The 120,475-nt window shown below is 40.9% G+C and overlaps 9 protein-coding genes across 13 annotated transcripts; 3 read left to right on the forward strand and 6 right to left on the reverse strand.

Moving 5' to 3' along the window:
• Positions 1-2,745: 2,745 nt before the first annotated feature.
• On the reverse strand, positions 2,746-6,980 carry LOC121604237 (perforin-1-like). Its single transcript, XM_041933698.1, has 9 exons — positions 6,711-6,980; positions 6,537-6,616; positions 6,213-6,258; positions 5,731-5,870; positions 5,491-5,629; positions 5,324-5,404; positions 4,337-4,827; positions 4,136-4,229; positions 2,746-2,973 (listed from the first exon to the last, which is right to left on the reverse strand). Exons 1-9 carry the CDS (start codon positions 6,978-6,980, stop codon positions 2,746-2,748), a joined length of 1,569 nt encoding a protein of 522 aa, XP_041789632.1.
• A 6,609-nt stretch (positions 6,981-13,589) lies between these two features.
• LOC121604244 (perforin-1-like) lies at positions 13,590-18,538 on the reverse strand. Its single transcript, XM_041933707.1, has 9 exons — positions 18,269-18,538; positions 18,095-18,174; positions 17,771-17,816; positions 17,209-17,348; positions 16,969-17,107; positions 16,802-16,882; positions 15,815-16,305; positions 15,613-15,706; positions 13,590-14,838 (listed from the first exon to the last, which is right to left on the reverse strand). The coding sequence occupies exons 1-9, from the start codon at positions 18,536-18,538 to the stop codon at positions 14,629-14,631; spliced, it is 1,551 nt and encodes a 516-aa protein (XP_041789641.1). The 3' UTR covers positions 13,590-14,628.
• A 1,460-nt stretch (positions 18,539-19,998) lies between these two features.
• pin1 (peptidylprolyl cis/trans isomerase, NIMA-interacting 1) lies at positions 19,999-28,283 on the reverse strand. The gene is made up of 5 exons (XM_041934380.1): positions 28,158-28,283; positions 26,927-27,018; positions 23,804-23,912; positions 23,602-23,712; positions 19,999-20,932 (listed from the first exon to the last, which is right to left on the reverse strand). Exons 1-5 carry the CDS (start codon positions 28,213-28,215, stop codon positions 20,823-20,825), a joined length of 480 nt encoding a protein of 159 aa, XP_041790314.1. The 5' UTR covers positions 28,216-28,283; the 3' UTR covers positions 19,999-20,822.
• Positions 28,284-28,406: 123 nt separating this feature from the next.
• Positions 28,407-30,872, forward strand: ubl5 (ubiquitin like 5). The gene is made up of 5 exons (XM_041934383.1): positions 28,407-28,527; positions 28,876-28,940; positions 29,440-29,523; positions 29,624-29,661; positions 30,533-30,872. Exons 2-5 carry the CDS (start codon positions 28,885-28,887, stop codon positions 30,574-30,576), a joined length of 222 nt encoding a protein of 73 aa, XP_041790317.1. The 5' UTR covers positions 28,407-28,527; positions 28,876-28,884; the 3' UTR covers positions 30,577-30,872.
• Positions 30,873-31,431: 559 nt separating this feature from the next.
• On the reverse strand, positions 31,432-51,972 carry LOC121604721 (proto-oncogene vav-like). Of its 3 annotated transcripts, none has more exons than XM_041934300.1 (29): positions 51,835-51,972; positions 51,194-51,289; positions 50,976-51,092; positions 48,108-48,224; positions 45,689-45,747; positions 43,174-43,239; positions 42,673-42,781; positions 41,319-41,411; positions 41,143-41,211; positions 40,950-41,053; positions 40,721-40,820; positions 39,758-39,853; positions 39,577-39,645; positions 39,408-39,494; positions 39,234-39,319; positions 39,004-39,139; positions 38,801-38,910; positions 37,686-37,787; positions 37,489-37,583; positions 36,411-36,433; positions 36,226-36,262; positions 35,872-36,008; positions 34,687-34,752; positions 34,425-34,456; positions 33,213-33,323; positions 32,480-32,567; positions 32,199-32,328; positions 31,795-31,946; positions 31,432-31,692 (listed from the first exon to the last, which is right to left on the reverse strand). In XM_041934300.1, exons 2-29 carry the CDS (start codon positions 51,278-51,280, stop codon positions 31,639-31,641), a joined length of 2,532 nt encoding a protein of 843 aa, XP_041790234.1. In that variant the 5' UTR covers positions 51,281-51,289; positions 51,835-51,972; the 3' UTR covers positions 31,432-31,638. The 3 variants fall into 3 exon arrangements, with proteins under 3 accessions (XP_041790234.1, XP_041790233.1, XP_041790235.1); XM_041934299.1 differs by having other exon boundaries at positions 41,319-41,414; XM_041934301.1 differs by lacking the exons at positions 31,432-31,692; positions 31,795-31,946; positions 32,199-32,328; positions 32,480-32,567 and having other exon boundaries at positions 33,310-34,335; positions 41,319-41,414.
• Positions 51,973-53,797: 1,825 nt separating this feature from the next.
• sh2d3a (SH2 domain containing 3A) lies at positions 53,798-72,988 on the forward strand. 2 transcript variants are annotated; one of them, XM_041934302.1, is made up of 19 exons: positions 53,798-53,964; positions 54,214-54,305; positions 54,442-54,559; positions 56,183-56,241; positions 56,375-56,532; positions 61,172-61,211; positions 61,379-61,495; positions 62,878-63,021; positions 63,462-63,745; positions 63,846-63,931; positions 64,685-64,804; positions 67,763-67,920; positions 68,069-68,254; positions 69,056-69,217; positions 69,979-70,094; positions 70,432-70,603; positions 70,683-70,794; positions 71,208-71,393; positions 72,239-72,988. In XM_041934302.1, the coding sequence occupies exons 2-19, from the start codon at positions 54,216-54,218 to the stop codon at positions 72,430-72,432; spliced, it is 2,502 nt and encodes an 833-aa protein (XP_041790236.1). In that variant the 5' UTR covers positions 53,798-53,964; positions 54,214-54,215; the 3' UTR covers positions 72,433-72,988. The 2 variants fall into 2 exon arrangements, with proteins under 2 accessions (XP_041790236.1, XP_041790237.1); XM_041934303.1 differs by lacking the exons at positions 53,798-53,964; positions 54,214-54,305; positions 54,442-54,559; positions 56,183-56,241; positions 56,375-56,532 and adding an exon at positions 58,818-58,938.
• Positions 72,908-94,314, reverse strand: trip10b (thyroid hormone receptor interactor 10b). Of its 2 annotated transcripts, XM_041934337.1 has the most exons (15): positions 93,972-94,314; positions 87,602-87,717; positions 87,420-87,473; positions 86,437-86,584; positions 86,281-86,343; positions 84,567-84,671; positions 84,147-84,275; positions 83,794-83,940; positions 82,506-82,667; positions 80,382-80,405; positions 77,660-77,769; positions 76,119-76,251; positions 75,960-76,027; positions 75,553-75,659; positions 72,908-75,390 (listed from the first exon to the last, which is right to left on the reverse strand). In XM_041934337.1, exons 1-15 carry the CDS (start codon positions 93,993-93,995, stop codon positions 75,245-75,247), a joined length of 1,536 nt encoding a protein of 511 aa, XP_041790271.1. In that variant the 5' UTR covers positions 93,996-94,314; the 3' UTR covers positions 72,908-75,244. The 2 variants fall into 2 exon arrangements, with proteins under 2 accessions (XP_041790271.1, XP_041790272.1); XM_041934338.1 differs by lacking the exon at positions 80,382-80,405 and having other exon boundaries at positions 72,909-75,390; positions 93,972-94,309.
• A 2,518-nt stretch (positions 94,315-96,832) lies between these two features.
• Positions 96,833-108,917, reverse strand: LOC121604774 (microfibril-associated glycoprotein 4-like). Its single transcript, XM_041934377.1, has 6 exons — positions 108,836-108,917; positions 100,411-100,457; positions 99,475-99,672; positions 98,542-98,638; positions 98,204-98,371; positions 96,833-97,206 (listed from the first exon to the last, which is right to left on the reverse strand). The coding sequence occupies exons 2-6, from the start codon at positions 100,420-100,422 to the stop codon at positions 96,935-96,937; spliced, it is 747 nt and encodes a 248-aa protein (XP_041790311.1). The 5' UTR covers positions 100,423-100,457; positions 108,836-108,917; the 3' UTR covers positions 96,833-96,934.
• On the forward strand, positions 102,904-105,368 carry LOC121604767 (P2Y purinoceptor 14-like). Its single transcript, XM_041934370.1, has 3 exons — positions 102,904-103,053; positions 103,261-103,517; positions 104,635-105,368. The coding sequence occupies exons 1-3, from the start codon at positions 102,904-102,906 to the stop codon at positions 105,221-105,223; spliced, it is 996 nt and encodes a 331-aa protein (XP_041790304.1). The 3' UTR covers positions 105,224-105,368.
• Positions 108,918-120,475: the final 11,558 nt, after the last annotated feature.

A 120,475-nucleotide genomic window follows, 5' to 3' on the forward strand; every position in this document is an offset into this window, starting at 1 on the left:
GCGTTTACTCGTTGAATTCTTAATGATCTAAATCACTGCACATACTGACATGAACACTGTGCGGACTGTTCATGCTCACACGTACATGCACACACGCTAATACACTTTCGTTTCAGCTGGTCAGGGCTATTTTAGGTGTCAATCAACGTGTCATATGACTTACAAGAAATCATATCATGGAAGAACAATAAGTGATTCAGTTGGGGTGATTGTGGATGTATGCCTTGGCAGGGACTTTGAAGAAAACAAAACAAAGGAAGCACTGCTGCGATACTGGGGATCATGACACACTTTCTTTTCACTTTCTCTTTCACAACTGATCAGGTTTGACAGTGAGACAAAAGAAATGTCTTCTTGTCAAATAGAATATTTGCAACTCTGCTTTGCTGTCTTATAATTTGAATATCTTCAACTTGTGAGCTATATCAGGTGTAGCACACCTGACATATGTGTATTTAACCAGAAACAACAACAACAACAACATAATGGACAAGAAAAAAAAAGGGAAAGGGAGTTTGCACCACTTTGACTTCTCAAGACAATGACTGTGTTTACATGCATACTAATTTTCCACAATTAACTCCAACGACAATATGACAATGTTTCGTCCAAATGTAGCATTTTTTGATTAAGCCATGTGGGAATATGCTGATATTATTCAGCTTTTAGGAGCATTTTTTGGACATGTATACAGCACATTCAGAATATGTGTCTCACACATGGTCTCTAGCCTGTTTGCATTCAGCTCTGTGTGTTGCCTAGCCAACAGGTAAAACTGGGGTACAGATGTATGCACAACAGAAAAGCCCACATTTTGGGTTTCAAGGAGAAACACACATACTTTTAAATATGAAAACCATGGATATCAACAGGCTTATGGATATACACAAAGCCCACCTTCAAGTACGTCATTATGATAATTAGAGTATGCACGGCTGCACGGAAACAGAAATATTTGTGTAATATTCAAACCCGTGACTGACTACATAAACAGCTATTGGATGGATTGCTTGTGAAGTTCTGTGCAGCAATTCACATTGCTATGATATTGCCATTATTGTTGTTGTGTTTGATGAGATCTGTGTGTTATCAACATCAGTTGTCTATTTATTCAAGCATTGTCCAAACGTGTGTCCATGCTTTGGTAATGCTATAATAGTAGTTGTTCAATAGCTCACTAGTAGGCGAGCTAATGTTACTTCCAAACCATTTAGACAATGTTTTTTGCATTTGGGTACAAGTAAATCCTGTGGATTCAGTCTTTCGCAGCTGCAAATGAATAGTCAGTAATGGGGCTAGCTAGAAATCACAGTGTCATTATCAACATGTGGTGTGTTGTAAAAAGTCCTTTGAAATGTGGGTATGTGAATCACCAAGTTGCTTTAATGATAAATGCTGAAAATTTCCATCTATAAGGTGTCATGACAATGTGTTTTCTGTCCCACAGCTGTTCATGCATCGACTGTAAATGATGGCCTGTCAGAATGAATTTGTAAGACAAGATTCAGCACAGGATGTGATCAATATTCCAATATTGGAATATAATATTCACCACTCACAAATTGCTGGGAGTACACGGCATCTGATTATTAATTATTATTAATGTTTAAATCAAAATGTTTGTGCTCACAGGTGTATATCTAACTGTAATCAGCTGAAAACCAAACAGAAAGATCATTTCTCATTTTATATAGACTGAATACTGAATTTTACATGGTTTTCCCGGGAGATTTTATCCAGCGGCAGACAAAACTGCATAGTGAAAGCAAGGCTGATAGGGAACCGATCTAAATCATTCTATAACCGTCACATTGTGCAATCAACATTTACTTCATAACACGTTAAGGCAGAAAACTTGTCTATTGCCAGTTGTTTAATAGTAGGAAAATGAATGTATGAGCTCCTCAGTCACTTGACTTATTACAGTGCCTGTGTATCGTTGTGACTGACGGGTTCATGACACTTAAAGCAACAAATCAACAAGCCTGAAATCACAATTAAAATCCAACTGAAATTAAACCGTTCCAGTGTCCATGCATGTAAATGGAGACCCTATTTTGATACAGCCAATTCAATCTTGCATAAAGCAGTAACGTCAGCGGTCTATCATCTGCAGGGATGGAATCCGATCTGGACATTGTCCAGTATTGCCCTTTTGCATTGAGCAGGAGATTGTTCTTATCAGACGTGTTCTCACTGACTGGAAATGTTCTGTTTTGATTGGGCCAGCGGTGGTATCCGGGTAGAGCGAGCAGGAGGAGGAGGAAGACTCATAAAAAGGAGATGGCAGGCTAAAGTCCACATCCTGGCAGCATCCCAGCGGCTGCTTATCATGCTGCCTTCAAATAAAACTCTTGAGGTTGCGGGACAACATTTGAAGTCGTTTACACAATATGCTTGTCATTCAAGTGATTATGACTTGAGAATAACGCTGCTAGGCAACGCCAACACGGACGTTACTGTCGGCATCTAGAAGCCATCGAAGTTAACAATTTAGAAAGCGAGGAGGTGGCTTGGAGCTTTCAAAAAAATTCCCACAGATGGATGCGCCCCTCCAGCCAACTGAGACGAAAAGCTGCATTGCTGATACTTCGCCAACAACCCTTTTTCTTCCTTTAAAGAATAAAAACTACAATCAATTTAAAACACATGTTGTCCTTAATGTGGACTACAAAAATGGATGACTAGATGTGATTTCAGTTGGATTTTAAAGAAAAGCGAGCAGCTTTTGTGAATGGTCTTGTCTCAAAATGCATTTCCCCCCAATGGAGTTGGCAGGTAACTGCTGCAGCCCTGCCCAGTCAAATAAGGGTCGCAGGTCAGAGTATACTGAAACTCAAAACCACCATTCTTGGCTGGACAGGAGTGTTTGTGTGTCCCCGGGGTCAGGAACAACGAACATGATCCCAGTCTGTCATCCCTTCCCATGTCCCTGTCCCAGACTTCGACTTTCAAATCCAAGTGTGTGCCCACCTGCATAAAAAATATTTAAAATAATAATTGAAATATAACAATAAAAACACTATTATCCTTCAAATGCTGACTTAATAAGAACAATTGGCCTAATCCATGAAATGTTTGTACGCAGAGATGTGATCTTTCCATTGGAACCACTGGGATGAATGGGATTGAATAATCAGTATTTCTAGACCTTCGGAGTAGGATTGGATGAATGGATCAAGTTCTGATGATCACCCTTGGGGTGATGCTCCAAAATATTGATTCACACTTTTATAGTTGCTCCTTTTCCAGTGATTGTGTATGGGGAAAATGCTTTGGGGGCTTTTTGTTCATCACAAAATGACCCTGGAAATTGTAGCCTAGCGCTCTTCCTGGGGTCAAGACGGTTTACAGCCTTTAAATTCTGATAAACTAGCACCTTGGCTTCTATGCAGTGGATGTTTCTGTACTTACAGGGTGTGTTTCCAATAAAACCTGTATCCCTACATATTAATATACAGGTCTCAGAAAGCCTTAGTGGTTATTGTTAGCTGGGCATGCTAATGATTGCAGCTTACATTAGAGCAGATACTCACAGTTGAAACAATTTTTCATGATTTAGCTTGAGTGTTTGAAGTTCTGGATATTTGCTATGCTTTTCCCTGTCACATACTGCCTCTCCTGTCATTTCAGATGCAGCCATTCCCTCCTGCCCTGCAGAAACCACTTCCCCACCAGTCCCATCACCTGTTCATCCCGCTCACCTGTTATCCATTTCCCTCATCAGCATTGCAGTTCAATGCATAAACAGGCCCATCTTTCCACTCATTCTCCCAAGTTGTCTCGTTTGCTTTTGTGCTAGCTTTCCACTCCTTTTTTCTGCCTGCCTGATGATCCCTTGCCTGTTGCTTGACCTCAGTGATCTTAAAATCTTTTCAGTTTTAACCTGCCTGTCTTTGAGTTATGCTTCTGGGTTCTAGCTTTTCCATTCCTGAGCCATTAGATTAATGTAATTTCCTTTATGCTAATGACAGACTACGTGCCACACACATCCAAGCACATTTTTTGGAATTTTACTTAACTGGCCTTTAAGTATGACCAGTTGTTTTTACTTTTTGACTTCACTAGGTACACACAGATGGTAAACACAGCAACTCTAGTCTAGGATTAAAGTTGTTTTGATCAATTTACTGACCTTGCCCAGATTAAAACTTTTGTTCCACTTGGGGTTGTTTGACTTAATCACACGAGTCTCACGATAGATGCTGCCGTACCACATCATAGCAAAGCTGTGAATAGGAGAAAACAGGAAAACAAGGAAAAAGCAACTGGTAAATGAATGTTGTTGTTTGATATACCACCTTCAGATTGCAATCCCTGGCCTCTCTCAGCTCACCTTTCAGTCTTGCCGAGGAAATCTCCTTTGAGATCCCAGGCTCTGATGATGGTCACAGACAGGTTTCCGATCTTAGTCTTTTTAGGACAGCAGTTGGAAGCCAGGTTGGGATTTTGGCTCCCACAGTCTGGTTCTTTGTTTAAGATCGTCACAGCATTTTCTTTTAAGTACTCCTCTATGGCAGTTTTCATCTCTGCCTTCTGCGTATCATTCTGGATCAGATCATACATTGGTCTAAGGGAGTATGAGACAACATCTGGATTGTCCTTAAGGGTGTTCAGCCAATTCACATAACCCAGTGAGTCATTGTGAGTGAGTGAAAACTGCCCCGACCAACCAGTGCCTCCTGCCAACACTGTGTTGTGTTGGTATAGATCTGAGTTGTATGCGGTGGAGATGCCCTGGTTCTGTAGGACTTTACTGCAAGACTGTTCGTTATTAGATATCATTCCCAGGCCTACGGAGACACCCAGTGATAAGCAGGAATAGACCTAGAGGACAGGAGGGGGAATAAGATGTTATGATGGTGGATTTCATTTAAACAGTGCCTTTATGCTGAAAGCAGTAAATGGTGTATTACAATGCCTCACACTCACACACATTCATGCTCTGAAGGTGACGAAGACCTGCTCATAAAAGATGTTGGCTCAGTGTCTTACTCAGTGACAATTAAACATGCTGTTAGGAGGAGTCTGGATTGGGACTACCAACCCTGCAATCACTGGATGACCTGCTCTACATTATGCATCCACAGACAGATGAGAAATTAAAAAAGAAACCTGAATAAATGAGTGGAGAGCCATAACAAATGCAAATACATCCATAAAGAGCATCTGGGGCCACTGAATGGTTTGATGGGTAATGAAATGATGTTGATGATTTAATTCCAAAGCAGTGCTACAGCTTCTATGTTTGTGTATGTGTGAAGTGTACAGATCTGTGTTTTGATCACTGTGTACACTGTGCAGACACGTGTGCTACATGTACCTCATTTGGGGAAAGCTCATTCAGTGTGGACAAACAGGTACGTATAGCTGTGATTCGCCTGAGTCGCCCCCCAAGGTAACCCTGAAATGAAGAACAATGTTGCTGAGAGAGAAAATACATGTTTTTTAGATATGTTAAATAAGGAAATTCCAAGAGTGTGTTTGAACCTGGCGGATGTAGTGTGTGCCATAGGTATTTATGAGCTCCCTGTACTGAGGCCTGGTGATGGAGTTGTAGCGAAGTGGCAGTCTGGACAAATCCTGCCTGAACTCTGGGCTGAGGTGTGTAATGCCTGCCACACGGTGACTAGACAGAAAGAGACAAAACAGTGAGTTTTTGACTGAAATGTCCTCAACAAACTTGACTGACAGATCATCTGCTGTACTGCACAGATCTTCACAACCTACCGATAATGGCTGCAGCTGACCCTGTGAGTGCTGAAGAAGTAGCGGTCCTCTCTGGTCCTTTCTTGTGTAAAGTTAAACACACGGGAGCGCGTTCCTCCCACCAGGTTGTCGGTGACAAACTCATCTATATCCAAACCAACCTGAGAAAAAAAAGACCCCCAAAGAACCTTAGGACCTTCTTGATGTTCACCAAATTTCTATTATATAGTGTTTTAAGTAATGATGAAACTATTCATTTGCAAATACTTTTAATTGAATATACTGGGTCTTGTTCTGTTGTCTGTAAGGCCAATAGATTCAAAAGAACATTAATGAACCATAAAACTTGTGTTGGTTCCTTTAAAACGAATTCTGGAAAAAGGTTGCTTTCCATGTCATGTCTATCAGTTACAATTAAAAAAAAAATAAAATAAAATAAATAATAATAATAATATTCTAAATTGTTAATTTCATGTCAGCTGTAGCTGTGAGGTGTTTCCTACCTGCCAGTCACTACTGACCAGGGCGGTGTAAGTGTCCATCAATGAGCTGTGGACACAATTTACAGGAAATAAATCACCATTAAAGCTCTTTCATTTCAAAGCTCATTTTGCAGCAATAGTGAGATTTTCATCTATAATTAACATGCTAACAATAATATAGAAATAGAAATCACAGAGGCTGAGTTCTCTTGCTTTCAGCTTTAGTGAAGACTGGTGCATATATTCACAAGGAAGTACTGGCCTTTATCGAGGAACTGGAATGACAGAAAAATATGGAAATGACTCATAAACCCTTTAGTGATGTAATACTGTGACATACAATACCTAACAGAGGTGTGTGCACTGCTTAAGATTTCAGTATTGCACTGGCTGAACACACGCCAGCTCGAGGTAGAGAGTGGCACCTGAAAATGAAAGTGGCAACACGGTGGTTAACACACAAAGAGTAAGAATGTGCAACCGTTAAAGTCACTGCAAAGCGATTCATTTATTCATTACTTTCTGCAGCTTGCCGCCCTGAAGAGGGTTAGGGCAGAGTTTGCAGGTGCCATCTGGGTTGAGGTAGGTGTTCATGTCAAACACGTAGGCTCCTTTACGCTGCAGGGTGACCACATCAAAGCCCTCCCCCACCAAGTTGTGGCCCGGTACAAAGGGGGTGGACTCACATTCGCTGCGGCTCCCCGTCTGACAGGAGAGAACAGGGTGGTGGTGTGACAGGAAGAGGAGAAGGCTCAGGTAGAGGAAGGGTGGGGCTGAAGAGGAGGGCATGGCTGGATGTCAAAGAGACACTGAAATATTTCAGAGAGAGACAAAGAGAACAGAAAAGGAAATAAGTGAGCATCATTTCAGCTGTATGTGAATACCTGTGAAGGTAGCAAGTCATGCTTGGGTTTCCTGCCATGTGTTATTCTGTCACCAGGTCATGGGATAAAATTATCATTTTCCTGTTGCCTCTGTGTCTATTATACAGTACATCAAGTGTAGGCTAGTGGATCATTTTATGAGACTTTACCTTTGAATCCTCTAAATTATACCAAGATAAAGACTTTGATTTGTGAGCAAGTGATAGATATCTACTAACATACAATGCTCTCCTCTGTTATGCAACAGTTTTATTGTGATCAGAGTATAATTATGATCTCTTCAATATCACTGAACACATATCACAATGAAATTCTCCTACCTTCAGAGGCACAGAGTGCAAGATTATTGGGGATTTGTGTCATTCTGTTAATATCCTCAATCACTGCTCTGCATCACTGACTTCCCATCTCTGAACAGACACTTCTGATTTGGTTGGTTTGAACCGGGCAGCCTCAGAATAATTTACTTCTTGCTTCATATATGAGTTTGAGGTTAGTCAATTCAACTGAATACAAAGTCACACTCTATAAACATGTACACCTGCTATCTGCATTATCACTCCTCAAAAGAGAGATGCAACTTTAAAAATTCACACAAATGACCTGCAAGCTGCGATTCCTCCTACGTCATGTGCTTCAATGTGTCATTCTACACCTGCAGACTGTCCTCAAAGCCTTAGAGAAGAAAACCCCACCCACTGATGTATAAGTATATGTTACAACTCTAAAAAGTGTGTTTTTAGCTCAACATTTACAACTTGACAGTTTCAAAAAGGCTGAACTGCATCTGCTGCTGTTTGATGCAGATTCAGGTCAGACTGAAGAGTTCATGAAAGGGTTCAACAACCATCTTAGCAAATCTACACAATCTCATCATACAACATTGAACTATAAACTAAAGAGAATCAAAAGTCTAAAAACATAAAAAAAGACTTTTCTACCTGTTCCAAATGTCCAAAAAGCTGATGTTGTGGTCCAGTCTTCAAAATCAGAACCAGCAAGACAAAGCGACTTTGTTCGTTGATCAGAAATCGGCAGAGGGCTCGGCTTTTTATCCCACAAAAGGGATCCTAATCTCTGATTTACTACTCCCTTTACAGGAGCCTCCGCCCTTTACGGGAGTAGTAAATCAGAGATTAGGATTGTAAAAACTGGAGAGGACATGGTCCTCCCCCAAGTTCTTGTTTGAGGAAATGGCCTTTGAGCTTGAACCTAGGGCTGAAACGAACAATTGTTCTTATTATTAATTTACCTATCTCTCTAATTCTACTTGGGCCATAAAATGTGAGAACACAGTGAAACATGTTGATCAGTGTTTCCCACAACCCAAAGATATTCAGTTTACTGTTATACAGGACTAAAGGGACCAGAAAATATTCACCTTTCAGAAGCTATAATCAGATAATATGGACACTTTTCCTTAAAAATGACCTGAAATGATTAATGATCAAAATAGTTGGCAATTCAGTCATCCTTTAAATAACAAATCATTGCAGGTCTGGAAGAACCCATTAAATTTTGGAGCAGATATGAATCACAGGCGGACACACCAATTATTTTTCACTTTCTTCTTCACACCATGGAGTTCCTCCACATGTCCTCCTGCATCAAGAACATAGTTGCATTCTACTTCAATGACCTGCAGATGTGCTTTTCCATCCAAGATTTCACCACCGGGTGGCAACGGCTAGAAGTAGGAATCGCAATGGGTTGCGCCATCTCTCCCATCCTGTTTGTGGCAGCTTTTGAGGTAATCCTTGTTGGAGTCAGACAAATGGTTGGAGGGATCAAGCTACCATTTGGGCAGAGATTACCCGCTTTGAGGACGTACATGGATGACGTCACCAGCCTCCTTCAGACAGCAGCATGCACATCAAGACCCCTGAAAAGGATGGACGAGCTGATGTTGTGGGCTCGAATGAAGATGAGCCGAATCTCCTCCTCTTCTGCCTCCCAAATCTGTGTACAAGTTATGCTGCCCAAGTCACAACAGTTACTCCCGGTTCAGGTGCTCATAGACTCAGGGGCGGATGACAATATCATAGATGCTGCGTTTGTTCAAGCGAACAACCTTTCTCTGACCCTGTTAGCCTCCCCTAAGGAGGTACTTGCCATCGATGGCAGACTTTTGGACACTGTCACAGAACCACACCACTGAAGCTAACACTCTCCAGTCATCACCACTCACCCCAGTCATCTTAGGCATTTCTTGGTTAAAAGTACATAATCCTCACATAGATTGGTCTGCAGCCACCATTCAGAGTTGGATTAAGGAATGCCACTGTCTTCGCTCTTCAGTATCCACTAGGACCCCCAACCCTGCTCACGTCCCTGAGGTAATTGATTTAAGCCGAATTGCCAGCGGTTATCATGACTTAAAAGAAGCATTCAGCAAAGACATGCTCACTCCCCCCACACAGACCTTATTACTATGGGACAGACCTACTTCCTGGTGCACCTTGCCCAACTAGGAGATTATATAATTTGACCAAGCCAGAAAGGGACAATGGAAACTTACATCAATGACTCTTTGGCCGTGGGTCTAATTAGACCCTCTTCCTCTCCTGTGGGCGTGGGGTTCTTCTTTGTGGAAAAGAAAGACGGGATCCTGCGCACATGTATTGACTATACAGGGTAGAATGAAATCACGGTAAAAAATAAGTACCGCTGCCATTAATTGACTGATTAATTGCCTTTAGCCCCCTCAACAAAGTGACAGTGTTCTCCAAGCTCGACCTACGCAATGCCTACCACCTGGTCAGGATACGGGAGGGTGATGAGTGGAAAACAGCCTTCAATACCGACCTCGGCCACTTGGCTTGACCAATGCCCCTGCCGTTTTTCAGAATCTAGTAAATGATGTATTACAGGGTTTATTAAACAAGAATGTTTTTTGTGTATCTGCATAAAATTCTCATTTTTTCTCACTCACACGAAGAGCACATGGACCACGTGAGGGAGCTATTAAGAAGGTTGCTGGAAAACAGATTATTTGTTAAGGCTGAAAAATGTGAATTTCATGTTAACACTGTCAATTTCCTAGGGTTTGTAGTTGAAAAGGGGCAGCTCAGGGCCGACCCCTCCAAATTCAAGGGGTGGCTGCTAACCGCAAACAGCTGCAGCGCTTCCTGGGTTTCATTCAACTGTAGTCACACGGCAACCCCCCTCATGAGACTAACCTCAAACAAGCTCCCCTTTTCGTGGTCTCATGATGCATTTAACCAATTAAAAAATCTGTTCACTAATGCCCCTGTCCTCACCCATCCGGATCCTGAGCAGCAGTTTGTGGTAGAGGTGGACACGTCCGATTCAGGAGTTGGGGCTGTTGCCTCCCAGCGCCTCCCTGTGGACCGGAAGCTGCATCCCTGTGCCTTCTTCTTCTGTTGCCTCTCACCAGTGGAACAGAACTATGATGTGGGGAACTGAGAACTGCTGCCGATGGTCCTGGCCTTACAGGAGTGGCGGCACTGGGTGGAGGGAGCGACTCAGCCCTTCATCATCTGGACAGACCACAAAAACTTATCCTATACCTCTGCTCCGCAAAGAGGTTAAACTCCCGGGAGGCTCGCTGGGCTTTCTTCCCGGGGGGATTCAATTCACCCTCACCTACTGCCCTGGTTCTCTCATCAGTTCGCCCCTGAGGAGAGGGAAACAACCCAGCGACGATCCTCCCCCTGTGTGCATGGTAGGGGCGGTCTGGTGGCAGGTGGAGCAGGAAGTCCTCGACACACTCAGGAACAACCCGGTGCCGGACGGAGGTCCTCCTGGGCGGCTGTTCGTCCCACCCACTGTCTGATCGTCAGTATTTCTCTGGGGACATGCCTCCCGAATCGCCTGCCACTCAGGAGTCCAATGGACACTCTAGCTGGTCCAGCAGCGTTTCTGGTGGCCGTCCATGGCCATGGCCGTCCGAACCTTCGTGGCATCCTGCTCATTCTGCACCTGCAGTAAACCCCTCCACCAGGCCCCTGTGGACCTCTTGCACCCCTTTCCTGTGCTTAAACGCCCCTGGTCCCACATAGCAGTTGATTTCGTCACAGGCCTCCTGCCCCTGGAGGGTAATGACACAATCTTCACTATTGTTGACCCGCTCTCCAAGGTGGGTCATTTTGTTCCCCTCCCTAAACTCCCCACTGCCTTGGAAACTGCTACCACAGCCAGCCCCTCCTCAGGCTATCATCCCCAATCTAACGGCCAGACTGAGTGAGCAAACCAGGATCTAGAGACCTCCTTGCAATGCGTCGCCTCTCGCCTCCCCGCCCCCTGGTCCACCCATCTTCCTTGGGTGGAATACACCCACGGTATGTCTCCATTTAGATTACTTCAGGCTTCCAATCCCTTCTGTTCGAAAAACAGGAGTCTGATGCAGCGGTACCCTCGGTCCAGGCCCAGTTCCGCAGAAGTTTGGCGGGAGGCGCGGGCAGCATTAGGCAGGGCGGCAGAGCGTAACCGATGACTGGGGGACTGGCGGCACACCCCTGCTCCAGATTACCAAGTGGGCCAGCAAGTCTGGCTCTCCTCATGAGACCTCCCTCTCCAAACTGACTCCCGTAAAATGGCCCCCCGCTTCACTGGCCCCTACCCAATCGAAAAGATCATCAACCCCAGCACAATCCGGCTCCAGCTCCCCACCTCTCAAGATTTACCCTGTGTTTCATGTTTCCCTCCTTAAAGCGGTCACCCACAGCCCTCTCCAGCCACCAATGCCACCGCAAGGTGTTTTTTTGTTGTTGTGTGTAGTTGTGTTTGATGAGATCTGCGTGTCATCAACTTCAGTTGTCCATTTCTTCAAGCATTGTCCAAACGTGTGTCCATGCTTTGACTTTGGCTAAAGAGTCACACCCCAACAGGAAAGAGATCTGGTAATGCAGTAATTGGTAGTTGTTCAATTGCTCACTTGCAGGCCAGCTGGTGTTACTTCCTAACCATTTAGACAATGCTTTTTGCATTTGGGTACAACTCCAAACCTGATTAATGGTAAATTGTAACTAGGATTTAATTAGAAATTGTTGCTGTGATTTTCAAGTAAATCCTGTGGATTTAGTCTTTTGCAGCTGCAAATGAATAGTCAGTAATGGGGCTAGCTAGAAATCACAGTGTCATTATCAACATGTGACATGTTGTAAAAAGCCTTTAGAAATGTGGGTATGCGGATCACCAAGTTGCTTTAATGACAAATGCTGAAAATTTCCATCTATAAGCTGTCATAACAATGTGTTTTTTATCCCACAGCTGTTCATGCATTGACTGTAAATGATGGCCTGTCAGAATGAATTTGTAAGACAAGATTCAGCACAGGATGTGATGTGGTGTTCCGAATCGGGTGAGTTTTACCAAATTCATTTTGAATTGACAGCAATATAATGTTGCTGTACATATTTTCATGTCAAAGCTTTAGCTTTGGAGGTCGTATGTCACATACCTTGTTGTCGAATTTGATGCTTCATGTGGGCTTCGCCCTCTCTTTGCTTTAGACTCACACACAAACACACACAGGGTGAAATCTTTATCTGGATTATATTTATTGCTTTATTTGTGTTCAGTCAAGTCAATCCATGCAGTAGAGTGCACAGCTGGTTTTCAGGTGTATTGATGCCCTTTGAGTGTTGAGCAGAAACAGGCTGTATTTGGCTGCATGTTGGGTTGAACATGGTTCATGTTGCATGTACTGCCATAACAACCTAACCCATCCATTTGTTGTTGTGTGGGACATTGAGGTTGTCTGCAGTGTTTACATGGTCATTTTAAGGACATGAAGCAAATGTTTTGACAGCCTATTTGCATAAGAAGGTCACACAAAAATTGACACAAGTCTTCGACAGCTTTGACACACGTGCAATGTGAAAATCACAAGCTAAAAAATCTGCAGTCCAAGCGTAAACCGCCGCACCACCAATATTCACCACTCACAAATTGTCATTTTTCATTTTATATAGACTGAATACTGAGTTTTATATGGAGTAGGATTAACATGGTGAGCAATGGTTTGCGCAAACAAGCAGGCTTAACTACAGCAGGGGTGGAGGTGGGAGTAGAAGAAAACAGGGAAAAAAGCGTTCATTTAGTGTATAACAGAGAGATGAAAGCAGATAGAAATTCTGAAATATGTGTTGAGTGATAACTGGATTTGAATGTTTTTGCAAAATGAAAGAAGTGCACAACAGAGACAATGATAACATTTTTTCTGTCTGTTGAATCCATTCAGGCTGACCGGGTTGATCTTTTAACTATGATTGGTGCACTTTGTGCCATAAACTGCATAGTGAAAGCAAGGCTGATAGGGAACCGATCTAAATCATTCTATAACCATCACATTGTACAATCAACATTTACCTTATAACAAGTTAAGGCAGAAAACTTGTCTTTAATAATAGTTTAATAGTAGGAAAATATTATAGTAGGAAAATGAACATATGCGCTCCTCAGTCACTTGACTTATTACAGTGCCTGTGTATCCTTGTGACTGATGGGTTCATTGCACTTAAAGCAACGAATCAACAAGCCTGAAATCGCAATTAAAATCCAACTGAAATTAAATCACTGGTTTTTGCTACAACATACATCTGCTCTGCAAATCGCTTGTCCTGTCATGAACAAAATCCAAAAACAAAAGAGATAAATTCATATTCTGTGTTGGTTTCATGATGGTGCCCCCTGACTCTGCATTAGTTCTACTGACGACCGTTCCAGTGTCCATGCATGTAAATGGAGACCTTATTTTGATACAGCCAATTCAATCTAGCATAAAGCAGTTACGTCAGTGGTCTATCATCTGCTAGGATGGAATCCAGTGTTGTCCTTTTGCATTTAGCAGGAGGTTGTCCTTGTCAGACGTGTTCTCGCTTTCTGGAAATGTTCCGTTTGGGTTAGGCGAGCGGTGCTGCCAGGAGGAGGAGGAAGACTCATCCGTAACCATGACTGGTTTTGCATAGACATCAATACTACATGTAGCATTGATGTCTATTGATGCGTCCCGCAGCTGCCGCTTATCATGCTGCCTTCAAATAAAACTTTTGAGGTTGCGGGACAACATTTGAAGTCGTTTACACAATATGCTTGTTATTCAAGTGATTAAGTCTCGAGACCACCGCTGTTAGGCAACGCCAACATGGACGTTGCTGTCGGCATCTAGAAGCCATCAAGGTTAACAAATTAGACAGCATGGTGATGGCTTATAAAATGCAGGAAATACAAATGCATGAAAGATGAGGCCATGGGAAGTATTTTCCTCAGACATAAATAAATAAATATCCGTGGCTTCTGCCATTTCTGAAACTGTATGCAAATGTCACAATTTGTGAACTCTGAGCTTTCAAAAAATTCCCACACATGGATGCGCTCCTCCAGCCAACTGAGACGAAAAGCTGCATTGCTGATACTTCGCCAACAACCCTTTTTCTTCCTTTAAATAATAAAAACTACAATCAATTTTAAAACACATGTTGACATTAATGTGGACTACAAAAATGGATGACTAGATGTGATTTTAGTTGGATTTTAAAGAAAAGCGAGCAGCTTTTGTGAATGGTCTTGTACCAAAATGCATTTCCTCCCTATGGAGTTGGCAGGTAATTTCTGCAGCCCTGCCCAGTCAAATAAGGGTCGCAGGTCAGAGTATACTGAAACTCAAAACCACCATTCTTGGCTGGACAGGAGGGTTTGTGTGTCCCCGGGTTCAGGGACAACGAACATGATCCCAGTCTGTCATCTTTTCCAATGTCCCTGTCCCAGACCTCGACTTTCAAATCCAAGTGTGTGCCCACCTGCATAAAAAATATTAAGAATAATCATTGAAATACAACAATAAAAACACTATTACCCTTCATATGTTGACTTATAAGAACAATTGGCCTAATCCATGAAATGTTTGGACGCAGAGATGTGATCTTTCCATTGGGACCACTGGGATTGAATAATCAGTATTTCTAGACCTTCGGAGTAGGAATGGATGAATGGATCAAGTTCTGATGATATGAAGAGTAATTTTGGGGTGATGCTCCAAAATATTTATTCACCCTTTTATAGTTGCTCCTTTTCCAGTGATTGTGTATGGGGAAAATGCTTTGGGGGCTTTTTGTTCATCACAAGCTAACCCTGGAAATTGTAGCCCAGCACTCTTCCTGGGGTCAAGATGGTTTGCCTTTAAATTCTAAATTACTAGCACCTTGGCTTCCATGCAGTGGATGTTTCTGTGACCGGGTGACCGGGTGTGTTTCTAATAAAACCTGTACCGAGCTTTCCACGCCTTTTTTCTGCCTGCCTGAAGAACCCTTGCCTGTTGCTTGACCTCAGTGACCTTAAAATCTTATTTTAACCTGCCTATCTTGAGTTATGCTTCTGCAATAGGATTCAGGCTTTCCTTTATGCTAATGACAGACTACGTGCCACACACATCCAAGCACATTTTATGTAATTTTACTTAACTGGCCTTTAAGTATGACCAGTTGTTTTTACTTTTTGACTTCACTAGGTACACACAGATGGTAAACACAGCAACTCTAGTCTACAATTAAAGTTCTTTTGATCAATTTACTGACCGTGCCCAGATCAAAACTTTCGTTCCACTCAGGGTTGTTTGATTTAATCACACGAGTCTTGTGCTTTGTGCTGCCGTACCACATCGTAGCAAAGCTGTGAATAGGAGAAAACAAGGAAAACAAGGAAAAAGCGACTGGTAAATGAATGTTGTTGTTTGATATACCACCTTCAGATTGCAATCCCTGGCCTCTCTCAGCTCACCTGTCAGTCTTGCCGAGGAAATCTCCTTTGAGATCCCAGGCTCTGATGATAGTCACAGTCAGGTTTCCGATCTCAGCCTTTTTTGGACAGCAGTTGGAAGCCAGGTTGGGATTTTGGCTCCCACAGTCTGGTTCTTTGTTTAAGATCGTCACAGCATTTTCTTTTAAGTACTCCTCTATGGCAGTTTTCATCTCTGCCTTCTGCGTATCATTCTGGATCAGATCATACATTGGTCTAAGGGAGTATGAGACAATATCTGGATGGTCCTTAAGGGTGTTCAGCCAATTCACATAACCCAGTGAGTCATTGTGAGTGAGTGAAAACTGCCCCGACCAACCAGTGCCTCCTGCCAACACTGTGTTGTGTTGGTATAGATCTGAGTTGTTTGCGGTGGAGATGCCCTGGTTCTGTAGGACTTTACTGCAAGACTGTTCGTTATCAGATGTCATTCCCAGGCCTACAGAGACACCCAGTGATAAGCAGGAATAGACCTAGAGGACAGGAGGGGGAATAAGATGTTATGATGGTGAATTTCATTTAAACAGTGCCTTTATGCTGAAAGCAGTAAATGGTGTATTACAATGCCTCACACTCACACACATTCATGCTCTGAAGGTGACGAAGACCTGCTCATAAAAGATGTTGGCTCAGTGTCTTACTCAGTGACAATTAAACATGCTGTTAGGAGGAGTCTGGATTGGGACTACCAACCCTGCAATCACTGGATGACCTGCTCTACATTATGCATCCACAGACAGATGAGAAATTAAAAAAGAAACCTGAATAAATGAGTGGAGAGCCATAACAAATGCAAATACATCCATAAAGAGCATCTGGGGCCACTGAATGGTTTGATGGGTAATGAAATGATGTTGATGATTTAATTCCAAAGCAGTGCTACAGCTTCTATGTTTGTGTATGTGTGAAGTGTACAGATCTGTGTTTTGATCACTGTGTACACTGTGCAGACACGTGTGCTACATGTACCTCATTTGGGGAAAGCTCATTCAGTGTGGACAAACAGGTACGTATAGCTGTGATTCGCCTGAGTCGCCCCCCAAGGTAACCCTGAAATGAAGAACAATGTTGCTGAGAGAGAAAATACATGTTTTTTAGATATGTTAAATAAGGAAATTCCAAGAGTGTGTTTGAACCTGGCGGATGTAGTGTGTGCCATAGGTATTTATGAGCTCCCTGTACTGAGGCCTGGTGATGGAGTTGTAGCGAAGTGGCAGTCTGGACAAATCCTGCCTGAACTCTGGGCTGAGGTGTGTAATGCCTGCCACACGGTGACTAGACAGAAAGAGACAAAACAGTGAGTTTTTGACTGAAATGTCCTCAACAAACTTGACTGACAGATCATCTGCTGTACTGCACAGATCTTCACAACCTACCGATAATGGCTGCAGCTGACCCTGTGAGTGCTGAAGAAGTAGCGGTCCTCTCTGGTCCTTTCTTGTGTAAAGTTAAACACACGGGAGCGCGTTCCTCCCACCAGGTTGTCGGTGACAAACTCATCTATATCCAAACCAACCTGAGAAAAAAAAGACCCCCAAAAAACCTTAGGACCTTCTTGATGTTCACCAAATTTCTATTATATAGTGTTTTAAGTAATGATGAAACTATTCATTTGCAAATACTTTTAATTGAATATACTGGGTCTTGTTCTGTTGTCTGTAAGGCCAATAGATTCAAAAGAACATTAATGAACCATAAAACTTGTGTTGGTTCCTTTAAAACAAATTCTGGAAAAAGGTTGCTTTCCAGTGGTGAAATAAGTGAAAGAATCATGTCTATCAGTTACAATAAAAAAATAAAATAAAATAAAAATAATAATCATCACCATAATACTAATAATAATAATAATAATAATAGTAATAATATTAATAATAATAATAATAATAATATTCTAAATTGTTAATTTCATGTCAGCTGTAGCTGTGAGGTGTTTCCTACCTGCCAGTCACTACTGACCAGGGCGGTGTAAGTGTCCATCAATGAGCTGTGGACACAATTCACAGGAAATAAATCACCATTAAAGCTCTTTCATTTCAAAGCTCATTTTGCAGCAATAGTGAGATTTTCATCTATAATTAACATGCTAATAATAATATAGAAATAGAAATCACAGAAGCTGAGTTCTCTTGCTTTCAGCTTTAGTGAAGACTGGTGCATATATTCACAAGGAAGTACTGGCCTTTATCGAGGAACTGGAATGACAGTGAAATATGGAAATGGATCATAAACCCTTAAGTGATGTAATACTGTAACATACAATACCTAACAGAGGTGTGTGCACTGCTTAAGATTTCAGTATTGCACTGGTTGAACACACTCCAGCTCGAGGCAGAGAGTGGCACCTGAAAATGAAAGTGGCAACACGGTGGTTAACACACAAAGAGTAAGAATGTGCAACCGTTAAAGTCACTGCAAAGCGATTCATTTATTCATTACTTTCTGCAGCTTGCCGCCCTGAAGAGGGTTAGGGCAGAGTTTGCAGGTGCCATCTGGGTTGAGGTAGGTGTTCATGTCAAACACGTAGGCTCCTTTACGCTGCAGGGTGACCACATCAAAGCCCTCCCCCACCAAGTTGTGGCCCGGTACAAAGGGGGCGGACTCACATTCGCTGCGGCTCCCCGTCTGACAGGAGAGAACAGGGTGGTGGTGTGACAGGAAGAGGAGGAGGCTCAGGTAGAGGAAGGGTGGGGCTGAAGAGGAGGGCATGGCTGGATGTCAAAGAGACACTGAAATATTTCAGAGAGAGACAAAGAGAACAGAAAAGGAAATAAGTGAGCATCATTTCAGCTGTATGTGATTACCTGTGAAGGTAGCAAGTCATGCTTGGGTTTCCTGCCATGTGTTATTCTGTCACCAGGTCATGGGATAAAATTATCATTTTCCTGTTGCCTCTGTGTCTATTATACAGTACATCAAGTGTAGGCTAGTGGATCATTTTATGAGACTTTACCTTTGAATCCTCTAAATTATACCAAGATAAAGACTTTGATTTGTGAGCAAGTGATAGATATCTACTACCTGCAAGGCTCTCCTCTGTTATGCAACAGTTTTATTGCTATCAGAGTATAATTATGATCTCTTCAATATCACTGAACACATATCACAATGAAATTCTCCTACCTTCAGAGGCACAGAGTGCAAGATTATTGGGGATTTGTGTCATTCTGTTAATATCCTTAATCACTGCTCTGCATCACTGACTTCCCATCTCTGAACAGACACTTCTGATTTGGTTGGTTTGAACCGGGCAGCCTCAGAATAATTTACTTCTTGCTTCATATATGAGTTTGAGGTTAGTCAATTCAACTGAATACAAAGTCACACTCTATAAACATGTACACCTGCTATCTGCATTATCACTCCTCAAAAGAGAGATGCAACTTTAAAAATTCACACAAATGACCTGCAAGCTGCGATTCCTCCTACGTCATGTGCTTCAATGTGTCATTCTACACCTGCAGACTGTCCTCAAAGCCTTAGAGAAGAAAACCCCACCCACTGATCATTTAATCGCTAACACATGTGTAAGTATATGTTACAACTCTAAAAAGTGTGTTTTTAGCTCAACATTTACAACTTGACAGTTTCAAAAAGGCTGAACTGCATCTGCTGCTGTTTGATGCAGATTCAGGTCAGACTGAAGAGTTCATGAAAGGGTTCAACAACACCATCTTCGCAAATCTACACAATCTCATCATACAACATTGAACTATAAACTAAAGAGAATCAAAAGTCTAAAAACATAAAAAAAAGACTTTTCTACCTGTTCCAAATGTCCAAAAAGCTGATGTTGTGGTCCAGTCTTCAAAATCTGAACCAGCAAGACAAAGCGACTCGTTGACCAGAAATCAGCAGAGGGCTCGGCTTTTTATCCTCTTTCTTAATGAAGCATATGATTCGGTTACGTAAAGGGAGTAGTAAATCGGAGATTAGGATTGTAAAAACTGGAGAGGACATGGTCCTCCCTCAAGTTCTTGTTTGAGGAAATGACCTTTGAGCTTCATTTGTTTAAACGTGTATCAGCAATATGTTGTTGAGACAAAAATATGGTGGTTTATACTGGTCAAAGAGATTAAAATTGTTTTTCCTGGTGATGCAAGGATGCAAAAAATAATCAAAATTCAACTTCATAAACCTCAAAAAATAGGAACTAACCAACACAAGGACACTTACAAAAAAACAGATTTTATTTAATGATGAAAGAAAAACTCCAATGACACAACAGTGTGACAATTCATCTGATCTTTGATGCTTTTAAAAGCTGCAGAGCTGATTGTTAAAACCTGGAAGTTTTCAGCTGTGCCATCTTTGCATATCCTAAAGGGGGTAACATGCACTTTTCAAAGTGAATCATGATAACAAATTACTCTGTTACTTTAAATCAATGCTTAAAGAAGAGAGCTAACTGTGCTTTCTCCGACTGCGGGGGTCTGTAATGCCTAGAAGCGTTTCAAACATCTTATGATGTTATTTTCCAAAACAATAATGCAGATAGAGGAACCGCTTTGGCACACACACTGTAGAAATGGAAAAGGTTACAGCAAAACATACAGTAAATGGTCCTTCTGAAGACATGCACGTACAAAAACACGAGATTTTCCAGACGCAATTTCAAACTTTGCGCATCGTGTGAAACTGTTTCCACGGGGAACTCACTGCAACAGAGTCACAGGCACTCATGTTTATATATAATGGCATTGCCATGGTTAATAAAAGCTTGACGTCTCACAGGAATAATCTGCAATACTCCTTGATGTTCAGTGTGATTAAATTATTCATACATTGTCAACAGTGCTCGGAACAAAATGATCCCACTTAAACTAATGCGATTCAGCCCATAAGCTTTGTTTATTGGGTGGTGTGTGTCATTAAAATAAATCACAGGTCTGATTGGGTTGAGCAGTGTGCGTGCGTGTGTGTGTGTGTGTGTGTGTGTCTGAAGATGCAAGAGGAAAGTTAAGAGGAAAGCACAGTGTGTGTCTTCTTCCTTTCAGCCAGTGCGTAGGATGATGTGGACTCCAGAGTCAGTAAAAACAGGACCGCTCATGTCTCCCACTTTGAGAGCAAAGGATGCATCTTCAAAAGGCTTCTGCATCTGACCTAAGACAAAAACACAGATACTGTATATTAAAGTGCTGAGATGATTATACACATTCAAATAATATATTCACACACACAATACGCTGCACATTATCATCTGTAATCTACTTTAATTTTTGCATTTGCTTGAAATAATCTTTTCAGTCATGTTTGTTTTTTTTTATTACCACCTGTTTGTTTGTTTGTCAGCAGAATTACAGAAAAACTACAGGCCTGATTTCCAAGGAAGAACCTAGGGCTGCAACGAACAGTTCTTCTTGTTATTGATTCATCTGTCTCTCCAATTCTATGTGGTGTATAAAATGTGAGAACATGGTGAAACATGTTGATCGGTGTTTCCCACAACTCAAAGATGTTCATTTTACTGTCATACAGGACTAAAGGGACCAGAAAATATTTAACAGTGGTTTCATGGGACAACTGTCAACAACTGTAACATCTTAGCAATGCTTTCTTCTTTAACTAAGGTGTGGCTATGGAAACGTAATTACACAAATGGCATGCACTTTGCTCATATCCAAATGTGAAATGTCTGCCATAAACTCCACCGGTGATGATAAGGAAAAACATCCAACATCAAACACTTCAGTAGAACAAGCCATAATAGTGACTGTGAAGTTCGCAGAGGTCGGCACTCTCCCAGTGTCCTGCCGATTTCTTCTACAATACATTTAATTAAATGTTTGTTTGTTTAAGTTTATTAGGTTTCAGTTTCATCTTAGGGTGTGTCATCTGAAATGACGATGAAATGAAAGGACAGCAGATCGAGGGTTTGGCAAACAACACTGAAACTCATGAAGCGAAAGCGCTGACTTGGGTGATCAGGGCCCGTATTTCTAAAGATTCTAAGAATCCTTTCAATCCTTTCTTATCTTAACCTAAACATTCCTAGCAAGGAGTCTTAGCTTAGGAGTGATTCCCACACTCTCAGAGAACTCTGAGCAAGGAGTGGACAGAAACTCCTATCTTAGTGAAGAGGTGTTGACCCCTGTTGCTAGGGATGAGTCATCATTTCAAACGCTGTGATTGGTTGATCCCAAAAGTTAGATATAGGGATGGTGTTTAGCTCAGTTGGTAGAGCAATCCTATCCTGCATGTCACTCTCCCTCTTTCTGCCTCCCATTTCCTGTCTCTCTCTCTCAACTGTTCTGTCAATTAAAGGCCAAAAAGCGCAAAAAATATACTTAAAAAAAAAAAAAACTAGATAAAAAATATACTTTTGGCGATAATGGGCAAAGGATGGACCCTCAAATCGATAAAGTTAATCATAGAATCTAATCTTATGAAGACTGTGCAATTGTAAAACAAAATATATTTCACATAAAAGAAAATATCTGTTAAATAAATAGTAAGCTATAATTTAAAATTATCCTTCAAAATGTGTGAAAACTTGCACAGTATTCACATAGTGATAGTTTATTTATTTGCTTATATTAATTGCCATGCTGGTACAAACATGATTCCTGCACGATCCAATCTGTCGCATTTCATTAACTCACTGTCACCCAATGTTTGGAGAAGATCTCTCCTGCCTCTTCCGTCCGCCATTTGTCCTCTGCTTAGGGAACGCCTAAGCCGCTTAAAAGTCCTCTTCCCTGCTCTTAACAGATCGCACCTTAGGAGCTCTTTTAAGAGCTAGGATTCTTTAGGAACAGCTTTTATCTTGACTAGGATCTACTCTTAACTTTTTGGGGAAATTCTAAAAAAAACCTCCTGATTCTAAGAATTTTCTTAGAATTTGGCCACTAGGAGCAACTCTTTGCACTAAGAATCTTTAGGAATACGGGCCCTGATCCTTTAATCCAGGCATGTCAAACTGATTCCGTAAAGGGACGTGTGGCTGCAGGTTTTCATTCCAACCAAAGAGGCACACACCAAGCCAACCAATCAACATCAAGGAATCACTTAGTTATCAGCTGAAGACTGAGATCTGCTGATTAATTGATTCCAGCCTGGTGTGCTCCTCCTTGGATGGAACGAAAACCTGCAGCCACACGGCCCTTTATGAAATCAGTTTGACATGCCTGCTTTAATCCCTGGAAAACTACGTTCACAGACTCTCAACAGATTAAGGCTCATGATCCAATTCTTTCTACCAAATAAAACTTCCTGCGCTAAAACTGCACTAAGAAAGAAACCACTAACTTTTTTGCCATTTATTTTCATTTTATTTATTTATTATTAATAACAATCATTGAAAAAAAAAGAATGTTAAAAGTCTGGCAATATTCCATACTTTTGTTATTGCCAACAAATCCCATCATCAGGCTTTGACTACACGGAAAACATGTTAAAGGGTTAAAATCATTGTTGGTTTGATTCTTTTCATTGGATTTGCTGACAAAAATAAAAATGTAAGTATTCATTGGACTAATCGCTTCACCCACTCTTCTGTATATCTTTATTTTATCTGAATTTAAAAGGCTAACCATGTCCTGGGCTGCAAATTAGCTTACACATTGCATCTATTGCAGTTTATTTTCTCATGCAACCATGATCTGCATTGTCCTGGTAAATAAACTGAGAAAAAAAACTATATTCATATATTCACACATATATGCAGTATTTGGCAAACGGCGACATACGTGTACAGCTCTTGTGGGTTTGTTTTTTCAGAAATATGAGCGTACTTGCATGTGTGTTGTATCACTGCGTATGTGAGTATGTACCTCTGCCAAATAACCCCAGATCTCCACCGTTCTTAGCCGAACTGCAGTCGCTGAACTGAGAAGCCAGGGACTCAAATTTCTCCTCTCCAGACTTGATCTCTTCTATGTACTCTACACAGAACAGAGGAATAAAAAGCGAATTAAATACATCAATGAGACCTGATCGAACCGCACCCCCCTCCCTCCCTGGTGTCATACTTACTCTGAATGAGTTCCAGAGCCTCGTCTTTAGTCCGTGTGATATTTTGTTCCCGCCATGAAGATGGACGACGAGACTGATTATGCTTCACCAGGAGGTGAGAGCAGCGTACCTGAGAGAGCGAACGATAAAAAAATAAAAAAAGAACCCGAAGCTGATCAAAACACCCCAGAATCAATAAGAGAAATCAGAGACTGGTCTACTGAGTTATGCCAGTCTGTCAGTAACACTTCTCGTGAGTTGAGACTAATGGCTTTATCATTGTTAATGAAGTATTTATTAATGCTTCACAGATCAGGAATAATCCGTTAATAAGACCAACCTTTGGGATTCTACGCTCTGAAAAATCCCTTCTTCTGTTCTATTAATTAGCTCTTTTATTCAAGTCACTGGTTTAGTAGAAAGCAACAAACCCGTGACTCTTTATCAAAGATTTACTCACATCAATGCAGACGTCATGGCTCATTATAAAGCGAGTTAATTATTAATTAAATGATTGGAGCTACTTTTGTGAGTGATGATTATTCCATAATAAAACTTGATCTGGTCAGGAGCTGTAAATGTTAACAAGTCGGTAAATCTCGCTGAGTTCAGTTATTACAAAATGATCCTGTGCAGCCAAACTTCGTTTAAACCCACCAAACTTTATTTGGACTTCTAGCTGGAACAAACTGATACAGAACATAATAATGAGTGGCGATGGCCTATCAGTTGAAAAGTCATTAGCACTATGTTGAAAATGGATTCATTGTTTTGGTTATTTTTTAAGCCAAACAGATAAATATTTGCCGGTTCCAGCTTCTAGTAACCAGGCCTATTAGAGGGGTTTTCCTGGTGGATAAAAGACCTAGTTAAAATAAAAAAAACCCAACAACAACAACAAAAATAAACAGCATCCACCCTGTTATCCTGCAGGAGGACACACACCAGCCAAATGGGTTTTTTTCACAACCTGACAGCCCAAAAGCTATTCTTAGTTCTACTAATAAACTAATAAATAATTCACAACCATTAATCGTTCCAGTAGTTACAATTTACAAACCCTACAATCGCCCTAAAGCCTGCCTTATTAGAAAAAGGTTCATCGGGCACATCTAATGTGAGTTTACATAATAAACTAAAACTAATTACACAATTAGTGGAGAATAGAGAAACTAATCAGCACATTAATCGGTAATGAGAATAATTGTTAGTTGCAAGCCTAGTCAAATTGAGTTTTGTGAAGTTATACTTTTTACGATTTTTCAACGTTTCAACATCAATCAGATGCAGCCGTAACTGTTATTATTAATATCAATTATAGAAGCATGTAGAACAGGCATGTCCAAACTATTCCATAAAGGGCCGTGTGGCTGCAGGTTTTCATTCCAACCAAGGAGGAGCACACCAAGCCAACCAATCAACATCATGGGATCATTAGTTATCAGCTGAAGACTGAGATCAGCTGATTAAATGAGTCCAGCCTGGTGTGCTCCTCCTTGGTTTGAACGAAAACCTGCAGCCACACGGCCCTTTATGGAATAGTTTGGACATGGCTGATGTAGAATCTCAATAAATGTTGGCTAAATTAGTCAACTTTGCAACAGAAGACAAGCCAAGGTGGAAGCGCCCCCAGGACAACAACCTCAATAACAACCTGCATTATTTTATCTGGTTTTACCTGATTTAGTTCAGGCACAAATAATACAAGCTTGTGTTTATGTTTGGTGTTTTTGTACCTCGATCATACTGTACAGACCACAAAAACAGGCCTTGAGTTGAGTTTTACCTAAATTAATTTACATTTAAATTGTAATATTGGTCAGACAAATCACAATTTAGTTGATGCAGTTCAGTCCCAGCACTGTTGGATGAAGACAATTCTACAAACAACAAAGTGTCCTTGATGTCCCAATGGCGGTTTAATTACACCCTCTGTGACACATGAGTAGAGTGTTCTATGAACGGGGGCGGTTAGTGCAGTTTATAAGACAGATGTGATCAACAGGATGTGAACATAAGTAACTTTGGATCGGCCTCACCGTCAATGCAATGTCACAAGCTGTCTGTAGTAACACAGACCTCAAGTGTGGACCAGGCAAAATGTTAATATGGGAAGGACATTTAATGAAGATGTACAGTAGGGTGACTCTGACATTATTCCACAACCTCTTAAACCATTTGAAAACAACATTATACATGTTAAGTTTAAGTGAGTTACTTGAAAACAATATCAAAAACCTCCTTGTTCTCCTGTATACTCTACACTTAAACTCTTATTCTTATTACTGGCTCTCAACATATTTCTAAGTAGGTACCACCAAGTCTGAGATTTTTACCTTGTAACATTAAACCTGCGGTAACATTTGACCTCATCTTAATTTTTCATTTGGCATGACTTGTTTCTTAGAGCTGATATCAACCATGTGATTGTCTAAAGCCTCAAATGTCATTGGTGCCTCACAAGGTATTTATTGGTTTGATAGGATTTATTGGTTTGATAAGTTCAAGTAATGCCTAATGCAGCAATTAGAAATTGGATGATTATATGTTTAAGAACATTTCAACCTGATCACAAGTAATAAAAAGGTAGTAAACTGATCCGTGTCATTCCCATACGAGGGAAAAACACACAGCAATAAGATAGATAAATATTTAATATCAACAAAAATATTTCATAAGTAGGCTATCGGGACAACGCATTTACAACCCCATTTTCATTTATATTTAATTGTTTTCTAATTATCTTCCTATTGTTTTATTCTAGGATATTGTACACAAATATGTGGGTACACTGCTGCACTTATGAACAAGAATAATACAGATTAAAGTAAACAAACATTTATTACACTCATGGGACTGAAACCAGAGTATGAAATCAGTGTTTCAGTCCCAGTACTAAAGGGCTGCTATAATTTCTGCACACTACCTGATGTCACAGTTGTTGTCGAGGCAGGAAGTCCCAACGATTCAAAAGGCCTTCACTACATCACTGATTCTAATGATCACTAAAATAGTTTAGTCCAATTCTATGATACGTTGCAAAGCACTTTGTAACTTCACTACAAGTGCTCTATGATGAAAGTTTACTGTCTTTATTATTTTTAGTACAAGAAGTATGTTTTAAAAAAAATGACACATAATAACCTTATCTGGCTCGACCATTATCGCACGACCATCTCCCACCGGACGTTCCCACTGGCTGGCATTGGTGATGTGGTTAAAGTAGTACACTTTACCTAAAGGGCAAAGAGACAAAGCCATTTAAGATGAATACGTTGATTGTTTAACAAATGGAGGCAGTGGAACGAGCTGAAAACACAACATTGGCATTGCATTATACGACTGTTATGGCAACTGTGTTTGGGGATGCACCACATCGGTATCACTGACAACACAAACCTAAGTCAGCGGATTGTTTTTTGGCTATGATGGGACCGATCCATAAGATACAGTTCCTTTGTCAAAATTGTCATGCCATCACATACAATTCAGGGTTTCCGCAATCAGCTGCGTTCGTTCAATCACAGTGTGCTGCCAACTCCTTTTCCGTGCCTCAGCCACCCCTGGTCTCATCATCCTTCACATAAAAACTACTCCAATGACTTCTACTCAGTCGGGTCTACAGAGCATAAATGTGAGAAAAGGAGGGTGTATGTGCTTGTATTCTTATGTCGGCCTTGGTGTACACCAACTCCTGAGGAAAAAAATCTGGCTATTTACCTACTTAAGTAATGAGCACAGGCTTGAAGGCCACATAACCAAACCAGTGATCCAAAACAGAATAAAACACAGTGATAAGTGGTAGTTCTGTTGGTTAATCACTAAAGCAACCCCCTTCACACGACACACCATCATTGGAGTCAAATACTGATCGGGGTAGTTTTAAGGTATTGAAAAGCATCTTTAGAGATGGGCTACATTGGAATGGCACAGTGTGATGACACAGCTAAATGGGAGTAAAGTAAACAATAAAGAGTTTGTGTTTTAATGAAATTAGACTCTAGGCCTTTTGCCATCCCAACATTAACGTATGAAAACTCTGCTGAGGCTCGCTCAGTCTGCAGGTGAGGCACTGGAGCAGTATGACGTCATGGAGGGCCCTGCAGTGGCCAGGTTGAATGGATCAGCTCTGGCGCGATAAATGAATCAACACACCCAGAAGCAGCCAAACACCACATTTAACAAAACACACCCACAACTCCGAGATACCCATCACTAGTTTCGACTCATCCCCATTGAACTTAAAGTTGCATCTACCTCGTTTCCACAGAAGACCACTGTGCTAGTGATGCTAGCTAGTAAGCTAACTTTCAACATATAGCCATTTAGTTGGCTGGCTAGCATATTTAGCCTCTCGTGAGTTCTGTTTCATTACCTGAACTGCGGCTCATCCTTTTCTCCCACCCTGATGGTAGCTTCTCCTCGTCTGCCATTATTTTTTTCTGCAGCAGCGTTTTCAAGTTAATTTCAATGTAGCTACCGTGTGACAGCTTGGGCTGCAGCTAGGTAAATTACGACAGTTAGCAGCGTGTTTACGGTACAAGTTGTTTTCAAGCTCAGACCCGCCTTTACCGAGTTCTCTGTCCTGTGATAGTCTCATTTGGGCTGTCAATCACCATTGTGCCCATTTGATTGGTCGGAGGCTGATAGACAAACGAAATCAGCTTTACGATAAATAGGACGGAGAGCCTTCCAGAAACATTCCGAGAACGAGGAAAATTTGTCACTCTTTTGTGAATTTCTAGGTAAGCATGTCACGCTTAACACACCAAAATAATAGATGTAACAAAATGCTGGACATTTTCAATACAGAATGTATTGTGTTTACGTGTGTGTTTTCGCGCATTCGTCGGTACAGCATGTAGCTGTTGTGAGCTCGAGCGGATGGTAGCTAACGGTAAACAAAACAACCTGGCTGTTCTCAAACTGATTTTAAAAGCGAATTTTCGCTGATGTGTCACCATGAATTAACCATATTAGCTACAGCTTCTGACTGTGTTATGGGGTATCACTGCCCTACGTTAAATGGGTAAGGGAATCACCTCAACACTCACACGTTATGCTAACTCTGTCTTATTTCCTTCGGCCGACAGGAAGTGAAGATGATCGAGGTGGTTTGCAACGATCGCCTGGGCAAGAAAGTCCGGGTGAAGTGCAAGTATCCTTCACAGGAGCTGTTGACACAGCACTGAATAATGCCTCCTGCCATTGGCGTAATGCTTGTGTCCACCTGCAGCTAACGTTGACTTAGCTTGAGATGAAAACCAGCCTTGATTTTGTTTACCTCTTCAAAGCTAAAACTGTATCCGGAGCTGTTGTCAGAGCATTATCTGACAAATGCTCTAAATCCCGAAGATACTGAGTGTACTGTGGTATAAGACAAAGAAAAGAAGCATATCCTAATAATGGGACATTAACTGGTTCCAGCTTCTCAAATGTGCCATAAAAATCTGAAGCCACAGGGCCATGCCAACTAGTCAAGTGCACTCTCCGCTCATGTTATCTTTAATTTCAAGAAGATATTATAATTCAAGTCGACTTCCTCCAAGATAAACAAATAGATCCTCCAACTCCCACATTTGAAGAACTGGGCAGATTCAAAAACATTTTTTTTTTAATGCCATCGCACTTTCTCCTCCTTAACCTGCATGTTTTAGCTCTGAGGATAGTATTGGAGACCTGAAGAAGCTCATTGCTGCCCAGACAGGAACACGACATGACAAGATCGTATTAAAGAAATGGTAAGATGCTTGTCTGGAATAACTGCCCTGCTTAACAAAAACAAGTGTTCATGTGGCTGTCTTCTGTTAGCAGCTAAAAGTTCCCCCTCTGTTCCCACAGGTATACCATATTCAAGGACCACGTGACTCTGGGGGACTGTATCCTTTAAACAATCTTTTCAGCTGCTCTCTTACTGTTGGTAACTCGGTACTGATACTGTAGCACCAGGTTTTATATTTTCATGGAGGTTATACTTGAAAAGTAAGCATCAGATCACTTTAAGTGCTAAAAGTTAAGCTGTGCAAATTGAGGATGGGTGTGAGTGGTGGCTGCACATACTGGATGTAGATGCGCACTGACACAGATTTTGCGAGCGATTAACAATAATTGATAATTGTCTGTCTATTTGGGCCAGTACAATAACCTGTAACATTACTCTTGCAGCTGTAGAGGACAATAAATGCATTTTAATACAGTTTTTGTGAGCAAATTTAAGTTGACATAAGAGGGGACATTTTACAGGCCAGCCAATTATATTATGTACTTTACCGACTTAATAGTTAACAATTAAAAGGATAATTTCTACTTTTATCAATCTGAAATTCTGTTTACCTGTCTTGAATTGGGTTAGAGGCCATGGTCTCAGCAGCAGAGTATCTTGACATTTGTCAAAATAAATCCAAAAGAATTTGCAAGTGTAGATGCTTCTGCAGCTGATTTGGATAAGCTGACCCTTGTAATATACTTGCAAGGTTACATGCAGTTGCAAATTATGAATTACTGGTGGTCATTGAGATAACTAAAAAAAATAAAAAATACATACAATTCATTTTCTACAGTCTGTGTTGTTTTCCAAAATTTGATGTGCTAATGTGGATGTTAGCAGTAATAATTTCCTTCTAAGTTACCTTTACATACGTTGGCTGACTAAAGCAGTTGTTTTTTTTTCTCATATGAAAACATATTTTTCTGATGCTTTTATCATGTTAACGGTAACAGGAAGAGCTGTTGTACTTAACAACTCTGCAGATGAAATCCATGATGGGATGAACCTGGAGCTGTACTACCAGTAGATCTGACGACTACCACGAGTCAATGGTACACAGACAAACCTCGTCCTTGTTAGACACCCACACAGATGGAATCGCTGGAATTGGTCGCAGGAAACTATCATGATCAGACAACACAACTGAGAGAGAAGGAGCCGTACCTCCAGAGCAGAAAACACACAGGCATGACACTGATCTCAGTTTTAGCTCATCATTTTTGCCCACAAATTATATGAAAGACACAATGTTGTTGTTTTTGATGTTCTATGATTTTTGTTTTGATATTTTGGAATTAAAGCAGACATTTACCTACCTACAAAGCTGAGTGCTGGTCATTGTTGTGTTTTCTCATGCTGGAACAGACTGTAATTAATTAATTAGATTTTCCATACTTATATAATATGATGTTACCTTTAGTTCTTTTGAAAGCATATACTCCAGCTTTTTTACTGTATGCAGAGGTCATTGAACTACTGCCACTGGTGTAGTAGTGTATGTGTTGAATTTCAAGTCTTTGTTTTATAGCTTTGGGGATTACCAGTGTGCAAAGTATATACAAAAATAACATCTGAACTTGATTGGCAAAAGCATGTGGACAGCCCTGTTTAGATATGTTTGTGTACTTTTGGTCTCAGTGATTTGAGTTTATGTTTAAATACTTTTTAGTACATTCAGAGGAAAACATTACACTTTTTACCACACTACATGTATCTGACAGCAAATCCCTGCAGCCTGGTTCCCAAATATTGTGGAGGCAGAAGATCAGTGCCTGTGGTTTTAAAATTAGATGTTTGACCTCATACGGGTGTAACGTTCAAGTGTAAACTTTGTCCAAGTTAGTTGTACATAAAAAAAAAAGATATCCATCAGGTTAGCGGAACAATAGTTTTATTCACATCACTAGACAGTCATTAGATCACAAGTAACAGCACTTCTCTCACATGCACACAGCCACACTCGTGCATTTGTGTTAATGCAACAGATGGAAACCAGGTATAACATAGACCCCTACACATACAGTATAGTATGTAGTACATATAATACTATATACACACACAGGGTCTACACATCTCCTCTAGAGCCATGTCAGCAGTAGTCAGAGTAGTCCTCCTCCACGTAGTTGGCTGGAAAGAACCCCACCTGGAAACACAGGAACAGTGCAGGTCAGACGAGACGCCTCAAAACCTGTAATTCTTTTTTATTTTTATTTTTATTTTTTAACGTGATGGTATGTGTCCTCACCCGGCCGTACACCTCTCCCTTCCACCAACCACTGTGGCCTTTTTTGGAGAGGATCTTGATGGTGTCTCCCTCCTGCAGCGACAGCTCTGAGCGGTCCCTGGCTGAGAAGTCATACCTGGCCCTCGCTATGCCGAAACTCCTCATGCTGCCTCCTGTCAGGCGGGGCAACATTACAACATGGACAGGCTTAAAACAATGGCTCGACATCTATGGAAATGGCTTCATTCGCTTCCTTGCAACAGTTTGATGCGAAGGTCGACGCCACTCTCACATATGATTGCGGTAGAGTTCTTTTCAGTTAACTCTCAGCAAGAAAGTGAATGTCGTTTCGCAAAATGTCCAACTATTGCTTTAACATGATGACAACACGGAGGAGTGTGTGAAGCGACAGAGGTGTATTGTACCTGGTGTGGTGTTTGGTGTGTTGTTAGACGAGTTGCTTTCCTCCGGTTGTTTGTAAGGCGTACGCAGCGTGGTGTCCACATCCTTGAAGTACTCTTTCAAAGAGTTCTGCTGGTAAAACTGAATCAACTCCTAAAGCAGGAAGAAGAAGAAGAGCATGAGCAACATATCATAGATGTCAGATGTGGTTTGAGGTGAGAATTCACAACCTTAAGGGCAGTTTCAGTATATTTCTTCTGGTCAGTGTTATCAGATTTTGGCTATATGAGGCTTTGAGACTTACGATTAAACCACTGAAGGCTTTCTTTTCATTGATGCGGTACAGGCCTTCAACAGATGTGATCTTAATGTGTCTGATGTCCATGTTGAACCTGCAAGAGCAGTAAGAGGGTAATGGATAAAAGATAAATAACAATAAAGCAAGTTCTCTCAGATTAAGAACAAAAAGGGTTTCATTTGTTTGGAGTCACACAGAACTCACAAAGAGGTAAATGGTGAATTTAGCATTGTTTAGTTTGAAAGCTGAATGGTGACACTGCTCCTCTCAAAAGATGAAAACAGACTTCCACTTTTGCTTGATGATCAGCTGAATGACTTTCCTATGACATTGGCTTTGTAGGTCGTGTCCTAATCCTTTGTTAGGGAAGCTGCATTTCCCTGCTTTTGAGAGGAAGTGATACCTGAGCTCATAGACACTATTACATCTAGGTTACAAACAGCGCTGCAACCAACAATTATCTTCATTATCGATTAAACAGATTTGAAAAAAAAATCCAATATATTAAATTCACTGTTAAGACAAAGAAAAGCAGCAATGCTTTATAGTTAAGAAGTTGAAACAGAAACATTTATCAGATAGTGTAGCATGGTTCTTGAACTTTTTGTCAATCAACTAATCGACCAATCAAACTGTAGTTACATACAACTATTTCAAAAGCATTTTGTTGACTATATTTCAACATGCAGCTATATGACCTGCTTCACTGGGAAACTGAAATACATTTGCGAGGGCTTACTTGATGCTGATAGCATACTCTCCTCCATCTTTCTGCCGCACGAGGAAGGTTCCGTCCGACCGGGACATCAACAGGTTCTTGGCAGCAGTTCTGTCCATGTTCCCTGCGTACCTTCAAGCACAGTGAGAGTCAGAGCCTCATTTTTTGCTTAAAGCAAGATGATGTAACATTTGAAAGAAGAAACAACACAATCATGAGTTAATGAGAAGCTGAATCCATCAGTGATGAGTTCGCTCCCTCGCTTTCTGACTCTCTTTGCTGGTGCTGCTGCTTCTGCAAAAGTTTTAGCATTTAATCCATGATCTGCCACTTGAAGCCAAAGTGGCTGTTCCACTAAAACACTTTAAGTGCCCCTGTCTATAAGAAGCATACAAGCAATTACACACTATAATGTAGTTGTACTGAGCTGTGAGGACACTTAAAATTTTGTTTTTCATTATTGATGTACAATATTTGTCAGCGGTTATAGCTTCTCCTATGACGAGATATTTATCATTATTAAAACTGTGTTTTACTGTTTTGTCTTTCATTATCTGTTTATACAGCAGCCTCGCCTTATGGGTTTAAACAGGAGGAGTTACAGTTGTAAGTGTGCACTAAACCATTTAATTAAATGTTTATATACTGATTCTAAATGCTAATTAGGGGACAGTGTGTTTGTGTAGAATCATTATATCACCGGTGCATCTTTCAAATGATTCTGACGGAAAGTTTTTGCTTGGAGAAACACATTAGGTGGGTGAAAACTGGTTCTGTCAGTGGGATGTGTTTGTCTCATTCCACAGTGTCATGTTTCATAAAGCCACCAGATGGCACCAGAGTAATCCATTTTCAAATCCTTGACATTGGAGCTGTTTTTGATTTTATTTGTTGTTATTTCCAGCACTGTGTGTCCTCTGGAGTTAGAACATCTTTGTTATTACCACAAGCTGAATGGCAGAAAACAGTGACTATATGATAGGTGACTAATAACTTAATGGAAAAAAATAGTGTGAGCTGCTAGATCCCACCAGTGTCACAATACAGCCTGATATACCAGCACTTTTCAGTATTTGGTTCTGTTTTTGTGGCCATTGTTCTCTGTAACAGCTCTGTGGACTTTCTCCGTCCCTGTTGCAGTGCACTGCAACACAGGAAGAAATACAACTATGAGGTTAACAGTGGACTGGTGAGCAAGTGATTTAATTTAACCTTGTTCCTCTCGATACTCACCAGTGGAAGACAGTCAGGTCAGGGGTCGGCCTCTGGGAAAGGGTGAGATCACACAGAGGTTAGAGATAGAACGTCTGTGGTAAAGGTGGTAACTGCTAATGTTGGTTTTGGGCTTTCAATACAGCAAACAGTAGCCAGCGTGTGCAAGCTGACACATACCACTGGACTTGTCTTATGGCTTATTTTTTAGGTATTTGTGTCTTTTCAGTTTGGATGGTGTCTGCAGTCTAGGATTTTATGTTGGCGGCTGCATCGTACTCACAGAGACGTAGGGCTGAACTTTTTGGCAGGGGAACCATCCCATTTGTCCTACAGTCAGGTTCCGTCCCTGAGTGACACACACAACAACAAATCACATGACCAGACAGGGTGGACCAAGCAGTTGTTGCGACATACAAATCAATCAGATCAACACGAAAAAAAAACACAACTCATATGAAATTGATATTGATCTGAGCTTAGATATGTTATGCAGGGATGGCTGAGGAGGACCTGCAAGGCTCGAAAACATCTGAAGTGATGAATCAGAGATCTACCTGCCCTATTATTGGATATCAGTTATTGATTGGATGCTGCAGCTGACTGGACTGATCTGCCATCCACAACATCACTGGAGCTTCATACCAGAGTGAAGACAGAGTCAAGTGTGTCACTCACAAATTTTGTATTTAATTAGTTTCCTGATTCACCATCTACTTACAAGTTTGTGTTAATTGTACGTGTGAACAACAAAAGGACCACAAACAACGTCCTTCCTTGATGATGATCGATGATTTATCTTTTCACGTTCTGTTATTTCCCCCATTAATTCTTATTATGGATACAATTAAAGCCAGAGAGAGACAAAGAATCTATCTGTCAGCAAAAAACACATTTTACACCATCTATCATCTATTCAGTCACATGTGGGGCTGATAATCGCTGAGCATCAGGTTTGATATGGTTGCACACTTTCAATTTTCCCTGAAACATTTAGCCTCATAAATGGCTTCCAGAGTTCAAAAGTCCTCCAAATCATATTCTGGGTTATTAAATAATGAATTCACATTCAGAATATCAATAAATACAGAGGCATCTAATGAATAAATAATATAACGGCATTCTGCCAGTTGATATTGTTCCTGTGCCTCTGATCAGGACACAGGAATGAGGAAAGGATTCCCCAAGCAGCTCAATGGAATGCAGCCATTAGGTTTGATTTATTTTCCAAATTTTGATTTGGCCTTTTAAATGAATCAAACAATAGAGGCATCAATGCTGGAGGGAGGAGGAGGAAGCTAGAGAGGGAGATGCAGAGGAAAATGACAAAAGAGGCTGAAAAAGACAAAAGCATCTCACACCTGCACGTTAACCACAGAAAACAAGGCTTGAAAACTCAGTGAAATCATGCACGACCCCCCTCCGCTTTCAGAAATGTGCCGATGCTTGTGGTGGTTTTTAACGTTACCTCCCACCACGGCAGGTCAACGTCGGCCCGGGTCAGCTCGATGATGTCACCTTTGGAGAGGTGAAGCGGTTGGCCGAAGCCCACGGGGGGCGGCGGCAGGCCAAAATACTCCTGACACACCTCCATCTTGGGAAATCCTGAGAGAGAGCGAGGAGGAGGAAGAGGAGACGATGAGATGTGAGGAAGGGATCTGACAGGCCATGCAAACAGTTCAATCCCATTACATTTTTCTTTTACTCTTCAACATTTAGGAGGCTGTTTTGGAGAATAAACAACCACTATAATGAAAGGTCCTACTAATGTTTGGTGTAAAAAAATGTGCTGTTTAAATATATTATACCATGAATTTCTTACCAATGCTGGAATGTCCGGAGGTCCTGTGTGTTTTATTCTGGAGGATCAAAAAACAAAAACATTGGAGCAATCGCACCTCAAGTTTGATCATTTGCAAGAGTTAAAACAAACAAAACCTGCTTATTCATCACCTTTACCTGAATAATATAAAACATATTTACAATGTCAGATAAACATAGTCTTACCTTCCTCACAGTGCCAGCATGATCTGTAATTTGAAGACAACAATCAGTGACTACATTTACATGCACAAATTATTCCAGTTCTTGCCCTTATTCCAAAAAAGACAAACTCCTGCAAAGCTGTTAACATGGCTAATGCTAATTAATATTCCACTCATGTTCTTGTTTACATGCAGCCGATTATCAAACACAGCCTCCCTCTTTCATTCGTTCAACCACCTCCTTGAAAAGGTCGGTGTTGCAATATTTTCTCACAGCTGATATCCAAGTATTTCATAATGTTTTAAAAGCAGGTGTGTTTCTCCTTCCGACCACAATGTGGGCTTTTCTTTTGTGCATGCATCTCTTGCCCAGCCATGCAAACTGTTGGCGAGGCAACACACATAGTACACTGTAAACAGGCAAGAGACCATGTGTTACATACTGTAGTAAAAACCTCAATTGAGACATATATTCTGAGCGTGCTGTATACATGTCCAAAACATGCTCCTAAAACCTGAATAACATCAGCAAATCCCAAATTCCTAAATGGAAAATGGGGGATAAGATCAAATCCGGAAAATCCAACCGGAATATGCTGTGAACATGACCTGCCTCAAATTTAGAATATTGTCATATTCAGAATAATAGTGGAAATTAGCGTGCATGTAAATGTAGGTTAGGTAGGTAAGGTAGGTAAGAAATCAATAACGAAGAAGTGGCTGAAGAGGGAGGCACCCAGTGCAGATGAATGGATTGATACAGTGTACAGCATCTTTGTAATGGAAAGAATTACGTTTAATTTAAGAACACAAAAAGAGGCATTTATTGATAATTGGCAAAAATGGTGTGCTTTTATCTCAACCATAAGACCGGATTTCAGGTAATTTCATTCTGTACGATTAGATTACCTATATTCTCTTAACTGGAGGTGATTACTAGTCCACTTATGTATGTTTTTATTTTCTCCTCGGTACTTCTGTACTTACTTATAGGTCTTCATGTTGATTGTTTGAATGTTTGTCTGCTTACATGCAAAATCAAAAACCAATAAAAAGTAAATGACAAAAAAAAAAAGACATACACACGCATGTACACAGACCTGAGTTTCGTCCGCAGGCAGGAACTCTGCCTAAACACTCTTTATGTGCAGCCATTTTACAGCGTGTGCAGCGATAGCCCTGGAAAAATATCCCCCTGTGACAGACAGACGGAGAGATTCAGCCTCAGTGGACAAGTTTCTTTTTTAAATTGGCCCGAAGAGAGAAACTGAGAGAAACAACTTGTGAGAGGAAGTACCTTAACAGCATCGAGCAGGCCTTGCAGCTGGTGGTTTCCTCGAAGCAGTGCATCTGGAAGTCATGGTTGTTGGCTGCACAGTTCTCTGGACACATATTTGACCTGCAGCCATTAAGCACAACTGTTTTGACCACGCTGGGGTAACAAGCATTCACAGAGCTGGTTTTCACGGGCAGGTACTTTGGTGAGTGTAAAAAAGATGCTGTTGCCCTCCGTCAAGACAGCATCTATTTGATATTCCTCAGACTGAGGAAGCTAACAGTAGCAGCAACACAGTGAAGGTCAGATTGCAACACAATCAACAAATCATGGGATGTCTGTTGATGTACTTTACAGTTGAGCAATCAGCAAAACTGCAACTCAAAACCAAAGGGAGCAGCTCCAGCTAAACTCCTCAAGTCAGTGTCAGTCAACAGTGACTTAAAGAAGAGTTCTGCTTCTCTTATGACATGTTGCACATTATATCACTTATATGGATCATCTTAAATACACAACATTAACATGTTATAACTATAACTTTAAGTTGATCTGTTGACCTTGCCAGCAAACAGTTGTTTATTTACACATTCAGTAGAAATGCCACAACATTATAATTGATTTAAAGGCATTTTTCTTGTCATCACGCAAATGTAAGTCTATTTTCGGTCTCAAATAACTCATGAGGGAAATATTAGATGTTTGAATTCTCCACTCTAAAGTGAAGTAGTCTTTTTGGTCTGGTGCACCTGAAAATGACTGTGAGAGTGTGAGTGAACCACTAAACTAAAACAAACACAATTAGCTGAAAGATGCTATAAAGCATAGTGGAGTCTGGCGATAATTCTCTGTGAGTTTGTCACTACGGACAAATAATTTCACGTTATAAGTACCTGCTCGATCAAATATTATTGTAAAAATATTGATATAGCTGCTTTAATTTCTGTCCAACTTTTGTTTGAAGACTGCAGGAACGATGGAACAAAGCATCTCCATCCTCAGATCTGTTGTATCGACATTACGAAGCTTTGTAGAAGCAGATAATGAATCAGTACTGAGTTACTGCTGCACTTCGTCACGCTAATCTCGGGTGTATTTTCACGTTTACAGTATGTGCATATGTGTGTGTGATAACTCACAGAGCCATCTCAAACTGTTCCAGCCATTTCTTCTTCAGCTCTCTGGTTTTGAAGAATAAATCGTACCCACACCTCCCATAGCAGTCCAGCAGGAGGAACAAATAGGACCACTGTTCACACACACAAACACACACTGTTAGCTTTACGGATGCCTAACAGATGTGTTGTCTGGTATAACTGGTGCTACAGAGTACTAGAAAGACCTTTTTATTGTCCTTTTCTCCTGTGGTTTCATCTCGTATCTGGTAGTTCTGTAGTTCTATGATCTCCTTTAGCTCAAAAGTCTCTCCACTCTTCTTCTTACACACAAACATGGCCTTATCGAAGAGGAACGCATACCTGAAGAAGAGCCAAACGTGCAGATACAACGCACAGTTAGATATGGACACGGCATTAACACATGAGACTGCACCGAGGCATGAACAACACACACCTGTCCTGTTTAGACTTTTTCTCTGGGCCGCAGATCTTCAGCTCTCCGTCGATCTTGGGGCGACCATAAAGAGCTAGAGACTGAGTCTAAAGAGCGGAGGAGAGTGAGGCAACCAGTGAAGAAAAACAAAACAACAGCCACAAACAAACAGTTTAATGAAATATGTGACCTCACCATGTTTTCTATGGACAACTGGAAGGTGGTGATCTGTCTGATGATCTCATTGTCCCGTTTCACCTCGTTCACGGACTGCGCCAAGTCCTGGAAACACACACATAGGCGAATTAATGAATGTGTCACTATCATAAGGCAGTGAGCGACATAAACACACATTCACACTCACTCTCATGGCATCAAGAGCTGTGCGGAGGTTCTCTTTGTCTGTAGGGTCAGTGGTGTGCTTCACCAGCTCCTGCAGCCACAAACAGACAAATTATAGACCAGCTGGGAAAATGTACAGGCGTAGGCATACGCCAGCTACACACACACAAACAAATACAACACACACGACTGTACAAACATACCTGTAACAGCAGGTGATATTTGAGGACTCGCTGCATTGGGACCATGAGTAGATCCCTGAGAGAAAAACGCCCACTGTTTGCTCTGTTTGAACACTCCTGAGAGAGAGCGAGAGAAGGAAGTGAAGATCTGCAGTAAACCAAAGATGTGTTAAGAGGATGTTGTGTGGCAGGGTCAACCTTCCCGCCACTTACCCTCGCGGCCAAAAGCGGTACAGAAACAAGAAATTACCCTTTGGCCAAAAGTGCATTTCCCATGTAGACAACCATTATAAACATGCTTGAAACTGCTGACAGGACACCTCAAACAGCACACAAGGTCAGTTATTAATCTTTGTATGATATATTTTCAAAAACATCTGCTTGTGGCATGACATGTTCTTTATGCATGATGTCATCTCAATGCAGGGTCAAAGGACAGAGGTCGGTATGTATGAAGGGTGAAGTGAAAGACACAAGCACATGTTGTGGGCCACACAATGTCTAAACTGAAACACTGAAAAAGGTTAAAAGTTAAAATTTTGATCTGATGATGGCACTATATGTGATTACAGATTACAAATCTGCCTGAAGGGGACATTTCCACATCTGTCATGATCCAGTCCATTTGTCATGATGAAAGTTGCACATCCAGCACATATACCAGAAAAGTTTTCTCTCTTTCTGGTTTGTTTCTAGATTTTCTTTCATTCCCACACCCATATTTTACCATTTTATGAGAGTCATAAATACCTTTTGTGCCAGTTACCAGTGACAGTGATCTGTCAGATATGTTTTAGTTGTAGTTGCCACCAGGACAGACTGGTAGCAGGACTGACCCTGCCACAGTTTATGCAGGTCTCTTAATACAGAAAAACAGTGGATGCAGAACAACCAGTAGGATCTACGAATACCTCTATCTACTACCGTCCAGTGCAAAATCACACATCCCCTGCGCTTCTTTTTCAGCGTGTGTGTCCTCCTCACCTCCAGTTTCATTTTGATATCCTCCTTCGTGTTTGAAAGCTTGTCTAGATGTTTCGTCGCCGTTTCCACCTGACTACAGTAACGACCGTACAGTAAGAGCCTGAGAAGGGGGGTAAACACATTAGCATGTTATAACATATGTGTATTTGTGGTGTTACTGTATAACAGAAACATATTTGTGTGTGTGTGTGTATGTGTGTGTGTGTGTGTGCGTGTGTGTGTTGCGTACCTCTCCTTGTAGTTCAGGAACACCTGGTACAGGTTCTTGGCTCCACAGTGTAAGATGGAAGTCCGGACCTCCTCCAACAGATTACGATGGGTGCTGGCCAAATCCTACAAATGCACATATGCATGAACATGCAAACAAGGCTAACAAATAAACCTGTACCCATGACCAGGTGTGCAGATGATCGCTCCCATACCTTTATGTTGATGAAGATACTCTCAATGTCTTGAGTCGGGAGAAACTTTTCAAGAGGTTTCATAAAGTGCTGCACAGAACAGAAGGCATGGCTGTTACTCTCTCTTTAAATAGAAATGTCTGTTTGCATGCTGTGTATGAGTGTGTTTTCTATCAACATTGAAGACGTGTGCTCACCTGTAATATAGATTCCAGTGTATCAGAGTATTTCTCTTCTGTCTGTCTGATCTCCTGCAGGCAGCACTCTCGCTTGTCGACTCCAGTCTTCTGCTGCTGCATAAACACACAAAAACTGGAGCATGAAGAGACCAGAGGATATTTTCCAAAGGATATTTTGTGTGCTGTGTTATTTTTTATCTTAATCTTTACATATGTTAGCTATAAAGGACACAATTTGTAGCATTAAGATTTGTTTTCTGTGGTGCTGAACAATAGAAGCAGACCCACCAGAGCCTTGTTTAACCCCTCCACTGTCGAGTACTTTGGTAGCTAAATTCTTTAATTGATGTTTTTCTGCACAGCATTTTTTGGTTGTTTTTGAAAGAAATTTGTTCCATTTGTCTCACACAGACCACAACGAAAACAGTAGTGCAATTGATGTGTAAATATTTGACAAAAATGAAAACAGGCTACAGTTCTACAGCAAGGATTTTCAATTTCAGTGACATTTTTGCATTTCTTTTCCCTTGAGGTCCTATTAATTTCTGACTCCAACTCCTCTGAGGCCTCATTTGCACCACCTGTCACTGTGCCTCATGACCAGATTGTGCCTTTATGAATTATGTAGCTGGGTGACATTTATACATAATGCCTCTCCTTGATGGGGCTGCTATCTGAAGTTATCTGTTAATGTGGTTCCTTTCTGCAAATGGAGACACATCTGACTGCACAACTCTAAGTGGTTTGGGTCAGTGGTTCCTGGGGGTCATTGTGGGCATAAAATCCATAGTTATCATTTTATTTTGGTCTATATATTCTCTTCTTCTGTTCTCTGTGTCACAGTGACTTGGAAAAGAGGCCCCACTGAGTGAGGCAATATTGAAAAACACATGTTCTGTGAAACATGAGCACAGAAGGGGGGCTATGTCCAGTGTGTGTGAATGTTCCTGTGTTAAGGGATATAAGACTGCATGATCACTGCATGTTCAGAACACGACTTTGTGGCAACTGGCCAGACTTTGGGGTGGAGTTATCAATGTGAATGCATACCTTGCGGCCCCTCAATTTGTCTGTGCTTTGTGGAAAACATTTCAGACTGCTGCCTGTTTCCTGATCTTTGTTTCTGCAATTTTTCCTTTTTTTACTGAATATTTCTAAGGTATCAAAAAAACACTGAAATACAACATAGAAAAAGTAAAAAGGGGTAATTTAAGGGGTCACAAGACAAATGTTGGGATCCACTGATGTAGATGATCAGACAGAGACAGGACCCTGGATTTTATAGATTCTTGAACTGCACAGCTGCCATCGTGAAAGACAGCCCAAACCTTCCTCTTTGTTTGAGCTGTTATGTAGTCTGGGCTCCACTCACAGCTTCAGGTTGTTCATCCGTCCTCATCAAGTCTTCATAGATCTCATCTCCTTCGTCCTCCTCGTCTTCCACAAAGTCGTACAAGTCGTCATCCTCGTCCACTGTGTCGCTGATGCACATGATACATACACACATTGTTACCATGATTATATTTGTCTCGTCTTCATTAAGATCACTAAAGGGAGCATCACTGCTTCACTCCACAGAGAGGTCAGAGGTCAAGTACAGAACAACTCCTGTGTACAGTAGGTGGTGGGGACTCAATGTGCTGTTTAAGGATACTGGAGCAGGATGGTATACTTGAATCAAATTCAAATTGACATGATGATGCGCAATTTATGAGCCAACATTGAAAGTGGACTTCACTGTATGTACTGGGAAGGATGAAACACTGGTGTAACTACATGCAGTAACAGACCAAAAGGAGAGCTGTAATTGATCTGTACTCAAATTGTTACAAACCAATAAACTGATTTAATATTAATGAGAAAAAAGGCTTACTCTATCTGGTCGGACAGGCTGCTGTAGGTCTCATCATCGGTAGTACATCCCTCCAGAGGAAAAGGCCTGGAAGAAAGGAAAGTGTGTGAGTGTGTTTGTAGGTGATGGTGGTAAAGAAAGAAATGTGTCGGGGGAATGACAAAAAAATGGCCCAGGGGATCTCCTAGAACCAGTTATCTGTTGAAAAAATCGTCATCAAATGGCCTTAAAATGACGATCATAATCTACAAACCTTTCAATAAAACATGGACAAAACTCTCTTTCTCCTCTTATACAGAATCAAGTGCTTCTGATTTTGAAATAAATCATCAAGTTTGATCATTTAAATCGTAAGCTAGTGAGTAATTCCTGCTGGGTTTAACTAGCATTGCACTGCTCCGTAACATCCAGACTGTGGAGGGCAGAAGGGCTACTTAAATGTTATTTTTTCCCAAAGTCAATAACTAATTTTCAGACTAGTGCTTCGAGACCGAATAACAGTCATCTTTAAGAGGAGGTGTCTGTCGACTGATAACCAAGACGTCTACGCTTCTACTGTCACTATTAATGATGATAAGCCGCTGGATTCCTTAACTCTTTACTTTAACGCCCTGTACATGTACATAAAAATCTAATGAATGGTTTACTACTCACTACAATGCAATTGTAAGCAGGTAGTGCTTAGTGTCATAGTGATTATTTCTGTATTTGTCAACTGTAACTCCTCCTGTGGGTGGAGGTGGAGTGAAGGCTGGTGTATAAACAGATAATGGTGATAATACAGCAGTGGTGGTGCATTTACACAAGCACTGTACTTTAATACAATCTTGAGTATTTCCATTTCCTGTTACTCTATACTACTTGACTACATTTTGAAGGCAAACGTTGTACATTCCACAACGCAGACTTCAACAGCGTTAGTTACTAGTAACTTTACAGATTCTGGTTATTAATTACAATACAAATAACTAATAAATCATCTATAAACTACATATTTTTGCAAATTAAGCCAATGAGCTGTGCATGAAGTAGCTAAAAGTAGCTCCTTGTTTACTAGCTGCAACATTAATGATGTAGCTAGTTATTAATGCATCAATATTTGTAATCTAACAATATATAGTGTATCTTTTAGTAGTTAAAGTATATATATTTTTTAATAATCATACTTTATTTTATTTTCAGAATTGTAACTCAACAATACAACCATACATCATCTGAAATTGGTCTGAGCTAGAAAAGAAAGGAAAGAAAAAAAAAGGAAAAAAAAGAAAAGGGGGGGCAAAACATAATAGAAAACAATAAAATAGACAATAGTAATAATAACAACTTCTATAGAGTAATATTAATAAAAATAAAAATAATAAAAAGGAAAAAGAGATCAACAACTTATCAACAAATGAAAATGTGTGTCCCTGTACCTGTTAATGAGTATTTCTTATTTCTAAATCATTCTGTTTGGAAGTTTCTAAGCCAGTAATTCCCCTCTGGATAATTTCACTTAGATCCTTAGGCAGGTAGTCTATTAGATGTTGCCATATGTCCATAAAAGTGTTGTCATTTCCTTTTAATTTGGCACTTAGTCTCTCCATAGGAAAAACTCTAAAAATTTCTTTGTACCACTGAGTCACAGTGGGGGGTTTCTCACTGATCCAATTAAATCGTATACATTTCCTGGCCAGAAACAAGAGTTTATTGAGCAATTTTAATCTTTTTACATCCAAAACTCTATTCAAAGGCGGCAACCCCAATAGGAACTGGCCTGGATCTTTACAAATCTTGTGTTTGAATATTGCTGTCACTTCCTTAGATACACATGACCAGAACCTTGATATTCTTGGACAGTTCCAGAAACAGTGTATATATGTCCCACTAGTTATTTTACATTTCAGGCACAATGGTGATCTATTAGGATCAATTTTGTTAATAACATGAGGTGTCCTGTGTTGTCTATGCAGTATTTTATATTGCATTTCTTTAAATTTATTGCTGAGAAACAGAGAGTGGGCAGTCTGAATACATCCTTCCCAAGCATCTTCATCATATACACTTTGAAGGTCCTCCTCCCATCGTTTAATAAGCCCATCAACACTATGTTGGTTATAACTCTGAAGTCTATTATAAAAATGTGTAATAAGACCTTTACTCAATGTAAAATTAAGTATAAGCTTGTCAATTGGCCCCTTCAGTGTTTCTGCTTGAGTTGGGTTGCAATTTGTATTAATATTAAAGTATATTTTAATGCTAATACTTCCTGTGGTAGTCTAAGACTAAGATCTTAGTATTCTTACACCACTGCAATATGATAAAACACAGTTGGAATCATACAGAATAAGTCGTCATAGGAGGTTACAGTATAACTGCTGACAAATACTGTACATTAATATCATTTTAAAATGTCCTTATATATGAATACAACTACATTATAGTGTGTAACCATGTATACATGTTTAAACACTGCTTATAAATGGTCAACAAGGTGGACCAAAAACTGCATTAACACTTTATTATTATGTAACAGATGAAGGAAATTACTTACTGGAGTCCTCTTTGTGTAGCAATGGATGAATGAGAGAGGGTGGACAAAGTGTGTATGACCTGTCTCACACACACAGTCACACACACACACACACACACACACACACACACACACACACACACACACACACACACACACACACACACACACACAAAGAGGTATATGGTTAGCATATCCTGTACAGAGAAATACTGGCAGAGAAGCAGTAAGAGCTGTTTCACACTTTAAACACAGACACTGAATAACTCTCCTCTGACCTGGTTTCACCCTCACTGGAGAACAGTTTGACTGTTAAACTGAGAACTGCGGCATCATGGTAAGTGTTCTCCAATTTCATGCCAGATGTGATCAGAAACAAGCTCAAACCTGTCACACAGCCGACCGAAATTGTTTGGTCTTTCTGATTAAGCAGCAACATGTGTCAGTGAGCTCTAATATCTCATATCTGGATTTATGTGTTATAAGACTACGATATAACAAGAAAAACAAAAGGTGTTAAGTTCCTGGTCTTTATTTCTATTTTATTGCCATTGACGTCTGTCGTCGAAACTTTCTCCTGAGTCGCAGTGAGAAACATAATAATTCAAAAGTTGCCTCCCAGAGTTCTTAACTTTCTTTCAGAGAGACAAATCAAAAGGTGAGCTTGCCATGACACTTCTTTTAATATACAATACATGACTGGAAACAGCTAGCCTGGCGTTATCCACAGGTGACAAAATCCACCTGCCAGCATCTCTAAAGCTAACTTACTGGTACATTATGTTTTGTTAGTTTAATCCGAACAAAATTGACACATACGTGGTGAATCTGCAGGCTTTACGGGTGCTGGTAGGTGGATTTTGTCGCCTTTGGACAGACTTTAGCTGTAATCCCCCGTTTCCAGTTTTTGTGCTAGGCTAAGATAACCGGCTGCCGGTTGTAGCTTCTTACTTACTGTGCAGACGTGAGAGTAGTATCAATCTTTTCATGTAACTCACCGCAAGGAAGTGAATTGCTGAACTATTGTTTTAATGGTGTTAAACACCAAACTACAGAGATATTGAGATTAAGTATTGATATCAAGCTTTTTATGTGTCTCATGGGAGCAGAATGGATGAACCACTGATCCAGATCCATTTATTCTGAGGCCAGTACAATGGGCAAAACCCTGGACCAACAAAACCTGCACTATCCTGGCACCAGCAGTATTTAATGATCAGCTGTAGAAAGTAATACAGTATATTTACTCAAGCACTGAACTTTAGTACAATTTTGAGGTTACTGTACTTGGGTATTCTCCTAAATCTCCTACTACACTTCTACTCCACTAAATTTCAGAGGAAAATATTGTACTTTGTACTTCACTGCATTCATTTAAAAGCTATAGTTCGTGGTTACAGATTTTACATTGAAAATCATATTATAAGCTTAGAAAATACAATACATATTTAGAGAATAAACCAATTATTTCCAAACAACAAAGCGGTGTGTAGTTGGGTCCCATTGTGATGTTTCAGACGTCTATGTGTTTTTAGCAGCTGTACCATAAAACAGATTTCCCTTCTTAACTTCTCATATAGTTTCATTTGAATAGCTGTTTGAGGTACAAACAGTGTTTCACAATAAAAGAAAGATTAGAGAAAAGTCCAAGAAAATGAAAACAACTTTGTAAAGCAGAATTTAGTTTTTCGTCTTTATCTATGAAGGGTGCCCAACCCATAGGTTGGGAAACACTAGACTAAAATACTCAACTGTAACTGTGACTGGGTTTTTAAATGCAGGACATTAACTTTTCAGTGTGGTATTAATACTTTTTTTTAAAGGATCCTAATACTTCCTCCACCGCTGTAAATCGGACTTTTAATATATACCTCGCCTTTGTGTTTACTGTAGTTTATTGTACTAGGTGACTGATTGGAAGGAGTAGGTGAAATGAGAAGCTCAGTGACCGTAAAACACTGTAAACTAAATAAAAAGAGCAAATACTGTAAAAAGATCCCACAGTGAGGTTAAGGCCCGCCTCCTGCTGACTCATTTCGTTCTTAAAGACACTGCTTCCTCTTACTTTGTACATACAAATCAAACAAGAGCACATCTCGAATCTCCTAGTGTTCACACCAAAGTGCTGCGGCTGCACTGCATTGAAAGTGAAAGAGAATTGTGAAATACTGAATTCATTTGTTCACTCAACCGCGTCAATTAAAAAATCAGCAAACTGCTTCCTGTTAGGGCCATGTGGGTGTCTGCAAGCTGCAATGAGGAGTCGGGACTCTGTTCACGCATCTAAATTGTACCACAATTTGTTTCACTCAGACAGGATTCATTATTACCACAATATGTTAGACAGATAGATAAATAGATAGATAGATGGATATATAGATGGATGGATAGATAGATGGGTGGATGTATGGACAGACAGATAGATGTGGCGGGAATATACCTTTGCGAAGTCTCGAACATCGAACAGGTCAAAGGCCTCAAACAGTTCACTCTTCCTGAGATGAAACCTCTCCTGACAAACTCCCAGAAACTTGCGGATATTCTTCAGGCACAGGAACTAAACACAGAAACACAAACATTGCTTTACTTTTACTGAAATGATTAGCTGATTAGCTGATCAACAGGACATTGATCAACTGCAATTGTGTAAACACGCTAGCAGTTCTGTGAGGCTGCACTCCCAACTTAAGCTAAGTGCTAACATTAGCATGCTAACACAAGCATAGTGACAATGTTAATTATGTTTGCCACGTTTAATATTTATCATGCTCACCCTTCACTTTAACATTGCTAGTTGACATGGAAATGTTATTAATTTTGGTATTTGATAAAGTCCATTTTTGACCTGATGATGGCGCTGGATGAAAAGTCAGGGGATCACAAAAATGATTACAATTCATCCTGAGGGGGACATGAATGTCTGTACCAATTTGAAAACCACCCAACAGTTGTTGAGACATTTCACTAAAAACCCAAAATGTCAGCCTCGTGGTGGTGTGGTGGAAAAGTCAGTGAATCACCGAAGTCAGTAGGACTGATCAACTGGGAACCCTAAACATCTGTCATGTAGATGCTGAGATATTTCACACAAGAAGTGATAACTTTGACTTTCTGTTGACGCTAGAGGAAAAGTTAGGTGATCGCCAAAGTTGGAAGGACTCATCCTCTGGGAACCATGAACATCTGTAGAAAAGTTCATGAACATTAGATATTTCAGTCAGGACCAAAGTGTTGGACTGACGGACTGACACTGCTGCAGCTACAGCTGCTAGCATGGCAAAAAACAAAAACACCCAGAACTAAAGGCAACAACATTAAAGGAAAACATGTGGCAAGATAAACCTTCAAGGAAAACAACTGACTACAACAATTCTCCCTCAACAACATCTATCAAGTCTGCAACACCAAAGTGTTGAATATCACGTTGGCACTGCTGTTCATCTACACGGCAGATTTTTCAACTTTTGTGCAACATAGCTGCCACGTTAACACAAACGCTTAAAAACTATATCAACTGCAGTTCAGTCACATGAACAGCAACGACAGAAGCACTAAGAACTGTCTGATACTAAAAGAAGCAGCAGGCACGGCAAAATTTTACAGCTAAAATTCAACCACACTGTGAGGGCAGCGCACAGTGCGACCGACATGGTGGTCGGACACATACAACTTCCTGAACCAGCTGCTCTCTGCTTTCTGTCTGTCTGCTCAGCAGTGGGAAATGCGGAACTCTAATTTCAGAAAAGGGGAAATGCTGACTTCTAACTGATACTGCTGCACATGCTGCATCATTCAGGCATACATAGATACGTCCTTGCAGTAGCAACCCTTATTGCAAAAGCACAGGGAAGATGCCTCACTTGTGTAATGTCATCAGGTGTGTGTGTGCGTCTGTGCGTGTGTGTGCACGTCCGAGTGGACTCCCATCTTCTGTTAATCACAGGATGTTTCTTAACCACTCTTGACCTCATAGGATTTCCCAGAGTTTCACATGCACGTGTCAAAGCGCATTAACCCCTGCACACGCAATCACGTTTGAGACACCATGGTGAATCCTGTCAGATGTGATTCAAGGACTTCCCTCGAGACGTTTAGGCCACGCGACGGCTTGTCTCTTTCTTTGTCACACTCTCTCCTTATCCTGCTTTCTCATGTCTTCATCTCATGTTTTGTTAATTTGCTTTCCTTACATCTTCCAGGCACCATATGCTTTCAATCCAGTTTGCTCATGTGCTTGTTTATTAGTTGGCAGAATATCTCAAAAACTTCGGTCCATGACACAACAAAACAGCTGTTTCCGTGTGGATCTGGATCCAGGTGAAAACAGGAATTTTCAGAAAAGATTTCTTAAAGGAGCAGTTAGACATTTTGAGAAATAAGCTTATTCTGTTTCTTGCTGAGAGTTAGGTGAGAAGATCGATGCCACTCTCATACTAGCTGCCAGTTAGCTTAGCTTAGCACAAAGACTGGGAACAGAGGAAAACAGGTAACCTGGTTAAGTCCAAAGGTAACAAAATCTTATAAGTCTGAGAGTAATTGCCAGACAGACAAACCAAACCAGCAGACCAGTTACTGCTCACAGCCAAGAAACAGTCAGAAAATAACAGTACATATACATGTGTACATAATATAACATGTTGATTAGTGAGCTTTCAAGGTGCTGGTAGGCAGATTTTGCTATGTTTCAACAGAGTCAGGCTAAACTGCTTGCTCCCAGTCTGATAGTATGCATTTATAGTAGAATCCTGCCAGTTCTAGCATCGAGAGTGGATCAGTCTTCTCCTCTGGGTACAGATGATGTACGCTGCTAAAATTTCGATATTGGCAAGCAATTTTTGTACAACGTTGAATCCTGAAGTTCAAAATGTGTCAAACAAAAAAATCTGCCACTTTTGTGAGATAATTTGATCCTGTTACTCATATTACCCCCAAAAATTCAAGAATTTTCTTGAATCAAGTGTTATTATACTTGTTTTTAGTGCAGCAATTTGCCTTATACTGCCTTCTTCCAAATTCCCCAAACACGTTGATTTTTATTGAAAACATACTGACAAAATCTCATTGCAGAAGCCGACTTTTTTTTTTTTGTAGAAACCAAGACTTTTAGGGTTCAGTAATAGTTTCCTCTTCCTCATCTCTATCATCCCCTCCACTCTCTACATATGTTGCCCCTGATGTGGACAGATATAGATCACAGTATTTCCCTATCAGATAGCCTCTGGGCTTCAGTGCTGCCTCCTGGTTGCTATGGAAATGGCCTATGGAAATAGAGCAGGAAAAGCTTTGTGTGTGTGTGTGTGTATGTTACCTGGGACATTTGTGGGCGCAGGTTGATCTCTCTCAGGTTGACGGCCTGAGGCAGCAGGTTGTTCAGCAACTGGCAGAGCAGCACGCCATCTCTCAGAGCCTGAGCCAGGTCACACACCTGGCACAGCACACACACACACACAAATTTAGACTGAGGAACCAAGACAGAGTGTGTGTCCATGTGCAGATAAGTGACTTTGTGTGACACAGCTGATTTACCTGTGCGCCCTCCCATGTGACCCGGTGGTTATCAGGAAGAACTCGACATTCAATCAACCACAATGCACACTGCCGCCACAACTCCATCTTTGTTTTCTGAACAATAGACAGATTGATAGATAAATGGGTAGACAGACAGATAGACAGGATGTGAAGCAATCTCACAGGCACAATGTTCAGTAACCAGAGATCACTCTCTGCTGCTCTGTACACCAAGAAGCAGTAAATCAGTTAGATTTGAATTTAACAATCAGACATGAGTTCACTTCACAAGAAGCCAGGAGCAAAGCCGGAGTTCACACTGAATAGAAACTAAAAGCATTCTGACTTCGCACACAGAAAATCCTCTTTTTTGTGCTCTTGCATCGCACAAATAAAGTAGTGCTGAACATCACTTTGTTGCAGCTTAACTTCTCCTCTGGGTAAACTAAAACATGGACGTGGACTCCAGATAATTCAGTCTGAGACCTGTTGGTCTACAGCGGACACCGAGCAGTTACTCTCACTCCGTCCTTTCACAACATCAATGTATCCTACTTGAAACCGAATAAAATAACAACAAAAGCTACTGCTCCACCAAAAAACTTCATAATTTCCTAACTGTATGTCAATGTAAGATGAGTATTACAGTCAGCTCTCACCTTCAGTTTCTGCCGGCAGTTCTGTATCTTCTTTCTCGATGTTCACCTCCGTGCCTTCCTTTCATTATCTCATTGTCAGACTTCAGCGCTCTCTTTTTTGCCTTTCTTCCGTGGTAGGTGTTCTGCAGAGCTGCACTGTGTCGAAGGCTTTTAACTTCATCCCGCAACTTCCTTTTTCCTCTGACGCACCCTCTCGCAGTCGCATTCACACTCACACTCACAGATGCACACACATTCGCACATGCATACACACCAAGCTGCTGCTGCTCTGAGTGGTACAAGTTGATAAAACCAGTGTGATATTTATGTGTATGAGGGATCAGACAGAATAAGAGTCAGAGAGCATGGGTGTATTGTACGGAACACAAACAAGCAAAGTTTATTAGAAAAAATATGTGTAAAATAATGTATTATTTATACAGCCACAAAACAATCTTGCAATGTGGTAAAATGACCTAATTTGAGGGAGGTAGTCCATGCAAACTGTGTGTGTGTGTGTTATTCAGGTTTGTGGAGGTAACATGCAAAATTTAGAAGCTGAAAGTGTCTTCACAAAGACGTTTTATCCACTTATATGTCTTTAAGAGTACTGTTTGAATCACATGCTAAAAAAAAAAAAATTAAACCTGTTATACTATCTTAAGGGGAAAATAGCAAAGTAAAATCCTACATTTATGTAGTATTGAACAGCCCATGTCTAATTTGTGTCTGTTCCAAAGCTTGACAGCAGAGAGACAAACTACCATCACGGCCTTTAAAACAAATCCTGGTGCTGCTCCATGAATAATGGAGCAGCTGCTGGGACACTGACGGCACCCAGGGGAGATTGTACCGGGATGTGGGCACATATTTGGATTCACAGCTGGGAATCCCTAAAATCAAAACTCATTCATGTGTAACATCTCAAAGGCAATCTCTACAACTCAAGTGTGTGTGCCACTGGATTGACATGAAGTGTCAACTAGTGATATCAGAAATTCAAGCCATCCAATACACAGCAAGTAGATTTATTCACATGCAATGTTTGCCGTACTTGCACTTTTTTTTGAGTGCTTCCATTATATGTTACTTTGTATCTCTGCTAAACTACAATTAAAAAGGTAAAGAGCACAGTTTTTAGCCTGTTACATTACTTTAAATATTGTTGTAACCCGTTACTTTGTAGATTTTACATAAACATATGATCAACTTCAAATATTCATTCATTCATATTAAATATTGATAAATAAATTAAGTTCGTCACAGTATGCAACATTCTTAAAGTATACATGACAACTAGCTACAACATAAAATCTTTGAGGGGCAATTTTCTTGTACGATGAGCACTTTTACTCTTGAAACTATAAGTGCATTTGGATAACAACCCTTCCTTACTATTACCTGTGTAATACCTGAGAGTTTGAATGCAGGACTTGCACTGCAATATATGAATTTGTGGTAAAAGATCTGAATACGGCAGACAGTTATCTGTATTTGTAGATATTGTAACACAGTCGCAGCGCCATGTCAAGCAGGAATTTCGCCCTTTAAGGAATTGACAACATTTGACAAACTTCACCCTGAGAGAAAAGGCCGGCGTCACTTTTTACTTCAACACTAGGTGTCAGCCTTATACACATCAAAATTTTTCTTGCAGACACAGCATCTCCAGACATTACGGTTGGACAGTTTGCCAGACTCCCCACTGTGCATGCATGCCTGTCTCTGACCTGACATGTTGACAGCTGCCTAACAGTCGTACACTTTCATATCCCCATTCTTGTTTTTCTGAACTCTATCTCTCTCTCATGACAGGCCTCAACTTGCGCTCCCCGCCTCCTGAGAGCTAATGCTAATTCCTGTGCTGTGATTTGCTGCTTTGCGTGGGGTACTGTGTGCCCACTGTGCAATCTGATTGGCTTTTTGAGTGACCCTGCAGGTTTGAGGGGGAGCGGGCTTCCACTCTTACCACAAAGCCAAAGTGAGAGACAGACTTACTGACAGTGGTTACAACTTAGATAAGAGTAGCTGCAAAGAAGGAAGGAAAACAGAGGGGAAGTAAGAAAAGAAAGAGGCATTATGAGATAGAAAAATTACAAGGAGAAAGAGAGAAGTGATATCCCAGAGTGCCCTGGTGGACCCTGTAAACAGGTAAGTGTTACATACTGGAGCTGCTGCAAGGCAAACAACAGGGCTCTCTGCTTGTGTGTCTGGTTGGCTGATTTCTAAAAGTAAGCTGATGTCAGACCATTCTCTCATTTGTGCTTTTCTCAGAAACTTGTGCAGAAAAAAAACATGTACAAGCATGTGTGTGTCTGTGTGTGCGTGTGTGTGTGTGTGTGTAAGTAAGTACATGTGTGCTGGTATGTAATCAGTCTCTTTTCTGCCTTTGCTGTTCAGACATGAATAATCGCTCCATCGCCTGGTGGCTGAGACAGATCGGCCTGTCTCAGTACACAAAGACACTAGAGAGTGAATATTATGGTCTGGAGGTATGTGAATGTGCAAAATGCATCTGTATGTGCTTGTCGACATGTCTTATTTCTTTTATTATTTGCTTTAGGATCTTCACAATCCTCAATTCCTCTTTAGTCCTTTCTCACTCTCCTCGTTTTTGTTTGTCTCCAGGGTCTGCTGAATGTAACTGATGGAGAGCTGAAGGATGCAGGGATAGAGGATCCAACACACAGAGAAACCATCCTCCAGCAGCTCTCAAGGCACCGACAGAGACTGGACCCACACTCTGGTGACTCACTGGCCACATGCAAGCACTCATGCAAATAAGGGCTGCACAAAAATTCAATCATTATAATTAAAATTCTATCAAATTAAATGTTCATCAAGTGGAAACATCGTATTGTATTGTATCCAAGGCTGCATTACTAACCAGGCAGCCCCAGAACCCCAGATTTCATAGATATAAATTTTTGTCTACTGTAATGCATAACGGTGGAATACAGTTCATTGCACTGAACATAAGTTTGAATATTTTGTATGAGATTTTGCATATATTTGCAATATTTAGATATATATTGATATCTGATACAGTATCTGAGCTTTGGCACAGGTCCCACAACAATACTTATTTTGATACCTTTCACCAGTCAGTACACCAGTTTGACCCAGAATGTTGTGCCTCAACACCTATTGGATGGACAATTTTGATGGCTTTTCCTCCAGCTCATCAGTTCAAAATTTGGCTTTGTCCATTTCTACTAATTAAACATTAGACCTGCTTGACATCAGCATGTTAACACTGTCATTATTTGCATGCTGATGTTAGCATTCAGCACAAAGTACAGCCTCACAGCGGTGCTAGTGTAAAGATTATTAATCTTTTAAGATGCTAAGAGCAAACATCTCAACACAGGCATACGTTATTCTTCTTAAGTGAAATTGTTTAAAATTGGCAATTTTGATTTAAAGTAGAAATTAAGAATAAGTAAACAAATATATCAATTTGACCAGAGATTCAACACCAGCATTCAGTGCTTGATCATTTACATACTCATTTCAGTCGGTAATTTAAAAAGTGTTGAGTTTAGATACCAAGCCATGTTGATACTGGAAAAATATCCTTAACAATATTGATTATTGATATTCAGCCATATCACCCAGTTCTAGTACACACACTGACACAGTAACACATGTACATGTTTACACTATGTCAAACACACAGTTATACAGACTCATACAGCTCACGCTTCAGGTTTAAGTGCAGAATATTTGCTCCTAATTTTTTTGTTTTTTACAGCAGATTTTGTTTACATGCTCATTCAGATATTAGTTTATTCAAGTTGTTGATGTGTTCAAGTAAATATGTTTCTGTCTTATCAAACAAACCTAAAAATAAACTCTTATCTTTTATTCATCCTTTTCAACTTGCAGAGAGCAGTATCTGTTGAAATCCTTCATGCTTAGCATGAAATGAGCTGGTTTATCAAGTCAACATGTTCTAGAAGATTTATTTACTGGCTTCTTCCTGCTTAGCGTTATTCAAAGACATTTGTGAAAATCTAGAGAGTGAGGCCTGAAAAACGTATCACAAGTTAAACAATGTCTTTCAAACAGGTGTATTCATATATATACCAAGCACGACAGCTACAGAAATAGTTCAAGATTTTGGGAAATATGCTCTCTCTCTTTGTGACTGAAAACGGGTGGAATCTAAACGGGTGGAAACGGGTGTATCTAAAGGTGACAAAATCAGCCAGAACCTCAAAAGCTCACTAAGTAAGACGTTATATCTTGTTTGTTTCAGCTTTATATTTAACACACAAACATTCTTCTTTAACTCTCTGCAAGAAAACAAATACATATTTTTCAGAATGTCAAACTTATTCTTTAAAATGTGGATTTGTCTTCTCAGGTGTGCAAATGGAGCGCAGGGTGAGCCGAAAGTACTCCCTGGGATCGTCTATGGATCTGGTGAGACCACTAAGTTGCCCCTACGTAGCATTACAAACTTATGATCGCATGAAACAGTAGACGTCTCCTCAGAACAAATGACAATCAGCAGCTCCATGACGTACACTATTTGGGTCTGCACCATTTCCTGCAGGTGAAGCTGAGGAAGGATCTGTTTCGTCAGAGCGTTCTGCCCCGCCTCCAGCGCGCTGATAAAAAACACCGCCTTTCAGCCTCCTGCTCTCAGCTCCGCCCCCCGAACAAGGACAACACTATCAGTGAGACAGAGCCCTGTCAGGACAGCAAACACAGGTAAGCTGACCCCCAATGTGTGTGTGTGTGTGTGTGTGTGTGTGTGTGTGTGTGTATGTATGCCTGTGTGTGTGTGTGAGCGTAATAGCATTTATGTGTCTGTGGGTGTGAGGGATCCACTTTCTCCAAGTTGGAAACTCTCATGTTTGGCTAATAATTAGCTAGCATCTCATAAAATGTATGTCAGAGAATGTAAGGAGAAGTAGGCGTACTCAACAATCAGTCGTCTATAAATAAGCTGAAGAGACGAGTTGAATGTTGAGGAAAGAAATTGCATCATGATCTCACAAGTTACCTTTAAAGACCAGCAGCTTTTTGATGACTAACATGATAACACACCTTGGGACTTTGATATTTTGGCCACACTTTCCCCCAGTGAGAGGTGAAAAACTGAATGGCAAAGGCCGGTGTGTGTGTTCGTGAATTGTTAATCTTGAAGTTCAGGTTTCACAGAGAAGAAGGTTCACCTCAGTTACAAAAACTCTCTCTCACTCTCTCCCCAGAGCCATTAAACAATGCAGATAGTTTTGGGAGAAGGAATCTGAGATTCCTGCTGCCACCAGCATACAGTTGTCTTTCCAGAGACAATATTCTAGTAACTGAATAACTGACAGTCCACTTTGCACTACTTTCTCCTGAAGAAATAGTCCCTGTCAAAATGGTCAACAAAAAGCTCTGTGGATTATCCAAAGTAAAGATCACCATTTCCTCATTATACTCGGGTGGGTGCAGAGATGTCAGAGGCAGACAAACTGAAACAATCTGCATGCTTAGATACCACTAGAAGTGAGATAATATGTTTTTGGGTGAATTTGAGTGAACCGACCCTATGACATGATATTATTGCTTTTCTAATGACTACTTTACTTAATCACTAGTGAAATAAATCTGAATGCTCACCAGTTTGTAATCTATATCTTAAGGATATAATTAATTCTCAAACAGTTGATTTACTCAAATTAGAAAGAAAACTCACTTACCTCTATTGGTTTCTATCCATGAGTCTATAGTTTTGTTCTTGTCTGGCCTGTCTGCCTGAAAAATGACATACACAATGAATTAACAATCAAAATAGTTGAATTAAATACATTTAAAAATAATGTTAATATTAATATAATATATAATGTTAATATTTTCTTAAAGAGGAGCAACTCAGCTGTCATTTTACTTAAAATTTTACTGAATTGTGTAGCTGAATTACATGGAAAAAATATCAAAGTACTCAGACTGAGATCAGGAGCAAAAGAACATGATCAGGATCCCCACTTTTGACTGAGCCCTTTGACTTTCCTGTAGCAAAAGTTACTTTATACAGGGCCTCTGGTTTGGGGCCCCTGACACCTTGGCCCCCAGATGTGCCAGATGTTAATTCTCACTGCACATAAACCAAAATTACCTTCACGTGTAGATACTGTAAGAGCTAAGTGAAACAATACTGTAACTTTTTCTTTTTTTTTGTAATTTGGGTGAACAAATCCTTTAATCTAGTTGCAAAATCTGTTTCCATTAGAGATAATTGAGTTGTATCCGAGGGGAAATGCACACCACTCATTCAACAGGGATATGCGCCTTAAATGCAACAACTGACAAGTAGTGTAAGTGTATAAACGGCGGCTGTCAAGTTCAGGCACATCTCTGCTCATCATAAAGCCCTGAACACTAGAAGCCTCAGAGTTTGTCAACAAAGGCCTAGAAAGAAGAAGTAGATAGTTCCGGTCTTCCGGTCTGAGGCACGTTCGAAACCAATAAAAATGACTGATAAATGCACTTGACCGCACAACAGGTACATATTTATGCGCTGTACCAAAAATCACAGGAACTAGAGCCTCTTCGAAAAAGTGCCCATGGGAGGAAACAGCTATGAATTGTAAATAACACACAATTATTGATTATATAAAAAGATTAATTAATAATAAATTGTGTGTCTCTCATGGACTAACTGCTTCTGGACTTTTGCACAGCATCTCTTCTGGCCTCAGTGTTGCGCAATAATTTTCAGTATGCAATAAAAGGTCAGACGGACATGTCGCAGTTTGAAGAGACTAAATCAACACCATATGTGGGGTTTACCGTCACATTCCACTCTGTGCAGCTACCTACCATCTAACGCTGACTGTAGCCAGGTGATGTGTCTGCCCGGCTTGTGTCGGTATCCGAGGAATGCCAGGCAGATAGCGGTGTTTCAGGACCGGGGCCTGGGGCGGGGAGAGGGAGGGCTCGGGAGAACCTGTGTGAACTCGTCCGAAACTGCGCAGGGAGGAGGGCGAGGAGACGAGGGGGCTGGGAGGGACCGGAGCGGAGAAGGCTCGAACACCGCGACTCCACAGCTGCCGTTTGGTGCTGTTAGCTTGGACTACAAACGGTAAAACATGTCCGGAACGAGGGAGATGTGAAGGTGACTGACAGGTAGGACCGTTGCCAGCTGCTGACCCAATATTTTTAAACAACGGATACGTTCGTTAATTAACGCGAGACTTTCGATCAAGTGTTTTACCGCTTCTTCGGCAGTTTGTTTTAACTTTTCATTTGCTTTCTGAGCATATATTCCTACCAATGATACGTTAAGATGTTAAAATCTCGCTTTTTAGACCAGAAAAGTCGAGAGTCGCTTTGGTCACGTCTTGCTACCTGTAGCCTTGTAAGCTAACGTCAACTACCTGTTGCACAATTTTGAAGCACTGACACTCAGAAGACAAGCTGTCCCACGCTGGGACACAAACGGGACCAATTAAAAGACATCAGACTGCAGTAATGGTAGCTAGTATCAGATTACACAGAGGATTACCAGTTGGCTGTTGAATCTGAATAAACTGGCTTGAAACATAGCTATATGTGGTGTCAGGTTGCATTTCTCCATAGTGGCTTTCCAGCACATTGCACAGGTGTTTCTGCTGTGTTACCTGGGCCAACGCCCCTCAACAGGATGTTGCACCTTCTTGCCTCACAACAAATCTTAAAACTGTGATTTATTTATCCGGATGTCTGTGTGTCTGTAAGAGTGCATGTTTCCACTGTCATTTAATTGTTAGCATACAGCTACAACAATTGTCATATTATTGGGCACACGTAGCTAATTCAGTTTGACACAGCAGACCTTCAGTAAATGCTACTTTATGAAGGTTATACTGTTGAGTTTTTTATTGAAATTGCTTTAAAGAGGGCTTGATTTAACATTTATGGTCATTTTGGATGCTGTAGTTTGTGGTGTTGCTGAATTGTACTGTGACTGCTTTTAATATTTTACCCATCCCATTTATATATATAGTAGACTAACTAGCCTATTGGAGACACCTCTAAGTATAATGCAATACGCTTCATTATAATAATATAAATTCCAAACATTACCTAGTTCCGACTTCTGAGATTGAGTGATTTGAAACTGAATATGACAAAACAAGCAACTTGAAGATGCAAAAATTATAAATAATTGGATTGGGTGATAGTGCAGCCGAGTGTAGAGTGAAATAAGATGAGACATTAGAAGCTGTTTTTTCAGATTAGTAAGATTCTGTTGTCTGTTGTGAAACCCATAAACAAAGGGGTGAAAAACAAAGAAAAAAGAAAGGATAGCAAGATCAGTGCAGGCTGTGGAGAAGGCCCAGTGACTTCAGGTGCAGAGAGAAGGTCAGTGAGAACAACTGTAGCCACAGCTGAGGTTATGTTTTCATCAAATTATTTTCTGGGACTTTGGAGGTTTTAACAACCTTGCGAGACCTTACATTCTAAAGTTAGGAACTTATGTGTTGTGGTCATATACTTTTAGAGGTAATGTGATAAAAGATTCAGTAATTCTCCTCTAGACATGTGCTCCTGGGAGCTTGAAGAGGCTTTTGAAACAATATTTCAACACTTATTTGTAAATTTATATGAAATTTGCTACTTATCAGAATGAAAATGGACAACATTTTTGAGTTTTGATTTTAAAAGTACCACAAGCTGCAGCCTCCAAAAAGATCATAAAGTTGAATCAAAACCATTCTAAAACAATTTCAACAAAACAAAAGATTAAATTAAGTAGGATTCATTGTAGGACTGTATTTGGCTGAATTAATTTTTGCTCAGTGTAACTAATAAATTGCCAGTTCAGTGTGTGTGTTTGTGCATGCGTGTGTGTGTGGTGTGTGTGTATGTTTTAGCCTTCAGTGGATGTCATAGTTATATTTGAGGTCAAAGCAGTGTAAACAAGTAAACCTCACACCACTGTTTGTGCACATCCCTTCAGCAATGCTGAACACATGAATTGTTCCACATTGTTTCCACATGTTCACAGAGAGAGAGAGAGAGAGAGTGAGACAGGCATAGATGTGGATTTGCAAGAATGGGTCATAGTTAATGAGACGGCTGGGAGTTATCTAGTTGAGCCCTGTTGTGAGTCCTCTGAGCTGTTCATCTGTAAGCCTTGTGTTTGCAGAGGCAGGAAGGTGGAAGCTTTGGGAGGAAGGAAGGAGGAAAAAGAGGGCGGCTATTAAAAGTCCCTCAGTTTTTTTGTGACGTTAATGACAGACACAGACCTTGGCAGTGGCCTTGCATCCTTGTACTGTTCATGTTCAAAGGAAAAATATGGCACCATCATCTGTGGCTCCCTTGGGTTTAGTTTAGTACCTCCAAATCACCTCTTTTCTTTTGTCTTGTTTTTCAGCAAGAGAAGGAGTGTCAGCGCATACTTTAGCCAGCTGAAGGTAAGAGGTTAAGCAAACGCCCCCTCTGTCTCTCACTCTCCGGCTCACTATAGCTGTCTTTTCTTCCTACATATTTTCCTGCAAACCCTCACGCATACAAAATGTGAGCAGAGAAAACTTGCAGAGTTGCTGCGCTCACGGCTGGGCTGCTTCTTTGTGTGTTGTAGGTGTTTGGTAGCCGGAGAGAGATGGAGTCATTGAAGAAAGAGCTGGAGGAGGAGCTGAAGCTCAGCACTGAGGACCCAAGGAGCCATGCATGGTACCACGGACCGCTGAGCCGAGAGGTGCCCAATGGATTACACTGTTCTCCCTGTATTTACATATATTAAAACACTGGAATAGATTGACTGTTAGTTAGGAAATTTGTCTTCTTGCAAAGCTTTAAATGAGAAGATCAATACCACTCTCACATCTGTATAATTGAATATTAGTCTGGAGCCAGTTAGCTTAGCTTAGTACTTCCTGAAGTCTTCTCATCACCCCAAGGTTGAAAGGCAAGCAATTTTCACCATTCACATATGCGACTACAGGAACTTTTGCCACTCACCCTTTTTCACACTTGCAATGGCATAGACAGGGCAAGGGACAGCACAACAGATAGTGGCAATACAACACTTATGGATGCCAACCGCAATTAAACTCAACAGAGGAAGAAGATGATGAGGCAAGGTTAGATGTACATGTAAGTGGTGGAAGATGTCTCTTATTATTTTCAGCAATATGGTGGCAGAGGAACTTGTTTTTATCTGGTGCCAGTGTTCCAGAGAGCTGCCTATTAATTTCTCCCTCTGCACAGACTGAGAGGAGCTCTCGTGTTTCTAAATCTGTCCAGTTTCCAGCCATTCGTGAAAAAAGGAGCTCGTTTGCAAACAAAAAAACTTGCTTGTTAGTCATCAAATCACCCCTTAAAGCAAGTCGTGGATTCAAATACATCATCAGTGGAGTCTTGTGATTGGTTCACTTGCTCCATGTGAAAGCATCTTTCATCAGGTGGATGTAACTCTTTATGTGTTCGTCCCTGCTATGTTACTGCTTGTATTCACACGTGTGCCGCCACTTTCCCTGAAATGTTATAAGGTGTTGAGGTGGGAAATTGATGGTACAGATTTCCCTGAATATAGATCCCTGCTCCCATTCACACATGACCCCATACAGGCAGTGTTCCTGAACTTTTCAGTGAAAGACTACAGGTGTGAAAGGGGATTAAGAAGAGAATGAACTGCTTTCAGCCAAGAAATAGTGCAGCACAAGCAAACAAGCTATAAGATGTTAATTACTGAGCTTTAGAGGGGCTGGTAGGCAGATTTTGTTACCTTACACAAAGCCTGGCTAGCTGTTTCCCATTGTATCAAGTTTTTATGCTACGTCAAGCTAACTGGCTAGTTATCAATGATGGTAGGCTAGATAATAGAAACACCTGTAATGCATTTCAAACCCTAAACACAAAGGAATTATTATTCCCAGTGTATTTACCATACAAACATGAGAGTGGTGTTGATTGTTTTCATCTAACTCTACGCAAGAAAGCAAAAAATTGTAATTCCCAAAATGTTGAAATATTGCTTCACATTCCTGTGCACAAAGTTCAACTTATGCTGTGTGATGTCAACACATGTGTGAACCTCCTTGCCCAGCTGACCCACATAACGTGCTGACTTGTCTGTAGGCAGCAGAGTCTCTGTTTGAGAGGGACGGAGACTTCCTGGTCCGAGACTCAAGCTCTGCCCCTGGTGACTACGTTTTGAGCTGCTTTTGGAAAGACGGGCCCATGCACTTCAAGATCATACGAGTGGTCCTTCGTCCCAAACAGGTGAGTCTGTGTCATGTGTGTCTATGTGGTGCAAGGGGGCTAATCAAGTCATTATTAAAATAATTTATTAAGCAACAATGCCAAACATTCAAGATTTCATTAGATAGTATAGGCGAACATGTTAAACGTTGATAATGTGTATATTAATAGTCACTGACGACAGATGATAGTCTACATTGGTAACATATCATCCATAACCCAGATTGTAACTTGATCTGTCACCGATCCTGTGCTCTGACTTTTTTGGGGGAAGTAAGTTGTAATTATATTGTCTGTGGAGAACATTAAACCAAATAAAAAAAACGTTTTGTGTATCAAACGCTCACCTCATGTAGGTTGTGTGGGTGAGTATCTGTTGGTATTGGTTGGTTGGTGTTGGACCATTCCTTTAAAGTCTCTGCTCGATGTAATGTGTGTGTGTGCCTTCATTTGTGCGACAGGGCTACTCTCGGGAGCTGTTCCAGTTTGAGGAGGATCGTTTTGACAACGTTCCCGCTCTGATCCGATTTTATGTGGGTGGGCGTCGGCCCATCTCCCAGGCCTCCGGCGCTGTGATCTTTCACCCAATCACACGGACCCTTCCTCTGCGAGTCATCACAGAGCGACATGCTGAGTCCGGCAGCAGCCGCAGCAGAGGTGCAGAGAAACACAGTGAATCCAACAAAAGACGCAGCTTCAGCTCTGCACACACGGACACACTGCAGGTCATCAATCCACTGCTAAGGTGGGAGGAAGTCTGTTGAAATGTAGTGCAGTGCACCCAAACACACTGCTTGTACACAGATATAAATAAATCTGCTCATGGCTTATTTTATGCGTGACAGGAGTGGAAGTCAGCCCGCTAACTTGGAGAACGTGGGACGAAGGCCTTCACTTCAGTCTGCACAGTCTGACAGCAACCTACGGACTGGTACATTATCATAAACATGTGACCTCTACATACATGTGTCTGTCACCACTAACACATAATGTCTATGGGATGCACCTCTCATTCCAGCTACTGTGCATCCCGTGAGCAGAGTGTCTTGCTTGCAGCTCATGTTTCCAATCCTCTATCTTTTTGTACCACGTCTATTTTTGCCAGAGAAGCCTTACCCTAATCTCTGAAGCATGAAATTCACTTGTATTTAAATGCTAATATTTGCTGACAGTCGACATGAAATTTATATTGAATAATGGGTTTGTTTAGGTTTTTTTGTCTACATAAAGCAAAACTAGTTTTCCCTCTGCTGATATATACATTATTCAGCAAGAACAGATACAAAACAGTGATAAGACAACATGCTCTGTATAGGATTTAAAACAAGTCAAGTACAACTACAAAGGATCTTTTGTCGCATTGCTTATAAATGAGCTGCAAAGTTATTTTCAGTATGCTTGTAAAATACAAAAAATAAGCGAAACAACTCTAAACTATAACGAATGTGTGGCAGTAGACAGTTGTGGATATTTGAACCATGACAGAGAAATTACTGAGCTGTTGTGAAACTCAAAATGCATCCAGTGGACATTTTGGGGTCAGCCTCCTCTCCTGCACGGTCAGCCTGGATTGTATTTACAGACTTGAATCGAGAGGATGTAAAAGTGTAGAGCAAATCCCTCGTCAGACCACAAAGAAGCACACAGAATCCTGGTTGTTTATCTGTTCCTCTTCCTCATCCAGGTGTTCCACAGAGCACTCAGCCAGAGGACACTGGCCCCGCCCCCATCTCCCCCGTTTTTCGCACAGGCAGCGAACCCCTGCTGAGCCCACGACCACGACACACACGCCCCTGCCATCCAGGTACCACACACACACAGCTTTGTTTTTTGGAGTTGTCAGGGCATGCATCAATCAGTAGTTCAGTTTCTAAGTGTCAGTGCCCATTTCCAGACAGGTGAGTACCTCTATAAATGGAGACATACAGTGACCATAATAGTGTTTGTAAAAATTTAAAGTGAAAGTAAAAAGGACTTAATTAAAAAAAGTATAGCAATAAAAATAAATAAATAGAGATAATAGTGAAATAAAATAGAGAGATGGTAGTGATACAAAAAAAAAATCAGGCACATAGTACAAAACCCAAAACCAGTGAAGTTGGCACGTTATGTAAATCGTAGATAAAAACAGAATACAATGATTTGCAAATCCTTTTCAACTTATGTTCAATTGAATACACTGCAAAGACAAACTGAGAAACTTTATTTTTTTTTGCAAATAATCATTAACTGACAATTTAAAGGCAGCAACACATTGCAAAAAAGTTGGCACAGGGGCCTTTTCACCACTGTGTTACATCACCTTTCCTTTTAACTGCACTCAGTAAACGTTTGGGAACTGAGGAGACCAATTTTTGAAGCTTTTCAGGTGGAACTCTTTCCCATTCTTGCTTGATGTAAAGCTGAAGTTGTTCAACAGTCTGGGGTCTCCGTTGTCGTATTTTATGCTTCATAATTTTCACATTTTCAATGGGAGACAGGTCTGGACTAGGCAGGGCAGTCTAGTACCTGCACTCTTTCACTACGGAGCCATGCTGTTGTAACACGTGCAGAATGTGGCTTGGCATTGTCTTGCTGAAATAAGCAGGGGCGTCCATGAAAAAGACGTTGCTTGGATAGCAACATATGCTGCTCCAAAACCTGTATGTACCTTTCAGCATTAATGGTGCCTTCATATAAGTGTAAGTTGCCCATGCCTTGGGCACTAATACACCCCCATACCATCACAGATGCTGGCTTCTGAACTTTTCGCCTATAACAGTCTGGATGGTTCTTTTTCTCTTTGGTCCGGAGGACACGACGTCCACAGTTTCCAAAAACAATATGAAATGTGGACCCGTCAGACCACAGAACACTTTTCCACTTTGCATCAGTCCATCTTAGATGAGCTAGGGCCCAGAGAAGCTGGCGGCGTTTCTGGGTGCTGTTGATAAATGGCTTTCGCTTTGCATTGTAGAGTTTTAACTTGCAGATGTAGCAACGAACTGTAGTTACTGACAGTGGTTTTCTGAAGTGTTCCTGAGCCCATGTGGTGATGTCCTTTACACACTGATGTCGGTTTTTGATGCAGTACCGCCTGAGGGATCGAAGGTCACGGGCATTCAATGTTGGTTTTCGGCCTTGTCGCTTACGTGCAGTGATTTCTCCAGATTCTCTGAACCTTTTGATGATATTACGAACCGTAGATGATGAAATCGCAATAGCTCATTGAGGAATGTTGTTCTTAAACTGCTCGACAATCAGCTCACGCATTTGTTCGCTAAGTGGTGACCCTCGCCCTGTTTGTGAACGACTGAGCATTTCAGGGAAGCTGCTTTTATACCCAATCATGGCACCCACCTGTTCCCAATTAGCCTGTTCACCTGTGGGATGTTCCAAATAAGTGTTTGATGAGCATTCCTCAACTTTCTCAGTCTTTTTTGCCACTTGTGCCAGCTTTTTTAAAACATGTTGCAGGCATCAAATTCCAAATGAGCTAATATTTGCTCAACAAATTACAAAGTTTACCTAATTCTTTCCAGTTTAATGCAATGGATATCTCTGATCCACAGAGGATGACAAGGTAGGATAGAGGATTTCCACTTAGGAAATTAGGAGCCTCGCTAGGAGCGTGTTATTGGCCACAATGTCGGCCCTGTACTCTGACAGAGATACAGGGGACAGACACCAAAAGAGCTGTTAGGGAAATCGGCTTAAATGTCGTTCCAAATGTTGTTGTTTTGTGGACCGAAACATATGAATGTATGTGGCCGAATGACATGTGTCACAAAAAGGGTTGACATAACCATTATCAGTTTTTGTTTTTTCGACAGCACATAAATATTAATGAGTCACAGGTACACTTACTGCAGAATGCCTGTTTTAAAAATGATTTGTCTGAAAGCAAAATCTGTTTGCCGAGCAATAATTGCTACCTTGACACCAAAATGGTTTCTATAGTGGAAGATAATTGTAGTTGACAATGTGGGTTATCCCTTCACAATACGTGGTGTGATTGTGGGCACACATGCCTGTATGTTTTGGTTCGGGTATAATTCCTAAATGTATCCCCCTGCCCAGCACAAAAAAAGCGAGAAAAAAGGAGAAGGAGCGTGTTACAGAGAGAGCGCTAGAGAAGGGAGGGCAAGCAGGAAACAAAACTAAAAAACATTTAAGCTCAGACTAAACTTTGATGCTAATTTAAATTTGGTTATTCACTATAGAACTGGTAAAAGTCTCAGCAACGCTCGCACTCTTGTGTCTCTTGTTCAGACTGAAGCCTGTTTGACAGGGCCATGGCTGCTGTTTAGGACACTGAGGTCGTGTCCTCAATTTTCTTTCTGTAAATTAGTGCTTTTGAGTGACACGAAGGGAGTTTTTTATTCTCCAGTAAAAACAGTAATGTTTGTGGACTAATTTCTCCACCACAATTTTATTCCTGGCAGCGCTGAGAGGAGTATTGGGAAATAAACTAGCAATGCCTCATTTTAAGGGTCTATTGCTATTCCATTTAAATAAAACTAGCAGAAAATATGAGTGAACAGCTAACTATAAGACATGCAGATACTTAAAAAAATAGACCGGTGTTACAGGACTTTGACTTATGATCTCAGTTTTTGCTATTGCTATTTTTATCGATGCTGCCTGTAACACCAAATTTCCCCAGCTGTGGATTAATGAAGTTGATCTTATCTTATCCTCTATAATGTGGATGAGCTCCACCTGTGTCTGAGGCTGCCAATGACACACACACACACACATAACTCCTCCTCCGTCCCTGCAGGTGGTGGTGTAACTTTGAGAGGTTCAGATGGACAGCTGCACCCCAGAGCTCCTCCTAAGCCTCTCAGGGTCTCTACCATCTTCCCCAACGCCGTCCCTCCTCCACCCACCGACAAGGACTATGACCCGTCCTCCTTCTACGACGAGCTGGTCGTCCAGGTAATGATCTCGTCACAAATCACTCGCAGCTCAGCTGATCAAGTGTGTTTCTACCTTCTCTCTTTCTGTTTGGGGAAATGAGGAAGGCCCTACCTTCTTTGTGTAAACCCTCTGTGGAGAGTTTATGTCCACTTCCTGTTGTATCCAGGTGCCCCAGCGCAGGGGTCATGTGGACCGGCTGCGTGCAGAGGAGAAGTGGCAGAGCCGCGCCCGCCTCACAGAGACTTCCTTTGACTTTCTGGAGGCGCAGAAGAGCGAAGCACCACAGCTGCCGTTGCTGCCACAGAAGAAAAAGGCAGAAGCAGTGGAAGACTGGCATTTTGAAAAACCACATGTTTGTATAAGTTCTAGATTTATCTATTTATTTAGAGTATGTAGTTGTCAGATTTGCTTCTAAGAAAATTTGAAAGTGACGTAATGTTTTAAAGGACTACACCAGTGTTCTGCAAGTATTAGCTCCTTAATTACAAGCCATGTACACGTTCGAACTCATGTGGCACAGTTTTAGCTTTTCAAATGTTCTTTTTCTATCATTCCAGGTAGCCATTGTTTTTCATTGATTTCCTATTAATATGAAAAGTAGACTCTTTATCAAAGATACTTGAGTCCCCCTGAAACAGTGTAAGAAAAAATGCACAGGAATGTAGTTATTATCCCAAATGATACCGTGATCTGGGTGAATACCCGATCCTGATTGGCTGCAGGGTGTCCATTAAGTCCTGATAAAGGACACCTTGTCAGGCATTATCCATTACATATCCCTCAGTTTTAAAGATGGTGATTGATAGAGCCTGATCAGGATTATAGTCTTGGAAATGTGTGTAGCTGGCAACCTGGGCCACACTGTATACCTGCAACCACAGAAACATATGATTAAACTTTCCTTGTTAAGCTTTATGTTTAGATGGACCTTTACTTTTATTGATGCTGACACATTCTTGAGAAAATCTAAGCATCAACCTTTTTGTTGTTTCCAACCTGAGGTGGCTGATTTACTGATTTACTGTCTTTTTGCCACCAGATGTCAGTGACGCTGTATGTGACAGTACAGTACAGTACATAAAAGCTGTCCATTACGTAACAGCACAGAGTCTCACTTCTCTACTAATGTAATATCCTTCTTACACCATCACAGGTGGAGCTGGAGACGTGTTTCCAGTTGGATCAGTTTGAGTCGCTGCTCTTGCCGGAGAACAACAGACCTTTAGAGCCCAGCGTGCTGCTGGCACTCAAAGAGCTCTTCAACCGATCAAACGCTAACACCACCGCTCTGCACATGCTCAGTGTTGACTGCCAGGTAGCTCTCACACGTCTACCTGCGCCAAGTAGATCTTCAGAATCAATATATGCTTCATTTTGGTTGTTTGCACGCCTGATAGATGCAATGCAAAACAAAGGTGTAACATCCTATCAGATCAAATGCAAATAGTGTGCTTAAACTACCCTAATCTGAATGATTCATATTGCTTCAACATATTATTTATTTATTTATCATGACAAAATTAGATTTTGTATGTTCCATCCAGATCTCGTCTCAAAGGATGTCGTAAGAAAACAGCTTTTTATCTTTTCTTTTACTTCTATCTTAAATTCAAAGGTCCGGTGTGCAAGATTCAGTTGTCTCTATTGGCAGATTATGGCAGAAATGGATTATAAGAATTTATGAAAATTTATGAAAATTTATGAAAATAAGAATCATTGTGTTTTCGTTACTTTAAAATTAGCTCTTTATACCTACAAAGGGAGCGAGTCCTCCTCCACAGAGGCCGCCATGTTGCACTGCTGTGTTTCTAAGTTGCCCAGAATTCACAAAGCAAACACTGACTCTACAGTGAGCCTTGTTTTTAGCGAGTTTCGTACCGTAAGGGAGGGTGAGGCGAGAGGTACTCTGTTGTTTGCAATTGATAAATACGGATCGGATCCTGGTTTATAACATGTTATTTTCAGTAAACTCAACAAACTAAATGCCCACAAAGTGAGAGTGGCTTGAATTATCACTCAGTGAACTGGATGTAAAACCTAAAAGGCCATTGATTTGTCATTTTTGTGGTGCTGCAGGTAGCGCGCATCGTTGGCGTGACTGACGAGCAGAAGAGGATTATGGGAGTCGGATCAGGGCTGGAGCTAGTCACTTTGCCGCACGGACGGCAGTTACGACAGGATTTGTTAGAAAGGTACATGCAGCTGACACACTTTGTACACTTAAATGGATGGATGAATAGATAAATTCAGAAGCTGGTTCAGTGGCATCCAGCCATGCAGACATCTATCCATCCTATCAACAGTTTTCAGGAGGACTAGTTCTTTGGTGGATTATGCATGTCAGTGTCAATTCTATGAATACAATAAAACTATTACATTACATTTACCTGTATTGGACTGGGTTGTTTAGATGCCACTAGTGGGAAGTGAGAAAACTGTCCCTCACCATCTGCCTTATTCAATGTTCATCCCACTCACACACGCACACACACACACACACCTCTAAACCACTAATCTTTAATTTTTTAGGCATCATCTAATAGCATTGGGAGTGGCAGTGGACATCCTGGGCTGCACAGGGACCGTGAGCCAGAGGGCAACCGTTTTACATAAATTAATCTTATTGGCCCAGGCGCTGAAAGAACACACCCACAACCTCTACTCCTTCTCAGCCGTGATGAAGGCTCTGGAGATGCCTCAGGTGGTGTAATTATGACAAAGATATGCTTCCTCTGTGCAGCTGGTTAAAGTTGTCTAACAGTCTTGGTGCACGTGTGCAGGTAATGCGACTGGAGATGACATGGCGAGCGCTGAGGAGGAACCACACCGAGACTGCAGTTTTATTTGAGAAGAAACTCAAGCCTTTCATGAACTTGCTGAACGAGGGAGATGGTGAGTGGTGGTGTTTAAGAGGGATACACAATGTGCGACTTTTCAGACTCGAGCTGCAGTCAGTTTGTTTGTCCCCAATGTAAAATCAAACAGATGGAAAGAAAAGATGCGGATAAAATTGATCTCATTCCATCACTTCAGACAGTTTATCAGATGTCACACGTGTCCCTCTGGAGCCACAAAAGGCTTTATGCAACTTTTTCACATATGCAGTTTTATTCACCTATAAAAACACTTTAATGTGTGAAATCGCCACAGTTCTCCTTTAATACAGTTCTAAGGGAAAAATACCTGTTAAGCCAGACAGGCTGAAAAAAAATGCTATATAAATAGCACTGTGACCCAGTTTTTAAGTAGTGAATGTATTGCATCCAGTCTTATGTGTACTACCTGTGTTCACATTTTCTCTGTAGACTCTGAAGTTGATGGTCCAATAGCTGTGCCACACCTGGTTCCTCTGCTGATGGCAATGGAGGGTGATGACCCGGTGGAAGACAGTGAGCGAGGCTGTCAGCTTCTCTACAATGTCCTCCAATCAGCTCGCAATGCTGCGCTGCATGCACAAGATTATCAGCAGCACGCACACTCTCTGCTCACAGGTACTGTATGCATGCATGTCACCTTTCATAGACATAGTTACAGAGCAGGGGCATCATGCAAGAACATCACTTCACAATATTTTATCCCAAATCTCTTACTTTATTTTATAAAGTTTGTTCTTACAAGAGTTTAAGTCCCACCAAATTATCTTAACTGTGCAAACTTTACCTGATGATGGTCAGCTGTTGACAAGGAGGTGAGAGCTTGTGACATCCAATTATTAACATAAACAAACCCCCCGAAAGTTATATATAAGGCCAACTGTTCCACTGCCAATGACCAGTCATCAAAGTAGCTATGTAAGTGACATGGTTTGACCTAAGGTTGGAAGCGAAATGGTCCGTGACTTTAGGTAGCAGTTGGTCATAAGGACCTGGCAATCACAGACATGTATGAGAGAATATAATACAGTGGGTGATGTTTCAGTTTCAGTGTTATAAAGAGGATGATCTCCTAGACAGCAACTGAACATAAAGGCTCATAAAGCAGTGAGAAAATTTCCTTCTTACTGATTGACTGATCAAAAAGAGGTGGACGTGGTGTTCATGACTTGTCTGACAGGTCTGGACCACTTTGTTTGTACCTCAGGGGAAATTCAAAGCACGAGAAAGTTGGTGAATTGAATAAATTCTCTTAAATCACTCGTACATGCCACTAATGTACAAAACTGTTCGTACGTGACTCTTGCATGCAGCCTATTGTGAGGTAGAGGAAACACACTTGTTATGGCAGGAAGCGTAAAAGTATAAAGTATACAAAAACAGTGCACATTGTGAAACTGATGTGAAATTTCATCACTTGCGTAATCTGATTCGATCAAATGTCCATCACAATGCTTGCGCAGGAGGCTGGGAGCCAATCCCTCAGCTGCTGGAGGCTTTCCGGACAGAGTTCGCCCTGCGGCTGTTCTGGGGTCAGTCGGGGGCAGCGTCTGACAGAGAGGAGCGCTACGAGAAGTTTGACAAGATTCTTTGCGTCCTCTCAGATAAGCTGGAGCCCGTGGAGATCACCCCACAACAACCTGACCCTCTAACCTGAGCCTCAGGGCCTGTTTCACTAAGTGGCAGGCGAAATCAGAACTTTCTTCACGAGAGGAAAATAAAAAGCAGAGATGAAAGTGAAATGTTTTATATGAAACCTGGCGTATTGCGGTAGCCGAGGCAGAGGATCTCACTCCTGAGATGCACAAACATAAAGAAAAGTTATTTTTAAGATATGAGAGACAGACTTGTGAAAAGACATCTTAACTTATAAAAGAATGAGTTATACCTGGGATGTGTGGGCCATGGGCTGCGTTGGATTTATCTTCCTTTTTCAGGAAATGCTAAATTGTTTACCCTAAAACTAGCATCTGTTTACTTTTCAAATGTGCATTTCTCATCTTCAGACACTGTTTTATCAACCCACACCACTTGTTTGATACTTGAGATTCCAAAGGACCAACATGAACACTGAGTTTGTATATGAACTGCTGCTGTAAGGGACCACACTGGAAATAGTTTTTCATCAGTGTTTTTGATGCAATAAATGTATTTGTTTATTTTTTGCATGTAATATTCTTCATAAATGATACTGCAAAGAAACAAAAAAAACACAGGAAATGCCTTTTCTCTTCACTTTATGACTGAAACAATACATGTCAGTACATACATTTTCTTTTTAAAAATGGATCATACAGTAATAATACCCCTTAAATGTTGAGAAAACATCTACTAGTGCAGGACAGTGTGGTAGAAAAAGAGATGGGTAAACCTTGTATGGCTCCATGAGAGTGAGGTTTCCCTCCACTCAGACTGTGTTCTGCTTATTGTTCGTGCAGAATGATGTATGTGCAGAGTTTGCTATTTATTGCTATTTTCGAAAGCATCCGCTGAATGACAGTTTCTCTGTGCTTTTAGTGTGTTGTGGAAACTTGACACCTCAAGTGCATCTTCACTGAAAATGAACTTTTCATTATTTTCACAGATTCTAGATTTTTCATTGAGGGAGAAGGAGATGTAACTGTAGGCACTGTCAACTAGTTAAATGCCTTTTTTTGTGGAAAAAGCACATCAGCCAGAAATGTATTAAACCATGTCTGGAGTGGATCTTTAAACACTCCTACCAAATTTTAAAAGTGCTTAAACATTTTTTTTATCCATCACTCTTGGCAGTGATCCAGTGAGGAGGTGGATCTCAAAAACCCTTTGAACTTGATCCTGATGTCATTAATTATTTTAAAATTTGGTTGAACTGGTCATTGGCATTTCAGGTCAGAATAACTGACAAACGTTCTTCAAAAAAATGTCTCAGTGGATTTGAGAAGGCCAATAAAAGTGAGATTCAAAGGTCTGGAGGCTCAGTGTGTAAAAATGGGTGGTTAAACCAGACAAAACTAGTATACATGTAAAAGTGAAGATGAGGACTAAAAGCTGCTTGTTATTGCTGAAGCTCCAATGTAAAACATGCACAGTTCACCAAGTATTTGTGCCAGGAATTACACTGTAACATCGTAAATGTTGTATTTGTACTTTACACATAGCTTTGATCATTATTGCTGTAGTGCCTCTTCCTTTGTTTTTCATCCACCAAGTCTTAAATTGACAGAGAAATTGCAAAGCTAGTTTCCTTCCAGATTTTGCTTCAGTAGAGAAACAGTAATACAAAACCCTGATTCCAAAACAGTAGGAACACTGTGCAAAACATAAACAAAACAAAAGCAAGGATGGAGAGAGGTTACAGCACGAGCTCAGGAACACTTAATCGGTAAACACATTCTGTCTTTAATAACGTCTTGCACAGCATCCCAACTTTCTTGGAATCAGAGTTCTATCATATGGAGTTTAAAGGTTCAGTTCACGTAGCCTGTTCATACCGGCCATTAAAAGATGTCTTCATCAATGTAAGCGATGGGGGACAAAATCCACAGCCCTTCTTCTGTGTAAGCATGCACTTCAAGCTAATGTGGAGCTCCAGCAGACTGAGTGACTCATATCAAGCTATCAAAGTTGCAGTGTTTTTAGTCTGAAGTTCCTCTTCTTCGCCAGTGTTTTCCTGCTGAGTTGTGATGGCGGGATAGTTGAACAAAGGACGCTTTTTGTATGAAAACTATGAAAAATCAGGAAGGTAGCCATGTAATTAGTCTAACTCAGACTAAAACCTCTTTTTTTGCCCCCATCACTTACATTAGAAGCATATTAGGAACTGATCTCTTCAGGCCCAGGATGAACAGGGGGAATGATTGTTGCAAATAAAACCTGTTTTAATGTTCATATGGTTATAGATAGACATAAAAAAAATTATGAACTTTACTGAATATATATTTTGTACACTCCCTACAGAGTAGTGGTTTTCATCCAGTTATAAGTTATAAAACATCACATCACTATGATAAAAAAAAAAACTCACATTATCCTATCAGGAAAGAGGTTTTAGCAGAAGGCCGGTGAAAGAAAAAGATCAGCAGGTTATTAGAAATGCGGGAAAGTCAAGTGAATGGATATATCGCCATAAAGAAATGTAGCGTCAGGCTACTATGATTCTGAATGTGTTACATGAGTCGTCACTTAACACTGTAACAAAGAGTTCAGGCATACATTCAAAAGTTTGATTTTAAAAGAGCTTAAATTCATAAAGATCAGACAGGACTGGCAGTCTGTGTTCAGAGAGCCTCTCCTGCAGCAGCGAGCAGACAGGGAGTGTATGATATCGCAATCAGCCTTGATAATAAGCTTTATAATCGCTCACTTTCATCTCACTGAACACGTCACTGGCTGAGATAAAAGATGTAGAGGACAGCTCCAATTATCATGGATGACTTTGTGTTCACCTTTGGCTCTTAACTTTCCATCTCGAGCACTGAGTGTGTGTGTTACGGGCTAAGTTTGACATAGGATGAAGGTATATAGCCCTCTTCTCCACTGGCTTTGAGGACTCTCATCCATCCATCTCCTTTATCCTCCTCCGTTATACTCAACAGCTCTCCCTCCATAATGGAAGTGGTGCCCTCACTGTTGCCTGCAGACAAACACACACGAGTAAGACACGTGCATGAGTTGAGTTTAAGATAGATAGATCCCCTAAGGGAAACTGCAATGTTGCAGCAGCAATTTGCATATCACAAAACACGCATAACTTACACTAAGCTGACCTGAGGTAGGTAAGAAAGTTCAAAAGTACCTTCAAAGGTGTACAGAGCCGTGCACTGGCCAATAGGTGTTTCTATGTCGTCAAACTCGTCTTCGAACTCTGTGTAGATGTTCTGGGACTGGTCAGCTGCTACAACACTGAAAAGACACATATCCAAGAAAACATACATGTAAATGTCGCAGTGCACTCTGCTGCACAGTTCAACATTTTGGGAAATACCATTGTTTGCTTTCTTGCCAAGAGTTAGATGAGAAGATTGATACCACTCTGGAGGAATGTAACGGTACACAGAAGTCACGGTTCGACGCAAGTTCCCGCTGACTCACACACCAATCAGCTTGCTGCACTAACCTCAGCATATATTGGCATACAGCTTAAGAGTGTTGTATCTATCACCTCGTTTACAAGTGTCAGACTCCTTTAAACCCAGGTCTTACCCATGTTGAGTGTTATTGTTGATGGTGTTGGAAGACTCCTCTCCTCCCACTGCTTCTGACAGCCACGTCTGTAACGAACCAGCAGCAGATGTTAGGACTTGCACAAATACTGCACTCTGATCTGTCATGCACACAGTATTAACACGTATGTGTGATAACCTCATATTTGGTGAGCTCCCCCCTCAGACGGCCTATGTTCTGGGCAGTTTCTGTGATCTGAGGCTCCAGACTGGAGGGGTCTCCCATCTGTGGATTCTGCTCGTACACACCCTTCATCTTCTCCAGTGCTTCGCTGAGGTCAGACGGAGGGAGGGAAGCGTTAGTGTTTGGGAAATGCCATCACTCATTAAGGAAAGCTCTCTCTCGTGCAGCACTGCTGATAAGAATCGGAGGGACGGGCAGAGGTTTACAATTTGGAAGACCCAAAGGTGGAGGATGGGGTTGAGGTAAAGGCTCTGGGTGGACCCGTCAAGTTCTTCTCCACCAAACTGGGAAAACCATTTCTTTAGAGACCTGGCTTTGTGGTCTCCCCCAAACTGTTGCCACCAAATTTGTCCAAAATCTCACTGTATGCTGCAGCGTTAACATTTCCCTTAATTGAAACTAAGCTCAAAGCATGAGAAAACAGCCCCAGACCAGAAGTACAGAAGCATATAACAACTTTGATCATGTAGTATTCACATGTCAACTGTGAGGCCAGCTAACACTTTGACATGACTGTCATCTAAAGAACAATTTCATTTATTCAATTTTGATCGTTTAAAAAAGTATCTGAGGCTTGTCTGTTCCACACACACAAAAACAATGCTGTCAAACAGTAAAGATAAAACAGCTTCCACTGTGGAGAAAGTGTGTTTGTATCTGTGCTCTTTTATCCCAGAATTGATCACAGTGATCCGACTGTTTGCTCATGTCACCATCAACGCACCAGCACAGCCCTGACGAAGCTGATTAGTTCAGTGTTGAAGGCTTAATAAAAAATCATGAAGGATTTATTTTCCCAAACATGAACTTCAGGTGCTGCTGATTTAGTGACTGATAATCATCGTATTAAGAGAAATACTTCAGGGGCTTTGAAGGATGTGTCTCACCTCTGTAGTTTCAAAGATTTCCAATTAATTCAGATTGAACTAATTAACTAGGAGATACAGATATTTAAAGGTGTACTATGCAGGATATTATATAAGAGATAAGATCCCGACCTCATCTGCGTGCTGTTATTGGCTGGGGGCTACGCAATGAATTGCCCAAAGGCTGAAGCCCAAAAACTCCCAAACACAGGAAAATAAGGGTGTTTTATATGCGTCTACGATGCTTTTTAAGAGAATCCTGAACAGTATACCTTTAAAAGTAGAGCTGCTTCAAAAGGGACAGAGGTATTGTTGCAGTTTGATGGGTTTTAAAGTAAAAATTTGAAAGCTTCTGTCCTTGAACTCTCTCTGAACTAACTGGGTGTCCGTGAATGAAAATCAAACACATCAAAACCACATCCAGAAAGAACATCCTTTTGGATAAATTAGGACTAATCGGGTCAAATGAGGGATACCACCACATCTATGCTGCCCCAGACGATCACAGAGAACATCATGAATTCAAACTATTACCCAGTGGCATTTTGTGATAATACATTTAGAAAAACTGATTAAGTCTGTGTTTCCAGGCCTTGGAGATGCCCGTGATGCTGTTGGTGATGTCGTCACCTTTGGTCTTGCGCCTTCTGCAGATCTTTGGTGATTTCATCAATCTTCGCCTGCAGCCTCTTCTTCCTCTGCTCCGGAGGAAGGTGAGAGAAATCTTCTGCAGCAGGCGGCTACACACACACACACACACACACACACACACACAGAGTAAGCATCCCGAGCACTGTGCACACAATAACCTAATCAATGCTCACCACCAGATGTCACTCCTCTTGTCTCTATCTCTGTCCCACTACTAATTAGATGTCTGCACACAAACTGACAGCTAAAGGCTGGATGTTAGTCAAAGAGACCTCACATAGAGAGCCATGTAATTATTGTGTGTCAAAAGAAACAAACCCTGTTCAAGGTATGGTGGGAAGGCAGAGACAGAGACGGTGAGGACAATGACTGACAACCTGACAACCTTATTACATCCCGAGAGAATACCTCTGAATTTCACCTGTGCAGTTTAGGAACTGGTGCATACTGTGTGAACAACCCATAGAAAGACACAACAAGTAAGAATCTTTCTCCTGTGATGCCATACAAACTTACCTTTTGTTTATTAAAAAAATGATTTCAAATTATTATTGATTGAAGATGAAAATGAATGAGATTTAAGATGCTTTTTGTAACAAAAAATTTAACTGATTTAGATTCCCTAAGTTTTAGAGAGGAGTCCATCTTTGACCTTTGAACTAGTACAATATCAGATTGACTGAGACAGATGAACAAGATGTGATGTGATAAAAGCAAGGATGGTTTCCTGTAAATCTTCTGTTTAATAAAAGGGATCCAGTTTTTTTGTCTTTACATATTTAAACAACTACATGAGATTAAAGATTTAAGACTATATCACCAGAATAAGTGCAACAAATTGCAATTGTTAGTTTAAGATAAAGACTGAATAACTGTTTGCAATGTGTTTGTTTGGATTATCAGAAGCATCAGAGGGGAAATGTTGCTGCTGAATTTTTGTTAAAAGCATATTTAAACTTAATTTCTCCTCCACTGTAGTGGGGAGGAAACAGGTATCAAAAACCCAAAACTATTTGCATGGCTGGATGCCACTGGAAGTAGTTAAGAAAATATTTTTATTTACTTTATGTACTTTATAATTAGGGTGAACTGACCCTTTAAGTTTATGCTACAAAGATAACATTAAGTACTACACATGATGACATTGTGGAGTTGTTTTCTAGTTTGGATGGTCATGGTTGTGCTGTCAAATTAAATATATGCATAGACATTGTGCACATTTGCAAAATCAGAGTCGTACTGATTTTACTGATTTTGAATGGCATCACAGAATAAAGACTTGGCTCTGTGGTGTTAAGTTTGAGGAGAGAGTTAATAATGTTCCCTGAATAGAACTGTAGAGCCCTGTGCCATGAGAAAATTGAATTTTGTAAATTAAAGAGTAACTGCACCCAGACAAATAGGTTTGCACCTGACCACACCCAGCTGTGATTACAGGTGAGATCACATGGAGCCTGGCCACACCTGCATTTAAGACTGTGAAACACTGCAGCACAGTCAACCAACCAATTTAGTGGACTTGGTGCTATCAGTGGAATTGCTCATTATGGTGAAGCAAATTCACATAAATCGAGTTTAACTTGGGTAAACTTTGACACACATATTTACAGCATTATCCAATAGCCCAATATTAAAAGGCCAGAATGAAGGAAGCTATTGTAGCTTGTTAGCTGTGTTGCTCCATCCACTTTTATTCAACCTTCTTTGTCAGAGTGTGAACTCCTCCACAAAAGAGGAATGTTTATTGCCACATGTTACCATTGAATTTGAGTCAAAGTGTGATGAACATCCAATTTTCTAAAAAAAAATATTGCCTGCAATCTTGGATAAAACACATAAGGTCGTTCAACAAAGCATAGTCTGATGGCATTTTCAGGTCTTAGTGAAAAAATGTTAGCAGTTGTTTGTATGTATTCATGTATTTTCTATCTTTTGTCTGTTTTCTATTTCCAGGCACAATAACATGTTAATATTTGTGTTCAACAGAAAGAGCGGTGACGTAAAATGTCATTTCTAGTCACCTGGATTAGGAAAAGCAGTCACACCTTCAGAAGCAGGTGAACAATCGTTTTTGTCATGCAGCAGATGGAATATTATTCATCCAGGTGGTTAGAAGAGTCTCAGAACAGCAGCACGCTTTGTTAAACGACCTTCTGGGATTTTCAAAGATGGCTGGATAATTATTTTTTTTGAAAATCAGATGCTGAGAGCTGTGATTCAAAGGCAATGGCAATAAAAGAGAACTGGAGCAAGACTGTGCTAATTAGCTCGCTAATGGACATTTAGCAAGCTAGCTAGCTTAACATTTTTTTCACAATAACTCTATATTGAATGAAATCAACAATCCTAAGAACATTAGGATCTAGAAAATACAGATGAAACAGAGAAAATAATCCAGGGCTGAGTAGTGCCGGCATGTTCCTGGATGGCTAACGTGCTAGCTGTTAGCGTGGCAGCTATGGCAGCTCACCAACTAGCCGTGCATTGTGAGCAGCGCTTTCTCAGAGACACGTGGATGAATTTCAGAGTGCGACTTTCTGGTGTGACCTGGCCTTCAAACCTTTTTACCCACAGAGGTGAGTGCAGCATGATCCGGTGTGGAGTTACTCCTTAAATGACATTTGAAAAGAATCCAGCACCAGAATACAGTTATTTAAGCACCTTTAAAGTCTACCCTCTATGTAACCATAATTAGTGTTACCATGTGCTTTTCAGCATGTGATATCTAGACACAGAGAAAGGGACACTCAGGGTGAGAAAGGTGTGCAGCAAACACACCACATGGGAAACACACTTTGACAATAACAAGGATGGTGACCGATTTTACACAAGCACAGGGACAGAGTACGGATGTTCAGGTATAACAGCTTATTTAAACAACAGCATCAAAGAGACATACACATGGTGGGGGGTCTGCAGAACATGACAGTGGTGGAGGACGGGGACCTCAGCAGATGCCGCCACTCACCGAGTGCAGTTTGTGCAATATCTTTAAGGTGGAAATCCTGGGTTTGACAGAGCGATTAAACTCCCTCAGACATAGAGAGAGAGGGGAGTGCTGCAGCTTGGAGAGGGGGAGGGAGAGGGGGTGGCCGCCGGGTGGGAAAGGGGACGGAGGAGAGAAAGATGGAGGGGCAAACTGAAGAGGGAGGGGGAGACAAGGTAGAGGAACGGGAGCAAAGGAGGAAGAAAATTACACTGGTAATGAGAGGAAAAGAAGAGAAGAAGAGAGGAAGGTGAGTCAAACAGATGCAGAGATTTTCACAGCAACGTGGATGAAGAGTTAAAGAGAGAGCGAGGGGTGTTTTGGGGCAAGTCTGTGCAGCAGACTGGAATTAGAATTGGCCCCTGAGGGCTACAGGGTGGTGGGGTAAGACATGAGTGGAATGTCTGCTCTGTTTTAAAGCATTGTTTTGAGATCACATGAGCGTCATTTTGCAGGAGCCAGATAAGAAAAGATTCATGGAGTGTATTTATGAATAGACGTGACGATTTTTAAGTTCTTTAAAAAGCTGTCTTATATTAAATATTAAATGTATTTGCAACAAGTTGTCAAACCTCCAAGAGTACAGGTTTATCAACAGGTAGCTGTAACATAACACCTCTCCTCAGAAATGGCCTGTTAACGTAATTAATATCTGAAATGAAAGCATCAGTTATTAAAGGAAACGTCTAGTGACACTTATGTCAACAAATCCTAACAACACAGCAGGATATATCTTAACCCCCTGAGCCAGAGACCTCAACTGTTGTCCAAAGAAATATGAAAACACATGATTGAAAAATTCTGTTGCTGTTGTTTCTTTTTGGCAATGAACATGGACATTTAGTTCTTTTTTAATCAAAACAAAATGTGTATTAATCCGCAACTGAAAATAGTCCCCAAGGTTTTGGTCATTTCATGGGATTTGTTGACAATAAGAAACATATACAATAAGGCCAGCCTTGCTCTTTAAGAAACCATCACAATCTGCTGAGAGAAGATATACCAATGCATGATATACAGTAAAATAATGCGCATTTAAAAATCTAAATCTAAATCTAAATTTGTTTGAGCAAAAATAGATTAGCTAAACGAAATATTTGTTGCTTTTGATCAGACAGACAGAAAACATGGCAGTCAATTGTGGCACTATGACGGAAACTTGTCATTCAAAGCGTGGTGGTGCCACATCCTGCTGTTATATAAAGGAGCAAGAATAAAGCCACCTACAGACTGAACACATGACGCAACAACTATGAGGTTTTGATCTTATCTCTTCATAATACTGAACTTGAATAGTGGAAACAAATGTATGTTGGAGTGAGTTCATAAGTTCTATGTACCTATTTAAATCAGATTTCTTAAATCAGATTTCTTAAATCAGATTTCTTAAATCACATCAATCAATTTCATCTGTGGTTTTAGAAATAAATTAAATTTCATAATTAGTATTTGGTTTAGGCTCTCTGATCATGACTCATTTATACGGGTGCTTATTATGCTTCCAGTCTCTACTTACGTTGCCTTTATTTCAAAATAAGAGCATGCAGTGTTTCAACAAAGACTACCAAATCAACCCTGTTCACTATGTCTAAAGAACCAGGATGTATGATTTTATAGATTAGAAATGACATGACATGAATGAAATGACATTTTAGCTTGATAACTACTTGTTAGCCAGGTTTAGTAGAGCCACGTTTGAAGAACAGGACAGAGAGGAATTTCAGGTTGTCAAATGCAGAAGCAGGTGAGGCAGAAAGGGGAGAGGCACTAAATATCCTGGAGATGCTGCACTTTTTATTGAAACTCTAAGAGAAGAAAATCTAAAGTGGGCAAATTCACCTTGTGCTTTTTGCTGAAAGGCCAGAGTTTGGCGCGCACTTTAGGTGGGTTGAGGCTGGAGTCAGAGGAGGCTGGTTTGATTCCTTGGCTGTAGTCTTCAAACTCCACATCGGTAGGTCGCTCAAAACCAGACTTGTGCTGCTCTATGAACAGTATCGAGTCCTGCAGAGAGACAAACAGACACTCATGCATATCAAAGAAAGAGACACAGTCACATGTGAAGTGTTGGCTTTGCATGTGTGGGGCCAGAGTTACCCACACAGGCTGATATGTGGTTTTTAATATAAACGTATAACGACTGAGATGTACTGAGCAGAACATTTTACAGCTAGAAGAAAACGTCTACATACAAGCAATAATAAACAGTGTGATGTTTTTATGTAATGCTTTTTAACAGCATGTTTTTAAACAGCAAACTTGGCTGGAAATTACCCTAATTTACATATTATGGAACAGTGGAGAAACAACAACAAAAAACCTGCCTTAAAAATCACTACAGAGATAAATCAACACCCCTCAGACATAGTGTCAATAATAGGTTTTTATCTCTGGAGTGTTGTATTGGATTGCTTAAGCAAAACTAATAAACTTGGTAATTAGCATACTTTATGACACTGTATAGCAATGTGTTATCATCACATGTACTGTTGGCTTTTCATGTTTTATAAAATGTTTGCTTTACATTTTAATGCCTTCATTAATCAGTGCATGTTATGTGTATATTCATTTTTCCATTTATTGAGATAACATATTCTATACAAAAGGGAAGTTATTATTATTATTACTTCTACTTCTTTTTCCTATAATGTGGTTCCCTGTTTTGTTTATTTGGCACACAAGGACGTTTGACACGATACACTGTCCTGCCAACGGTTTCACACTATTTCACTGATCAACAGATGGTGATAACACATCAAGAAATGCCGAAATTTGCCAACAAAGACAGGGAAGAAGACGACTGTAAACAATACTGGATTTTAAATACTTTAAAAATTGTCTTTGCAAACGTTACTTTGCATCTCAGAAATGCACTTACTGTCGAGAATTAGATGAGAAGATTGACACCACTCTTGGATTAAGCTACAACCAGCATGTGATTATCTTAGCTTAGCATAGAGACTAGAAACAGGGGGAAACAGCTAGCCTGGCTTTGTCAAGAGGTAACAAAATTAGGGTTTCTGTGGTACTATTTCTTGTCTGTGCGCAGTGACTGTTTCAGAGTCAAACAGTTTGTTTACCACGTTTATTGCCTCACAGTGTACACATCATACAAAGAACAGACATTTACCTGTTTTTCATCAATTTTCCGCCCTGCAGAAGAGATTCCCTCTAGACACTTGGAGATGATGGGCAGCACCTTCTTCTCGATGTCTGAAAACTGGCAGTAGCCCTCCGCCAACCGCCGAATCCTCCGCTCATCCATGTCCTGCATTTTCTGTTCGGCAAACAAACACACAAGTGGCTTCTTAAGTTTCATATCGTATTCACACTGTCTGTGGTAACACTTTGCACATTCAGATGCATATGAAAACACCGGAGAAGGAGTACATTCTGAAAGCCTGTACGAGGTTGTTTCTGGCTTTTACGTCACTTAAGTAGGTGTGTGCAGTTGTACTGCATCGTGTGTGTGTCTTCTCTCACGTTGAAGATCTGCGGTATCTCTGTGTAGTAGAAGTAGTTTTGTTCCTTGTTGTATTTCTGGAGCTGTGCTGCGTAGTCGTTCCTGCACTCCTCCGCTGTGTGTGTGCGGGCATGGGCATGCTGCTTGGCCTTCAGAGCAAACGACAGGTGGAACGACAGCGGAGAAAGGGAGGGGAAGATGAAAGGATGCAGGAAGAGGGAGACGTGAGAGAGAGATGCAAAACAAAATGCAAAGTGGGTGAAATGCAGGGACAGATGCAGGAAGGGAAGCAGAGGAGGGGGACAGGAGGCAAAAGCAGCCACAGAGGGAGACAGACAAGGGCAGTTCAAGGATATTGTCTGAAAACAACTTAAAAACCAGAGGTGCTCAGTTGCAGTTTTGATGATAACGTGTGTGTGTGTGTGTGTGTGTGTGTTTACTTTCTCGACATCGAGTCTGGTGGCATTGAGGTCGTTCTCTGTTTTGTCTGCTTGTTGTGTGGCTTTTTCAGCCTCCGCCCACTCCTTGGCAAAGCGCTTCTTAGTCTGCAGGGCATGCACACTTTAATGCACTTTAATGAACAGAGCTTTAGAAGTATTAACAATGTAAAAGTCATGGATATCAGTCCCACTAGAGGTACTGAAAAATCACTGTCAGGACTGTCAACCAAATAATAACATCAAACACTACATTTATCCACTCATTTACCTCTGGTGGTATCTAGTAATGTAGACAGATTTAAATTCATTTGGCCTGGCTTTGAAGTGACTGTCTCATTGATTGCTTCAGCCAGCCACAGAAAAATGGAGGTGAGTGGAATTTGGTTTGTGGTGCTGAAAGCATTCAAAAATGACAATAGCATTTTACACAGTTTGTCAAGTTGTTAAGCTATTTATAAATGATTTATAAGGTATAATCAGTGATTTTATTACTGGTTCATGAATCATTTACTAAAATCTGGTGTTTATCCTCCTCCAGCAGGACACCTGTTTTGTTCAGGTAGACCACTTCACTGGACTGTCTGACCTCTGACCTTTCAGAAAGGTGCTGCAGAGTCTCTGGACAAAAATACATTTATTAACAACTTTATGATAAACCCTTTATTGTTAACTTGGTAGCATTTATAATTGCAGATGACTTACTGTCTTTTGCTAATAGAAAGTTCAATAGAAAAGCTACGTTAAATATTTTTAACAGCACACTTTATGGTTCACTAGAAAGTGAGACACTCACTCTGCTTTACTGTTGACTGGATTAATGACTCACAGGCCAGAGATTTTTATACTCTTGCAACCCAAAAGTTGTCCAATTAATGGCTGATAGTTGATCTGTAAAACAAAATAAACTATAAAGTCGTTACAACTTCACAGCATTTAATTGAGGGTGCCCTATTAGAAAGTGGCACCCCATCTTTGGGAAAAAAGAAACCGGTACCACAAATTGAAATATTCAGCAGCAACATCTGTTTCCAGTGTCCCTGCATTGCTGTGGATCATCCACAGACCTCACTGTGAACGGTTTTCACTGGAACTATTTTCTACCACAGGAAGAAATTAAAGATATTGCTTTTCAATTTTTTTCAGCAGCACTAACAAAATTCCATCCAAACCCAGGAGGCAGAAATCTGTATAAATCTATATAAATTGGTACTAGCTATAGGTAGGTAAGGTAGGTTTTTAAATTCTCTCACTTTAATTAATTCAAAATACTTATTAAACTATATTAATTTAGTCTTGTAGTCTGTGTACAGCAGGTTTGTTGAACATGCAAAACTGTGCAATTTGTTTACAGGCAAACACACAATTCAACATGCATGAAGAAGAAAGTTTCTAACAACAAATGAATGACAAATAAATATATCTTGGGTTTCCATTCAAGGAAACTTCTCTGTCAAAACAAAACTGTATAAAATAAAAGTGAGCTTGTAGGGGTGTTTTTCACCTGTAATTAGTTCTAAATCAAAAATTTCTTTCCAGGAAACCTTCAGGAAATTGTTGGGAGGAAAAGAAAATGTTGGACCTGTACAATAACCCTTTAGCCCAAAAACCGTCTGCATGACGAGATACCACTTAAAATGAGGTGAACAAATAATTTAAATGACAATTATGTGATCTAAACTAAATGTCTTATAAGCAACAACAACACATGACTCACACTTTCTAGGTGTTTAAAGCTGCTCTCTAAATTCTGCTGGGCCTTCTTGGCATCAGACAGGTGCTAGGAAAGGAAGAGGTTTCAGGTTATGCAGTGTGCCACATCAATCTGCCAAACTTCCCCGTTCCTTCTTTCCTCCCTCCCTCGCCCGCTCACTGTTTTGCGCTCCTGCTTCAGATCCTGCAGGTACTTGGTGAGTTCCACACAGATGCTGGTCATCATGTTTTCAGCGATGAGCTCCCGCTGGCCGGCGTAATCGTTCAGCTCGTTCAGGATCTCCTGTAGTGATCCGTGATTGCTGAATCTGCGGCGGAGAGGACAGACAATTTGGAAAATCATCACAGCTGCGGAAACCAACATTTAATCGACCATTCGCTAAACCCCTCCCCTGAACAGAAACTGTTCAATCATAGCTTAGCAACCGTAACTATGCAGGGCAGGGCAAGATTCTCTACAAAAAGAAGCGATGTGCACTTTAGCTCAAGTGTTTGGAGGATGGAGTCTTTTGTTTTGCCACAAACACAACAGCTAACTTGAAAGGAACAGATTAAACTGTGTGTTGATGTGCGTAAGTTGCAAATATTAGCATGCCCGGCTAACTGGCTTACTAGCTGCAGTAGTATGCTCGTGTTATTTTCAAGTTAACTATTATTTAGTGAGGTTAGAGCTTTCTTTGGAAAAAATAGAAACTGCAGCAAAACTTGCATAAGGTAGAGCTTCATTTCCCAAATGCATCAGTTATACCTCATTCTCTATTCTTCTGTGTTGTATAAATGAAGCACAGTCTCTGAAAATAAGAACATAAACTGAGCTGAGACGGAGGGTTTCAGCTACAAACGATAAAAAGTACTAGCTGCTATTTCAGCCGTCAAAATCCACAGTTATAAGCTAGAAATGAGAAGCCTGCTTTTGTTTACGTCTGTGAAATAGAAAACCTATTGTTTCAAATTCTACTCTCAATTTTCAGCAGTAAATCTGCCACCGTTTCTTTATAAGTGCCGTGCAAGAATGGAAAGCCGACAGTCTTCCGGCAACAGCAACTGAGGGAGTTTAGCGAACAGTCTATTATAATTTTTATATGCAAAATAAGAGAGGCGAGGGAAACATAATGGAGACAGGGTGTTTTATTGTTCTCTCACTTGCACTCTTGCTCTTCTTTGCTCCCTCGTTTGGCATATTTCTTTGTTAGACTCCTGTCAGTGAACAAGACGCAGCGTGACTCTCCATTACACACACATACATGAATGCACAACAACACAAACACATTCATCTGAATATAAATAAGCAATCGGAAACAAGCTCACAAAAACCGAAGGCACACCTGAGCTGCTTGGCGTAGTTCTGCTCTATCTCCGTCCGCTCCTTCACAAACTTGATGTAACGCTCCAACAGGTCGAGGCCTGACTGTGTGTGCTTGTCGATGTGATCGTACTGGTCCTAAGAGAGGAAACGCACAGAGCAACACATGATGCCATACATACATCTGTTGACAAAAAAAAAAGCAAACCTCCACCAAACGGCTGCCACAGTGCAGCCTAAAGGGTTAGGTACACACTTTGTGTCATTGCTTTGGCTCTCTGCTCCAGCACGGTGGATGTGAAATGAAACAATGACAGTGAAGTTAAAGTTGATGGTGTTTACCAGTGTAGGACTTGTAGGAACAGATATAAAACAATGCAACGCACATGCACACAACGAGGCCAAGGAGATCTCAAGGTCAAACTGTGTTCACATTCCGGACAAGTCAGACCTCATGAGTTTCATCTGCTGAGGACCAGAGTGAAAGTGAAAAACCTCTGAAACAAGAAGTGAATCTGGCTGCAGAACAAGTTTAGCAGAGATTTACTGGGGAACTCAGAGTGTGACTGTGATACTTTGCCTGTGACGGTAATTCACTGTGCTGTAGGTCCTGTATAACACTACTTGTGGGGCTGTATGTGCACTGCCATTTCCTCTAACTTTGCATGCTGAGTCAAACTGCTCCTTTGCAGTTTCTATTTTATACATTTTTAGTTTCTTTAAGTTTCTCTTTTTATTTGTACTTATTCTGTCCTCATGCTGCTGTAACCTGAAAGTGTCTGCTGATGTCAGGGAGGTCACAGATTTTAACCTGGAGCTGAAATGCTTCGTTGAGACTGAAAATGATGACTGTTGTGATGAATCATTGAAGTTACTTTTCAAAAAAGTAAAACATTGTAAAGTTTTGTAGCTTCTCAAGTATATTTGTTGCTTTTCTTCTTCTTTCAGTCTTTTGTGAAACTGAACTGAATAATTGGGGTTTTGGACTGTTTGTCAGACGAAGACATCACCCTGTGGTTTGGGCTTTTTAAACACCAAATATCAAATACATTGACTTTATTTAAGCATATTTTAATTATGTCAGGCATATTGTATCAAAAGAGCCACAAATCCTACATTGTTCAGAGATTGGTTTTAACTTTGGCCTTTAAACTTTCTATTTTCTTTAATGGTTTTTGTTGCACTTTAAGTTATTTTGTTGAAATTTCTGTTTTTGTGTAACTTTTTGTTTTGTTGTTTTATTTTGTCAATAAAAGATGTTTAGAAGTCTCTGCTTCCATCATATCTGATTTTCCTCCACCGTGTTACCTACTGAGTGACAGAGAATTAGAGGCCGTGGCCAACTGTTGTGATAGAGGTGGCTGATAAAACAATTTTGATAAAACAGAGATAGATACAGTGTAGGGCTGCAACAAATAATAAGTTTTATTGCTGATTAATTGGCTGCTTGCTTTCTGTCTATAAAACGTCAGTGAAGTTAGATGACCTATATCCTAAAGCACAGGGTGATGTTTATTTAACGGCCTCCAAAACTCAAACAGGTTCAAAATGTCTTGATTTGTCGGATCAACCATCCAAAACCCAAAGATTTTCAGTTAACCGTCATAGAGCTGAAACGAGTGACTGTTTGCTATTTTTGCTTAAAAAATGTACTCAAACGACAAACTCATTATTAAAGCTGTTGCTGATTAATTTTCTGTCCATTGATTTAACGCTTCAGCTGTAATTGGATTGCTTACATTTGCATCATATTTCATCAGACTGTGGATCTGCCACAAATGGGAACTGAAAGCCTAAGAATAACCCTCCATGCACACACACAAACACACACACACACACACACATACATACATACAGTATCCTCTCTTTCAATTTCACACACACACAAAAAGTACAAAGGGGAAGAAAATAAAAGCAAACTCTCTTTTCGACATTCCTCTCTCTTTACACACATCCTTGCATTCAAAACACACACACACACGCTCTCTGAAACCTGTTGGACAGGTAGTATTTGTTCTCTCTGTCCCCACTGGCTGACATCCACACGGTGTCAGGACCTACAGTAAAGGTCTCGCTGAAGACGAATGTGACCACAACATTGAATGGTGTCATTATATGAACACGAGAATCTGGACGCACAAAGCAACAGGGCGGTGCTGTTGTTGTGTCTCTTGTGAGATACAAAGAAAGACTCCACCTTTTGGTTTTGTGTGTGTGTGTGTGTGTGTGTGTGTGTGTGTGTGTGTGTGTGTGTGTGTGTGTGTGTGTGGAGAGACTGCAGGGTCGTTGGGAGCCGGAGACATAGATTTTGCGTCCTCAGAGGAGGGGGAGCTAAATGGAGATCATACAGTAACACAGTTAGCAATGTCCTGGATACGAGAGGGCTGAGAGGAGGCAGGGAAGGAGGAAGGAACAGGATTAAAAAACAGGACGCGAGTGGAGTGAAATAACATTTTCCTGTGAAAACCTCCAGAAAGGAGAGTGATGGAGGTAAACTGATAGATGAGAAAGTGTGAATACTTTGTTAAAGAGCTTGTGAAAAAATCTTTGATATTTTCCTGCGTCCATTCACTACTTCTGTTACTATGCCCCGTGACTTTACTCTAATACATGTGCATGTTTATGAGAGAGGAGGAAATACTGATAGTGAGGCAGAGAGGGTTCAGGAATGAGATAATCATTAGCTCAGTGTGAACCTCCGCCCTGTGACTGACGGTCCCAGGGGCCTCTCCAAACCCTGGAACCAGTCGGACTAGTCCCACCCCTCGCTGGGACAAAACACAAAAGCATGTGTGCTTCCTGATTCAGGCTGATCTGAAGTCAGATTCTAGCTCACCTCAATCATAACGAAAGCTAGAAAACAGGAGGGTTGAGTTGCATCAGCTATGTGCACATCCATCTCTAAGTTTGTGTAAAGCTCTTAGTGACTACTCAATAGTTTGAACCATTAAAACCTTAAAGTCTTAGTTGGTAATGTTTACATTGGAAACATCTGTAGTCCTGTTCCACTGAAAGCAATACGCAGACAGGAAGCTGCTGTAGCATCACAACCTCAAACATAAACTTCCAAAAATCACTGTTTTAGTGAATCTAAACCAATCCACCAATCCTTGACAAATGTAGGCGTCACTTTGTTGTGGTGCAGCAATGATTGAATGATTACTCAAAACAAGACATTGGAGGACACCGTCTTGGGCTTTGGGAAACACTGATTGACATTTTTCACCATTTCTGACCAAACAACTAATCAATTAATGGAGAAAATAATCAACAGATTAATCGACAATGAAAACAGCTGTCAGTTGCAGCCGTTTTGTTTTATTGACATACTGACATTTAGAGATACGGGTTGCTTTGTTGACATATGCATAGATAGAGAAACATGTTTCAAAATGGAATAAATCTGCTAATCAGTCAGCAAAATGTTAATGGGATTAATTGGTAATTTGAGGTATACTGAACACTGTTATTTTATGAAATGTAATTTAAACTGTTTCAAGTTTACCTCATTATTAAACAGCATTTTACCAGGTGCCACATCAGACGTGTTGACCATATTCCACATTACCTCTTTTACGTTTCACTCTCAGCACGTCACATATTAGCCAGCTAACATGAGCTTTGTCAGTTGATTCAGTTAGCTACGAAACAGCCAGCTATGCAGCATTTCGCGACAAGAAACGCTAAACTCTACATTCGAACTAATTTATAATGCTTAAATCTCTACTTGGTAAACACTTGGAACGGGCTGTTCCTAGTGACTACAGGCTAATTTCAAAATTATTTACTAAGCCTGGGTTCTGCCATTAAAACTTATGAGATGTCTTAGCTTGAAAGCCTAACTTAAGCTAGCCTGTTAGCTTGGTCATTTAGCAAAACCTTACTGTGGAACTTTTTGTAACTTGGAGTATTTTGTGTAATTTAATGTAAAAGCAATTTAAAATCTTACCAAATTACATCATTATCAAAGAGCATTTTGAAGTCTCAGGTCAGATGTGTCAACCATATTTTATTTATTCACTTCACGCTCTAAACTGGTCATATATTAGCAAGCTAACATTAGCTTTGAGAGTTGGTTCTGTTAGATATGTAACAGCTTTACCTGGCAGCTAGTGGGTGCAAATATTTTGTGACATCTAATCTCTACATAAGAACACTTAGCAACACTTAGATTAAATGTTCTAACTCAGTTAAGTTTACACTTACAAAGAGCTGAGTGAGGATTAGCTCTGCTTGTCCTTCTGCCATTTTCTCAATGCGTGCTTTCACAAATTTTACAAATAAGGGAGACTGGTTATTGTTACAGAAATCATTTTTGACAATAACATTTTTAGGAATGTGATTGGGCTGAATTTGTTTGGATTATTGTGGCTGCACCTGTGCAACATCATATTTAAGAACAGCTAGCAGTTTCTTAACCTCACCTGACCAGCAGGTGGGTCACTCATTATAAACTCACGCTGTGCATTCAAAAAGAGCTCAAAACCACCCAAATGAACATCCCAAAGTTTCCAAAGGCAGAATTTGGTGACATGTGTCTAAACATATGATATGACATGACATGACATGATACACAACAAATCTAGAATATTTTTAGAGGGTATGGTGCAGAGATGAAAACTACGAAGTTTCGACATTAAAGCTACAAAGGAGCATGATACGGGGTCAAATGAGAATCTCATTCTGTCGAGACAAATAAAAGCTGCTCATTTGAGCTGGACCTAGGTAATATTTAACATTTATGCTTGAAAAATGACTTGCAGCTTAATCATTATCAAAAGAATAGGTCATATAGCTGAAACAATTAAATGATGAATCAGGTGGGAAATTAACAGGAAATCAACCAACTATTTTGATAATCTAAGTCATTTATCAAGCACAAATACCAAAACTGGTTCCAGCTTCTCAAATGTGAGCTTTTCCTGTTTTTCTCACCACGTTGGGATTTTTGGAGAGAGTGATTGGCCTTTTTCTCTATTGTCTCACATTCTGTAAACCAAACAATCAGCGGATTAAAGCAAATAAGCAGGAGACTAATCGCTAATGAAAATAATTGTTAGTTACAGCACGAGTGCAGATTTATTTTTGATGTAATCGAGTAATTGACCAACAGTTTCAACTCTGGCTGTGTTTTGGTTTTCCTACAGTGAAGTCTGATGAAGCCGCCATTTATCAGATCCCATCAAACACGCCCCAAGCAACAGCTGCTGAATGATTTTGAATTTCAACTCTTTCTCAACAAACACAGCACTAAACAGCCTCACCCAGTCTGCGTTTAGCTGTGGAATAATCTCAGAGGCATGTACTCAGACTTTGACCACAATCACGGCAGGATTTGGGGACATAAGACGCGTTCGCTCTTCTTCGCCAGCCGTCAAACCAAATATCTTAAACCGCTCAAGTCTGGATAGGTTTGAGCCAAAACAAAATATCCAGACTTGTCACAAGTCACCTTCCACACCATTCTGATCAGTGCTGAGCTAAAATGATTGGCCTATTAGTGATTATGGATCGTCAGAAAACTCATCAAAAATAATTTTGACATCTGATTATTCACTTATCAAGCAAAAACGGAAAAAAATCTCTTGTTTTGGAATCTCAAATGTGAGGATTTCCTGCCTTTTTGTGTCGTATGAGGCAGCAAACAGGAAGTCTTCAGGTTTTGGACTGCTGGTGGGACAAAACAAGCAACATGAGGACATAATGTCGTCTAATTTTGCTGTTTTTTTTACTATTTGTTTTACTTATTTTGTAGACCGAGCAACTGATTGACTAATCAGGAAACAGATTAAAATGCTCTGCTTCAGTACTTTTGACTGCTCACTGACTCCACAGAGGGTACTGGCGTTGTGTGTGTGTGTGTGTGTGTGTTATGAGTGATGAGGAGGTTATCTGACCCCATGACTGTCACTGGGACTCACAGCTGAGACACTGACCAGCTGTGGTCACAAGGCACACAAATGAGGCTTCAGCAGAGGACCTGCCACAAACCTCCACGCTTCCTAAGAAGCCTTGTCACAAACAAAGCTCAGGTTCAAGCATGCATGAAGGAGGAGTGAGAGAGGAAAAGATGGTGGTGTGCACCTTCAGCCTACAGTAGATAAAGTAGCCAGAAAACGTATAAAGCTCCCTTCTTCCCCCTCTGCTCATGATAAGGTATGCAGCAAGAGTTGCGAAATCCTCTGGCTGCAGGCTTCACAGACAGGCTCCTGCTGTTGTTTCAACATTACTTAAGTCGGGCCCACCGTGGAAAAACAGCAGTCCCGTGTACACACTGTGCCGCAGAAAACAATGAGCAGGACAGACTGCTTTTCAAGGATGTTCAAGGTATTTCTTTACGTAATGACTTCTCCCAGAGGACCCACTTCTCCTGCGTCAGCTGTCAAACTTACCCAAAGATCTGTTCCCCAGTCCATGTCTGCAAAAGTTCAGCAGGAGGAATCCTCTCTGTCGTTTTCACAGCAAAGAAAGGGGCAGCCAGGTGGAGGAGGAGGAGGAGGACAAAAAGAGAGCAGAGCAACTCCTCTCGGTGCGGATTCCACAAAACTTTTGAGTCTCGAAAGCGGAGATGGCGGAGGAAATGTTCGGAGGAAGTCTACGCCTTCTCCTTGGCACGGACGCGGCGGTCCTGCTTCTTCCAGCCAGCGAGGGAGAAAATATGTTCAGGCGCTTTTTCCTGAAACAAGTTCGGGTCCCAGAGAGAGAGGGAGAGAGAGACAGAGAGGGAGAGAGAAGGGGGAGGAACCGGGTGGGAAAACCTACCAGCGGCGTTTCTGTTTGTTTTATCTTAAAGAAGCAGCTTGAGGTTGTTTGCATCGTAAGCGCTCCTGAAAGCCGGAACCTTTAAATAAACACGTCTATTCCGTGCCAGTTAAGCGTGAACACGCCTCAGTTTCAATACTCCGAGTAAAATAAAATACATAATTAATTGGACAAATCGTCAATAAATCATTGCCCCTGGTCTCCATGTGTGCGCTCCGTGCTGCGCTTTATTCATTCATGTTCCCCAGAGGATGAATCCCGACAGTGGTGGAAAGGAACTGAAGTTCATTTAATGTAACAGCTGTTACAGTTTTGATTCATTCACTCCAGAGGTAAAGAAAATGCACCTTTTACTCCAGCTGAAGACATGAAATAACAAACTGAAACTGTTGAGTGATAAAATGCCACATCTATTCATGGCTATCACTGCTACCAATATTAATAATCATAACAATAACAGTGTAGTAAATGCAGTAAAGTTTATGTTCTTTAAGACTCAAACCAATGACTGCAAAGTACTTTACAAAATGCAAAATAAAATACTAAATTATAAGAAATCACTAACTGTGCTGGATTAGTCCTGAATGCATCACTGTTCTAGAATGGGGACTAATTGGTGCACCCTGCTGGTCTGCCATTGGTCAACAGCTGTTTGATGGATTGACATGGATTTTGTAAAATATTTATGATCCCCAGAGGATGAACCCTGGTGGCCTACTTTTCATCTTACACAGGGATGTCCAAATTTTTCCCCCTGGAGTGCAAAAAAACTAAAATGTAATGGTCAGCCACAGGCCGAAAGCAAACATGTATCGTGCTGTTAAGATGCAAAATGGTGTTAGGATCCCATGTTTCTCTAAATGGCTGATTTCTGCACGAAATGTCACTCTGCCCATTGTGCACAAGTTATGAAAAATAACTAATGATTTAGGATCCTACACATTTAAAGAGCATGTTTACCTCACAAAGTAAAATCAGATGAACAGCAAGTTATGTTGTCATTTTTCCACCTTTTTTTTTTTTACTAGGAACATCAAATCGAGCCTTACGCAGGGCCAAGTTTGAAGTGGGTCCAAATTTTCTGTTATCCAGCTGAACGTCTTTACAGCTACAATATACACTGGCATAAAATTTGGAACAGACATTCACACTCCCACAGGATGAAACCTAACTTTTGGTACAATTTTACTGCTGCAGAAAAAATATGCACGTTTTGCTTTAATACCTTTATTTAACAGTCATAGTTACTCTGTGCCTTTCAGATTAAGGTTTTACAAACAAAGAATAAGATCATATTATAAAATATGATTCATTACTACTGATTAAATGACCCAAAAGTGTAGTAAACGTTTAAAATAATCTCCACCTCCACCAGCTACAATATGAAAATGAAAGTGACAGCATTTTTAATTTTGGTTCATGTTGTGCATTTTAGCAAGGTCAAGTGATGATTCACATTAAACAAGATGTGGAATCAATGACATAGTTGTTAAACTAATTTGAAATGAGAATGTATATTTATGTCTGATATCACAATTTCCTGTTCTGTTGTTTTTTCCCCTGCTGTCACATGTTTCAAACACTACTGGGAATACTATAGAGATTCTGTTCAGTTCCAGGTCCTCTTCTTCATCCAGCACTGCATCGCTCCATGTTTTACCTTCTCTCTGCATGTGTGAGATGACGTCAGCCCACCTGTTAAGACCACACCTGTTTGCCCCATGAAGGCAACACAAGGGCGACACCATGTGTCCAGTTAGCATTCGTCCTGTCTGTTATTAACCTGAACACCTGAGAAGTATTTGGGTCAAACAGTCTTTTTAAAGTTTCAGTGTCAAAGTGCATTGAAGATCTGAACCGCTAAAAGGTAAAATTTGTCACTTATCCTGTGAAATATTTCAAGATCTACTCGATGGATTGGAATTAAATGCATGCAGATATTCATAGTTCACTGACTTCTCATCTAGCACCACCATCAGGTCCATTTTTTTAATGTGATTAATACTTTACACCTTTAAACTAATGACATACCCATCAGTCTCAACTTTGTATTTAGGCTATGCTCATTAGCAACTACATGCTAACATATGAAACTGGGATGTAAACATGGTAAACATACAGTATGTCGGAAACATGGTACCTGCTACGTATCAACATATTAGCACTGTCAGTGTGAGCATGTTAGCATGTTGCCTGTAGCATTTAGCATTGCTGTGCCCAATTAGCCTCACAGAGCAGCTAGCATGGCTGTAGACTGTAAAATAAGATAAGATAAGATAAGACTTTATTCACCCCACATAGATTGTAATCTGGTTTTACTAAACAGTATACTGCGTGGTTCCCAGCAGAGAGCGGTAGATAACACTTGGTTACTACACGACCACAACTAATAAAAATATAAATTAAATAATGATAATGATAATGATAATACACCAATGGCAATAAACTTTATTCATACAAGATATATCTGCATCAACAATCACAAAGTATTTTACAAAATTCAACCTGTTGAGCTAAAACATTCTGACTGATGCTCCTCACCTGATGGAAGCTGAAGTATCACCATAATCTTTTTAAGCTATAGCTAATTAGGTTAGTGTGAGCATGAACACTTAGCAGTTGATCTGATCTTCATGTCAACAGTCTTGAGGGAGTAGTTCCAGCCCTTCCACGCATGCCAAATGACATGGACGTTATCAAACCCGATGGCGCCATGAGGTGCATACATGCCGGTGGGGTTAGCCATGTGGCAGGCATTGTACCAGAATCCACCTAGAAAATGCTGCGCGCAGTTTTTATCCCACAGGTCCTGGTCTTTGTCAAAGGTGGTGAACTTCATGTTGTTTTGATTTGACAAACTGTCCCCTACAAATAAAGACAAAAACAATGTTAGCCAAGTTTAAATCTAGTTACTCTTTGAGACTCACAAATGCTTGCAGCTTGCTGCTGTAGTATCATTTTATAGGTGGATGATTTATGTTACCTTTTTTTGTTGCTATGATAAGAATCTGAATGTATGCTGAAGCACATATATGTGTTTTAAATAGATGATCCAAACTGCTGAGTGCAATAAAGCAGATTTAAAGAGGATGAAAGTAATTTGATAGGAAGACTTTTGAGGTTGGGGTGGGGTGGGAGTCCTGGCTTCATACTCCAATTCTTCTATTTCAGTCCTCTCTTGAGAAAGATAATTGTATACAGAGACTTAAAATAGAACATTAAACAGTAGAATGGCTGTATTTGACCATTTTGTTAAGTTTTCTATAAATACATGGTTTTGATTTGGAAGAAGGTATTGCAGTTATTTTTTCTAAGTCAAAAGGGAAGGTGCAAAGAAAATATGAGAAATGCTGTGGAAGTCTTCCTTTTTTACTTGATGAAAAATAAGATTTCACACTCTCGTAATTTCTGTAAAGTCCCTTCGCGACAGAACACACTCTTACCTTCACAGACTGGACCATCTACTTTATAAATCCTAAAGATAAACAAGGTATCTCCAAATAGATAAACTACACAGGCATAATCTTTAACAAACCTAATATTTTGGAAAGCATATTACTGAAAGAACATTTCATTTTTCATTCATCACACGAGTTTAATTTGTCTCTGGAGAGCCACAGCTATCATTATGGTTTTCTAACCCACAGAATTAGACAAGGACACAACAAAAACTTAGAAAATAAATCATTTAAGGGCTAGTTTTATATCGCCCCAGCCTCATTGTTAAATACCAGTCTTGATTCTAAAAAATCTAAAAGGAATAAAGGAACCTTTTTGGGTAAAAACATCCTGCAGTACATTCATTCACAGGCCTTGACTTGTTAAACCTAAACTTTCCAAATACCCAGCCAGTGATCCTCACCTGCCGTTCCACCAGCAAAGGTGCCCAGGTGAAGCTGGTATCCAGTGTTCTCAAGACCGATTGAGAAGGAGGAGTACTGGGCGTGTGCCTTCCCTCCCTCCCAGTCCTCCATGTCAAACCGCAGCTCATTGTTTTTCCTTAAAGTCAGAAGCAAGATGTTTTCCAGCCCTGAAAAGTTGCAGAAAGATCTGTTTCATTTCACCTCCTGCACCAAAGCCCTTTATCATTGCTGTACATTTCTAAACCTCAAGCCTCATACTTCATCTCACCTCAGCAAATCAAGATGGAAGGAAGCACAGGCCTCGTGTTTTTAATGTATTTTCCCCTCAAGAACTCACCAAGCCAATATTCTCCAGCCACATTCCCAAATCCAGTCTTATAGTGGCTCCAGGGCCTGAAGAAGGTTTCAGTCCCATCCATCCTCCTCAGAAACACCTGAGAGGGTGGGCCAGAGGAACAGGGAGATGTAATATTATACCTTCAGTCAGCAAGATCTTGGATACCTTCATCAATCTTGACAACTTTTGAGAGAATATATCAGTCAAGCACAACTTTGATGATTGTGTGTTAGCAAGTTACAGTAAATGTAAGTAAGACTCTGTGTAGTAGCTTCTGCTACACTATGGTCCCTGCAAGTCGCTAACTTCTGCCCTTTGATGTTAAAGTAAAGGAACAGTTTTGGGAAATACACCTATTTGCTCACTTGCTAAGACTGAGATAAGAAGTCTAATACCCCTGTCATGTCTGTGCACTAATATGCTGTCAGAGCTAGAAGTCTCAGCAATACTATACCTGCAATTAAACTGCACATCTGAATTGTATGTCTTCCAGGTCTAAATTTAAACGACACAGCAAACACTTTGCTGTAGTATCTGAAAACAAGGCCTTTTACTGAAAACAAGGCCTTTCAATGTACAGGTCTAACAAATACTGAAATAAGGAAACACATAAAAGCTGAGTGGTCATGCAGTGCCTGCCTGTCTCTGATATAACACGGTTTTATTGTTGCAGTATTTTATTGAAAAGTTGAGACTTTGAGACTATAAATCAAGTCTCACAGCAGTCAAGTCCAAGTGAAGTCTCAAGTCCTTGATCTCATAACTCGAGTACAGGCCTCGGGACTCTCATGTCACCTGAATGGACTCCTCAGGGGTAAAATGACTAAATGAACGACCCTAACATGCTGTCATGTGTTTCTACACTCAGGTTTATTCTGACATTCGTTCATGTTTAAGATCATAGAACCTGATAAAAAAACCAGGCGTACTGACCGTCCATCCTCCTCCGTCAGTTTCCATGTCACAGTAGACTTTCAGGGGCATGGTGGGACCTCCTGGATAGATGGTGTACACCCCACTGGAGGTTTTGTTGTCACGGCGATGGATGTGGTCACAGTCGATGGGCAAATAAAACTCCGGCTCGGAGAGAACTGAGGCCACATGAACCAGCAGAGCCACAAATAAAGTTACCTGGATGTGAAGGGAAAGAGATTACAGTGATTCCCTCTACTCTTTTACTTTTTGTGGTGTGTGCATGTTTTTTGCTCCCGCTGTGTAGAAAGCTACCCAGATATGTCAGCGCACAACAGTTACGACATTCGGGATTTCCCTGCTGTGTGAGTCTGAACACATCCCACTGGATGTTTGCATTAGTGCAGTGCTGTGTTTATTATTAATCTGAGCCTCTCTGGAGCAGAGGTTGTTAAATCAGGTTTGGTCACATGAAATTAATTTCAAAACAGTCACAAATGACTATACTCTGAAATGTCTGTCTACGGTTTCACTGGATGTGCTAACATTTGATTTTAATTCAATCTTGCTGTTTATTTCAGTGATTTCACAGGTCTGAAGTCTGGAAACAGATCATCAGTGTTCACTGGGACTGGGAGTGTCCTGTGAATATGTAACTAACATCCACTAACAACACCATAAAGTCAACAATAACATCCTCAGTAACATTAATTCACAGCAAAAACAAACATCTGTTATAATGATAGAGAGAAAATGACTGATGTAACTCATATTTGGCTTTAAATGTTTTCGATCAGATTCATCACTTCAACTAAAAGTATTAAAAAATTATGAAAATCATTTATACAATAAAAGCAAGTTAAGCGTCATGAAAATAGGAGCAGCAGTGTTAAAGTGTCATAATGATCTGGTTTAAAAGTTTTCTGCAGCTTGCATTGAGTCTGGTTGAGCTCTTACCTGCATCTTCATCGTGGAGAGGAGGCTTCACAACTGTGTCAGTCAGTCTGTTGGAATAAATCACAGGAGGAACTTTTAAACAGTTCCCACAGGGCGGGTCTGTGGACGCCTGTGACCGTGACAAGCTTTGTTTACACAGACCTCCTGTGGCATAAAGTTTATCATTATTATTCAGGGATTTATAGAAGCTAAAGTCATATTTTCACTTTATTGTTTCTGGGAAGGTGCTGGTTTTACAGAGTTAGCCATTAAAAACAGAAAGAAAAAGGAAGAGAGAAAATAAAAGAAAGAAAAGCAGCATTCAGAATTATATTCCTGGCACTGTGGCGAAGGTGATAAACTTGATGAAACATTTTAATCACATGAAAAAGTAATAGAATCAGAACTCTCTAAAAACGTTAAGTAGGATCTAGTGGAATTTGCCCCCATGACCTCAATATTTGACGTTCATGACTCACCGCCAGAGGATATTCCTTATCTAGTTACTCAATAAACCCAATTACTCATTTGACAAAAACAAAAAGCAAGAGCAAAAATATTGAACAAGCATCCGCCCAATGCGCTGCAATACCTTTGAACAAACACAACCACAAACAGGTCACTTCTAAGAAGTACAAATGGGGGAAATTCCAATTTTAATTTAAAGCTCCGGCCAGCAGGTCCTGTCCTGTGTGAAAAACCACACAATGACACCACAACTTCAGTGTCCACACAAACAAAGGCTCAACAATCAGTTGCAACACTGGAATTCTCCTGGTTGTTTTATTTTAACTGTTCATTCAAACAAAGCAAATTTTCACATCCTGTCCATTTGTGTTTATTTTCCCCCAAAAGCCATTTTTTAACTTTACACATGTTAACTGCCTGTGACTTTGTGTTCAGCTCAGCTTCTGACTAAACTCAGAGCTGACCACAAGCTCTTGGTTTTGTTTTAGTGTAATTTCCTTTCAGCCTCTCTCTCTTTTTTTTTTCATCTGAACTCTGTTTTGCTCAAGTTGAAACATTCAAATCAAAAGACTGCGTCAAGCGAATTAGAGGAACCTTGCATGTGATCTCGTTGACTTTGTAGCCCTAGAACTCTCTGTCTGAGCACGCAGTCGGTGTCACTGTGGCAGGACAGTGGTCTCAATGACAGATATTTAGCATTTTTAGTCAGAGGATGCAAACCTAACCTTCTTCACATCTTGCATTTCCCTTAAAAAGCCCAAAAAAATTCTGAATGAGATGCAGTCCATTCTAAGTGTTATAATCTGGATGTTTGAGAAGTGTTTCCGTATCCCTGTCTGAGCAGGTCAGGCACTTTCTCGGTGGCTTTTGGGCATTTAACATACAAAGTCTTGTATCTTATACCTTGTATTTGCGGTTTTCCTGGAAAAAACCTGAAGGCACAGCAGAGATGTGGAGTGTTCATGCGGTGGCTTTGGGTAATGACTGACAGAATGGCCGCTACTCCTTTGCAACAATTTGGGACAGCTGAGGTGGCTCCGATGTCTGATAATGACACCACCTGGATGTCACACTATCTCATGCAAGTCAAACAGGATGGAACCCTGCAGCAGTGCCAGAGCACTGGAGGGATTGTACTCTAGTAAATCCAAGCATGCCTCATGGTTCAGAGAGGATGTGACCGGTAAGGTGTCTTTGTTACCTCCAGTCCCAGACCTGGATGAGCAGCAGAAAATACATCGATAGATACCCAAAAACCATTAGAATTTATCATCTAGGGACCTTTAATGTTTAACATAGCCAATTTCACCCAGTAGCTGTCAAGATGTTTCTTTCAAAAGCAAAGATGTCAGACTCATGATTGCACTAGAGGAAAAGTCTGGGTGTTACCAAAGTCATTACGAATCTTGAACATCTGATTTTCATGTCAGCCAATCTAATAGTGTCTAATAGTGACAGACTGATGTTGCCGTCCCATGAGCTTATACTGTGACTTCGTGTGTGTGTCTTCACTGGTAATTGTGGCTTTTTTGTCATAACCACACAGGAAATAAAATGTTATCTCAACAGCAGTGCATGTGAGTGTGTCTTCCTTCATATTTATAGTGCTGCTGCACAGCCGAAGCCATCATAACCACATCAGTGTTTTTTCTGCAGCTGCTCTTCCTCTGTGAAAGCTGTGCTGAAATAAGTCAGACAGCACACAGTCTCTCTATTAGACATCAACACTGACAGGTGCAGACAGGTAAACGCTGCAGGTATTTCATCTTCTCTTCTTTGCACTTCTTCTGCTTCGATGCAGACATGCGAGTGTTAGGCATTTTTCTATCTAAAATCTACGTATTTACATCAGGCCAGCTGACCAATAAGTAGGATGTATGTTACATGTGATGGTACAATATGACACAATATATTTGACCAGTCACTCAAGTATATGAGGATACTTGACATTGACATTGATTCCTTTAAGTGATGGACTTGTTACAGAGGATGCGTTTTTGTGTACATGCTGTTTTCTAAATTGGGTTCACCTCTGTAACCAGAAACATGAGTGACCACGGAGGATTAGAAGTGACCTCATCCTTCAACCAGTCATCAATTACAAACCAGACCGAAGTCGATGGTTCAACTAACTGTGATCAGGTCCACACAGCAGCATACCCCTTCTTCATGACGGTCTACAGTCTGGTGTTCCTGGTGAGAACCATGGTTGTTTTGTGACTGGGCTCGTACACACTGGAACTGTAGTGAAAGTTAAATGTACTTTCACCTTCATGTAAAAGTCCTCTGCAAATAATGACAATGACTTGGATCCACAGAAATTAAATTCGGTTGAAATGTACTGTATTATCTTCTGGTGGAATTTTGTGGTAAATCTCCATCCTCACCTGGTTTTCTCTGCAGGTGGGTTTCCTCCTCAACGGCTTCATCATGTTTTACTTCTGCAGAGCTCAGCGGCAGGCGTCTAACAGTATTATAGTCTACCTCAAAAACCTGGCAGCTGCTGACTTCCTGCTCTGCCTCTGTCTCCCCATCCGCATCACCAACTACGCCAGCAACTCTGTGACCATCCGCCTGATCTACTGCAACTTTGGAGCCTCTGCCCTCTTCCTCAACATGTACGCCAGCATCCTGTTCATGGGTTACATCGCTGCTAACAGGTAGGCCAGGGCCGGGTGGCAATGTGCCATTGTATGTATACAGAGTGGCTGGTCATTGGCAATAGTTCATTAGGTCATTGGTGATTATCTTAGATGTCATGTCACATTTAACAGTCTCATTATTGAATTCACACTTATATCAATACGAACAAAAATGCATCAATTTCACTTGAACATCATGTTCTCAACTTAATCAATTCAAACACACAAATTCCCAGTTTTCCATTTGAGGGCAGCAGCAGGTGAATGCTGAGCTTCAAACCGTGACTGTTGCTTGTTAAATTATGTTGTTGGTAGCTGTTTTTCAGCTGCTTTCAAGATGTGTCATATCACTGTTGCATAACAGTGATATGACGATGACACACAGATCTATTTCTCTGAACCCAACAACCTGAATCAACTGTCCTCCCGCCATGATTGCTTAGTTTCCACCAAAGACTGGATGTCTCTTCATTTCCGTCACCTAAACCCTAACAAAACTGATATTCTTTTAATTGTTCATTTTAATTGTAAAAGTGATCAGTTTATTGGTTAAGTTCACTCAAATATCAGATCTACCACGAAGAATCTGGACATCATCTTTGATCAGTTTCCAACATGGTACTAAGCTTGTCCAGTCCTGTTCTAAGAAATCAGATGTATGTTGTCTTCTACAGATCATGACTTATTGATTCACACTTTCAATTTCTCCCATCTTGATTATTGCAATTCTGTGTAGAGTCTCAGTCAAGCTGCTCTAAACCGTTCACAGTTAGCTCAGAAAGCAGCTGCCAGGCTAAACTACCTGACGGTCCCACGTTCTCCCTTTTTCACTTCCCTCCATTGGCTTCCTGTAAAACTCAGAATAAACTATAAGATCCTCCTGACATATAAGGCTTTTCATGACCATGCATTTCTGATCTCCTTGTCCTGTATTCCTCTTCTCATCCGCTCCAATCCTCTTGGACTGTTTCAAGCAGCTTGTAAAAAGGCATCTTTATAGGCAAGCCTTTCATAGATCTCTACTCTGATTCCTGTTTTAGTTTATTTTTTTCTGCTCTGTCTGTCACTGTGCTGTGTTTTACATTATATTGTATTTTGACCTTATGTGTATATGTTCTGCCTCTCCTCTCTCCAGGTATCTGAAGATTGTGCAGAGAACTTTAGGAACTCACATCCTGCAGACGGTCCGGGCTGCCCACATCATTTCCACTGTGACCTGGGTTTTCCTTCTGGCCTTGATGAGCACCTACGTCATCCTGTCATTCCAAACCCAGAGGCCTTTCACCTCTGTCCCAGTGAGCTGTGAAGTCTTACACAGTGGCCAGCTCGCCTTGCTCTATAAAATCATACACTCCTGCTCCACCGCCATCTTCCTATTTGTCCTCATCTCCCTGGTCTTCTTCTACTACAGCACATCCCGCAGGGTGTCGCTGGCACGGGAGAGGCAGCCGGCGTCCTCCAGCTCCAAGAAGCTTGCAAAGTCACACAGGAACATATCAGTGCTGGTCTGTGTCTTCTGCGTTTGCTTCGTCCCCTACCACCTGGTTCGCCTTCCCAATGCTTTTCTGTGGAGGTATTGTTCATGGAGCAAGGTTTTCAGCTACCTGATGGAGCTGACCATCATAGTGTCAGTTCTCAACGTCTGCCTGGACCCACTGATCTACTTCATCTTCTGCAAGGCATTCAGGACCCAGCTTAGGCGGAGAGTGGGGTCTACACGTTGACAATTACTGTACATTTGAACTGCCAATGTAATAAAAAAATTAAAGGAATGATTCTATAAAAATGATTTAATAAACAAAAACCGATCATGTAATCACTGTATATAATGTAATAACTGCAAAATAATAAATGTAAAACAAAATTAACCATTATAAAATGATTTATATGTGATAATTGTGAATAATGTTTTTTTTAATCAATTGATTAAAAAAATAAAACTGATCATGTAACAACATGAGAGACATCAATTCAAGCAAAACAACTACATTCACACCACTCTGTGTCTATTAAAACAGATTTAAATTGATTAAAAGTGACCAGCATGTCTAGTTTTAAGAGGTTGTTCCATTTGTGTGGTGCAAAATGTTTCCCAGTCTCATATTGGCATGTTGATCTTCAAGGACCAAATAATCTTGGGACCAAGTGCAGTGTGAACTTGATTTATAGTTAAGACATGAGAGATACTCTGGTAGTTTGCCAAGAAGTTCTTTATAGATCAACAGAAAGCAGGGCCGTCCTCTTCTGAATGCTAACGACTGCATACAACTTTCTCATGTAGTAAACACTGATGCATTCTAAAACCATCCCCAGTAGCAAACCACTGGGCATTCATTTCAGGCATTTCTAAAGAATTTGATGATCAGCAGTATTGAAAGCCTCTGATAAGATGACAAAAAAATGGCGACACAATCCTGCTCATCATCAAATGTGCTAGCAACGTCATTAAAGACTTTCAGTGCTGTCGTCACAGTGCTATGCCCTGGTCTAAAACCTGATTGGTAAGACATTGTTGCCAGGAACTGAAAATGTGCTTATTACATTATTTGCATGTAAGACATGCACTGCAAGTCACCATAATCATTGAAAAAATCAACAAGATGATGCTAAGCACAGCAACAAGGCAAATCAGAGCTTTAGCATTAAGTTAGGAGCCAACATAAACCAATACTTGTGTTGTTAAAAGACATATTCATCATCATAGTTTCGTGGGTGCTGAGCCACTGTTCCAGTGGCCCATTATTCTGATTTGGTCATAAACCAAAGTATTGCACACATAAAACGTTTTTTACATGGTGCTTCTAGAGGAGAAGTTGTAGAATCATGAAAGATATCACAGTTACTCCTGTGTTTCCACCAAATTTTCTGACAATCTGACCAACTTTGACCTCCTGGTGGCACTACAGGAAAAGTCAGGGGATCATCAAAGTCAAAGGATTCATGCTCATGAATGTCTGTAGAAAACTTCACAGCAATCCATCCAGTTCTGTAGTAGTTGAGATATTTCAGTCTGGAACAAAAGCCACCTGACCAACACTGCTATCCTCGCTCAGAGACTGGTCTGTTCCAGTCGGCTCTGTTTCTATGTTTTTGTGGTTGGGTTGAGGAACTGAGTTACCTGTCCACTCCTCTTTCCTCTCTTCTCCTCTGATCTCCCCGTCAGAGGAGCAGAGTCTCCCGCTACTTGACTTTAATGGCACAGTTATTGATGGCTCGCCTCGAACATGGAGAGGAAATCAAACCGCCGGCCTTCTGAACGATGAACCAAGAAAAGGCCAATGATGGACAATCTGTCTTCCACGCTCACATATTTCTCTGTCTTTTCTCCTTCTCTCGGTTTTACCTTTAATCTCAATCTCTGTGTCAGGCTCGTGGTGGTGAATTACTTCAAAGGAAGAGAGAGAGAGGGAGGGTTTTCTGCCAGTTTCGGTTCCTGTCGACATATAATCCATGTTAATAAATGGCTCTTGAGGTCATCAGCATGTAGCTGGAGGGCAAATAGCAGAGACAGAGAGGCAGGCAGAAAATAGGTTTCTGTGTGGGTGAGAGAGAGAGAGAGGGAGAGAGAGAGAGAGGGAGAGGGAGAGGGAGAGAGAGGGAGAGGGAGAGGGAGAGAGAGAGAGAGAGAGAGAGAGAGAGAGAGAGAGAGAGCTTTGAACAAGGTGTTATCAACCTTACTGTTAACCTTCTTTATATTTTTGGCAAAGCTTTATTTATATAGCACCTTTAAAAATAGTTACAAACTGCTTCACATGAAAAGAAAAAATGAAATATACATACATGAAATATACATGAAACGATATGAAAAGATAGAAAAGAAATGAATATACAAATAAGGTAAAAATACATTACAATGTAAAACACAACACAATGAGAGACAGAACAGTCAAAACAGAGCCCAGAATGGAATGTATAAAAAGGCTTAAAGCCTATAAAGATGCCTTTTTAGAAGCCGTTTGAAACAGTCCAAAGATTCAGCTAATCTGATAGATGGGGAAGATGATTCCAGAGGGTTGGGGTCGAAACAGGAAACGCATGATTGCCTTTTGTTTTACAGCTGGAGCGATGGATGGATAAAAGGCAGAGATTAGTGGATCGGAGTGGAAAAAATTAAAGTGTGAATTAATAGTTCAAGATTTGTAGAAGACCATATACATCTGACTTTTAGCCAAAGAAATCAGGACTGGACAGGTTTAGTAACAAGTTGGTCAAAAGTTGTAGACTGATGGAAGATGATACCAAGATTCATAGCAGTAGATTCGATATTAGAGTGAAACTGACGACAAACTGATAAACTGCTGTTATCAGGATCAAGTAAAAGAGTTTCTGTTTTGTCAGGGTTTAGGTGGAAGAAAGACATCAATTCTTTGGTGGCACCAAAGCAATCATGGAGGGAGGACAGTTGATTCAGGTTATTGGGTTCAGCAGAGAAATAGATCTGTGTGTCATCGGCATAACAATGATATGACACGTCCTGAAAGCGGCTGATTAAACGACCCACAGGAAAGAGGGACAACAAAAAGCGAATGGTCCAAGGAACGACCCCTGAGGGACACCACCAACAGGGCAGCTTAGGAGGACAAATGATTGCTGATACAGACATTAGAATACATATTTGCCAAATAGGAATAAAGCTGCACCTATCAAGTAAAATGGCTGTAGTCAAATCTGGCAGGATGAGGGTGGAGTTTTTCATCTTTATCTCCATCTGTTTTTATTTTATATTTTTTGCATTTTTTTTTCAAGGTCTGTGCAGGAAAGTCAAGTTCTCCCACAACACACTTGAAAAAATATTCCTTTATGTACTTTGCTTTGTGTATGGGATCATCGTCATGTTGTACATTAATCTGCCCCTAGAACATCATCAAATCTGCAGTAACCGCCTGTCTCTCTTGCAGCCTCTCACTCTCTCTCTGTGCTGTGTAGTGTGTGATTGGCTGACTGGGAATGGGATACGAAACAGGCCCGAGCGCTGTTTCATATCCCATTCCCATGACTGAGCAGCCCTGTTTCATATCCCTGTTTCATATTCCATTGCTTTTGCCCTGCAATAAATAAGCTTAAATTTTTTACCTGACTCTGTGCCTGTGTCTGCACCTTGGTTTATTAGTTTAGCCCCTTAACACTGTATGTATATATTTTTAATAAAGAATATAAAAGATAGAAATTTGGTGTTGTTGCATTTGCATCTTCACAACAAGCAACTCTGCCCCTTACTTTTTCAAACCTCTGATATTTTATTCTTTTTATGAGGATATTAACTTTAACCAGGTGTGAACATAACATTTTTAGTCAGGTACTCAGGTGAGTACCAGGAGATGGTGTTTGGTACTCACCCCATGCATAGTGTAGACTTGATAAACACAATGGTCCTTGCTGTTCTCCTCAGTGTCTCCTTCACAGCTTCATAAATGGTAGATGATGAAGATGCACCTCCCAGTCCCTGGTTGAGTCTCAGATTTGCTGTCTCTATCCACAGGTCAACAGCTGGGGGTGGGTCAAATGTCTCTGTGAAAGGTGTTTTTTGTGATGTCCTCCAGAATCCCAAAATTCAACTTTGCTCCCAGCTGATGTGCAGTGCTCTGTATCATAGGTGTTCCCCTTTCATATGAATAATATGCATCTCTGACATTCACTCCTAGCCACATAAGAAGACATATCCACATTTGTGTGCTCCTTCCTTTTTTGTGTTTATCAAAAAAATGGATGATTGAAATTCTTTTGGCATACTTCAGATTTCTCATTCTAAATGCTACATTTTGGCTAAACCATTAAGTAGTGCTAGTATGGCAGGCGGTTTGGAATACAGCCAGTGACAGTGGTGTTAAAGTAGTTTATCATCGTGCCAAAGGACAAATACAACATGCACGACCAACAGCACTAACATCAACTCCTGAAACTACTTGGAACAAGAGCAGAATGACAACGGCTGCACGTTATGTTATACTTGTTAAACATGCGTTAACAGATTTCTTTGGCCACTTGGGCTCAGTAGAAAAAGATAAGATAAAGTTGTTTTGGTGGACTTGATAGCAAACAGTTGTCTATCTAGCCAGCAGCAGTGGTGGTAGACTACCTAAAATACATACTCAAGTGAAAGTACAATTACTGCTACTACTCAAGTAAAAGTAAAAAAGCACCTGGTTAAAAAATTACTGCCAACCTGTGCAAACAAAACAACCCCCCAAAAAAAGCACATGTGGAAAAAGTTTAAAGTGACTGAAAGTATGAAAGTAACATTAATATTGAAGTTGACATCACTTTCAGGTAAATGCTTTCTAAAACACACCAACCCAACAGACCACTAGCTACAGAATAAGTTAGTATCGTTATCATAATAGCAACTTATTTCAATGTGCTAACAGAGGTTTAAGAGGAGTTTTTAAAAGTGTGAGATCTCAGTGTTTTTCAGCAGGCACAACGAGCACTTCATTGAACATGGATTTTCGTATAAAAATGCCAGATGTGCCAGGGACAGTTGCTGGAAGCTGCCTCTTGTTCCAGGTTTTGCTTTGTCCTCATTGCATCGTGGTCAAAACACAGGTGTTGCGTCTTTTACTTCCAGGAAGCTGCAGTAGAGCTGCTCATCCACTCTCCATCCCTCCACGCAATCCCTGCATGCAGAGCAGACTAACTGGTGACAAAAATGTAAACGCAAAATGCAAGTACAGTTATAAAAAGAACATGAGAAGTACTTGTTCCTTAAAAAATACTTTTAAACTCAGCAACATTATCATTCATGTGGAGTCATGTTTCTAGTGTAAGTAGTGGCACCACCAAGGGAGGGCCAGGGGGTACCAGGAGGGGCTGTGAGAGAGAGGGAGAGAGAGAGAGAGTCATGTTATTCATTGCTGATATCAAATATTGATTACAGCAGCTTTAAGTCAAGGCCAAAACATAAAAAATGGCCATGACCAAATGCAGACCATACTGCTTACTGTAGTGCATTATATCATCATATAATTAATTAAGTCATTGGTTTGTGCAGGTTTGTGTCACAGGTGTTCGAGTGTGTATTTGTATGTGTTGCACTTCCAAAATACCACAGTCAAGGTCAGAGTGTGTCATGGTGGACCATATGTCCACCGTTTTAAGCTCTGCGTCTTCTCTGCCAAACGCTGTGGGATGAAAGGAGCCGCCGCGTCGGCTTTTGGTTCACGTGGTTGTGAATGAGCTGCTATTTTTGTTAACATGCAAAACCAGCACAGATGAGCGAGTATAACAGATGTTATCAATGAAACACTGAGAGGAGCCCTCAGCGCTGCAGCTTCTCTCTGCACCACTGGATGGCACTGCTCCTCCTCTCTGGCCCTCCCGTCCTCGCTTCGCCACTCCCTCCCTCCATCCATGCACTCCTCTCCTCTCTCGCCCTTTCCCTGCGTCTCCTCAGCTTGTGTAGGAGGAAGATTAGAATCGCCAGAGAGCACAACGAGGATTACCAGATCGATATCGGAGAAAATCTCTTTTTCCCATCTCTTTTACATGGTCTATCCCTCCATTTCCCTCTCCTTTCTGCCTCTGTCACCCACTCGCTCTCTGTGGTTAATTTGTGTTTTCACCCTCTGCCCTTCAAGTCACTCATTGCTTCTGGGTAAACAAGACAAACCAGAGAGAGAGAGAGGGAGAGAGAAGAGGTGGAGGATTGGTGGACAGACAAACAGACGGACATGCACTAAAAATGAAAGAAAACGACTGATACAGCTCAGATGAGAGATTGTGTTCCACTCCGGTGCTATTGATTCACCGTGACCTGCTCGCACACACAGTCAAAATATGCAATGCTGTTAATTCATCACACGCCAGCTAAGCTGAGGCTCCTGCAGAGGCGCTTTAATCCATTTCAAACACGGGCACAGATTCATAGCTGAGTGGCAATGATAAAAACACCTAGAGGTATTTTTCTGTCCTCTCAGACAGACTGAGGCCTGAGGAGGAGAGGAGAAGAGAGGAGAGGAGAGGAGAGTTGGAAAATGACAGAGATAAACACCAATGCACACACGGGTGCACAGATCCATACCAGTTTAAAATAACAAGTGGAACTGAGGAGCCCTGTTTGTCCAGTTCCTGGGTACACAGAGAGGTGGTAAATTAAATCCTACAGAAAGAAGATTAGTCAATAAACTCATGTAAACACTTATAGATGTAGTGGTGTGTGTGTGTTTACTTGTGCTATCTTTGTGAGAACCAGTTAGGGTTTTAGGCCTTGGGAGTGAGGACGTTTATGGACAGTGAGGACATTTCTCACTCTTAAACAGGGCTTCATAGGATTTAGTTGTGATATTAAAGGTTTGAGTAAGCGGATAGGAGAGTCCTCACAAGTGAGTGATAGTGTGTGTGTGTGTGTGTGAGAGAGAGAGAGAGAGAGAGAGAGAGAAAGGAGGGTAGAGAGGGACTCATCTTTTATGTATGAGTGTTTGTTTAGCTGCACTTGCAGCTGTGCCTAAGTTACTTCCCATCTCAGTCACACACAACTGACTAATAAACCCTCTCACCACATTTCAGCACACCTCTGGACACACTCCAGTTAAATCTGTCTGAATGTCACTAGATTTACTACATATTAGGTCCAAACAATGCAGTCAGCAACATAAAAAACAGGGATTTATATGCAGGTAAATTCTAAAAAATAAATTAAAACATGCAATATTCTCATTGGGTTTGGTGTGGCTCCAAGTCATTCGCCTGAATGGAGTTGCACTTGTTTGTTTGCTTGTTTGTTTGTGCATGGATTTTTGTGAACAGAGTGTGTGTGAATGCGTTGTGCAAGTGTGAATGTGCCAGTGTGTGTGTGTCTGCCAGTGTGTGTGTGTGTGTGTGTGTGTGTGTGCTGGCCACCTCCTGGTACAGAGTTCTTTCTGGGACAGTGTGCCTCACAATCATCTGTTCCTGACCAAACAGCCATTTCCTGTGTCCAACTGAGACACAAGCTGGCCACACACACATGCGCGCGCGCGCGCGCGCACACACACACACACACACACACACACACACACACACACACACACTTCCCTTCGCTCTTGCATAATCAGTTAAGTAAAGTCTGCCAAAACTCATGGCCATGTCAGAAAATCTAAATATCGAAAAGATTAATATGAATTACACACACACACACACATGCAGACATGCACACAAATCAAACATGACTTTACAGATGTGTGTGTGTGTTTGTGTGGGAATCTCATTGATATGCGTGAGCGGAGGCGTGTTATTGGTTCCTACGGGCTCGTTTGGGGCTAATTAGGGAGCGTAATGAGATAAGAGGAGTGGGAGAGGGAGGCGACGCTCTGATGGATGTGAGGGAGGGGACGGCATCTCAATGAGGAGAGACTCTGAGGGAGAGAGATCAAATTAGAGGATGAAAGGGAACAAGAGGGAAGGTAGAGAGGCTGGAGTCATGCAGAGCATCAATAATGTGGCCTTAAAGGGAACCTCGGCCGTCCAGAGGTAAACACTCACGACAAAGTAGATCATCTCGACTCTGCTGCAGACGTGTTCGCTTAAACTTCAGTCGCGTGCATAAACACGATCCATTATTCATTTTCATGTCTGTCTCCAGTCCTTAACACTGGGTGAGATCTTTTGAGTGCATCTGTGTTAGATTCACATCAACAATCTTGAAAAAAGAAAACAGAAAAGGAGTGAAATCAGGGGAAACAGAGACATTTTTGGGGGGCATCTTGAAAACATTGCTCAGACAGAAATTAAAGGTATTGTCTAAGAAATACATTTATTCCTCTTATATCTGTCTGGTAAACAGGAGGCTACAGCCAGTTTAGCTTAGCTTCGCATAAAGACTGGAGACTGCGTCCAGCCAAGAGTTACAAATAAGCACCCGATAAACCTACAAACGTTAGAGGTCGATGGGAATAAGCAAACAGAGTCCTGTGCAGCGCAGGTCAACATGTTGAAAACACGTTAACTTCATCCAAAGGCTTTGATGAATCTGCTTCGTTAAAGTACAGAGAGGAGAAGGGAAATGAGAGAGACTGACGGAAAACAACAGAACAGAAAGAACTGGTGAGTTCAATCACAAGCTGAGCTGAACACAAACACACTCCCACAGACACAGTCGGTGCGGCAGGTGGCTGTTTCATGAACATACATGTTGGCCGATCCCACGGACGCCACCAGCGTCCAATCAGGCCGTCACATTCAGTTTGCGCTCTTAGCACGCCGTCATGTTTCAGTTTTTGTTTGTCTTAAACAAACACGATTTAACATGTTAATTAGTGAGCTTTAGATGTGCAATAGATGGAGCCAGACTAACAGCTCCCACTTGTTTTCAGTTTTATATGCTAAGCTAAGCTAACACACTGCTGGTGTAACTTTGTATTTATCAGACATCCCTTTAAAAACAGCTGTAAAGATGAATGAGTTGTTGTGGGATTTTAACTAGAAACTGAGTCCACTTGTCTTCTGTGCTTTGTACTACTCATCTTGAAACATTACCTGAAGCTGATGTTTGGACTTTTAATGGCATCAACTGAAAATATATGCACTGCAGCCTGGATCTGCTTTATATTCATTTGTGGTGTCTTATAGGCCCATGCAGGCTGAACGAATTTGTACGCGACACACAATAATAAAACCTTCTCCATCATCATCAGTCTTGTGAAAGGAGAACAGTGCTGTCTACATTAAGTTTACGTCTCCCCAGTGATCCTGCAGTGCAGGCTGTGAGCACTTTGATTTATGTGTGCATACTGTTTACATTGTCATTTAGGGTTTATTGCATTTAAAATTCAAGCTTTGCTGATTCAGCTGTTAAACTTGGATTTAACTTTTATCCCAGCAAACTTAAACACCCCAAATGTGGCTTCGCATATTCAAAGTGACTTCTTTTTCTTTTTTTTTTTAAATTGATTGATTAGGTTGAAATCGACCTAAACTTGAGAAAACTTGAAATGAAATTTTGTTTATGCCTGTGTATAGTGATTTCTGTATATGGAGAAAATTACAGTATGACAAATTCAACCTTGGCTTTCACTGTTCACTTGTGTTGTCTGTGGGTTCAAAACTTTTCCCAGTTCGATGTCTGATTTGAATAAAAATGTTCTTGGGAAGAGGTCCAGATATTGATCCTGTCTTCAACAACTGCAGAGCAGTGACAAACATGAATAACCTGAATAAATGAGTTGTGAAGCATAGCAACTGCTTCCCTAAAGGCCACAGGAGCTCCCTGAAGGCATCACTGAACTTATGTGAATCATATGCTTTTGCTGCATTCATGCTCTATTGTTCAGACAGTAATTACAAGCAACGAGTGGGAAAAACCTCAGAGTCATAATTCTGGGGCCGAGACATCGCGGAAAAGGACTACAAAAGTGTCAACAAACTACTGCCAACATGGCGGCACTTTCAGTTACATCTTCAGTACGAACACCAACAGAATAAAATCAGCTAATTCAAAAGAAGCTGAACATTATTTATTTGTATCAGGTCTCACTTGTTGATCGACTGCTTCAAACCCCACACACAGAAAAAAGCAGCACATTTTATTTAGATTTAATAACAAAAATGATCTCTCAATACAAAACTAATAACTCAGGATGTTCAAAATACAAAGTACAACAAAAAGCGCTAAGGATATTCTCTATAGACAAACCAAAAGACTCTCTTTTCAAAAACATTAGGTACACAAGGACAAACGCTGGACCGACGTGAATCACAGGGCAGCACAAGACAATCTGGCACAGGACAGGGAAACGCAGACAATATATACACAAGGTAACAAGGAACAGGTGGAGACAATCAGGGCGGGGCAGACAATCAGACAGGCGGGAAACACCAGGAAGTCAAGGGCCTGAAACGAGAGGAGAATTAGTTTTCACAATAAGACAGGAAGTGGAAGACAAAGACCAGACACTAGTGAACAACACCTCAACAGACCCGACAAACCTTAACAGAAAAGACGCTTCCTGTTCTGGTCCTTCACAGTCACAGCTTTGGAGCGACAGCAGCCTCCACCACCGTCACTGAAAAATCTTTCAAATGGACTGTGTTCATCCCTCCAGTAGAGACTTTAAGAATCTGTGAAAAGGTGTAATAAAGGCAATAAGACCCTTACTGTTGGTTTTTGCTTGAATTAGTCACACCTAAGAAGCTCACTGAAAGCTCAATTCAGGAAGATTTGCATGCTTATTCTGTTTATTTGGATTTTTTCGTTTTCTAGCCTCCAAATCTCACAGCTGGTTGACAACCTTCCTGTTGTACACACTAAATGGTAACTGCACCACATTTACACAGCGCTTTCACACAAAGCACTTCACAATTTGCCTCTAAATCAACCATTCATGCACTCACATAAGCACAGATGGCGGAGAGTGGCAATGCAAAGGGCTGGTGTGGCCATTGGGAGCAATTCGGGGACACTTGGACAAGTGGACGAGAGGACTGAACCCTGTGATCAGAGGACAACCAGGTCTACCTACATCAAAACAACTTCCAAAGCAACTTCCATGCAACACTGAGATAAAAGCATGTTTCCTCTGCCCTGCAGCAGCTGTTACACACATTTTAAACCTTGTGTACAAATATGTTGCCCAACTGCTTGCAACATTTCTGATTTGCATCACCGCTATCACAAAATTCCCAAGCGCAACGCAGCGCCCGGGGCTCAGACGATTGAATTTTGGCCAACCAAACATAGGCGAGGGTCCCCATCGGCGGTCTGCGTTGGATAACAAACCGCAGCTTCCCACGGAGGTCCCTGAAGAGAAGATCCAGGTGACGACAGCAGGTCTGACAGCTTTGTGAGGGTATTTATATGCGTGTGACTGAGTGATGCTTCACTAGTGGTGGTGTGGCTTGATTTTAATTGGCTGGTTTCCCCCTCCCCAATGTGCTCTGACTATTAATAGAACAGCAGACGAGCCCGAGTGGAACCTGACGCCTGGCTTTCCTCTGTCAGACCTCCAAATCCTCCCAGTCGCTCGTTTACTCCCCTTCTACGATCAACCAGGGTGAGCAAACTATCTGCCACCTCCCTGACCTCCCCCTCCTGCCCCCACCAGCCCATGTGTCCCTCCCAGGCTAGTCTTTCAGCCTGTGTCCTTGTTTAATAGGCTGATCCCTCCATCATTAATTAAACATGATCACAGGCCATGTGTCCCTCGCTGTGCTCGGCTCTGCGTTTAGGCTGCGCACCCCCTCCTCTGTTCCCGCGCTCACATATCACGATTTTATACCTCCGCTAAAGATCCTGCTCTCTCTTGTTCTTTCTTATCTGTCCTTCATCACTTTACCTCTCCTCATTCTGGTTCCATTCCTCCCTGCTCTGTGGCCCTTAGGTGGTCTCTTTTAACAGCAGTAAATTATTCATCAGGCTGATATCTGCCCAAGAGACAAAACCAATGGATAGATGGACAGATAGAGATGAATAAATAAAAAGGTAAAAATGATATATCCGGTGTCTACTTCAGCATTTTGTCAGAGGATGTGTGTGTGTACGTGCACCGCGTGTGTGTGTTCGTGACTGTGTATCCCTGCGGAAATCCGGCGGGTCTTCCGGAGAAGCACTTCCACGATGCAGAAAATCGGAGCCAATGATGGTGATAGATGGAGAGAAGGGAACCTTGCAGCAGGGACCGTGCCAAACCAACTGGGGCCTCGCCAAAGACAGCGGGGAAGGTGGGCAAATGAAGAAGAGAGAGAGCGGAATAGAGGCGGGGAAGCACAAAGAGATGGAGGGAAATCAAACTAAACCGTCAGGGAGTCTGTAAATCCAGCAATATACTCAAGTTGTGTCAGAAAGCAGAGTTAAAATGTGTGCCAAGCTGTTATGTAACATGTCTGCAAGGATAACATCACAAACTGCAATATTACACATGGATGTGTGGTTAACTGTGTGCAATAGGCTGCAATGAGACAAAGCTGAAGGAAGAATCCATCCTTAAACAGACTTTAATAGCGTGTAAAAAAAGCAGCAATGCACTGCAATTTTGGACTAATTTTGTTGTTGTTGGACTTTTAAATAAGTCAGAATCAGGGTTGGTAACTTCCTTATGAATTCCTTCAAGGTTTCCTGCAAAGAGATGTATGATTTGGTACTAATCATTGGGAGGGTAGTTCAATTGGTGCACTAAAAGTAGTTGCTAAACTGAAGTACGAGAGCACAGCAGGCCAGCTGAACATGCACATTTCTCAAAAAGGCAAACGTACAATTGAACTTAAATAAAACAAAAATAAAGTTTCCAAATATGAATCAGATTTACTTTGATTTAAAAATCACTGAATAAACAACTAAAATGTGACTAGTTTCCTGATAATTAGCTCCAAATTACGTTTTACAGGGAACTTTCTAGAACATTACGGTCCAGTCAAATATCACTTTACAAAGTGCATGCACGAACAACCAAATTTAAGGAACTAGTTTGATGAAGGTGGTAAAATGGTTCACAGTTACTCAGACTTTTTCAAATCTGAAAAGTTGAGACTGGAGGAGGTGGGAATAAAATACGGAGCTGAACTCTTTTATTGTTTGTTTTTCCTCCATGATGATTAATTGGGGGTGTGGCATCTAATCAGACTGTGCTGAAGAAAGATTTAGAGCGGCTATAATCAATATTTTCAGATTGACCATGAATCAAATTACTTCTTCAAGGAGTGCCTTGAAGTGTTGAACTCTCCAGCGGAGAATTATCACCCGTCTCTGCAGCTCACCTCAGCTCTGCAGAGCGTTTTAGCATCTTTCAGCTCATTGGTTTGGTCTCATCACCACAGTCACGAAACCAAGGACGCATTTCTGTGTGGCCTGTGAGATCGGCTCTGTTCTACTTTAACCAGTTAACCTGGTGTTTGGAAATGAAAAAGTCATTATTCTAGTGATGTGCACTATATAACTACAACCATACAATATAAGTCAGACTACAACCAGCAGCACTGCTCTCAAATCCTCTTTAGTCTGTGATTACTCTGCTAAATATTTATTCATTAGGGACGCTGAAAATGTCACATCTTTTTTTTCAGGGTTGACCGAGGGGCAGTTTTGTTAAACTGACGCTTATTGAGGGCAACTTGATGCAGATGTTAATACGTTTATATGAGCGTTGTAACTGTGAGAGCGTTAGAATCCGCTAATGATCGTTGCTGGAAAGGAAATGAACAGGTGCGGCTCGTTCACACCTATTCTCTCTCAGGGCTGTCACTGGAAATGCAGGAAATAACACACTGAAGAAGATGAAGAAGAAGAAGCAGCTCAGGAAAAGCTGGGGAAAATGTCCAAAAATGTTGTGCACTTCACAGCTAATTGTCACATAAGAGTGGATTTTTCCCTCAGGTACGCAGATCTGTGCAGAATATTTGTTTTTGGAGGTAAAATGTCATCACTTTACTAATTAATTGTCTCAAATTAAAAAATTAGGTAGGAGAAAATGATTGGAGGCATATAAGCTTGTCAAGGCAGCGACCCAAACTCGAGGCAGTTACACACATCACCACAGTCACCATGGCAACAGAGTAGCCATTTGTGATGTTTCTACAATTAGATCCACATGTGCTCTCTTATCGATCCAGGGTTTCATCCCATCATCAGTGAGACTTCCACTGCCTGTTCCACCTGCCTCTTCTTCTTCGTGTGACTCTGACCTTATACGTTCGCGTAATTGTATCTAATTAACCGATATTTAATGAGTGTTTGTTTTGCTGGACTCAACCACCAGCACTGACTCATCTCTGGGGATGTTACCCTCCATCAGCTCATAATAGCCACTTCCATATAACAATGAGCAGGTTAACCTTTGACTCAAACTCAAGACGACGCTCTCGTCTGAACTCAGATCATTTGTAACACCTACTGGAAGCAATCAGAAACGTTGTTACACAAAGAAAACTCACAGTCAACACTGATGCTATGAATGTGACTCCAAAGACATCAAAGGCTTCCCTTATTTAACGCGTGGATCGTGTCAGCAACAGAATTACATCTACTGAAACATTACTGGTCTTATTGATTATTGGTGTAACTTTCAGTGGTCCTCTGCAGTATAAACGTTTGTCTGCTTGAGGCGTCTGGGCACGAGGCCTGCTGAGGCGACATATTTGTCTATTTGAGACGGGCAATGCAGCAACTGCGCATCGATTCTCAGACGCTATCTAACATGTTTCCACCATCAAACGTGAAGTATCAGAGATAAACGTGTTGGGCATCGTTCCCTCGAGCACTTCAACCTGGTACTCCTGGCGTGTCCTGTCTGTCGTCAGTGAGTTTGAATTGTTAAAACTGTGGATGAATAATGTGTAGAGAGTGCAGACACTTTCCACTTTCGCTGTGTTTCATCATCGGGGTTGGAGTCCGTGGTGCGGTTGGTGGTACGCTGTGGCTGCCGGCCTTCCTGCTTCTGCTGGTGTACGTCACATCTCCCCGTCAGGTGTGTCTCATCACCTCCTCCTAATGATGCTTCTCCCTCTACAGAGAAGCTGACGTCATTGTCAGACAGTTTCCTCTTCTTGACAGAGTTTAATAACATGCTTTGGTGCGTCCCGTATTCGACTGTAACATCATCGGCTATAGGTATAGAGAGGTGTATTGTAAGTCCCCCTGCTCAGTGCTGGATATATGGTGTACCTGCCATCACTATGTACACTTTGTTTGGGTTTCCTCAGCCTTTGTTCCATTGTTTTCCCTCTGAAACTCTCACCTCTCCAGACCCAGACCCTCATCCAGACACACAATACAGAACACCTGAGCTGATTGAGGCGGCATGCCTGTTAAGTAGAGACGGCAGAGTGGAGAGAGAGAGCCCAGTTCCCCTCCGGCACAAAGCTCTTTTGTCATGTTGGAGGTCTCTGGTAGTCCTGTTTTTGCTTTTCTTTCATTTAGGTAAGCTTTATGTTGTTTTGCTGGGCCTTCTGAATGGTTGGCCCTGAGCATTTCCCGGCTGTTACCTCCAATTACCTTTGTCTGATTTGTAAGTCCTTGTTTATTTAGCAATAAATATTGTTTATTTTCAGTGACTTTCTTATCCGTTATGGTATCT

This window comes from Chelmon rostratus, chromosome 3, assembly GCF_017976325.1.
Source record: "Chelmon rostratus isolate fCheRos1 chromosome 3, fCheRos1.pri, whole genome shotgun sequence".
NCBI lineage: Eukaryota > Metazoa > Chordata > Actinopteri > Chaetodontiformes > Chaetodontidae > Chelmon > Chelmon rostratus.

Coding starts and splice junctions, on each gene's coding strand:
- LOC121604721 (XM_041934299.1), bottom strand. CDS start 51,280: ATGGAGTTGTGGCGGCAGTGTGCATTGTGGTTGATTGAATGTCGAGTT. Junction 39,320..39,407: donor AGTTGTCCATAGAAAACATG/GTGAGGTCACAT, acceptor TCCGCTCTTTAG/ACTCAGTCTCTAGCTCTTTA. Junction 31,947..32,198: donor CACACCAAACACCACACCAG/GTACAATACACC, acceptor CCCGCCTGACAG/GAGGCAGCATGAGGAGTTTC.
- sh2d3a (XM_041934302.1), top strand. CDS start 54,216: ATGAATAATCGCTCCATCGCCTGGTGGCTGAGACAGATCGGCCTGTCT. Junction 54,560..56,182: donor GAGACTGGACCCACACTCTG/GTGACTCACTGG, acceptor TTGTCTTCTCAG/GTGTGCAAATGGAGCGCAGG. Junction 63,932..64,684: donor TGACAGCAACCTACGGACTG/GTACATTATCAT, acceptor TTCCTCATCCAG/GTGTTCCACAGAGCACTCAG.
- LOC121604767 (XM_041934370.1), top strand. CDS start 102,904: ATGAGTGACCACGGAGGATTAGAAGTGACCTCATCCTTCAACCAGTCA. Junction 103,054..103,260: donor TCTACAGTCTGGTGTTCCTG/GTGAGAACCATG, acceptor TTTTCTCTGCAG/GTGGGTTTCCTCCTCAACGG. Junction 103,518..104,634: donor GGTTACATCGCTGCTAACAG/GTAGGCCAGGGC, acceptor TCCTCTCTCCAG/GTATCTGAAGATTGTGCAGA.
- trip10b (XM_041934337.1), bottom strand. CDS start 93,995: ATGGACTGGGGAACAGATCTTTGG. Junction 80,406..82,505: donor CTTTCAGCAAAAAGCACAAG/GTGAATTTGCCC, acceptor CTCTGTGTCTAG/ATATCACATGCTGAAAAGCA. Junction 75,391..75,552: donor GGCTCTGTACACCTTTGAAG/GTACTTTTGAAC, acceptor GTTTGTCTGCAG/GCAACAGTGAGGGCACCACT.
- ubl5 (XM_041934383.1), top strand. CDS start 28,885: ATGATCGAGGTGGTTTGCAACGATCGCCTGGGCAAGAAAGTCCGGGTG. Junction 29,524..29,623: donor AAGATCGTATTAAAGAAATG/GTAAGATGCTTG, acceptor CTGTTCCCACAG/GTATACCATATTCAAGGACC. Junction 29,662..30,532: donor CCACGTGACTCTGGGGGACT/GTATCCTTTAAA, acceptor ACAACTCTGCAG/ATGAAATCCATGATGGGATG.
- LOC121604237 (XM_041933698.1), bottom strand. CDS start 6,980: ATGCCCTCCTCTTCAGCCCCACCCTTCCTCTACCTGAGCCTTCTCCTC. Junction 4,828..5,323: donor ATGAGCTTTCCCCAAATGAG/GTACATGTAGCA, acceptor CCTGTCCTCTAG/GTCTATTCCTGCTTATCACT. Junction 4,230..4,336: donor TTCCTCGGCAAGACTGAAAG/GTGAGCTGAGAG, acceptor TCCTATTCACAG/CTTTGCTATGATGTGGTACG.
- LOC121604244 (XM_041933707.1), bottom strand. CDS start 18,538: ATGCCCTCCTCTTCAGCCCCACCCTTCCTCTACCTGAGCCTCCTCCTC. Junction 16,306..16,801: donor ATGAGCTTTCCCCAAATGAG/GTACATGTAGCA, acceptor CCTGTCCTCTAG/GTCTATTCCTGCTTATCACT. Junction 15,707..15,814: donor TTCCTCGGCAAGACTGACAG/GTGAGCTGAGAG, acceptor TCCTATTCACAG/CTTTGCTACGATGTGGTACG.
- LOC121604774 (XM_041934377.1), bottom strand. Junction 98,372..98,541: donor GGCTGGAGAATATTGGCTTG/GTGAGTTCTTGA, acceptor GCAACTTTTCAG/GGCTGGAAAACATCTTGCTT. Junction 97,207..98,203: donor CTTTGCTGGTGGAACGGCAG/GTGAGGATCACT, acceptor CTTTATTTGTAG/GGGACAGTTTGTCAAATCAA.
- pin1 (XM_041934380.1), bottom strand. CDS start 28,215: ATGGCAGACGAGGAGAAGCTACCATCAGGGTGGGAGAAAAGGATGAGC. Junction 27,019..28,157: donor AAGGATGAGCCGCAGTTCAG/GTAATGAAACAG, acceptor TTTGCCCTTTAG/GTAAAGTGTACTACTTTAAC. Junction 23,713..23,803: donor GGCTCTGGAACTCATTCAGA/GTAAGTATGACA, acceptor TGTTCTGTGTAG/AGTACATAGAAGAGATCAAG.